Raw genomic sequence first — 144,179 nt, 5'->3', positions numbered from 1 at the left:
ATTCCCCCACCCTATATTTACCCTGACTAATATACCTAACACTATGGGCAATTTAAGCTGGTCAATTCACCTGACCTGTACATCTTTGGACTGTGGGAGGAAACTAGAGCACCCGGAGGAAACCCACGCAGACACGGGGAGAATGTGCAAACTCGAGACAGAAAGTCGCCCGAGGCTGGAACCGAGGCAGCAGTGATGACCACTAGCCATCGTGCCGGCCATTATAAATGGTGGTGAACAACTAAATGGACAATTAAACAACTCACTGGAGGAGGAAGCTCCAGAAAAATCCATATCATCAAATCTTTTGCACTGACTCCCCCATTTTAACCGTAGTATAAAAATAAAGTGTGATTTGCTCGAAGTTTGATCAATCCAATTGTGTCTGGAAATAGAACGTTATATTTGCCTTTAAGTAAGATAAAAGTTAGGGTCTAGGCTATGACCGTGATATATTTTGAGGAGGTTTGATCTGGTCCACAATAAGTTGAAAAGCAGCAAGTAACATTCGTACCATACAAATGCCAGGGAATGACCAGCTCCCAGTTCTAGACAATCTAACCACTGCCCCTTGAAATTCAATGGTGTTACCATTGATAAGGCTGAAGTATTTGTAACCATCTCCAGCCAGAATTGCTGAGCGGATGATGCATCTCATCCTCTTCCTGAACTCCCCACCATCACAGATGCCAGTCTTCAACCAATTAAATTTCCTCCACTTGATATCAAGAAATGGCTGAAGACACTGGATAATGTAATGGCAATGTACGATGCAGTGTTTAAGGCAAGACCCAAGGGTTAAAGATACAGACAAATATGATTAACAGGATTTGACCAGCCTATCCAGAGACGTTACAATATTCACATCATATCATTGCACTGATACTACTCCAGATCAAATTGACCATACACTCATTAACTATTGGCCTATCTCTCATTACAAGACTTTTAAAATTCACTCATGGGATGTGGGCTTCGCTGGCTGGTCGGAATTTATTGCCAATCTCTAGTTGCCCTTGAGAAGGTAATGGTGAGCTACCATCAAGAACCCCTGACCCAGTGATGGTGAAGGAACAGCAGTATACTTCCAATTCAGGATAGTGAGTGGCTTGGAGGGGAGCTTATGTGTTTATGTAGCAAGTCCAGTTGAGTTGCTGATCAATGGTAACCCCAGGATGTTGATAGTGGGGAATTTAGTGCTAATGACATCATTGAATATCAAGGGGCAATGGTTAGAATTTAGAAAACACATTGTTTCACGTGCAACTTCAGCAACCCAAAAGGAAAAACATCAAGAGAAAATTCTATAGCAGCCGGGAGAGATGTACTGCAGCTTCCAACCTTGCTGAGACCCCAGAAACAATTGCTGTTAACTGAAAAATTAAACTGAAAATCCTGTTCCTGTGAGAGCGTGACCACACCCATTCAGTCTACTTCTATTATTCCTATCTTTTTAAAAAACAAATGGTCTCATAAGCCAGTTACCCCAGTGGCTCTGGTAGACTTGTCACCTCTGCCTTAAAACCTCACTTCTAAAAAAAAGGAAAGAAAAACCAGCTTTTAAAACCATTGTATCATCACTGTTTTGTCAGCATGTTGACCTATAATCTGACCAATCAAAGCCCTTATGTGGACCTAGTGCCAATTTATGACTACCTGCTTACCTTCACAGCCCCTCACAGCTCCAAACCATCATTGCCCTTACACCCTCCATTCTGATGCATCCAGTATCCAGTATGGGCAGATTCAGGAGTCATGCTAAGATGAAATAAAATTTAGTTCTAATGTTTATTATAGACTTCACAACATATTTTTAAAAACTCATTTATGAATGCTTACTCAACCGATCTAAATATTATCAAGTACCTAATCCCTTATAAAAAATGTATTAGCAGCTTAACTTCAAAGAATGCATGTAATGTGTCAACCTTTTTGAGGCATCAGTCAAATTGTGAAGAGATGGTCTTCATCTGTGCTAATGATGCACAAAGAAAGCAATCAAGTTTCAATAATGCTATATTGGTACCATATAGTGTTATGTCAACAAACAACTATGGAAACTACCGCAACAGGTATTTCCCCCTCACACCAACACAGGCAGGCAGCTGTTTTTCTTCAATTTTTAAAAAACTGAATATTTTAAAATCTTGATTGTTTAAGGATTCTACATAATTGATTTCTTGTCCATTTTCATCTACCTTAAAAGGGTATATAGAGTGTGGATATGGCCCACACTCTAGCAAAAATGATCGTACTGAATGTCATATGTCAAAAGACGATTTTAATGATGCAAGTATGAATTGGATGTGGATGAGGAGAAGGATGCATGCTATGAGATTTGAATAGGTAGAACACTGAGTTTGGAGGACACCTCTTTCTTCTTCCCTGTCCCACTGTATTGCTCGGGCCTCAACTCTTTACATTCACTATAAATTATTTGGATGAAGGATTCAAGGCATGCAAGCTAAATTTGCTGTCGTCACACAGGGAGGAAAGTGAGTTGTGAAGAGGATGTGGGGAGCCCACAAAGGGAAATAGATAGGTTAAGTGAATAGGTAGAGTACAATGCAGGAAGATGCAAAATTGTACATTTTAGCAGAAAGAACAAAAAAGAATAAAATGTTTGCTGAGAAGTGAGAGGTTACAGAGCTCTGAGATGATCTCAGAGAGATCTGGTTGTCCTAGCATATGAATTGAAGAAGGTTAGTATTCAGGGAATCAGGAAAGCTAATAGTTTGTTGTGTTTTATTGCAAGGGGAACTAAATATAAGAGTAGGGAGGTTATGCTTCAATTATACAGGGCATTGGTGAGACAGCATTTGGAGTACTGTGTACAGTTCTGGTAACCATTCTTACCGAAGGAGTTAATGAACTGGAAGCACTTCAGAGAAGGTTTATTAGACTGACATCTGGAATGAGAGGATTGCCTTATGAGGAAAGACTAGACAGGCTAGGCCTGTCTCCTCTGGAGTTTGCAAGAGTCAGAGCTGACTGAATTGAAATGCATAAGATCCTGAGGGGACTTGATTGGGTGGATGTGGAAAAGACATTTCCCCCTTGTAGGGCAATCTAGAACAAGGGGGTGCTCATTTATAACAGATCCTCTCAGAGGGTTGTGAGTCATTGAAAACAGCGAAATAAGTTTGGTCTTTATTTCATTACAGTTTCGAAGAACTAGGAGTAAGCTATTGAAGGGACTGAAGGGATTTGACAGTGTAGATATTTCCACTTCTGGGCAGTCTTGTGATTGGGATCACTTATTTCAAACTGAGACAGGAGCATACTCCTTGTCTCAGGGTAGTGGATCTCTATCCCAGAGAGTTGTGGAGCTATGATTAATGGAAGTATTAAAAAGAGGCGAGGGAGAGATTTCAGAAATATCGAAAAGTCGCGCCCTGTTGGGAGACTTGAGAGGAGCTGAATGACCTACCCTATTTCTCAGGTTCTTATTACGTTAGTAAGTTACTGGGAAACAAACAAAATTTCATGTCCCCCAACACTCATAGAGATGAGGCATGGTGGAGCAAATGGTATGAGATTGAAGACAGAGTCAATTAAGTCCAACCAGGAGGTGGCACAGGAATGGGCAAATCTGTTTCCTATTATCCAGGTGAGGGTTGGAACAACAACAAGTAGCTGAAGATGTGTTGCTGGAAAAGCGCAGGCATTCCTGAAGAAGGGCTGATGCCCGAAACGTCGATTCTCCTGTTCCTTGGATGCTGCCTGACCTGCTGCACTTTTCCAGCAACACATTTTCAGCTCTGAACTCCAGCATCTGCAGTCCTCACTTTCTCCACAACAAGTAGATCAACTGGATTGACTCCATATGGAGCAATGACAGAAAGGTCAATGACACTCTGTGCCCTTGCTACCTTCAGTGCTTCCTCCAAGTTCTGATCAACATGGAGGTATATCAGGGAGGGGGTAGGCTGGGGCCAATGCATTTCTTGTCCATGTTTGACTTGATGCCATGAAACTTCATGAGGTCTACAGTCAACTTTGAGCAATCCAGTGTCAATTTCTGACTGACCTATACCACAGCCTCTGGCTGATCTGTCTTGTTGACTGTGCAGAGAGGATGATGGTGGTATCCGGCTTTTGCCCGTAATCTGAGAGAATGACAATGTTAGTTTGTTGCTTGACTGGTCTATGGGAGATCTCTCCCACATGTGACTGAAGAGGACTTGCCAGGGTTGACAGAACTGGATCAGTTTTGTTGCCTCGGTTAATGTCGGGTGATCTGTTTATTCCTTTTCTTGATAAGCCACTTCAGAGAATATTTAAGTGTAAAACACATTGCTGTGGGTCTGGAATCACATGTAGGCCAGAACATGTGAGGACAGCAGATTTCCTTCTCTGAAGGCCATTAGTGAGCCATGGCCACCATTGGACTAACTAGAGTTTAGGGCTGTTGCCTCATTATGGTAGTTCGCTGTCTTTGGGCCAACTCCCTTGATGTTATTAGTTCCTAGAAAAGTCTCAGTCTTGTACATACTCAATGATTGAGCCTCCACATCCCACGGAGGGAGAGAATTCCAAAGATTCCTGTCTCTGAGTGAAGGCATTTCTCCTCACCTGAGCATGAAATTAGCTGGACAATATTCCGAGGTTGGGTCCCCTGGCTTTATACACCTAAGGCCAGGGCAAACATCCTTTTGCATCTGTCATGTCCATTGAGTCTTTTTGTACTCACCTTGTCTTCTTCGAAACTCAAGAGAATACAGACCTGTATCTTCAAACTCTTCTCAAAGATAGTTCCACCATCCCAGGAAAGGGCGTGGTGAACCCTCATTTCACTCCTTTGATGGAAAGTATATAATTTCTTAAGTAAGGGACCAGAAGTGCACACAACATTCCAGGTCCAGTCTCACCAATGTTCTATGTAATTGAATTAGGACACTTTTACTCAAATATTCTTATAATAAGACTCAACGTACCATTTACTTTCTTAATTTCTTACTGCATGTGCATATGTTTTCAGTGACTTATTGACAAGGACACTTAGCGCCTTTGGACATCAACACTTGTCAATCTTCACTGCTTAAGAAATATCTTGGACCTCCCTTTCCCCTATCAAAACAGATAACCTCATACTTGTCCACATTATATTCCATCTGCCTCTCTTCGCTCACTCTCACAGCCTGTCTCAATCCTCTTGAACCCTTTATGCATCCTCCTGACAACTCACATTTCTATCTAATTTGGTGACTATATTTAGTCTGGATATCAAAACTACAGCTTAGCGAGCAAACCTACACCCTAAACTATATTTAGTCCCCACATCCAAAACATTGATATAGATTGCTAACAGTGACAGCCCCAATAATGATCCTTGTTGTACCGCACAATCAAAGCCTATCACCTGTGAATGATTCAATTATTCTTTCTCTCTGATTTCTCTTCATTCACTAAACCATCATCTGTGCCAGTATATTATTTCCTAACCGATATGGTTTAGTTTTATTTACTAATTTTGTGTATGAAACTTGTTCAAAAGCCTACTTAAAATCCAAATACATGCTTGTCCAGTTTGATTTTGAAAGGATGTTTTCTCTTGTGGAGGAATCTAGAACTCAGGGTCATAGTTTAAAAGTAAGAGGTCACCCACTTTGTGGTACAGTGGCTCAGTGGTTAGCACTGTTGCCTCACGGCACTGGGGACCTGGTTTGATTCCAGCCTTGGGTGAATATGGGCAATTTAACGTGGCCAATCTGCCTCACCTGCATACCTTTGGATGACACCGGAACACCGGAGGAAACCCATGCAGATGCTGGCAGTGGACCTGGGTCCCAGGCACTGAGGAGCAGCACTGCTAACCACTGTGTCACCTCTTAAAATGGATAGTTTAATTAAATCTTTTCACATTTGCAACAACTATGGGATTAGTGGAGCTTGATTTCCAATGTGTTGTCCTAGTGAATCATCACAACAATTATCACATCCTTTATAATAGATTCTCATGTTTTCCCAAACATTTACATCGCATTAACAGATCTGCCTTTCCCCTTTTTCTGCCTTCCACCTTTCCTAAATAGTGGGGTTAGATCTGCAACCTTCCAATCTGCAGACACCATTCCAGAATCTATTCTTTTTTTGAAAGATGACATATTCTCTATAAACATCGCTTTCAACATTCTGAGATTTAGATCTATGGGTCCTGGGGATTTGCTAACTCTCAGTCCCATTACTTTGTCAACTAATTAATGCCAATTTCCTTCAGTTCCTCATCCTAACCATCCTTTTGATCTCTATTTTTGGCAGAGCTTCTACATCTTCCTTTTTAAAAACAGTCACCAAGTAATGATTTAGCTTCTCTGTCATTTTACAATTGCAGTTATAAATTCTCCTGTCACTTCATGGAATGCATTTGCACTTATCTTTGTAAACCTCTTCATTTTTGCGCATTTAAAGAAGCTTTTTTTACAGTCCATTTACATACCTAATTTATTTTTGTTTTATCTGTTTCCTTTTCATTTAGTTTAAAAAGAAATCCCCAGACCTCAGGCTTTCTATATTTTTGGTTACATTATCGGACTATTTTTTCGATCTAACATAGTATTAAACTTCCTCCTTTTTGACTTTGTTTTTGGTTTTTGTGCCTCAAAGCCATGTTTCTTTAAGCCATGTATTCATTCAGTTAAAGCTGTAACATATCTTGCTGGCCCTACCTTCATGGTTTCTTTTGGTTCAATTTAAGTCCCTAGATTTGGATGGAACTGTATCACTTTTAAATTCTAACATGACAATCATTTTTACGAAAAGGTTCTTTTGCAACAAGATCATTAGTTCATTATTTTATAAGAATAGATCTAAGATGGTCTGTTCCCAAGCTGATCCTCAACTGCTCCAGAAGGAATCTCATACAAGAATTTGTCCTCAATAGCATTTGTGTTTGATCGATTGACCCGAGACTGAATTCTCCTTTTTATTAATTCTAAGCCTTGAGCCCTATCTACTTGCCCTGACTTAAGACTTTAACTTATAGTCTGGAACTGCTGGTAGCTTCTATGGGGCAACTTTTTCACGCAGAGGGTGGTACATGTATGGAATAAGCTGCCAGTGGACATGGTGGAGGCTGGTACAATTACAACATTTAAAAGGCATTTGGATGGGTATATGAATCGGAAGGGTTTGGATAGATTGGGTTGGGATATCTGGTCAGCATGGACAGGTTCGACCGAAGGGTCTGTTTCCATGCTGTACATCTCTATGGCTCTATATTACACCTGAGCTTAAACATACACAGCTTTACGTAACCATTTCAGGGTTTTATCCCAAGATTTCTAGTCTGGGACTATCATTAACTCGATTCTAAGGTAGCCTAGTTTCATTACATCCTTCCTTTCTCAGGGGCATCATCATTGAACGACTACTCAGGACTGCTAAAAACTCAAACCAGATTCACAAAGCAATTTTTCTCTCCTATCTATTGGTGTTTTCCTTAAATTTAGAGGATCTTCTCCTGAACGTCTATACTGGAGGCACGGTGGCACAGTGGTTAGCACTGCTGCCTCACAGCACCAGAGATCAGGGTTCAATTCCTGCCTCAGGCGACTAACTGTGTGGAGTTTGCACGTTCTCCCCGTGCCTGCGTGGGTTTCCTCCCACAGTCCAAAGATGTGCAGGATAGGTGAATTGGCCATGCTAAATTGCCCGTAGTGTTAGGGTAAGGGGTAAATGTAGGGGTATGGGTGGGTTGTGCTTCGGCGGGGCAGTGTGGACTTGTTGGGCCGAAGGGCCTGTTTCCACACTGTAAGTAATCTAAAAAAAATGGAGCTTGTTTATCTTGTTCGGTCATAGAAAGTTGCCAATGTACAAAAAACATATGCATGACTCTCGTCGTAAAAATCTGAACTTGAAATCAATGATATTAAAGATATGCACAGATCACAATATTTAGGTCAAACATATAACCATATAATTTAATATCATTTGATTTTATTGCATACTTTTTTAGTAATAAAGTGAAAAGATCGAGGAGTCAGACACAGCATAGAAAGTTGCTAAGGTAGAGAGGTATTTTGGAAAAACCATATCAAGTACAAAAACAGCTTGTTTGCTGCAGAAAGCTAAGATGGTGAATCTGTTTGTGAGACTGCTTTTGTTTCAGAAATCTAGGATTGAAATGCTTAGGCCCTTCAAAGAAATCAGACCTGAGACATCATGGGTAGAACCATGTCAGGGTCCTAGGGACATGGGCTATCACATAGTTTGTGGCAGAATCTGATCCATAGCTTAAACAGGCCTACCCCTACGTCAGATGCACCTCATGCCATCTTTTATACTTTTCACGAGGTGAGGTTTTCACAAGGTGAATTGCTAATATCCGTGCTTATAAATTGGTAAATACCTCAGTAATGACCGAACTCATCTCATTCATATTCAACTTATTATCTGACCAAAATCTGTCAAACAAGCTGGACAGGCAGGGTGCATAGTGTCTCAGTAGTTTAAACTGCTGCTCCACAGCAATGGGTTCAACTCCCCCTTGGGTGATTGCGTGCAGTTTGCGCATTCTCCCCATGTATGTATGGGCTTCTTCTGGTGCTCTGGTTTCCTCCCACATTCCAAAGTTGTGCAGGGTAGGTGAATTGTCTATGCCTAAATTACCCACAGTGTCCAGGAATGTAGTGGATTAGTCATGGGAAATGCAGAGTTATGGGAATAGGATAGGGTAGGGGTGTGAGATGCTTTTCTGAGGGTTGGTATAGACTCAATGGGCTGAATGGCCTGATTCCACACTGGAGGGATTCTATGAAATCAAGAATTCCCAATTCAGTTCACCGCTTGCTTCAAATGACCTCCACGTTGGACATTGGATGCCAACATCTCAGGCACAGTCCATGGGTAATGTCCATATGTACTCTTATGTTCACAGTGACATGTGTCAGTCTCCAAGAACTTTCATGGCACATCTCTGGTCCACTTACAGAACACTTCAACGCTGCACTGTTAACTCTCATTGTAACTCCACAACAATGATACTGTGGTGGTCAGGGACTGCACTAGGCTGCAGTTCTAGCCTCTTCACTCACTGTCATAGCACTCACTCACACTGAGCCTACCTCACTGTGTTGTCTTGTCTTCTTGCACATTGCTCTTTCAGCCAGAAATACAGAGCTTATACTGCGTACTGTTTAATGCTGACACAACAACAGGAAGCCTTTTTTTGCTGTCAGCAGTCCTCAGACAGGCTAAGAGAGATTGCCTCCACTCAGAGGGGCCCAGCACAGTAAATTGAGACCAATCCCCGATGTCAGTCCGAGAGCTTGGACACAGGCAGTCAGCCCTTGGAGCAGTCAGGGTCAGGATGCTCTCTGTGTAACAGGTGTGGAGCTAAATCTTTGGCAGCCCACCACCATCTTGATCCTATAAGTCCCACTGGAGCTGTTTTACTTCTGGATTGAGTGTGGGGGGAGGTATTCTGAAGGATGAAAGTGTGTGACACGGTGATTACTGTTGGTGCAGGTGGGGAGGGCTCCTGAGTGAGTAGGCAGTGTTGAGTAGGCATGTGTGAGTGAGTAGGCAGTGCTGAGTGTATCAGTGAGTAAGGTAGTGCTGAGAGCTGAAAATGTGTTGCTGGAAAAGCGCAGCAGATCAGGCAGCATCCAAGGAGCAGGAGAATCGACGTTTCGGGAATGAGCCCTTCTTCAGTGCTGAGAGTATGAGTGAGTGAGTAGGCAGTGCTGAGGGTATGAATGAGTAGGTAATATTGAGGGCATGTCAGTGAGTAGGTAGTGCTGAGGGTATGAGTGAGTAGGTAATATTGAGGGTATGTGAGTGAGTAGGTAGTGCTGAGGGTATGGGTGAGTGAGTAGGCAGTGCTGAGGGTATGAGTGAGTGAGTAGACAGTACCAAGTGTACGGGTGAGTGAGTAGGCAGTGCTGAGGGTATGAGTGAGTGTGCAGACAGCATTGAGTGCATGAGTGAGTGAGTAGCTAGTGTTGAGGGTATGGCTGAGTGAGTAGGTGGTGTTGAGGGTATGGCTGAGTGAGTGGGTAATGTTGAGGGTATGAGTGAGTGAGTAGCTAGTGTTGAGGATATGGTTGAGTGAGTAGTGTTGAGGGTGTGAGTGAGTGAGTGAGTAGGTAGTGTTGAGGGTATGGCTGAGTGAGTGAGTAGTGTTGAGGGCATGAGCTAGTGAGTAGATAGTGTTGAGGATATGGCTGAGTGCGTAGGTAGTGTTGAGGGTATGGCTGAGTGAGTGGGTAGTGTTGAGGGTATGGCTGAGTGAGTGGGTAGTGTTGAGGGTATGAGTGAGTGAGTAGGTAGTGCTGAGGATATGGCTGAGTGTATAGGGAGTGTTGAGGGTATGGCTGAGTGAGTAGGTAGTGTTGAGGGTATGGCTGAGTGAATAGGCAGCTCTGAGGGTGTACAATATTCATGGTATTCAGGGTTAGATTGGGTGAGAGTGAGTGAAGAAGGTTTTGAAAGCAATAGTGACAGCAGGAGAGTGTGAGCCTTGATGAGTTGTAGGTACAGTGGCAGACAGACAGAGTGTGAAGTATGAGAGAGAAGGTGGCATTTACACTGGCAAAGTGGAGAATGTCATTGGCCTTCTTCCTACAACACTGTGCATTCCTCCAAATGGCTTTGACTGCAATTTACACCATCAGACACCACAGCCTGGCAGGGTTGAGTGTGGCGACCCTCACACTTGGTTCTGGGGGATGAGGAAGTCTGCTGTCTGTACCTTCACTTCCAGCAGTCCCTGTCCAACAGTGTGTGTGCCATGTCCAGGGTAAGTCTCAGGAAGTGTGCTCCCATCTCTGCAATGACAAGGCTTGTCTGGCTTTTAACAATGGCACCAGCCCACAGGATGCCTGCTTCTCAGAGGATATTTGGGAGTAGTGAATTGTTCTGGGAATGGTGCATGGTGAGGTATGGATAGAATTTTGAATGAGAGGTGCCACAGGGGCAGGATAAGTAGCTAATGAGGTGTGTTTGGCATGATCAGATACCACTGGATCTTGCAGTGAGAATCCCTCCAACACACACGATGCAACTTGCACTTAGCCAAACAACATAAAATTCTGTCTATGCTGAGATGAAATCATCTAGTTGCTCAAGGAATGTATCCCTAAGACAGGCCTGAAAATTAGAATAAATTAACTAATGGTAAACTTTTCCAAGTAATAGATATAGTACCTATTGCTAATTCATGTTCTAATATAGTAACAACTCATAAACCAACCTCTTGGCATAAAGCCAAATTCAGATACAGATCCTCACATGCAGTTCTCCAATCCAGGAGGAAGAAACATCAAGAGAAAATTCAGAGAGTGTAGCAGCCAAAAAACATTCACTGAAGCTTGCAATTCGTTTAAGACCCCAAACAGCTTCTGATGTTACTGAGAAAACCTAAACCCAGAAATTGGGATCTATGAGAGCAGGCCACAACCATTCAGGCTGCTTCTATTGTTCCAACTTTTAAAAACATCTGAAGGCCTCACCAGCTGTTTACTTAAATCCTCTTCAAGTTGTCAGTTCGATCTGTCTCACATCTCTTCCAAAAAAGAACAAAATAACTTTGTAAAGTCACATACATGCTATGGAAGGAGACCTATGTAGATTATAAACACCAGTGCAGATTATTTTGGGCAAATGGTCCATTTTTGTGCTGTAGATTTGCTATAATTGTAAGCAGCAGCAGTATTTAATGGTGTTGTCTATTTGGAGTACAGTTTCTAAGTGCAGCCCTTCATATAGCTGGATAGAATATTCAAAGTTCACAGATTCCAGCATCTTATGATAAGAATACCTAAAAACAGATTTCTAAGAATTACAAACTATAAAAATGTCATCTCCCCAGGCGATAAGTGGGCATCCACCATGTGTGATTCCCATAGGCCAGTATACAGTAAGCTGCTGACTGAGTATAAGAGTTTCTGCTCTGTGACCCTCAGTGTTGCTGGTGTGGGACAGTGAAGCAGCAGGAGCAGTCACTCTGCATGAAGGTGCTGACAGTGGGAGAACTTTATTGATAGACTCTCCTCCTTCAAGGAAGCAGCACAGGTAAGGACCAAGGATCAAACAACAAACTGGCGGGGGAGTCACTGAAATGATGAATGAGATTTAATTTACATCCATCAGTGGGTTTTGAGCATCACTGGTAAGACCAAAATATATTGACTGTGTCAAAATGTCCAGAGGGCATTAAGGGTCAACCTTCCCTTTGCTTTCCTCTTCGTAGTGGTCAACAGTGAGTTTTAAGGTCAGGAGTAGGTTCTTTCAAAGAGATTTGAGGAAATTTCGTTTCACCCAGGAGCTGGCAGGTATCTGGAAATCGCTGTTTAAAAGGGTAGAGGTAAAAAGAGGCTGAAAGCATCATGTCTTTTAAGAAATATTTAGATGAAACACTATGGATTGAAAGACTTATGGACCAAAGGCAGGAAACTGGGATTGGAATGGATAGGTGCTTGATGATCAATAAAAACACAATGGACCAAAAGGCCACTTTCTATAACACACCATGGTTGTAGATCTGGAATCATATGTAGACTTGACCAGGTAGAATTGGAGGATTTCCCTAAAGGAGATTAATGGCCCAGGTGGATTACAACAGCTGATCATGGTTACATGGTTGCCATTAGGTGAGAGTTATTTAAACATCCACGATATCCCACAGTGGGATTGAAACCCACACCCTTCAAACATTAGCCTGGATTCTGAATTGCTGATTCCAATGATGTCATTCAACACCATCACCTCCCATTCGATAGTTTTGAACACAATTACAGCTCAAATTTAAATTTTCCTCATTTTGCTGTCTCCTTTTCTCTCCAAGTTCTGGCTGTGTTTGAAATGCTCACTTCCACCAAGTTAGGAGTTTTAAATTAAATTTTAGCTAGAGAAACTAACAAATGGCAGGAGATGTTTTGTGGTGAGATATCAAGAACGGGTAGTGCTGAGGGGTGACCTTGCTGAGGTTTATAAAATCATGAGGGCCATCGATAAGATGGATAGCTAAGATTTTTCCCCAGGGTAGGAGATTTTGAAACCAGAAGGCGTAGGATTAAGGTGAGAGGGGAAAAGATTTTAGGGGCATCCTGTTGACACAGAGGGTGGTGGGTAAATGGAATGAGCTGCCAGAGGAAATGGTAGAGGCAAAAACAATTACAATATTCAAAAGATACTTGGACAGGAATATTGTTAGGACAGGTTTAGAGGGATATGGGCCAAACACAGGCAAAGAGGTTTAGGAAACCTGTTCAGCATGAATGCTTTGTTTCTGTGCTATATGGCTCGACGACTCTGTTAAAGGGGTGTATGGTAAGGATTGATGGACTGCTAGATGTAGGGAACTTTCTTTTGAATTCACTTCTGAGACTTGGCTGTCTCTGGCTGAGCCAGCAATTACTGCCAATCCCTAGTTGCCCTTGAGAAATTGGTGGTGAGCTGCCTTCTTCACCTGCTGCAATCCATGTTCTGTAGGCAGAATCACAGTGGTGTTAGGGGAGGGAACTTTTTAAGGCTCATAGTTATTGCAATATCCAGTGCTTCAAGCAATTTCTTGTTATCATATGGATTGAATCAAACTGGCTGAAGACCTGTGTCTGGAGGAGGCCAAGATGGATTATCCTTCGGGCTGAAGATTGTTATAAATATTTCAGCCATATTGTTTGCATTGATACCCCCCATCATTAAGGACAGAGACACTTGTGGAAGCTCCTGCTCCAATGAGTAATGAATTACCCAGAACCATTGACAACTAGATGTGTCAGGATTGCAGAGCTTACATATGATCTGTTGGTTGTGGAATGGCTTAGCCCTGTTTATCCCTTGCTGCTCATGCTGTTTGGTAGATAAGTTGCAGGTATTGAATGAAAAAAAAATTAACCCTTTGCTCCCTTTAAGACCAAATAAGACTTAGTTAAAAATCATACAACACCAGGTTATAGTCCAACAGGTTTATTTGGAAGCACTAGCTTTCAGAGCGCTGCTCCTTCATCAGGTGATTGTGAAGTATAAGCTCATAAGACACAGAATTTATAGCAAAAGTTTACAGTGTGATGTAACTGAAATTATATATTGAAAAAGACCTGGATTGTTTGTTGAATTCGCTCATCTGTCAGAATGACCATGTTGGTTTCAGTTTTCTCATATGTAAATCACAAAACTTTTTAATAAGTTACATTCTCAAGTGAACTTTAACCATTGGTGTCATGTCGGCCCAGATGATACCTTGAAGGTGGGAGCTTCCCTGTGTGAGACTGTCTGTGCCACAATGGTCAGACTGATTTGAATCTAAAAAAAGGGATTCACAGAATCTTACGTGGATTTATGCAGTTTTTGAGCAAAATGAAATGTAATTCTGCAAGTATAGATTCACCCCACAAACTTATATATGTATGTGCACATGTGCGTGTGTGCATATGGGAGTGGGGGTGGGGGGAGGGAAGGTAAGGTTTATGAGTGTTTGTGACAGAGTGTGTTATGTGTGTGAGTGTGAGTGTAAAGGGATATAAGTCCGTGAGAAGGTGCGTGTGGGAGTGTGGGAGTGTATATGTGAGCTTATGAGAGAGGGTCTGCATGAGTGTATGGGTCTGTAGGAGTGTGTGTGTGTGTGTGTGTGTGTGTGTGTGTCTGTCGTGTGTGTGTATAGTGCAATGGGGTCACCCGTAGTGTGACATGAATCCAAGAACCCAGCTGAGGCCACCCCCATGAGGACCGAACCCCTAGTCCAACACCAGCATCTCCAAATCAAACAATAAGACTTAGGTTTCATTGTCTAAGCATTTATTCATGCAAGCCTGGGAGGTGTACACATCAGAAATGGTGCACAATTCTCTGACTTGCTGCAAAACAATAGTTTGACACTATTTTTCCAGATAACACATTTTTCCATAAAAAGCTTACATATTTACAAGCTTTTATCTCGAACAAATAATGTTTATTTTACTCTTATTACTCACAGGGCTATATTATCCAATTGTATTCAAATCTGTACACATGGCTATAATATCCAATCAAGTCATTACATCTTCACATCTACTACTGTGAGAATTTTGTGAATATCAAAGGTCTTCGCTTTCATGTATTCCTGGTGTTGGTATCAGATTGCTGTACGAGGACTGAAGGCTGCGACTTCCGAATATACCCCTTAGACTTTGAGACAAGATCATTTAGAGTCATACAGTCATAAAGTCCGACAGCACAGAGACAGGCCCTTTGGCCCAAACTGGTCCATGCCGGCCATAATGTCCATCAATACTAACCCCATTTCCCTGCACTTGGACCATATCCTTCCAAACCTTTCCTATCCATGTATTTGTTAATGTACCCACCTCAACCACTTCTGCTGGCAGCTCATTCCATATATATATACCACCCTCTGTGTAAAACAGTTGCCCCTCAGGTTCCCTTTTATTCTTTCCCCTCTAACGTTAGACTGATAACCTCTAGTATTTAATTCCCCAACCTTGGGAAAAAGACTGAATGCACTCATCCTATCCATGCCTCTCATGATCTTATACTCTTTCATAAGAGTCTCAGTCTCCTACACGCTAAAGAAGTCCTAGCTTATCCACCCTCTCCCTAAAACTTAGACTGTTGAGTCCTGGCAACATCCTTGTAAATTTCCTCTGCACTCTTTCCAATTTAATAACATCCTTCCTATAGCAAGGTGACTAAAACTGAACATAATTCTCCAAGTGCAGCCTCACCAACGTCCTGTACAACTGTAACATAACTTTCTAAATTCTACACTCAATGCCCTGACTGATGAAGACCAGAGTGCCAAAAGCCTTCCTCACTGCCCTGTCTACCTGTGACTCCACTGTTGGAGAACCGTGTACCTGAACTCCAAGATCCCTCTGTTCCACTGCACTCCATAAGGCCCTACCATTCACCATGAAACTCCTACTTTGATTTGACTTTCCAAAATGCAAGACCTCACACTTATCTATACTAACCTTCACTTGCCATTGCTCGGCCCACTTCCCAGCTGATCAAGGTCCTGCTGCAATTTCTGATAACCTTCCTCACTGTCCACAATACCACCTATTTTAGTGTCATCTACAAACTTACTAATCATGCCTTGTACATTGTCATCCAAAGAGAGTCATAGAGTCATAGAGATGTACAGCATGGAAACAAACCCTTTGGTCCAACCCGTCCACGCCAACCAGATATCCCAACCCAATCTAGTCCCACCTGCCAGCACCTGGCCCATATCTCTCCGAACTCTTCCTATTCATATATCCACCCAAATGCCACTTAATTGTTGCAATTGTACTAGCCTCCACCACTTCTTCTGGCAGCTCATTCCATACCCGTACCACCCTCTGTGTGAAAACGTTGCCCCTTAGGTCCTTTATACATCTTTTCCCTCTCACCCTAAACCTATGCCCTCTAGACCTGGACTCCCCCATCCCAGGGAAAAGACTTTGTCTATTTATCCTATCCATGCCCCTCATAATTTCGTAAACCTCTATAAGGTCACCCCTCAGCCTCCGATGCTCCAGGGAAAACAGCCAATCCTCCAATCCTGGAAACATCCTTGTAAATCTTTTCCGAACCCTTTCAAGTTTCACAACATCTTTCCGATAGCACGGTGGCACAGTGGCTAGCACTGCTGCTTCACAGCACGAGAGACATGGTTCAATTCCCGCCTCAGGTGACAGTCTGTGTGGAGTTTTCACATTCTCCCTGTGTCTGTGTGGGTTTCCTCCCACAAACCAAACATGTGCAGGTTAGGTGAATTGGCCATGCTAAATTGCCTGTAGCGTTATGGTGAAGGGGTAAATGTAGGGGAATGGGTCTGGGTGGGTTGCTCTTTGGAGGGTTGGTGTGGACTTTTTGGGCTGAAGGGCCTGTTTCCACACTGTAAGTAATCTAATCTAATCTAAGGAAGAAGACCAGAATTGTATGCAATATTCCAACAGTGGCCTAACCAATGTCCTGTACAGCTGCAACATGACCTCCCAACACCTGTACTCAATACTCTGATTAACAAAAGAAAGCATACCAAATACCTTCTTCACTATCCTATCTACCTGCGACTCCACTTTCAAGAAGCTATGAACCTGCACTCCAAGGTCTCTTTGTTCAGCAACACTCCCTAGGACCTTACCATTTAGTGTATAAGTCCTGCTAAGATTCGCTTTCCCAAAATGCAGCACCTTGCACCGAAGGGTCTGTTTCCATGCTGTACATCTCTATGACTCTATGACTCTATTTGGATGACAATGTACAAGGCATGATTAGTGAGTTTGCAGATGACACTAAAATAGGTGGTATTGTGGACAGTGAGGAAGGTTATCAGAAATTGCAGCAGGACCTTGATCAGCTGGGAAGTGGGCCGAGCAATGGCAAGTGAAGGTTAGTATAGGTAAGTGTGAGGTCTTGCATTTTGGAAAGTCAAATCAAGGTGAATTAAACTCCATCTGCCACTTCTCAGCCCCTTGGCCCATCTGGTCAAGATCCTGTTGTAATCTGAGGTAACCCTCTTCACTGTCCACTACTCCTCCAATTTTGGTGTCATCTGCAAACTTACTATCTGGACCTCTTATGCTAGCATCCAAATCATTTATGTAAATGACAAAAAGTAGAGGACCCAGCACCGATCCTAGTGGCACTCCACTAGTCACAGGCCTCTAGTCTGACAAGCCATCCTTCCACTATTACCCTCTGCTTCCTACCATCAAGCCTATTTGCCAGCTCATCCTGGATTCCATTCTAACTATCTAGAGCACCTACCATGTGGAACCTTATCAAAGCCCTTATTGAAATCCATATAGTCTATGTCTACCGCCCTGCCCTCATCACCTTCTTGGTCACTTCATCAAAGAACGCTAGCAAATTTGTTAGGCATGATCTTCCGTGCACAAAACCGACTCCTAATCAAATGCATGTCTTTCCAAATGCATGTATATCTTATCTCAGAATCTTCTCAAATGACTTACCAACCACAATATTAGGTCTACTGCTCTATAGTTCCCAGGCTTTCCTTTGCAGCCCTTCTTGAAAAAGGCACAACATTTGCTACCCTCCAATCTTCCAGGATCTCACCTGTGGTTAATGATGATGCAAAAATATCAGCCAGGGCACCTGCAATTTCTTCTGTAGCCACTTGCAGTGTTCTTGAATATATCTGGTCAGGACTAGGAGATTGATCCACCTTCATATATTTTAATATGTACAGCACCTCCTCCACTGTGATATGGATTGTCCCCAAAATATGACCACTAACTTCCCCAAGTTCCCAAGTCTTCATGTGTTTCTCCACGGTAAGCACAGAGGAGAAATATTCATTGAGAACCTTGCCCGTCTCCTGTGGTTTGACATGTACATGTGCATTTGGTCCTTGAGGGGCTCCATTCTGTCTCTAGTTATTCTTTTTCCTTTAATATACTTAAAGAACCTCTTTGAATTCACCCCAATATTGTCAACCAAGGCTATCTTGTGCCCACTTTTCGCCTTCCTGGTTTCCGTCTTCAGTAAACTTCTGTGTCTCCTATATACCTCCAGGGATCCCCTTGATCCCAGTTGCCTGTACTTGAGCCATGCCTCCTTCTTTTTTCTGGTCAAAGCCTCAATATATCATGACATCCAGGGTTCTCTATTCCTGCCAACCTTGCCCTTCACCCTCACAGGAACATAGAGACCTTGAACTCCAACTATCTCACTTTTAAAAGCCTCCCAACTTGCCAGAGGTCTCATTGCCAGTAAGCAAATTACTCCAATCAACTCCTGCAAGCTGCTGTCTAACTCCATTAAAATTTAGCTTGCCCCCATTTAGAACTGGAACCTGTGGACCAGTTTTGTTCCTTTCCATAACTATTTTAAACTTAATAGGAGTCACCAGTCCCAAAGTGCTTCCCCACTGTCATTTCTGTCACCTGTCCTGTCCCGTTTCTCAAGAGTAGGTTGAGTTTGGCCCCTTCCTGGTAGGACCCTCTATATACCACTTCAGGAAACTCTCCTGAACGCACCTAACAAATTCCACCCCATCTAAGCCCTTAAAGGTATGGAAGTCCCAGTCTATGTTTGGAAAATTAAAATCCCCTATTTTAACAACCCTATTGTTCATGCAAGTCTCCCCAGTCTCCCTGAATATTTGTTCCTCTAATTCCAGTAGACTACTTGGAGGTCGATAGTACAACCCCAATAATGTCACCATCCCCTTCTTATATCTTAGCTCCACCCACAAAGCCTCACTGGATGATCCCTCAGTTATTTCATCTCTGGTTATGTTGTGATTTTGCCTTGATCAAAAATGCAATTCCCCACCCCTCCTTCCACTAGCTGTGTCCCACCTAAAGCACCTGTGCCTTGGCATATTGAGCTGCCAATCCTGTCCCTCCCTTAGCTATGGAAGTGTGCTGAGTGTGTTTCTGTAATGGCTATAATATCCCAGTCCCATATACCTATCCACACCCTGAGTTCATCAGCCTTACCTGTCAGCTCTCTTGAAATATTGAAGTAGATGTAATTTAATCCAACAAGTATTGCTTGTTCCCTGTTGTGTCTCTTCACTTTACGAATTCTGATTATTGTATCTCCTTCCAGCCTCACACTTGCCTAGTTGCTGTTGAGGATCCCACTACCACTGCCAATCCAGTTTAAACCCTCCCTTGTAGCACAAACAAACCTGGCTGCCAAGATATTGGTCCCCCTCAAATTCAGCTGTAACCTCTCCCTCTTGATCAGGTCACCTCTGCCCCTTTGGTTGAAGTACATTCAGAATGCTTGCCATGTAAGCTGCAGGTACATGGTGTACGTGTGAGATTGATGAAGCATGATGCCATGCGCCAATCTGTCTAGCCCCTTGACTATTCACTACTACCAGCCTTGGCAAGCTATCAAGACAAGACACAAAATTACTGGGCACATTTAAGCTCTGACTGTGAGGGTGAAGCACATTAAAAAAAAGGGTGAGACAGAGATGCGGTGAGCATCCAAGCAGACATAAAGTGAGGGAGAACTAAGAGAGCAAGTGAAGAGCCCTGAAAGGTACCCTGGACCAGACCATGTGCTGGCTGCCTGGTCCTGGAAGCAGCATTGCAATGAAAGGTGTTGCTGTGCTCCGTGCTGCAGCATTGAAGAAGAGAACTCTATTGGGGATTGGAGATGTGCCATGAGGGTGCAGTCATGTTAGTATGTATTCAATGCCAATGTTCAGGGATGGGGGTGCAGGTGGGCATTGCCTATGGAAGTGTGCTGAGATGTCAGTAACTGATGGAAATCCAGAGGAGCAAGCAGTGGCCTGGAGTCACCTGGCAACTTCTTGGACTTCCATGTCAAGAATTGTCAGGAGGAGAGTGATAAACTACATATGAATGAGGTGGGATTAGTTAATAATAGCCTGCTAACACATCCAATAGATGGTAATTAACTTATCAATACTCACCAGCGAGATTCTCATCTCACTGCTCAAAACCTGATTAAAAAATTGGACTTTGTCATTTTGATGTCAATGATCTTATTTCTGCCAGTCTCTCCTGATTTTCCCACATTGTTGAGAGACCAGGAAGACTCCACCCATATTACCATCAGGCTCTTTTTATTGAATTCAAACATCACCATCCGTTCTGATGGGGCTCAAACCTATGTGTTCAAGGCATTAGCCTGTCATTCTCAATTACTAGGCCATGATATTTCTACCACACCATCACTGCCCCAAACATCAGGACACTGAAATGTTTTCTGTAGAAAACAATTGAAATCCTTCAAACCATTCCAATTACTCTCATTCTAGAGACAATGCAAATATAATGATCATACGGTGTCCTACAGCTCTATTAATCAGGGTTGCTATCTTTAACGAACAAGGAAATAAATAGGCTTCTGATTATATTGCTAGGTTGAATCCTAACAGACAGTTTCACTACCGTGAATATGAATGATTTGAAGATGCCGGTGTTGGACTGGGGTGTACAAAGTTAAAAATCACACAACACCAGGTTATAGTCCAACAGGTTTAATTGGAAGCACTAACTTTTGGACCACTGCTCCTTCAGCAGGTGGGGTTGTTGATTGAAAAGCAGCGCTCTGAAAGCTAGCGCTTCTAATTAAACCTGTTGGACTATAACCTGGTTTTGTGTGATTGTTAACTATAAATATGAATCTGTTTGTTAGGATTCTACTTAACAACAAGGCAGAGAGTTCCTACACTGCAATTTCATTGGATAATCTATTTGAAACAGATATTTGACTAGAGGTGTGGTATCAGACAGTTATACAGAGTGACTCTTTCCCTCTCTCCTCACAGATTAGATCCAACACTGAAGTAGCAGGATCATCACTAAATCAAGGTATTAAAGTGTCAGGAACAATAAATTCTCCACAAAGAAACCCTCAGGTAAGGTCAAGAATGGAGCAAAAAGCAATAGTATATTCATCTGATATATAAGTTCAGGTTTAAATAATTTGTCAGCCTACAATTTGAGAGAACTTGACTGGGAGCAGGAAACTGCAAGGACATAGTCAAAGCAAATGGCAGATGGCATGTGAGAACATAGTCAGTCACTCGATTTTTAGATGTGAAAATCAAATTGGAAAACTGTCTTGATGCTGAGGGACCCAGAGCATTGATGGAGCAAACATATTTAAATGCTTATGGCAGAATCTCAAAAAACGGGAGAAGGGTAGTCCTGAGACTGGCTGATTAGCTGATAGCAGGTATGAAGAGATTGGCTCCTGGGGAGATGTTGAGTAGGTTGGGCCTGCTCTCACTAAATACAGAAAAATGAGAGGTGATCTTATTTAAACTTACACGATTCTTAGGATAAATGAAAAAAAAGGTTGCTTTCCCCTGTATGAGAGTCTATGGCCAGAAGGAAGAATCATAGAATAAGTTGGAATTTCTTTTCTTAGCAGCTAGTGAATCTGTGGAACTTAGTTAATCACAGAGGGCTGTATAATCTGGGTCATTGAGTACATTCAAGGCTCAGATGGACAATTTTTATTTTGATCAGTCAGAAAATTGAGAGTTATGCAGGAAAGGTAGGAACATGGAGTTAAGGATTATCAGATCAACTATGATCTTACTGAATGGTGGAGCAGCCTCGATGGGCTGAATGGTCTACTTCTGCTCCTACATCTTAGGCCTTATGGTCATCTGAACTTTGGGAGATCAGCATTTGACCTAAGTCCATAAACTAGAATAATATTTTGCCATGTCGACAGATTGTTATGACCAGGTGAGGAGGGACTGGCTGTTTTTCTTTTCTCTTTCCCATCCTCATTTGACTGCAACATGTTTGTAACTTTTAATAAAATCCTGAATGAGATGTGGTTGTCACTGGCAAGATCAATTATTGTTTTCCCACCCTTAAATTATTCTTGGACTAATCAGCCTGCCAAGTCATTTAAGAGTCAACTACCAGTGCTTTAGTCTTGAGTCACATGAAGGGAAAACAGGTAACAAAGACAGATTTCCTTACCTAAAGCAGATTAACAAACTAAAATGAATTTTAAAATAAGCAATAGTGCCTTTATCATCACTAGAACTAGCTTTATGGCTTGAAGGTAAACTCCAACAATTAAGGTGAGATTTGAACCCATGGCCTCGGAGCAGTTACTGCACTATAATAGCACTCCCTGCATACCACTACCTCGACCTCATGCTTGGGTTGCCAATTTTTAATGACAAACTGGTGCAGAAGTGAGCCACTGCTATGGAGTTGAAACACCAATGAAATGGAACTTGGAAATATTAAGTCGTGCACATTTTTACTCGACAAGACTGTGTAACATCGTGATGCAATGAATGGATATTTTGAGACAGAGTGGAACCAGGAATCTTTGAGTTTCAGGAAAAAAAAATTGCCTGGTGATTGTCCTTGGATTGGTTCAGCTGCAGTTTGGTGCAGATCTCTATTTCTGGCAAAGTTTTTGCATCTTCCTGTTTAAAGGCAGTCACCAAATAATGATTTAGCTTCTCTGTCATTTTTCCATGATAGTTATAAATTCTCCTATAACTTCTTGGAATGTAATTACATTTCTCTTTGTAAATCTTGATATTTTTACATACTTATAGAGCTTTTTTTACAGTCTTAAATCATTTTGGGCTTATCAGTTTCCTTTTTGGTGAATTCAAAAAAATCCCCTGACCTCAGGCTTTCTATATTTTTAGTGACATTATCAGACTTTTGTTTGTGTAATATAGTGTTCAACTTCCTTTGTTGGACTTTGTTGTTGGTTTTTGAGCTTCAAAGCAATGGGTGCTTGCTCTAAGCCATGTCTTTATTCAGATATGTCTCCCATCATATCTTGCTGGATTTATAGGGTCATCGAGATGTACAGTATGGAAACAGACCCTTCAGTCCAACTCGCCCATGCCAACCAGATATCCCAAGGTATCCCAATGACTGCAGATGCTGGAAACCAGGTTCTGGAATAGAGTGGTGCTGAAAAAGCACAGTAGTTCAGGCAGCATCCGAGGAGCAGGAAAATCCGACATTTCGGGCAAAAGCCCTTCATCAGGCCCGAAATGTCGGATTTTCCTGCTCCTCGGATGCAGCACGAACTGCTGTACTTTTCCAGCACCACTCTACTCCAGAACCAGATATCCCAACCCAATCTAATCCCACCTGCCAGCACCTGACCCATATCCCTCTAAACCCTTCCTATTCATATACCCATCCAGATGCCTTTTAAATGTTGCAATTGTACTGGCCTCCACCACTTCCTCTGGCAGCTCATTCCATACACGTACCAACCTCTGCATGAAAAAGTTGCCCCTTAGGTCTCTTTTATATCTTTCCCCTCTCACTCTAAACCTATCCCCTCTAGTTCTGTACTCCGCCCCCCAAAGGAAAAGACTTTGTCTATTTATCCTATCCATACCCCTCATGATTTTATAAAGCCCTATAAGGTCACCTCTCAGCTTCTGACGCTCCGGGGAAAACAGCCCCATTCTATTTAACCTCTCCCTTATCTCGATGGTTTCCTTTGGCTCAATTTAAGATCCTAGTTTTGGATGGAACTGCATCACTTTCAAATAGAATGGAAAATGTTATCATATGACAGTCAATTTTACTGAAAGGTTCTTTTGCAACAAGATAATTAGCTTCTCATTTCATAATAATAGATCTAAAATAGTCTTGAAAATAACTTGATAGATCGTTCATATCTCACAATTTTAATAAGTGTTGTTGGCTGACATGTTTCCATTGATATTTAATTTAATTTTCTTTGAAACAAATCATAATAACTTTTCTTCTATGTTTCGAATGTACAGAGACTTTCCCCTGATTCCTTACTGATTGAACTTGAACACTTTTTGTGCTTCATGAATTTCCCGCATTATATTCCATCTCCTATGTATTTTTGTCCAATCACTGAAGCTGTCTGTATCTGTCTGCACGTGGTGTCATCCACTTGCTTTCCCACCTATTTTCAAGTCATTCACAAACTCGGCTATAGTGCATTAACTTTCCTTGTCAAAGTCCTTCAATATATATTGTAAATAATTTACACGCTCCAGCACTGATGACTGCGGTATACCACTAGTTATAGTTTGTTGACCTGATAATTATCACCCCACTACCTTATGCCAAGTTACTGTTTTCTACTTATTATGCAATCAACTGTCCTTGCTAATATATTGCTTCCAATAGCATGGGTTTTTAACTTATTAAGTAGCCTCATGTGTGTTACCTGGTCAAATGCGCTCTGAAAATCAAAATACTTTATATCCAATGCCTCCCCTATATCTACCCTGCTTGTTACCTGCTCGGAGAGGTCTCATACATTTAGCAGATATGTTTTCCCCTTCACATGAAGCCATATTAACTCTGCTGATCATATTCTGCATTTCTAAATGCCCCACTAATACAGCTTTTATAATGGACGCTCACTCTTTCCCAATAACAGATGCTAAGTTAACTGGCCCATAGCTACCTTTTTTTGTCTCCTCCCCTTTTAAATACAGGAGCTATATTGGGTAGCATGGTGGCTCAGTGGTTAGCACTGCTGCTTCACAGGGCCAGGGACCTGCGTTCAATTCCCACCTTGGATGACTGTCTATGTGGAGTTTGCACATTCTCCCCTTGTCTGCTTGGGTTTCCTCCAGGTGCTCCGGTTTCCTCCCACAGTCCAAAGATGTGTAGGTGAGATGAATTGGCCATGCTAAATTGCCCATAGTGTTAGGTACATTAGTCAGGGGTAAATATAGGGTAGCAAAATAGGTCTGGGTAGGTTACTCTTCGGAGGGTCAGTGTGGACTTGTTGGGCTGAAGGGACTGTTTCCATACTGTAGGGAATCTAATCTAATTTCCAATCTTCTGGAACTTCTGAAAAATCAAATGATTACTGGGAGATTATTAGTTGTACATTGATTAGCTTTGTAGCTACTTCCTTTAACATCCTAGGATCCATCTCATCAGGTTTAACAGACTTGTCAGTCTTTAGTTCCACTAGTTTTCCTTCTCCTTCATGACGGCCACCACCTTCACCTCTGCCCTCTGACTTTCTTGAGGTTTTGATTTATTGCTGGTGTCTTCTATTGTGAAAACTAATGCAAAGTAATGATATGGTTCCTCTACCATTTCTTTGTTCCCCATTACTCCATCTTTAGCCTCATTTTCCAGCGGTCAACTGTCCACTCTTGCCTCTCTCTTAGCTTTTAGATCCCTAAATGAAATATTGTGGTTTTTTTGTATGTTACTCACTAACTCACTCGCATATTTTATCTTGGCCCCTGCTTAATTTGTTTAGTTTCCTCACCTGGTTTTAAAAGCTTGCCAATCCTCTGTCTTCTTACTAACCTTCATGCTTTCTCTTTTGCTTTTATGCTATCCCTGACTTCCCTCGTCAGACATGGTTGCCTCATCCTCCCATTAATATCTTTCTTCTTCCCTGGGAATCTCTTCAGCCAGAGAGTGGTGCATCTGTGGAACTCATTGCTGCAGAAAGTTGTGGAGGCCAAGTCAGTGAGTGTTTTTAAGACAGAGGTGGTAGGTTCTGGTTTGGTAAGGGGATCAAGCTCAGGAAAATCAGGTTGAGAAATATTTCCACGATGATTGAATGATGGGAGACAAAAGAAAAAGCTGCAGATGTTGGAATCCACGGTAGACAAGCAGGAGGCTGGAAGTCAGGCAGCATCAGGAGGTGCAGAAGTCGATGTTTCGGATCTAACCCTTCTTTAGGACTCTTCAACAGTCCTGAAGAAGGGTTACACCAAAAATGTTGACTTCTCCACCTCCTGATGATTGATGGAGCAGATTTGATGGGCCAAATAGTCTAATTCTATTCCTTTACCTTATGGTCTTACGATTTCCCCAGCACTTTATCTTCAGTGATAGCTAATGCATTTATTTTATCTCTTCCTTTTTCAACTTGAATTTTGAGTCATTTTGGGATGCCTGTAAGGCTCAAGAGCAAGAAGCAAAGAAAATCTAGAGTGATTTTCTAAAGAGGAATAAACTAAGTTCAGGAAACCAGAAAGTCAAAATACTCCGGGTAGAGACGATAAATGATAAAGGTCAGATCAGTGTACAGCCTCTTAACACAATAGGGTGGAGTGACAAGGGAAAAATAATGGGACCTTGTAAGAAAGGCATGACATTAATCAGAGGAGATTTTAATCTATATGTAAGACTGAAGAAGTCAGATGGACAAAGGTTGCCTGGTTGAGGAGTTTATGTATTTGGGGCATTTTCTTCTGGCAATAGGAGAAGGCAAGGGCCACTGTCCTTGGGGGTTGTCCCCTGTATACATCAGGAATAACTCCTTCCCAAGATGTGATTTCCCCTTTGTTTCTTAACCCTGCCAACACCCAGCGACCTTACTAATAAGATCCCAAGTCCCCAAGGGAATAGCAGAAGTTGCCATAATCTCCAATATTTGAGTTACGGTTGGGGTTAGGGTTAGGCTTAGGGTTAAGGTTAAAAAACCCTACAATATTTCATTTAGGTATCTAAAAGATAAGAGAGAGGCAAGAGTGGACAGTTGACCACTGGAAAATAAGGCTAAAGATGGAGTAATGGGGAACAAAGAAATGGTAGAGGAACCATATAGTTACTTTGCATTAGTTTTCACAACAGAAGACACCAGTAATATATCAAAACCTCAAGAGAGTCAGAGGGCAGAGGTGAAGGTGATGGCCATCATGAAGGATGGTGGACATGGTGGAGGTACAAGAGAATTACAAAAGTGACAAGTATGAAATGTTTATTCAAAAATGAAGTGTATTTTTGCAGTAACAATGATCATAACACTGGGTGGCATGGTTGCTCAATGGTTAGCACTGCTCTCTCACAGCACTAAGGATCCAGGTTCAATTCCATCCTTCGGCAACTGTCTATGTGGAGTTCGCATATTCTCCCCGCGTCTGCACGGGTTTCCTTCAGATGCTCCAGTTTCCACCCACAGTCCAAAGGTGTGCAGGTTAGGTGAATTGGCCATGTTAAATTGCTTATTGTGTCCAAGGATGTGCTGGGTTACAGGGATGGGGTGGGTTGCTCTTTGGAGGGTTGGTGTGCACTCAAGGGCCAAATGGCCTGCTTCTATACTCTGGGAATTTTATCATCTGGTCACTTGAACAGGATTTAGAGACAGTAAACATGAAAATAAACCATTTTCAATAACTTGGAGAGATTTGAACTAATTAAGGTGACAACTTAGGATTTGTAAAAGGCAGATGACCCTTGGCCAAGCTAATTGATTTTTGTGGCAAGGTAAAAGTGAACCTTGATGAAGGGAAAGCATTAGATATTCTCTGCATCGATTTTCAGAGGTTGATGAAGTCTCACATAACATAATGTTTAGCAAATTGAGGCTCATAGAGTTTGGTGTCAGTTTGCTTAAAGAAATTGGTTTAAGGAAAGAAAGATAGCAAATAGTGGGCAAATGCTTGCATTTCAGACTGGAGGCTGCTAAATAGTGATGTTATTTCTCTTTTTGCGATGCACAAATGAAGGATTTTAGCGACAAGCTTAGGTTAGGGAAGCTGGTGTTGTTCTCCTTGGAGTAAAGGAGAGTGAGGGAAGATTTGACAGAAGCAGATACATTTATGACAGGGTTAGATTCAGTGACAAAGAGAAACTATCCCCATTAGAAGATGCTGTGAGGTCTCTGATCTGTAACTCCTCCCACAGCACCGCAGCATTCAGCAGTGTTTACAATCAGGTTAAGCACAAAAACTGGATCAATTGCTGCATAACACCAAGATCCTAAGCTGGAAACCACAACAAAAGGTTAAATGCTAAAGACTATGACTCTGGATCAGGCATCCAGTGCCTCTACTTGGATGGGGACGGCCACTCAGGGAACTGTCCAGATGTCAGTCATGAGCACTAAGAGTGGGAGATCCATCACAGCTTTTGGAGATTTCATTGTTAGCACATTAATTCTGGAAGATGTGGACTGCTCCAGAAAAGATGGAGAGAGAGACTTCTGGGAAAATGACAGCAGGTCAGGTTACAGGGCCAGTGCAGAGCGATGAGACCTTGTTACATTCAGACCTCTTGAATCAATAAGTTGAGCTATGGAGCTGGAAACCAATGAACTTGTGAATGTGGCACCAGCCATTTCCAGAGGTAGCCATATTGTGATGGTGGGTCTGTGACAAGTTGTGACCAGTTTGAAGGTAGATCAACATCAACAATTGAGATGAGTGTTAATTTTAGAGCTTGTGGAACTTTGATTTCTGGATTTATTGGTGATTGTTCTGATGGAGTTAACATTGATTCTCAATAACCTGGGCATTGGTTAGGGGAGTCTACACATTGGTGAATCAGTCTCTGTTATTTTTTCACTGTCAGACCTTGCAAATGAAGAGGTGAGTTGAGTCAGGCAGTGACGATCGACCAGTGTGATTAGTGTAGGAGCTCATTCTGCTTTCACATCCATTGGGTTCTTCTGGGGATCTTTGATCTTCTGAACTCAATCACAATGTAGCATTCCTGAAGCAGCATGCCTCCTAAGGTGGTGACTGGTTTAGGGACAGGATCAGTCTATGTGGCAGGATAGAGAAACAACAGCATAGAGAATCTTGGCATAAGCACATCTACAAATCTCATCAAACGTTGAATTCTAGATTTGGGTCGTCTCTGCACAGATGAATGCCAATTGCATGATGTGAGCTGAGTGCCATTTCTTTGCTTCACAAGATGGGCTTGGCTAGAGGGAATGTACCGTGGCTGATGTAAGACTAGTAGATTCTCTTGTGACTGTTGTCTCTTCATCCTCATTGGGTGGTCAGTGTGATGATGTGCCCCCCTTTCAGCAACTGGTTCTCCTCAAAGTAAACCACCAGACCTCACGATGAGTGCTTTCATCTCAATGTATTCTGACAGACTGGTCAAAGAGGTGGACAGCTGTGGCCTGGAAGTCACATGAGAGGAAGATATAATCTTCCATTTTGAACCAAGTTTAATTTAGAGAAATGCAAGCTGTTGTATTTTGGAAAGGCAAATCAGGGCAGGACTTATACACTTCATGATATGGTCCTGGGGAGTGTTGCTGAATGAACAGACCTTGGAGTGCAGATTCATAGTTCCTTGAAAGTGGAATCACAAGGAGATATGATAGTGAAGAAGGCGTTTGGTATGTTTTCGCTTATCGGTCAGAGCACTGAGTGTAAGAGTCGGGAGGTCACATTGTGGCTGTACTGGACAGTGGTTACGCCACTTTTGGAACATTGTATGCAATTCTGGTCTCCGTCTTATTGGAAGGATGTTGTGAAACTTGAAAGGGTTCAGAAAAAAGATTTACAAGGACGTTGCCAGGGTTGGAGGATTGGAGCTGTAGGGAGAGGCTGAATAGGCTTGGGCTGTTTACCTTGGAGTGTCGAAGGCTAAGGAGTGACCTTACAGAAGTTTATTAAATTGTGAGGGGCATGGATAGGGTAAATAGACAATGCCTTTTCCCTGGGATGGGGAAGTCCAGAACTAGAGGGCATAGGTTTAATGTGGGAGGAGAAAAATTTAAAAGGGACCTAACGGGCAACTTTTTCACACAGAGGATGGTACATGTATGGAATGAGTTGCCAGAGGAAGTGGTAGAGGCTGGTACAATTGCAACATTTAAAAGGCATCTGGGTGGGTATATGAATAGAAAGGGTTTAGAGGGATGGCAAATGGGATGAGATTTATTTTGAATACCTGGTCGGCTTGTATGAGTCAATCGAAGGGTCTATTTTCATGCTGTAGGTCTCTGTGACTCTATGACTTTAATTGGTTCTTGGTCCTAACATCAAATTAAATAAGTTCAGTTGGCACAGCAGTGAATCCTGGAGAAGTCCCATCAAATTCTGTGTCTGAGTCCTCAAGAAGGTCCTCTCTTCCCCAAGGTGATGACCTCACTAAAGAAGGAGGCAAAATTAGGATCAAGTGCCAATGAAGTTCTGATGCCAAGGATTAAGTGGACTGTTCACTGTTTCAATACCTGATGAGAGCCTGCCACAGCTTCCACTGTTTCTGTGCTCTCATAGAGTGGATGAAATAGAGATCAATATCAGTGTTCATGTACCTCATAAACTCACCAATACCCGTCTTTGAAAAGAATGAGAATATTCTGATTCTGTCATCTTGCCATACTGAGCTTTAAGTTAGCACATACAATATGAACAGGAATGAGGGGAAAATGTTAAGTCATATGTTAGGACATATGACTTACAACATCTCTAATAAGGAAGTTAGCATTAAGGCACTTTACCTGAATGCTCGTAGCATTCATAACAAAGCCGATGAATTAATGGCACAGATAATAGTGAATGATTATGATGTAGTAGGCATCACAGAGACTTGGTTACAGGGGGGTCAGGACTGGCAGTTAAACCTCCATGGTTTTTCGACTTATCGAAAAGACAGAGAGGTGGGCAGAGGGGGTGGGGTTGCCTTGTTAGTTAAGAACAAAATTAAATCTATGGTATTGAATGACATAGCGTCGGATGATGTGGAGTCTGTGTGGGTGGAATTGAGGAACCACAAAGGCAAAAAAACCATAATTGGAGTTGTGTACAGACCTCCTAACAGTGGTCAGGACCAGGGACGCAACATGTACCGGGAAATAGAGAAGGCATGTCAGAAAGGCAAGGTTACATTGATCATGGGTGACTTCAATATGCAGTTGGACTGGGTAAATAATGTTGCTAGTGGATCTAAAGAAAGGGAATTCATGGAATGCTTACAGGATGGCTTTTTGGAACAGCTAGTCATGGAGCCCACAAGAGAGCAGGCTATTCTGGACCTAGTGCTTTGCAATGAACCAGACTCTATAAAAGATCTTAAAGTAAGGGAACCCTTAGGAAGTAGCGACCATAATATGGTAGAGTTCAGTCTGGAGTTTGAAAGGGAGAAGGCGAAATCTGATGTAATGGTGTTACAGTTGAATAAAGGTAATTATGAGGGCATGAGAGAGGAACTGACTAAAATAGACTGGAAGCAGAGGCTAACCGGGAAGACACTAGAGCAAAAATGGCAGGAGTTTGTAGGTATAATTGAGGACACTGTACAGAGGTTCATTCCCAAGAAAAGAAAGATTAACCGGGGAGGGATTAGACAACCTTGGCTGACAAAGGAAGTCAGGAAATGTATTAAAGAAAAAGAGAGATCCTATAAAGTGGCTAAGAACAGTGGGAAATCAGAAGATTGGGAAGGATACAAAAGCAAACAGAGGATAACAAAGAGTGTAATAAGAAATGAGAGGATCAAATATGAAGGTAGGCTAGCCAGTAATATTAGAAATAATAGTAAAAGTTTCTTTCAGTACATAAGAAACAAACGACAGGCAAAAGTAGACATTGGGCCACTTCAAACTGATGCAGGGAGCCTAGTGATGGGAGATAAGGAAATAGCAGGAGAACTTAACAAGTACTTTGCGTCAGTTTTCACAGTGGAAGACAGGAGTAATATCCCAAAAATTAAAGGGTGTCACGGGGCTGAGTTGAGTATGGTTGCCATTACGAAAGAGATAGTGCTAGAAAAGTTAAAAAGTCTTAAAATTGATAAATCTCCTGGCCCCGATGGGATACACCCTAGAGTTCTGAGAGAGGTTGCTGAGGAAATAGCAGAGGCATTGGTTGAGATCTTTCAAGAGTCACTGGAGTCAGGAAAGGTCCCGGACGATTGGAAGATGGCTGTAGTAACCCCCTTGTTCAAGAAAGGATCAAGGCAAAAGATGGAAAATTATAGGCCAATCAGCTTAACCTCGGTTGTTGGTAAAATTCTAGAATCCATCATTAAGGATGAGGTTCTAAATTCTTGGAAGAGCAGAGTCTGATTAGAACAAGTCAACATGGATTTAGTAAAGGGAGGTCATGCCTGACAAACCTGTTGGAATTTTTTGAAGAGGTAACAAGTAGGTTAGACCAGGGGAACCCAGTGGATGTGGTCTATCTGGACTTTCAAAAGGCCTTTGATAAGGTGCCACACGGGAGACTGCTGAGCAAGGTGAGGGCCCATGGTGTTCGAGGTGAGCTGCTGGGATGGATTGAGGATTGGCTATCTAACAGAAGGCAGAGAGTTGGGATAAAAGGTTCTTTTTCAGAATGGCAGCCGGTGACGAGCGGTGTCCCGCAGGGTTCGGTGCTGGGGCCACAGCTGTTCGCATTATATATTAATGATTTGGATGAGGGAACCGGGGGCATTCTAGCGAAGTTTGCCGATGATACAAAGTTAGGTAGACAGGCAGGTAGTACTGAGGAAGTGGGGAGGCTACAGAAGGATCTAGACAGGTTGGGAGAGTGGTCCAGGAAATGGCTGATGGAATTTAACGTGAGCAAGTGCGAGGTCTTGCACTTTGGCAAAAAGAATATAGGAATGGACTACTTTCTAAATGGTGAGAAACTTAATAAAGCCAAAGCACAAAGGGATCTGGGAGTGCTAGTCGAGGATTCTCTAAAGGTAAACATGCAGGTTGAGTCTGTGATTAAGAAAGCGAATGCAATGTTGTCTCTTATCTCAAGAGGGTTGGAATATAAAAGCAGAGATGTACTACTAAGACTTTATAAAGCTCTGGTTAGGCCCCATTTGGAGTACTGTGTCCAGTTTTGGTCCCCACACCTCAGGAAGGACATACTGGCACTGGAACGTGTCCAGCGGAGATTCACACGGATGATCCCTGGAATGACAGGTCTAGCATATGAGGAACGGCTGAGGATACTGGGATTGTATTCGTTGGAGTTTAGAAGATTAAGGGGAGATCTAATAGAGACGTACAAAATAATACATGGCTTTGAAAAGGTGGATGCTAGAAAATTGTTTCTGTTAGGCGAGGAGACTAGGACCCGTGGACACAGCCTTAGAATTAGAGGGGGTCATTTCAGAACGGAAATGCGGAGACATTTCTTCAGCCAGAGAGTGGTGGGCCTGTGGAATTCATTGCCACGGAGTGCAGTGGAAGCCGGGACGCTAAATGTCTTCAAGGCCGAGATTGATAGGTTCTTGTTGTCTAGAGGAATTAAGGGCTACGGGGAGAACGCTGGCAAGTGGAGCTGAAATGCGCATCAGCCATGATTGAATGGCGGAGTGGACTCGATGGGCCGAATGGCCTTACTTCCACTCCTATGTCTTATGGTCTTAAGCTGGAATGTAACTGCAACCACAGGGTCAAAACGTGCGGCGCTGGAAAAGCACAGTCGGACAGGCAGCATCCGAGGAGCAGGAGGGTCGATGTTTCAAGCATAAGCTCTTCATCAGGAATGGGCTGACAAAGAGCCTATGCTCGAAACATCGACTCTCCTGCTCCTCGGATGCTGCCTGACCTGCTGTGCTTTTAGAGCGCCACACTTTTTGGCTCTGATCTCCAGCATCTGCAATCCTCACTTTCTCCTACAAACACAGGGTGTACAATAAGCAAGAAAGATTTCCTGTGCTCAATTGGGAAATGGCTCCCAGCCACTAAAGGGTAGTTATATAAAATGCTCTGCTGTTCAACTCTCCCCTGAGCTCCTTTGCCCAATATCCATCTTACTCAAAATTGTCTCACTCCAAACCTGCAATATCCAACTTTGAACCTTTAATATTCAATTTTATTCAAAATTTCACACCCTTTTATCCCTCTCTTTATATGCCAATGTAAAATTTCACCTCTGCACCGAGCGATCCATTATTCCTGATAAATAATCCCCTGACTAGCGATGAAAACAATAGGAAGGGTCACCGTACCTGAAACATTAACTCTGATTTCTCTTCACAGGTTCTTCCAGACCTGCTGAGCTTTTCCAGCAACTTCTGTTTTTGTTCCTGACTCGCGATATTGGGCTGAACGTGATTCTCAATACCCGTGACCCTTCTTCGAGCCTTATATTCATCGTGACATACTATTCCTGATATACTCCATTCCCATTCGCAGTATCCACAAAAACAAAATCAAAGTACATCCCATTCCCTGCAACAACTTCAGAAGTGAACATGTCAATCAAATGTTGACAGTATATTCCCACAACAGCATTGAGATTAAGACTGAATAACAGCAACATAGCAATCATAGAGAGTGACAAGACTCTTTATAATCAATGTATCTCACAGTATCTGAGTAAAATATTCCAACTCCAATCGGTTCTGATTTAAAATCAATAGATTTGGATTGCACTTCTCATTCTTTCTGAAAAGAAACACACACTCAGATTGTGACAAAGTTATTACTGGATTAGTGGTGCTGGAAGAGCACAGCAGTTCAGGCAGCATCCAACGAGCAGCGAAATCGACATTTCGGGCAAAAGCCCTTCATCAGGAATAAAGGCAGTGATGCTCACTGCCTTTATTCCTGATGAAGGGCTTTTGCCCGAAATGTCGATTTCGCTGCTCGTTGGATGCTGCCTGAACTGCTGTGCTCTTCCAGCACCACTAATCCAGTATTTGTTTTCCAGCATCTGCAGTCATTGTTTTTACCTTGTGACAAAGTTATGCCCAGTGTAATGTTTACATTCTTTTCCACAGATATGGCTCAGTCTTCCAAGCCGACATATTTTAATCATGATGAACTCCAAGATCTCAAGGCCGCTTATGAAAAAGGTGGACTGGGGAACGCTGCCTCTTTGACACAGCAGAAGTTAAATGTTCTTCGCAATATCGAGCTGAACATTGCAGTGATGGGAGATTCCGGTGCAGGGAAATCCACCTTCATCAATGCGATGAGAGGAGTTCAGGGCAATGATGACAGAGCAGCTGAAACTGGGCCCACAGAAACCACAATGAAGCCAACCTCCTACCCACACCCTCACCTGCCAAATGTTTGCTTCTGGAACCCGCCAGGAATTGGAACAACAAACTCCCCTACAAAAAGGTACCTGAGTGGAATGAATTTTCAAATATATGATTTCTTTGTCATTATTTTACACGGACGATTCAGAGAAAATGACATTTCTATAGCTAATGAGATTAAAAAAGCTTGGGAAGAATCTATACTTTGCCCATTCCAAAATAGATAGTGATCTCTATTCAATGAGGAAGCAAAACAGGAATTTTAATGAAGGGGAAGAACTGAAGAAGATCAGAAGATTGGAAGAGGCAGGGATTTCAGCACTCACTGTTTTCCTGATGTCAAGCTTTGAAATGAATGGTTTTGATTTTCCAAAATTAGGGGAAACCCTCGCAAATAATCTTGATGATCTAAAGAAGCACATATTCATGATGTCACTTCCACACACAACCTTGGAAATTATCCATAACAAAGCAAAGGGCTGGAGAAACAAATCTGGATGTTAGCCACAGTTTCTGGATCAGTGGGAGCAGTTCCAGTTCCTGGCCTGTCCTTTGCTTGTGACACTGGGATACTGGTTTTTGCAATTAAAGAATTCCGTAAATATCTGGGTTTGGACAACGCGTCACTTCAAAGACTAGCAAATAGAACAGGGAAACCTGCAAAAGATCTGAAAGCAGTGGTGAAATCTCCCCTGCTAGGGGAAATAAGTAAGGACTTTGTGTTGCAAAAGTTAAAAGGTTCGGTTTTTGGTGGAATTTCTGCAGCTAAACCTGTCTTTGACTTCATCCCAGTCATTGGTCCAATCTTTGGAGCAGAATTTCTGCAGACCAGGAAGATGTTGAATAATGTACTGGATGACCTGACAGAGAATGCACAGAGAGTGTTAAAAGCTGTCTTTGGGACTGACTGAAATGCTGAAGTATTATGACATTGAATTCCTATAACTTTTGAGACATTCCAAAGAAAAACGCATTGTGGGAAATGCTGGTGTTGGACTGGGGTGGACAAATGAAATGAAATATTCTTTCATTGGCTGTGCGACCTCTTGAAATATGAAAGGATGTGGAAGTTGTCATCTCAATGGAATGTGCTTCATTTTTGTAATTTAGGCAGCCTATTTTGACAGCAAGTCCAAAAAAAAAGCTTTCAGCAAATGTGATTAATGACAAGTTTATTTTCTTTGGATGATGTTTATTAAGTGATAACTGTTTCCCTCTGAACATTAGGAAAACTCCTTCAAACAGTATCAACAAACAAGGATGTAGTTTAACCTTTCAGTCAAAAAAATCACATTGCAACATTTCAGCAATTAATAATTTATTGAAGTACCAATCGGATTACATGCTGAAATCTCAATGAGTCAATTTCTCAATTACAGCAATGACTGAACTAATGCTGTTTCATTTTTCTCTCTGTTTCACTGTCCTGGTTCTGTGTTCTTTGGCCAAAGTAATCCATTGATCTTAGCTCAGGAATGTGACTGCTGCATCAGTGAATGGATTGTCCCTTCCAGCAATACACTCAGAGAAAACAGTCTGAATGTGCTCTTTGTTCTGTGTTGTTATCGTTACGTTGATATAACAGTTCAAAGATAGATTGTCTCCTTCTTCCTCCTTTGGCTTTCTGTTACATGGAGCAACCATAATATGTGCAACTGTTGGGTGGTCTTACAGTCAGATGCTCTTCTTGTCACTAACCTTTCCCATCTACAGCTCTGCTCTCTCTGCTCTTATCGCCTGCTACAGATGGATTGGAAGAATGCACTAGTTTGTTCAATAATAAGTGCAGTCTCAATATAAGTGGAACTTGACATTTCAAAGTTTAAAGTTTGAGGAAGTCTATTAGTTAATCTGGTTCTAACCTCAATGAAGAATGGTGGCAATTTCAGAAATTTAGCATCAATTGTTTGCCAGCTTTTGAGGTTTCCACAGACCTTACAATGAAATTCTACCTAACACGCTGAAAAATTCAATGAAAGTCATTCCCTACATGTGCCACCTGTAGAGACTGATATTTTGTTTCAAAAGATATCTGGTCTTCCAATGAATAGGTAAAAAGATGAGACTTATTGAGAATTTTACTGTCCCTAATGTATCTGACTCTATTACCCATCACTGGCAGTGCATTCCACACACCCACCACTCTCTGTGTAAAGAACCTTCCTCTGACACCTCCCCTAAACCTTCCTCCAATCACCTTAAAATTATGTCCCCTCATGATAGACATTTCCGCCTTGGGAAAATGTCTCTGGCTATCCACTCTATCTATGCCTCTCAACATCTTGTACACCTCTATCGAGTCACCTCACATCCTTCTTGGCTCCAATGAGAAAAGCCCTAGCTCCCTCAATCTTTTTTCATATGACATGCCCTCCAGTCCAGGCAGCATCCTGATAAATCTCCTCCGTGACCTCTCGAAAGCTTCCGCAACCTCCCTATGATGAAGGGACCAGAACTGAACACAATATTCAAAGTGTGGTCTAACCAAGGTTTTATAGAGCTGCAGCATACTTTCATGGCTGTTACACTCAATACCCCTACTAATGAAAGGCAACACACCGTGCACCTTCTTAACAACCCTATCAACCTGGCTGGCAGTTTTGAGGGATCTGTAGACATGGACCCCGAGATTCCTCTGTTTCTCCACACTGCAAAGAATCCTGTCTTTAACCCTGTATTCTGTATTCAAATTCAACCTTCCAAAATGAATCACTTCACACTTTTCCAGGTTGAACTCCATTTGCCCTTCTCAGTCCAGCTCTGCCTTCTGCCAATGTCCCGTGGCAACCTACAGCAGCCTTCCATACTACCTACAGCTCCACCAACCTTTGTGTCATTGGCAATATTACTAATCCACCCTTCCACTTCCCCATCCAAGTCATTTATAAAATTCACAAGGAGAAGTGGTCCCAGAACAGATCTTTGTAGAACACCACTGGTCACCGAGCTTCAGGCTGAATACTTTTCATCTACTACCACCCTCTGTGTTCTATGGGCCAGTCAATTCTGTATCCAGACAGCCAAATTTCCCCATATCCCATGCCTCCTTACTTCTGAATGAGCCTACAATGGAGAACCTTGTCAAACACCTTGTTAAAATCCATATACACTACATCCACTGCTCTACCTTCAATGTGTTTTGTCATATCCTTAAAGAATTCAATAAGGCCTGCTGCACACAAAGCCATGCTGATTATTTTTAATCTAACTATGTTTTTCCAAATAATCATAAATCCAGTCTCTCAGAAACATCTCCAATAATTTGCACATCACTGACATAAGACTGACTGATATATAATTCCCAGGGTTATCTCTTTTCCCTTTCTTGAACAAGAGAAAAACATTTTCCATCCTCCAAACCTCTGGTGCTACTCCAGTGGACAGTCAGGTCGCAAAGATAATCACCAAAGGTGCAGCAATCTCTTCCCTCACTTCCAATAGAAACCTACAAAGAGTGATGTTTGCATGGAATACTATCAGCGCTAGTAGTAAAGTCAGAGATATTAGGGACATTTAAGCATCTGCTGGACAAGTACATTGCTGGCAGTAAATTAAGAGGTGTGTAGTTTAGGTTGATCTTAGAAAAAGATATATGCTCGGCACCACATCATGGGCCGAAGGGCCTCTACTGTGCTGTGCTGTTCTGTGTCCTATGGTCTATGCTCCCATAGAAACCTTAGGTATATCCTGTCTAGTCCAGGGGACTTATCTACCTTCATGTTTCCCAAAATGTCCACCACATCCTCTTTCTTAATATCAGCCTGTTCACAGGCATATCAGCCTGGTTCATGTTGTCCTCACAAACGACATATTACTCTGTTGTTGTCAGTTCTAAAGTCTGGCTAAAATGACCCCTTCATTTTATCCCAAATGAAAGACACAGTCCAAAACATAACATTTTTATAAACTATGCCATTCTAACATGCAAAATCCAATAGCATTGAGGCAATCACAACCTGTTCCAATAACATTGAGCCAATCACAGTTCAATTAATTAGCATTGTGACAACTGCACCTTAATCTGATAGCATTAAAGTAATGGTAGATTAATCTAACAGGATTAAGACAAATGCAATTTAATCCAGTAGCACTGAGCCAATCATGATTTAGTTGAAGAGCACTGAGTCAATTGTCATGTAATACAATTCAATGTATAATTCAATACAGTAGATTCAATTCTGTATCCAGACAGCCAAATTTCCCCATATCCCATGCCTCCTTACTTCTGAATGAGCCTACAATGGAGAACCTTGTCAAACACCTTGTTAAAATCCATATACACTACATCCACTGCTCTACCTTCAATGTGTTTTGTCATATCCTTAAAGAATTCAATAAGGCCTGCTGCACACAAAGCCATGCTGATTATTTTAATTGTTTAGGTTGTAATGTAATCTAATAGTATAGAAGCAAATAGATCCAGCCAGCTGTATAATTCTGAAAATTTAGCAAGAACTGAGAAGTTAATGAATAAAAATCTCAGAGAAATAAAGGGTTTTTGCAGCACCACATTCAGTTGTGTCCTGTCTTGTTCATGAGCTGAACCTTCGGGAACCCTCAGTAAATTTGGAGGAGATATTGGGCAGCATGTCAGTTTTATCAAGGTGAGCCCAGCACCATCAAAGTTCATCAAGGCAGAGGTAGGTGAGGCAGAAATCCTGGGCGAAAGTGAGGACTGCAAATGCTGGAGTCAAGAGTGTGGTACTGGAAAAGCACAGCTGGTCAGGCAGCATCTGAGGGGTAGGAGAATGGACGTTTTGAGCAAAAGCCCTTCTTCAGGAAATATCAGGCAGAAATCTACTTTCCTCGCAACTGAAGCCAAATAAGCTGCTAAAGTGCTCATTGAGAGATTGTCATGATATTAGATTACCTGAACTTCCATACCCAGTCTCTAAACATAGGGAGATAAAAGCTCAACAGCATCAAATGGCTGACTCAAAGGAGGGCCAGTGGGACAAATGAAGGGTTTGTAGTTGGTACACACTTGCCCTTGTCACTGAGATGGCAGGAGGTGTGGGCTCAAAGTGGCTAGACATGCTGTGGGACATTCTTGGGCCGAGCATGGAGTGACACCCTCAAAGTAGTCATTTTGCCCACAATAAAGGCTGAAGCCAGCAATGGAGAGATTCTGTTACATGCTGCTTGATAATAATGACAAATTCCATCTTCCTGTGAGAGGGCTGTTCCCCCGGGAACTGGAGAGAAAGAAGGCGGAGAAAGAATGTGAAGGTCAAACCCTTTACACAGAATCCACTCCCAAAGACAATGCTACTTGGCAATGACTCGTATTCAGACCACCAGGTGATTGCTCTGAAAACCTAGCAACTCACAGCCATATCTGCCAGGTGTTACAGCCCTGAACACCTCTGGTTCTTTCTGAGGATTGACTATGGCCCTTGGTGGAATCCCACAAAAGTCCTCTTGTCCTGATCTGGAGAATATAGTTATTTCATTGAAGTCGCAGCTTTGCGGGAATGGAGTACTGAGTTTTTAATCATCACCATTCTCAGATGACCCCATCAAGACTTTCAGCTCCATCAAAAGCAAGAGCTCCTATTCCCTCAGTGTCCAAAGGAGGGTTTCCCACTCTTACTGTGGAGGATGGTGGTCCTCATCATGGAAGGGTGAAAATCCCAGAACTCATCTGCTAGCAGCTCATGGGTGCACATATATTCCAAGGACTGCAGTGGCTCAAGAAGGTAGCTCACCACCAATGATCCAAGGACAATTTGAGCTGAGCAATAACTGCTGTCTCACTTAGTGACATCCACATCACATGAAATAATCATAAATTGGCTTATGACCATGATGAGAGTTTCCTCAGCGTGTGCACAGGCTGTGCCAATGGACAATAGACAATAGACAATAGGTGCAGGAGTAGGCCATTCAGCCCTTCGAGCCTGCACCACCATTCAATATGATCTTGGCTCATCATCCTTAATCAGTATCCTGTTCCTGCCTTATCTCTATAACCTTTGATTCCACTATCTTTGAGAGCTCTATCCAACTCTTTCTTAAATGAATCCAGAGACTGGGCCTCCACTGCCCTCTGGGGCAGAGCATTCCACACAGCCATAATCTTATACATCTCAATCAGATCCCCTCTCAGTCTTCTAAACTCAAGGGTATACAAGCCCAGTCGCTTCAGTCTTTCAGTGTAAGGTAACCCCGCCATTCCAGGAATTGACCTCGTGAACCTACACTGCACTCCGTCAATAGCCAGAATGTCTTTCCTCAAATTTGGAGACCAGCTACTGTGATTCTTTCATCCTCTAGCTCCCTGTGCTGTCTGTAATCTTCATTCCAATCCTCATGCTGGGAGGTTAGCTCTGTGTGGACAAGTGATAGCCACAGAAGACACGGCTACGTACCTCTTTCTAAGAAATCCAGCTGGAGGCAATAATGTGACTGGCTCACCAGGCAATGGTTGAACATGCCATTAAGCCCGTACACATTCATAGAATCTCTCTAGTGTGGAGGCAAGCCATGTGGCCCATCGAGTCCACATTGACATTCTTGGACTGTGGGAGGAAACCCAAGTAGATACAGGGAAAATGTGCAAACTCCACACAGACCGTCGCCTGAGGGTGGAATCAAACCCAGGGCCCTGGTGCTATGAGGCAGTAGTGCTAACCACTGAGCCACTGTGCCATCCCATCTGATTCCAGTAAGTGAACCAGTGTGCCCACCAATTCCCTCCTGCAGGGTCTCAGTCATTGTAATAGTCTGCTGCAATCAATTTAAAATTGTCCTCTACAGAAAAGTGGAACTTGATCATTCACTGACTCGCAAAAATGCTGCTGAAATGTCCCAAAGCTCTTCATTGTGCTTGAGAATGAACGTACCAGAATAAAACAGCTACTGCTGTAAAAAAAAAAGCATGGTTTAGCTTCCTCTAATAGCCTAGCCAGAAGGAGAACAGATTCTGCATTAAAACAATGCTCCACATTTCTGAAGAGGCTGCGATGGGATGTCCCAGACAGAATTGTAGTGTGTTATCGTTGGCAGCAAGGAGTCAGAACAGAGTGGCAATCTGATGGGGTATCTTGCTCCTCAGAAACTTCAGGCCAATTAGTCTGGAAATCATTCAACATTTTAGTTCATAAATTACTTCAGATAGGCACAACAAAAATTACTCGAAGTTTAAGTAACTGGCATTATATTGTATTCTGTGGTGAGTAACTCACCTCCTGTCTCACAAAAGCCTATCCATCACCTACAACGAATAAGTCCGGAGAGTGATGGAATATTCTCCACTTGCTGAAATGAATGTAACTCCAGTGACATTTCAGAAAACTCAACATCAGCCAGGACAGCGCAGTCTGCTGACTGACACTCGATCCTCCACCTTTGTCAATCACTGCCACACACAGAAGCAGCAGTGTGTACCATCTACAAAAGGTCCAGCAGCAACTCACTGATGCTCCTTGACAGCACCATTCTAACACATCACCATTATCATTTCGAAGGATGAGGGCAGATTAGAACACCACCACTTGCAACTGTTCTGACTTCAAATGTATATTGTCATTCCTACACCGTCACTGGGTCAAACTCCTGGAATTTCCATTCCTAACATCCCTGCTGTATCTACATCCCAAGAACAACAGCAGTTCAACAAAGCAAATCACCATTACATTTTCAAGGGCACTTGGAGATGGGCAATAAATGCTGGCCCACCAACAACAACACATCGGATGAAAGGATGTACATTGCAATGTTTATATTTTTTTCTTGTCTTCCTCCTCTGTGACAGATTAAAACACTTACATTAAGATCAAAGGTTGTACAAATAAGTCTAGTCAATCTCCAGCCACCCTAGCTCATTTTGCAGCTCCAAGCCTTTTCCTGTAAAATCTGAACACTAATTAACTGTGTACCTTTCCACAGTCTGAATATCAATTTGATCTTGAGTTAATACAGTGGATCATTGTGCTAGAGTTACACTAATCTCAGATTTGAGTCACGTCAGAGAGCTGTGTGACCCTGGATGATATTTTCACCAATTCTGGTATGCCTGACTCTGAGACAGGCTTGTCTTGCCCATGAACCATCTGTTCAAGGATGGAGATGATGGTGAATCCAGCAAACACACCGGTAGCACAATTAATCATATATCTGTGTAGCAGTTGTTGTGGAATTTGTTGTTGGATGACAGTACCAGTAAACTACTGAAACCCACTGAGAGAGAAATGAAGATTTGTGTTGCAAGTTCTTTCCGGACCTGGGAAATAACAGTAGATGTAGTCAGCACCGGAAAAGTTTAGTCAAACACAAACAGATAAAAACATCCTGAGACATGAGAACAATGAGGAGATCAATCCACAGTGAACTGACTGAATGAGGCTCCCTTTGGTCAATAGATAATTCCTTGAACAGAATGGAATTCTATTGAAAATCATTGTCCATTACTCACTGTCAGATTCGCTCTGGGAGTTTCATAGAAGCACTACAGTGTGGAAACAGGCCATTTGGCCCAACAATCCACACTAGTGCTCTGAAGAGTAACCCACTCAGACCCATTCCCCAACCCTGTTACTTTACATTTACCCCCAACTAATGCATCTAACCTGCACATCCCTGAACACTATGGGCAATTTAGCATGGCTAATTCATTGAACCTGCATCTTTGGAAACCCTTGCAGACACAGGGAGAACACGCAAACTCCACACAGACAGTCACCGGAGGTTTGAATTGAATCCAGGTCCCTGGTGCTTTGAGGCGGCAGTGTTGACCACTGGGCCACCAGCCTTACTTTCCAGTGAGAGTCACCATCCTTTAATTGCTGCATTGACAGTGCCATACTGCAGCATCTGTTATTTTACTAAACAACAGAAATCCCTGCAGTGTACAGAATAAAGCTTCATGTTTAAATATGTAATGAAGCAAAAACAAACTAAAAGATCTCCATGTCATCAAATAACATTTGGCTGAAGGGCAATCAGGATGGGCAAAAAATGCTGCCTCTCAGTGAAACTCACATTCCGTAAATGAATAGCAACTAATTGCCCTTAGTAAATCAGTGTTGTAATCTGCAAACACTGGGGATGTTTCAGATTGGGTAAAAATAAGGTCATTGAGGAGAAGGGAAATGAAAGTCTAAATGTGTCAGAATAATGATGTGGCGATTGGGCTCGGCATCGTTTATGTGTAGGTGTTACTGTGAATTTGGATGAAACCCAAAAACCCAAAAAACAGCTTTCAGGGATGTTCCACTTCTTTGTAAATTTCCCAAAATCAGCATCTCACAATTTATCTCGCGACTTATATACGCGATGAATAGTGTGACATTGCTGCACTTGCACTGCAAACCACAAATTAAATTCAGCACAGAAACATAATCAGATCATTTAAAAATTAAGTCACCTTTTAATGATATGCTAAGGTGTTAATTTCTGTGTGCCAGTCTCTGTGGCATTGAAAATAAATCATTGCAAGGACAGGCTGAAGTAATAATTGTTTGAGGTATCCAGTTGCTTTCCATTTTCAAGACTCCAGATGTTGCTGATGTTTTTCAGTTTCCACCTGTCATTTCACCAAGTATCTCTGACATTAAACTAGCAAGGGCATGTCTTACTCAAAGCAGCCGCCTTTCATTAACCTGCTGCAGCTGCATTTGGGTCAATGTTTACCCCATAGATAGAAATGAAATTCCAGCTGACAATTTTATTTGTGGACCTGTTCCAAAGTTTTGGAAAGAAGGAGGCATCAAGAGGAAATTCCACTGCACTCCAGTCACTGTCGTGCCATCTTCTCTGATTCCATTCTGTTGCTCCCCTTCCCGTCACACCTCACAAATTCATAAGGGTAAGAACAGTTGTAAATGAGCAAATTCAAATTCTGCCCAAAGTCTCCCAGTCACAAAATGGCAAGACCTGTAAAATATTTTTCCCACATTGAAACAAAGATCCAAGCGCAATACTCAGATTTTAAATTGCTTATCCCAAGCAGATCAAAAAGAATTAAAGTGAAATAATGAAGAATTTAACTTAGAAATACATTTAAATGTGATGAATTTTACTGTTGTATTCAACTCAGCAGCAGTTTGGAGATGTCTGATTGTCTCCCAATGTAGAATTCAGTTCCTTGCATAGGCACCCTCCAGGGTAAGCCCTTGGATCAGGAATGCAGTCAGAACCACATAAGGGAATGTTGCAATAAAATAAACCACCTGACTACAGAGATTAATGGGTCAGATTTATTTGTATTGCTGGACTGACTGGATTCAATTAAATGATAAACTACAGGAGTGTAATCAAAGCAGAGTTGATAGCCTCGAGGTATTATCACTGGACTGTTAATCCAGAGATGAGACTGTGGTGCTGGAAAAGCACAACAGGTCAGGCAGCATCCAAGGAGCAGGAGAATTCACATTTCAAACATAAGCTTTTCATCCAGAGAGCTTTAAACCTACCATGGCAGATGGTGGAATTAAGAATCTAATAGTGTCGGAAAAACCCATCTGGTTCACAAATGCCCTGTAAGGAAGGAAACTGCCATCCTTACCTGGTCCAGCCTGCATGTGGCTCCAGACTCACAGCAATGTGGTTGACCCTTGTACAGCAATGGGACATTGATAGGATGCAGAGCTGGGCTGAGAAGTGGCAGATGGACTCCAACCTGGAAAAGTGTGAAGTGATTCATTTTGGAAAGTCGAATTTGAATGCAGATTACAGGATTAAAGGCAGGATTCTTGGCAGTGTGGAGGGACAGAGAGATCTTAGGGTCCACATCTATAGATCTCTCAAAGTTGCCACCCAAGTTGAGAGTGTTGTTAAGAAGGCATGTGATGTGCTGGCTTTCGTTCACAAGGGAATTGAGTTCACGAGTCTCAAAGTTATGCTGCAGCTCTCTAAAGCCCTGGTTAGACCACACTGTGTTTAGTTCTGGTTGCCTCATTATAGGAAAGATGTGGAAGCTTTAGAGCGCGCACAGAGGAGATTTACCAAGAAGTCGGGCATGTCTTATGAAAGAAGGTTGAGGGAGCTAGGGCTTTCCACATTGAAGCAAGGAAGGATGAGCGGTTACTTGAGAGAGGTGGTGAGAGGCTTAGATACCTCGCAGCATGTGGTAGCAGTGACATGCCCCATGGAACTCAAGAACACAGCTGGATCTTATTCCATAATGGAACGGGATCAAAGGACTAAATGGCCTACACCTGCTCTTAAACTGCATGCCCTTATGTAACTGTTGTCCAAACTTCAGTTATCAATGGCTTATGGTCTACATGAGCAGTTTTTGTTCACACAAGCTGTCCATCAGGATGTCCTTCAGAAGATTCACCAGAGAACATCTCAGTATTTTACATACCAGATCAGGGCACAGCAATTGTTCAGGTAGGTGGCTTGGTATTTCTCATTGTCTCAAGAATGTAGCATCAAACTGCATCAACCTGTGTTACTCTTAGACAGGAACAGAAAAACCATGGGAACACCTTGGAACTGACCTCTTTTGAGTTTAAAGGTTAGGTTTCTCCCAGCTTGACCAACTATTACTCCCCATGGGATGGAGATGCAGAAATTCAATCTCGAGTTATGACCTCTTTTCCATGCATGTAATCCTAGATCCCAAATCCAACAATGAGCCACAAATTGCTGATGGACTTTTCTAACTCTTTGCAACCTCACCTGGATTTGACTGTGTCACAAGTCGACCGAGTTGCCAACAGTGAAGCATAAAACCCTCCTAAGAAAGACAGATTAATTTCATCCAGCTCTATTGAATTCCTGCTCCACATTAGAATTAGAATTCTCACAGTGTGGAGACAGACCCTTTGACCCAACAAGTCCACACTGACCCTCTGACAAGTAACCTACCCAGACCCATTCCCCTATTTGCTCCTAACCTACATATCCCTATGGGCAATTTAGCATGGCCAATTGACCTAACCTGCACATCTTCCAACTTGGAAGGATACCAGATCACCCCAAGGAAACCCACACAGACAATGTGCAAACTCCACACAGACAGTTGCCCGAGGTCGGAATCGAACTTGGGTCCCTGGCACTGTAAGGCAGCAGTGCTAACCACTGAGCCACCGTGCCACTCTAAGGTGCCCTACAAAGCAGCCTAGACCCATGCCAGATAGGCTTAAGGTTATTAGGCAAAACTATCTCCTTTTCCCATGTATTAAAGCCCAAAATTATGAGTAACAACCTTGAACAAGTAAGACAGAAGGGGAATGTTAGAGGTTGGGCCAAGTTCTAACCCTCAACCACTAACACAAGGCTCATAAATTGCCCACGCTGCAGAAAGATCCCAAATGTTTTTCAGGGAATAGCGACCTTACAGCAAACACAGCCCCAACAGCTGAGGTCCTACCCTGTCTGCACAAAAATGAAAGTGTTTGAAGAAATAGGCACACTTCCATTTTGCTAAAGGGAAAGCTGATAGTAGGATGATTGAGATGTTCTAATCCTGAGCAGCCCGTGGCAGCTGAGACAAGAGCTGAGAACCCTTAGGGAAATAAATGCTTCAAAATGGACATAACCTCCATCAAAACTCCATAAACATTCAAGGTGGGAACATCTCTCAGGCTTCCCTTGTAAATCACACAGATGACAGGAACAAGGAGGTGTAGGATTCTGTAAGCAGCGTGTACTGTCCTTCAGGATAAAGACTAGGGGGGAGAGATAGAACAAGTGCTTGATTATACCTTTATTGTAGGAATAGCTACTGAGCATGTACAAAGGGCACTCTTACACAACATCAGGTCAAATGCAACTGAGGGAGCTTGAGGAAGGGTCACTTGACCCGAAATGTTAACTTTGATTTCCCTCCCCAGATGCTGTCTGACCTGCTGAGCTTTTCCAGCAATTTCTGTTTTTTGTTGCATGTGCAACTAGAGCCTGTTTCTGTAATGCTTCAGGTAAGATGTTCTCTCTTACCATCCTTTGCAGATAGCTCAGTTCAATAAATCCTGTTTAGACAACACTTTACTACAAATAGCCCAATTTTTTGGAGAATCCAAATTCCCACTTTTACTTTAAACCAATGAAAAATATTTCTCTGAGTTCTTCAGTCTCTTTCCATAATGTGCCAGACCAGAAAAAAAAACAATTAAAACTAATACACTGTCAATGAATCAACAAGCCTTTTTTGAAAAACCTAACATTAAACCAAAATAAATGCCAGTCTTTGTAAAGTGTACAGTACATCAGACAATAAACAGCACTTCAGCATGGCTGAATTAACTATAACAAGGCATTAATATGAATTAAAGATTATTCCTTGTTTGTTAGACTCTAAGATTGTAACATTAGCACAGCTTTCCACACTGCAACAGGCCCCAGGCTGGCAAACTGTCCAAAGGCAGTTTCTAAAAAAAACATTGGCACCCCAACGAGTGCCAGCATAAGAATATAAGGAATAAGGAACACTGCTGAAAAATAGGAAAGGGAATCTGAAATGGATTGTATGCTTGTAGTGTCCAGGCTTACTCAGGCAATTTTGGAGTAAATGTTAAACGATCCAACAGTTCATTTTTTATTAACACAGGAGCTAACAGTTGTCATTAACTTAGCAGTAAGACTGCAGACTGCAATTTTAATCAGCATCTGAATACAAAGCAAAACAACTACAATGAACATTCAAGGTATTATCTTGCATTGCATAGAAACATAGTAAATAGGAACAGGATTAGGCCATTCAGCCCTTCAAGCCTGCTCCACCATTCAACATGATCATCACTGATCATCCTACTCAGTACCCTGTTCCCTCTTTCTCCAAAAACCTTTTGATTCATTTAGCACTAAGAACTATATGCAGCTCCTTCTTGAAAATATTCAATTTTTACCCTCAACTGCTTTCTGTGGCAGAGGATTCCAGAGGCTCACACTCTCTAGGTGAAGAAATTTCTCCTCATCTCAGTCCTAAATGATTGGCCACTTTTCTTTAGACTGTGACCCCTGGTTCCTGATTCCTGACTCATTATTCATAACAAAATAGATGACTTCACATTTATTAACATAGTACACCATTCCCCAGACCTTTGCCCACTTACTCAAGCTATCGATGTCCCTCTGCAAAGTTTCACAGTCCTCTGCATACGTTGCTTTATCACTCTTTTTAGTGTCATCTGGAATCTTTGACTCACTACATGTGGTCTCCAACTCCAAATCATTGATGTAAATTGTGACTAATTGCGCACTCAACACTGATCCCTCAGACACACCACTAATCACCGATTGCCAACTAGAAAAGCACTCATTTATCTCCATTCTTTGCTTCCTGTTGGGTAACTAATCCTCTATCCATGTCAATACATTACCCGTTACAACATGCATCTTTACCTTGTTTCATAGTTTCATTGTACTAGAAGGAGGAGTAGGGCATTTGGCCCATCGAGCCTGCTCTGCCATTCATTAAGATCATGGCTGATCTATCCATTATCTCAGCTCCTCCTACCTGCATTATCGCCATAACCCTAAATTCTCCCACCATGCAAAAACCCACCCGACTGCTGCTTGAGTATATTTAATGAAGCTGCCTCGACTGCTTCCTTGGACAGAGAATTCCGAAGGTTCACTTCTCTCTGGGAAAAGCAGTTCTTCCCCACCTCTGTCCTAAATCTACTCTCTCTAATCTTGAAGCCATTTCCCCTAGGCCTAGTCTCACCCATCAGCAGAAACAATTTGCCTGGGTCTACCTTATCTATCCCTTACATAATTTTCTATGCTTCTATAAGATCCCCTCTCATTCTTCTGAGTTTTAGTGAGTACAGTCTCATGCAATTCATCCCTTTCTCATAGGATAGCCCCCTCATCCCCGGAATCAAGCTGGTGAACCTCCTCTGCACTGCCTCCAAAGCCAATATATCCTTCCTCATGTAAGGAGACCAGAACTGCACACAATACTCTAGGTGCGGCCTCACCAATACCTTGTACAACTGTAGCAGAACCTCCCTGCTCTTAAATTCAATCCCTTTAGCAATGAAAATGAATATTCTGTTCACCATCCTGTGAATCTGCAAATCAACTTTTACTCCTAAATCCCTCTGCACAACAGCATGCTGCAATCTTTCATCATGTAAATAATACTCTGACCTACTATTTTTATTTCCAAAGTGGATTGCCTCACATTTACCAACATTGTAATCCATCTGCCAGACCCTTGCCTACTCATTTAACCTATGAAAATCTCTCTGCACACCCTCTGCATAGTTTGCCTTTTCACCTTTGTCTTCAACAAACTTAGATACATTATACTCTGTCATTTATATATATCTGACAACAGATATCACAACACTGACCCCTGCAGTACCCTATTCACCACTGATCTCCAACCAAAGAAACACCCATCATCTCAACTCTCTGCTTTCCATTGGTTAACCAGTCTTCTATCCATGCTTGTGCATTCCCCACAACTCCATGCATTCTTATCTTAAGGATGAGTCTTTTATGTGGCACCTTATCAAACACCTTTTTTTTAGATTAGATTAGATTACTTACAGAGTGGAAACAGGCCCTTCGGCCCAACAAGTCCAGACCGACCCGCCGAAGCGCAACCCACCCATACCCCTACATCTACCCCTTACCTAACACTACGGGCAATTTAGTATGGCCAATTCACCTGACCTGCATATATTTAGACTGTGGGAGGAAACCGGAGCACCCGGAGGAAACCAACGCAGACACAGGGAGAATCTGCAAACTCCACACAGTCAGTCGCCTGAGGCGGGAATTGAACCTGGGTCTCTGGCGCTGTGAGGCAGCAGTGCTAACCACTGTGCCACCATGCCGCCCACCTTCTGGAAATCCAAGTCTAAACATCCACCTGTTCCCCTCCATCTACCGCATTTGTTACATCCTCAAAGAACTCCAGCAAGTTTATCAAACGCGACCTGCCCTTCCTGAATCCAAGCTGCATCTGCCTGAAAGAACCCTTTCCATCCAGATGTCTCACAATTTCTTCTTTAATTGTAGCATCCAACATTTTCCTGACTGCAGATGTTAAGCTAACTGGCCTATAGTTACCCGCCTTTTGCCTACACACCTTTTTAAACAGCAACGTGATGTTGTCCAGTCCAACAGGACCTACCCGGAGTCTAGTGAATTTTGGTAAATTACCACTAAACCATCTATGGTAACTTTTGCCATTTCTTTCAGGACCAGGGGACCTATCTACCTTTAGGCCCTCAAGTGTGCTCAGCACTACCCCTTTAGTGATAACAATTGTATTGAGGTCCTCACTGCCCATCATATCCTTAACATCATTCTTTGGCATGTTAGACACATCTTCCATTGTGAAGACCGACACAAAATAGTTATTCAAGGCCTCAGCCATTTCAGCATTACTCAGTATTAATTGGTGCAGACTTGGAGGGCCAAAGAGCCTGTCCCTATGCTGTAATTTTCTTTGTTCCTTGTTCCTTGTTCTTAACTCCACTTTCTCATCTTGCAAGGGACCTACGTCCACTTTAGCCACCCTTTTCTGTTTTATATATTTATTAAAAACTTTTCCTACATGTGTTTTTATATTCTGTGCTGGTTTGCATTCATAATCTACCTTTCCTTTCTTTTATTACTTGTTTCCTGGTTCTTTGTTGCTTTTCAAAGTTTTCCTAATCTTTCAGTTTCCCACTACTCTTGGCTACTTTGTCAGCCTGAGCTTTTAATTGGATGCCTTCCTTTATTTCTTAGATTTTCCAAGGCTGGCTTTTCCTACCCTTGCTATCCTTGTTTTTGACTGGAACATACTTTCCTTGAGCACTGTCTACATTTAACTCCATTAACTTGCCCAACACTATCTGTTCCGTGAAAATGATTGTTTCCAGGTCTTCACCAACTTCGTCTCCTTGTCAATTACTAGCATTTTATTCATGTCTTCCACTGTGAAGACTGACACAAAATACCTGTACAATGCCTCAGCCATTTCCTCATATCCCATTACTAAATTGCCCTTCTCATCCTATAAAGGACCAATGTTTACCTTAGCCACTCTTTTTCATTTCTTACATTTATCAAAAGTTTTGCTGTCTGTCTTTATATTCTCAGCTAGTTTACTCTCATAATCTATCTTACTCTTCTTTATAGCTTTTTTGTAGCTTTCTGTTGGACTTTAAAGCTTTCTCAATCTTCCAGTTTTCACTCCTCTTTGCCACTTTTTATATCTTCTCTGTTGATTTGATAGCCTCCCTTATTTCCTTAGACCCCCCATAGCAGATTATTCCTTTTCCTATTGTCCTTCCTCTTCACTGGTAAATACTTTTGCTGAGCACTTTGAAAAATTGCTTTGAAAGTCCTCCACTGTCCATCAACTGTCCCACCATAAAGTCTTTGCTTCCAGTTTACTTTAACCAACTCCTCCCTCATCCTATTGTAGTCTCCCTCGTTTAAGCACAGGACCCTGGGATTGGATTTTATCTTCACACTTTCCATCTGTATTCTAAATTGATGCATACTGTGATTGCTCCTCCCAAAAGGATCCCTAACTGTGAGATTATTAATTATTCCTGTTTTATTACACAGGAACAGATCGAGAATAAGGTCAGAAATGGGGATGTTTGCTGACGATTGCACAATGTTCAGCACTGTTCAAGACTCCTTGAGTACTGAAGCAATCTATGTTCAAATGCAAAATGATCTGGACAACGTTCAGGCTTGGGCTGACAAATGGCAAGTAACATTTACGCCACACAAATGCCAGGTATTGACCATCTCCAATAAAAGACAATCTAACCACTTCATATTCAGTGGTGTTATCATCACCAAAAACTGACTATCAACATACTTTGCAAGTTAGAAGAATTAAACCACTTACAACACATGTATAACTTATTTCTAACACCCAAAATTAAGGTATGATAAACATGGGTACTATGCTGTAATTGAGCACACCACATCACATATCAAATAGCCAATGTAACCAGGACAAACCCTATGAATTTCTCCGCAACTCCCTCATTAATGAAATGATGGGTCATCAAATCTCATTACGTTTCACAACTTCACAGTTACAATTCTTCATTTTTCATGGTATGGCATAAAAATACTTTGCAGAATGCATTCTGTTTTAAAGTGCCTCAGCATCTATTCCCATTTCAATCTCTTCAAATAGCCTTGATTTCATAGAATCATCAAGATCTACAACGCAGAGAAAGGTCCTTCAACTCATAGCATTTGTGTCGATCAAGAACAATCACCTAACTATTTTATTCCAGCACTTGGCCTGAGCCTTAAATGCCTTGACTTCTTCAATGTTTTGGGAGTTTCTGCCTCTGCTACCCTCATAAGCAGTGAGGTCAAGGTTCCCACACTCTGGGTGAAGCAACTTTTCCTCACATCCTCCCGCCCCTTATCTTAAATCTATGTCTCTGGTCATTGTTTCCTCCGTCAAGGGGACACGTTTCTTCCTGTCTGCCACTTGACTTTGAAACTGCCCTCTAATACGGATTCTCTGCAACAACTCCGGCTTTTCACTCACAGTTTCATCAACTTCGATATGTTCGAGGATTTTTGAGTTCTAATCTTACTCAGTTGCTTATGTATGTCTGAACCTACACTGCCACAGCAGTATTACAGTATGTCTGTTTGGAGGCTTCCTCACCTGTCAACACACAGTCAGAGACTTTCTCATTTCTTCAGCTCTGCCGGACTTGTTCAACATCCTGAAACCAAATTGTAGCTGCTTACTAATTTTTATCATTGGTTTTGTTTCTCCTGAGTTCATTCTTACAGTGTGGATCCATCAGACTACAACTCTGGTACTTAATAGTTTGCATATGTTACATTCACAGACAATGCTGGAAATTTAATTGATCACAAAATCAACAACAACTCATCAACACAATATTGCCCAGGACACAGTGTTTCAATTGTGAACAGAGATGATCAACTGGTGTTGTCTTCCTTAGAGCAAAGACTGCTAAGAGGGGGTTCCTGATTGGGGTCATGGATTGGGTAAATAGCAGGAATGATTCCGGCTTGTGATGGAGTTGAGAAGCATAACCAAGGGGAAAGAGACTTAAGGTATAGGGGCATTTGGATTAGAAAGGACTCATAGCGACATGGATAGGGTAGATAGCAGGAATGATTTCCCATTGTGAAGGAGTCTAGAAGAATAACCAAGGGGGAAATCACTTAAGGTAAAAGGGCATTTAGATTAGAAAGGATTCAAAGGAAAAAAAAATCACCAAGGGGGCAGTGGGTACCTGGAACTTGCTGTCTCAAAGGCGGAATGATCACAACATTTAAGAGGTATTTAGATTAACAGTTGAAATGTTATAGCATGCAAGGCTATGGGCCAAGTGCTGGGAAATGGGATTATATAGGCATGTGTTGACTGCCATAGACACAATGAGCAGAAGGACCCTTTTTATTGTTGTAATACTGTACGACACAATGAGTTGAAAGTTTTGGGAATCAATCTTTCGACTCTTACAATGAAAAAGTTCACTACTTGAGCATTTACACATCCAAGAAAATGAGTGCTTGGTCATTGAATTTAGTATTCTTTGTAAGTCAGTGCAAGACCTCCTCCATTTTTGTCAGCCTGGTAAGGGAACCTCCAGACATTGCCTAGACCTACAGCACAGCCGATCACTGAGAGCAAATAGTCAATCTTTAAGGCACCAGTTCCCCTCTCCACTTTCTTGTCACTTCCACCCACAGGTTCACTGATGGCAGCCTGGAGGAAAAAGTGGAAATGGCTGATTCAGCAATTAGATTTGATCAAACTAAAACTTAAGCAATAAGTTAACCAACAATTTTCACTCACTCCCGAAACACAATTATTGGTCGTCTGAACCCCAGAGAGAGAGAGAGACTTCAAAATTCATATCAAAATTCCCAAAGAATCTGCACCTCTTAGGGTTTTAGATTAGATTACAGTGTGGAAACAGGCCCTTTGGCCCAACAAGTCCACACCGACCTGCCGAAGGGCAACCCACTCATAACCCTACATTTACCCCTTACTACAGGCAATTTAGCATGGCCAATTCACCTGACCTGCACATCTTTGGACTGTGGGAGGAAACCAGAGCACCTGGAGGAAACCCACACAGACACGGGGAGAATGTGCAAACTCCACACAGTCAGTCGCCTAAAGCGGGAATTGAACCCAGGTCTCTGGCGCTGTGAGGCAGCAGTGCTAACCACTGTGCCACCGTGCCACCCACAGTGTTTTTATGAGTTTAAAGTCATGTTTAATAAAATATTCACTTTTTCCACTGGACTTTAGTCCTCACTCCTTCCTTTCCGTCCCACAACACTGATGAGGTTTCCCTTGAGCTCAACTATCATCTCACCATCCCACCAGCATCCACATTCAGAGGATCATTAGGCACCATTTCCACCACCTCCAGCAGGCTGCCAACACCAGAAACATATTGACCTCCCTCCCCTTGTCAGCCTTCCACAGAGACTGTTCCATTCGGGTCCTGGTCCACTCCTCCTTCACTCTCAACACCTCCACAGCCCCACAGCACCTTTCCCTGTGACTACAGAAGGTGTAAGACCCACCTGTTTACTTTCTCCAAGGGCCCAAACATACCTTGCAGAAGAAGCAGCTCTTTACCGGCACTTCACTCAATCGAGTGTACTGCATTCGCTGCTCACAATGTGGTCTCCTCTACATTGTGGAAATGAAATGTAGACTGGTTGCATAGCATCAACATTCTGTCTGCAAAAATGACCCTGCACTTCCCGTTGCTTGCTAGTTCAACACAGTACTGTGTTACCAAATTACCATGTACATAACTGAAATACCTTACTCTTTCCTTAAGAATCCCCTTGCTCTTAATGTACCAATCAAACATCTCATTTATTTCTTGAAAGTTCTGATGCAAATATTTTAGATAAATCCCCTAATCCTAGATTCCTGAACAAAGAGAAATGGCTGCTTTCTTTCCTCCTTATTTGTTCTCTCAACATCTTGAAAACGTAACTCAAATTATCCCTTAGCATTCCACAAACCTTGAAAAGCAAACACAGTTTGTATAAGACCTCCTCAGAAAGTAATCTTTCAAATCCAATATTTGTCACATTTTCTCTACATGTCCTTCAAATTCAGTAAAATTATTTCCATGCTAGAATACTAGAATTTCAGAATCACAAGAACTCCATGTATAGGCTGACTAGGGCTCGATTTGGCTGGAAAACAATTCCTACTTCTTTATATTCCAGTTCCCCAGATACGAAAGTTAGGATTCCATTAGCCTTTGTGAATAATTTCTCTAGGAGAAAGTGAGGACTGCAGATGCTGGAGATCAGAGCTGAAAATGTGTTGCTGGAAAAGCGCAGCAGGTCAGGCAGCATCCAAGGAACAGGAGAATCGACGTTTCAGGCATGAGCACTTCTTCAGGAATAATTTCTCTCTCTGTTATAGAAATTTTTAATGGCATCTGCACTTAGACAAACGAGGTTTTTGGATTTTAACATTTAATAATTTGGACAGTAATCTGCACTATCCATTAAATACAAATGGCACACATGTGGATTTGCTTACATTTTGCTCACAGTGCCAGAGACCTGGGTTCAATTCCCGCCTCAGGCGACTGACTGTGTGGAGTTTGCACGTTCTCCCCGTGTCTGCATGGGTTTCCTCCGGGTGCTCCGGTTTCCTCCCACATTCCAAAAATTTGCAGGTCAGGTGAATTGGCCATGCTAAACTGCCCGTAGTGTTAGCTAAGGGGTAAATGTAGGGATATGGGTGGGTTGCGCTTCGGCGGGGCGGTGTGGACTTGTTGGGCCGAAGGGCCTGTTTCCACACTGTAAGTAATCTAATCTAATCTAATCTAATCTATTCATCTCAGTCCGAAATGGCCAACACCATATCCTTAAACCATGACTCCTGGCTCTGGATTTTCTGGTCATTGGGAACATCCTTTCAGGGATGTCTAGTAGTATTTGAAATTTATAAGCTTCTATGAGATCACCCATCATTGTTCTAAACTCCAGTGAATTTAGTCTGACTGATCCAGTCTCTCTTTATTTGTCATTTCTGAGTCATTATGTTCGAGTGGTGATGGACTGTTCTGCAATGTTCTTGGCAGCAGTTTGACTGTCACTTTGTACAGAGTGTCCCCATGCCCTTAGGTAGTGGTGCTGGCACATGTCAAGTGGGATGCCCTTGTTATGAATCACAGCCTCTAGTTGGGCATAGTGGCTTCAATATGGGAGGAACAGTGCCCTGGCACATGATGACATTATTTGGACTGCTTGTCATCACTTAGTGCTGATTTTGAGTGCCACCAGAAGCCATTCCTTGTGTTTAACACTCACTTGCCAATTGAGATCAGCTCCCTATAAAGTGTTTATAACAAACCTTTGAACAGGTTGGCTAACGGTGAGACACTTATGCTATTGAATAAAGGGTTTTGTATCTTAACTTCCAGCATAGCTACTGAGCATGTGCAATATGTCAGATCACATGGAACTAAAGCTTGGGTCTGTGAGGATGCAAGTAAGAAGGTTTCTTTTATCATCCTCCGCACATAGTTATGTACAATAAGCCCATTGTTGTCCATTCAGTGGAGTGTGGACCTTCCATGACTACATGAGGACAATAGTAACCAGTCCAACAGAACCAGAAGTGGGCAAGAAGAGATGTCCAGTAACAATCACTGCAGGGTCAACCCAGCAGTCCAAACCCAGAGGCCGGGAAATACCTGAAGTGAAGTTTCTCAGTTGTAGTGCTAGATTTAAAGGTGTACCTAGGCATAGGACCATACAGTATGGGAAAGCCATGTTGAAGATTCAGGAAAAGCAGGAGAAAGCCCATGGCAGAACATATGGTCAGCAAAAGGGAGAAATCGATTAGCTACAGTCCGAAACATTACTGAAGTTACAGAACTTAGGGAGATGGGGAATGTGCAAAAATGCACAGATGGTAAGCACATAGGGTGAGGTCTGAGTCATGTGGGAACTTCACCAGCAGAAACACAACCCAGCAAGTTTTATAGATGATGGAAAGGAAGATATATGGTTCTGGGTGCAGAAGCAAAACTGGAAATTAAATGCAGACCACAGCAGTCTGTGGGAGACCCAGCAGTAAGGAATGCAAAGTGACAGCATGAACATTTTCTTCAGGAATGTGACAGGTTCAAAGCAAGAAAGTGACTTCCTTGATGAGACAGACTTGCAAGATGCATTTTGTACATAGATTAAAATAAATTATAGAGGATTACTTTTAAATTGAATACTGTGGAAAATGAATCGATTCTTTCAGATACTGTTCCATTGTTGAGTCTGACAATTCTGAGCATGTGGTCCAATTCTGAGCATGTGGCACGTCCAAGAATTATTATGAGAGATCACGTGTGCAACAGTACATTGCATAGAAAAGAGATTATAGAAAGTTTGCGCATAATTTCTAATTAATGGATTATTCATTAGCAGATTTAATGAGACACTCAATAAGACACTTCAGGCCTGGCATAGCAGGAAGGTGGGGCAAATCTTCTACTTCCCCATGACGGAAATTGAAAATGGAGGGAAAGGAAGGTGCTAAAGCAGGCATCGGAATCCTGGGTCACAATTTATCCTTTCAGAGTAAAGTGATGGAAAAGAAAACCAAGACACAAATCATTCACTGACGTCAATGTGAAACCTTGGATCTTGCTGTTCTTTTGAACTCTCAGCTGTTTCTTTTGAGGTGAGTCCATTTTTCCTTGAGAGTCTTTCCTTCCTCGAAAGGAAGAAATTAATGGGCCTACTTTCTGCAGAAAGCCTGCTGTGGAGATACAATAACAGATCAAAGCTGAAATTCCTCCCGGTGTAGGAAGCCAGATCATTGCTCAGAAACAAGAAAGTAGCGGTGCGCTAGTCCAGTCACTGGTAGAGGCAAATTAAGTTCTGCAGAAAATAAAGTGGCCACAAAGACTGAGGTACCTAGAATTACAGGTGTACAAAAAAAAAGTCATTGTGTCTGAGGCAATGATGATCGAAGGTAAAGAAGATTAACTTGAACTATTGAGTTGAGAAAGGTCTTTAAACCTTGGATGGAGGTGAGCAGGAGACAGTTTAGCAGCTGATGATCAATTATTCAGAGGAAAGGAGACACAACTCCACATCATCAAGCCAACAAGAACTCATTAACTTGTATAAAACTGAGCTGAAATCTACGAGTCTCATCAGTGAGCCATAGAGCACACAAGGGTTTATTTTTTAGCAAAGATGTAAAAACCCAAATTAATGAACTCCTACAACTAAAGATTACCCCAGAAAAACTTAATGTTTTAAGTAAACAAGAGGTTGAAGTCTACTTACCTAAAAGTTACTGCTAAACAGCAAGTACAGCTTGCACCACTACACAACACAAATCTATCCTCTGACTATGGAAAGGAAGAGTTTAGTTTGGGAAAAGTTTCTCACTTTAACATCAGCTAGCAGAACTTCAAAGGAACAGTAAAGCTGCAGAACGCTATTGTACAAGATTGGTTCACAAACAAGCAAGGTTGCTTTCATCGGAAAGTGTTTAGGGAAAAACAGGAACTTGTAACTGAGAAAAGAACATACATAGACGAATCCCACAGCCCCTGTGCAGAGACAGCCAGATTCCCATATAATTGACACAACATCTATCAAACGGTTACGATCTTTTGAAGAAGGAATTTGAAAAAAAGATGTGCTCAAAGATGTGGGACTTCAACTCTCAAAATCTAGCCAATCTAAACATTTGGAAGAGATCAAGTAAGGTGACAGACTCTTCATGTCATGCTAATATCCAAATATCTGTCAACTTTGCACTTCAAAATATTGCAGAAGAGCTTCCTCAGCCCAGGTAGCATAGAAGCAGAAGTAAGGGTTTAGATTAGAGTGGTGCTGGGAAAGCACAGCAGGTCAGGCAGCATCCGAGGAGCAGGAAAATTGACGTTTTGGGCAAAAGCCCTTCATCAGGAATAGAGGCTGGAAGCCTCCAGGGTGGAGAGTCCTCACGTTTGTCTAGAAGCAGAAATAAGCCATTCAGTTCATCGAGTCAGCTCCACCAAAGAACTGCAGATGCTTGCAATCAGAAACAAAGACAGAAAATGCTGGGAAAACTCAGCAGGTCTGGCAACATCTGTGGAGAGAAAACAGAGTTAATGTTTCAGGTCAGGTGACCTTTCTTCAGAACTGATTGTGGCTCAGAAAAGGTTAAAGTTCGGGTCAGAGGCGGGGGTGTGGGGGTTGCAGTAAACGATAGGTGGAGTTAAACCCAAAGAGAGAGAGAGAAACAGCTGAACAGGCAAAGGATTGGGTGATAGTCAGCCTGGGAGAATGAATTTCTGCTAATGGGTTGTGTGTGGTCCTGGTTCATGGGATGACAAGGTTGGTGTGTGAGGTGTGGGGTAAGGACATGGGAGAAAGTGCTTAAGCCCTAAAATGATCAAACTTGATATTGAGTCCTGAAGGCTGTGGAGTTCCCAAGTGGAAAATGAGGTGCTGTCCTTCCAGCTTGCACTGAGCTTCACTAGAGCACTGCAGCAAGCCTGAGACAGAGATGTTGCCCAGGGAACACAGCGGTCTGTTGAAGGGGCAGCCAATCAGGAAGATAGGCTGGCCACCAATATCCAATACAAACAAACAGGCTCCCAGTTACCTCGATAGCACATCCTCCCAACCAGCTTTCTGTAAATACTCGATTCTATTCTCCCAGTTTCTCTGTCTCCAGCACAACTGTTCCAATTATGCCAACTTCAACAAGGGGTCCTTCTAAATGTCCATCTTCTTCCTCGACCAAGGATTCCATACCATGATGGTTGACAAATCCCTCACCTCTTCTTTTCCCTCTCAAAACAGCCATGGAGTCCCTGATCCTCATTTACCATCCCCCCAGCATCAACATCAGCCACCATTTCCGGCACCTCCAGCAAGATGCCACTACTAGATTCCTCCCTTATCAGCATTCTGCAGAGACTATTCCTTCTGGGACCCCCTGGTTCACTCCTCCTTCACTCCCAACGCTCCCCCAGCCCCACGGCACTTTCCCCTCAACTGCAGAAGGTTCAACACCTCCCCATTTACTTCCTCCCTCCTCAGTATACAAGGGCAGCACTTTACCTACTCTTTGCTCAGTTTTGTCGACTGCATTCGCTGTTCAGACCTGTCATCCCATCGGTTGCTACCCCAAACGTCCCATTGTCAGAAAGAAATGGTCCCAGTTAGCAGCTGTTGATTCTCCCAGGCTGACCTTGCTCCATTCCATTGTCCAACTATCGCTCTTTCTGGGCTCCATCTCCACCTATTGTTCATTCCACCTATTCCCCTCCGTACCCCATCTTCAGCATAAATACCAACCTTTATCCAGCTGCCATCACTTCAATAGAAGTGGTAGTGGACCTGAAATATCAATTCTGCTTTCTCTCTGCGGATGCTTTTACATCTTCAGGGTAGTCCCAGCAATTTCTGTTTTTGAGTCTGTTCTGTCATTCCATGAGATCATGGCTGATCTGATATTCGTCAACTTCACTTTCCCACCTTTTCTCCATAACCTCCAAATCTCTTTCTGATTAAAAATCAGGCTGCCTCAGACTCAAATGTACTTAATGACTCCGCCTCAGCTGCCACTTTTTAGGAATTAATTCAACAGATTCAACGTTCTGAGAACAAATTCCTCCTCATCTCTGTCCTAACTGTTTCTGATATTGAGTACTCTGGTCCTAGACTCTGACACAAGGGGAAACAAGCTTTCTGCACCTACCTTGTGCAGCTCTCTAAGAATCTTACATGTTTCTATGTCTTCTCTCATTCTTCTAAACTTCAATGACTACGGGCCCAACCAACTTAAATATCCCTCAGAAGACAATCCCTTTATGCCCAATGTCAACCTTCGACCATAAACAGGAATAGGCCATTTAATCCCTCAAGCCTGTTCTGTCATTCAATGGAATCATAGCTTATTCAATGTGCCTCATGTCCATGTTCCTCCTCATTCTCCATAACCCTTGATTTCCTTTTATGTTATTCATTCAGGGGATGAGGACATCACTGGCATCATTTATTGCCCAACCACATTGCTGTGGGTCTGGAGTCACATGTAGACCAGACCAAGTAAGGATGGCAACTCCCTTCCCTAAAAGGCACTACTGAACTTGATACGTTTTTCCTCACAATTGATCTTAATTCCATATTTTTATTGAATTCAAATTCCATCATCTGCCATGGTGGGATTTGAACCTGGGTCCCCAGAACATTAACTGGTTAATGGTCCAGCGATAACACTGCTAGGCCATGGCCTCCTCATAGTGTAACATGTCTGAATTGTCTCCTGTACCACTGTATCTTTCCTTCAGTAAGGGGAATGAAACTGTTCACAGCTGACTGCACATATTGAATCGCAGGAGAACCACTTTGAAGTGTTCCCTTGTTTATGCTGGTGCAACCCCACATTTTCCTCATGGCCCAGGAATGGTGACCTGCAAAAGGAATGTAGGTGTGCGTGTGGGTGTAGGTGTCTGCTGGCATAGATGTCAATGTCTGTCTGCGCGTGTGTGTGTGTGTGTCTGTGTGTGTGTGTGTGTGTCTGTGTGTGTGTGTGTGTGTGTGTGTGTGTATGTGCCAGTCCTCCCACAACTTGAGGAATGAGCAATGGATCCAGAGGTGGCTGTTGTTGACTCCAGACCAGCCTCCTGCTCATGAGAATGGAGAAGTAGTACCACTGCATTTATGCTTCATTTGCTACCAGAGGATGGGACCACAGCCTTGCAGCAATTTTCCTTTCCAAGAAGCAGCACATGATGTCTGTCTGTTCTACACATGCTCAACAATGGCAGAGACTATGGTTGGAGAATGACACATTAGCCTGAAAAGATGTGGGGTAGAGTGGGGCTGTAACAAGTTGTGGTTAAATATTAATAATTAAATGGGACACTATAAAATTACATAGTGCAGAGAGGACATTATGTAAAAGGAATTTATTTTCATCTTTTATGTGTAAGGTTAGCATCCATTAATTATCAATTGCCCTTGAACTGAGTGACTTCCTGGGCCATTTCCGCAGGTGGTTAAGAGTATGGCACGGTGGATCAGTGGTTAGCACTGCTACCTCACAGGTTCGATTCCAGCCTTGGGTGACTGTCTGTGTGGAATTTGCACATTCTTCCTGTGTCCACGTGGGTGTCCTCTGACAATCCAAAGGTTGTCCAAGGACAATTCAGGTTAGGTGAATTGGCCATGCAAAATTGTCCGTAGTGTTCATGGATGTAGAGGTTAGTTGTATTAGTCAGGGGTAAATGTAAGGTAATGAGTCTGGGTGGATTACTCTTCGGCGGGTTTGTGTGGACTTGTTGGGCTGAAGGGCCTGTTTCCACACTGTAAGTAATCTAATTTAAAATCCCATCAGTGGCCATGGTGGGATTTGAACCCACATCCCAAATGTATTCGACGGGGCCTTTGGATCACTAGCCATTGACATTACCAATATCTTACCATTAACACATAAAAAGTCATCATTAATCTGAAATAGTGGGCTGAATTTTGCTGTTTCCTGAAAGGACGTGGGATAGGGGATGAGGAGAAGCAGAGATGAAGTTGGGGGGGGGTGGTGTTACATCAGATGAACTCCTAGAACAGGCAGTGAACTAACAGTTTACTAATGTAAAGGACTGCGAAAGTTCGCTTTAGATTTGCAATAGTACTTCAACAGTGATGGATTGAGAGCATGCAATCCATCCGAGGTGAAAATGGCCTTCCAGCAGCAAACTGGGGGGAAGAAGATCTTTCATAATCAGAAAGGGAGTTGCGGACAGGAAAAACAGCAGCTCATGCTGCAAACAGCAGCACCTTCTGTGCCCGGCCCCTCAGTTGAAGAAAAGAATTCCATCTGGCAGGGTCCTGACTTCATCAACAATGGCCACTGCTCCTTGTGGCACTGCTAATGTGATTGAAGTGTCACCCTCTGCTGGCAGTTCCTCACTGGAATCTATACTCATGAGTAACTGCTTCAAGCCTTGGTTATCCTGGTGCTGAATGCTGCTGAAGTCTCCCACCCATTGTATATATGCCCTTCTGGGCTTCGAAGTGTTGATCATAGGGAGATGTACTGATTCATCAACTGAAGATGCTGGGTCATGGTATATGGCTAGAGGGTCTCCTCATCAATTTTTGACTTAATGGCCAAAGAGTTGATCAAGTCTGGAATTTAATTTGAAGATCCAAGGGTCACACCTTCCTGCCAATGGCAGAAGACATACCATTAATAGCAATGTGGGGCGGGGCAGGGGTGGGGGAGCGCAGGTGTGCAGGAGGAGTTTGGGAAATTGTCATATTTGCCGGATCAGGCACTTTCCTGGACTAGCCGTGTGGAAAAATGTTTCCAATTTTGGCTCCATTTCCTAAAATATGAATGAGGAGGACTTTGACTTACGCATAAAATTATGAGGGGTTTAGATAGAGTACACTGAAAAGACCCAATTTCCCTCAGATGAAAGGTCACTAACTAGCTTAAAGCTAACTGGCGATAGCATTAGAAGGTAGCTCAGAAAAATTTAATCTTTAGCTAGAAGAGTTTCGTGTCTGGAACCCTGAGTCTGAAAGGAAGATGGAAGCAGAAATCTTCACTGTATTCATTCAACATTTAGTTACACAATTGAATAACAGAACCTGCAGGGTAAAAAAACCAAGCTAGAAAATAGGATTAAGCTGGGCTATTTTGTTTGCCTGCATAGCCAATGTTCATAATGGTCTCCCACTGATGCTGGATCAACTCAACCGCCCAACAGATAATGCCATTTCCACCAACCTCCATCTAGAAGGACACCTACATCAGACTACTGTTCATAGATTTGAGCTCTGCATTTAACACCATCATTCCTCAGTACCTGATTGGAAAGCTAAGTCTGCTGTGCCTAAATACCTCCGTCTGTAACTGGATCCTGCACTTCCTGACTGGGAGATCTCAGTCAGTCCGGATTGGGAACAGCATCTCCAACACCATCACACTGAGCACGGGTGCCCTCAGGGCTGTATGCTCAGTCCATCGCTGTTCCCTGTGTTGATGCACGACTGTACAGCAATGCACAGGTTGAATCACATCATCAAGTTCACTGATGGTACGACTGTAGTGGGTCTCAACAGCACGAATGATGATTTAGCATACACAGAGGAGATGCAGTAGCAAATGGACTGGTGCAGAGCTAACAACCTGCCTCTGAATGTGGAAAAGACAAAAGAGATGGTTGCTGACTTCAGGAGGGCACTCTCTGCTGGACATCGACAGCTCCCCCATGAAGATCATGAAGAGCACCAAATTCTTGGCGTACATCTGGCAGAGAATCTCACCTGGACCCTCAACACAAACTCCAAGAAAGTCCCAGCAATGTCTCTACTTTCTGCGCAGGCTGAGGAAAGCCCACCTCTCAGCCCCCATCCTCACCACATTCTACAGAGGGTTCATTGAGAGTATCCTGACCTGCTACATCACTGCCTGGTTCAGGAATTGCACTGCCTCAGATCGTAAGACCTGACAACGGATAGTGAGGACACCCGAGAAGATTATCGGGGGCTCTCTTCCCTCCATTACAGGCATTTACACCACACGCTGCATCTGAAAGGCTAAGAGCATTGTGGAAGACCCCACATACCTCTCAATCAAACTCTTCTCCCTCCTGCTATCTGGCAGAAAATACCGCAACATTTGGTCTCTCACAGCCAGACTGTGCAACAGTTTCCTTCCCCAAGCCACCAGGCTCCGTAACACAGTATGATCGGACTCTTTCCCATCTGAAATTCTTTGCACAACTTTGAATTGCTGCTAGAAAAATTTATATTATTTATCATTCTTCTATTTCACTGTAACTTGCCTGTTTCGCACTTCCTGTTCACTTTAGGCCATGTACAATTGTGTACTTTGTGCTGTCCATGTGGCACCCTCGGTCCTGGAGGAACACCATCTCGTTTTTACTGTATCAGTTGTATGTGGTAGAAATGACGAATAAAAAAGCTACTTTACTCTCTAAACGTTCCTCTGTCCATGTTTCTATTGTTATGGTACAAGAGGAAAGTTGTGAAAAAACATCATCTTCCCAATGCCTGTATTCACAGCACTGTAAAATTAAAACATTCAATGACCCTCAGAATCACCTAATTTTTCCTAACCAGACTTTACAAATAACAGACACCAAATTTATACTTAAACAAAAATTAACAATTGATTAACAACACTGTAACATTAGCTCAGCAAAACTTATCAACATAGCAATCTAATTAACATCTAAGATTTAAAACCAGTCATCATTGAACATAGCCCAACTCACACAGATACAGACACAGTTAAGGGATAAAATAAGAGATATAATTGGTCAGCACATATAAGCAGTTTCAATATGTGTAATACCACAGGCACATGGGATTGTATTACAGTTGATTGCTGAAGACGCTGACCTGGTCAATGAAAATATCTTCCAGTATTCTAAGGAATATTCATTTAGTTCTTATAACTAGGATTCTATAATAGGGGGATGACTAGTGTGCACAGAATCCCTACAGGATGGAAACAGACCATTCAGCCCAAGTCCACACCAACCCTTCGAAGAGTATACCCCCCAAACCCGTTCTCCTACCCTGTTATTCTACATTACATCCTAAGTAACAGATCCCTGAACACTATGGGCAATTTATCAAGGCCAATTCACCTAACCTGCATATCTTTGGACTGTGGGAGGAAAGCCACACAGACATGGGGAGAATGTGCAAACGCCACACAGCCAGTCGCGCGAGGCTGGAATCGAACCCCGGTCCCTGGTGCTGTGCGACAGCAGTGCTAACCATTGAGCAAGCTAACAAAACCTTTCACAACCATAGCCTGTCTAAAAAAATACAGTTCAAAACCGTTGCTCTCTGTTTTTGCCCCAACATCCTCTTTGTTAAAGTGGTTCGTGCCAGTCTCTGTAATGGCCCCTTTTAACATCCAATCATATGCCAGCCTTTGTGGACTTTTCGGCCCTGGTAATACATTATTGCCAATGTTCTTTAAACAATAACCAACCTGTAATTAACTTTTAGGCCAGGTCCCAGAAACAAATATCAACTCTTACCATTTCTTAAAAAAAAAACAAGATGTTGTTCAGAGCTAAAAGTTTGCCTTCAACTCTAGCTCACGATTCCAAACCAAAAGAGAGAAACTTAAAAATAATGGAGGTCTTAATCATGTAATATATCTGAATGGTGATGTATTCTTACTCCCATTGCTTTTCATTTAGGAGATTATCGTTTAAAATTTCATCTCAGGCAAAGTAAGAAATTGCTGGTTTGGGATCCCTGTATAGTCAGGCCTTCTGCTGTATCTTCCTCCTCTGTGCTTTTCCAAGTGTGGACCCCAGTCAGGAGCTGATGCACAAGCAGAAGATAATTTCTGTGAAAATAAAAAAATTAAATATTACATATAGTTTGTTTACTTTTACTGGCTATTGACAATCAGCTAGAAAATCCAAAATTGTTATCAAATCATCAGTTTGTTCCGACAAGACAAGCAGGTGTTGATTTTTTAAAAAATTCATAAGTGATGGCTGGCCTAGAATTTGTTGATGGATGGGGGCATCAGTCATTGATTTACCTTCCCAGCAGCCCCCTGGTCCTTGCTCTCGCTGCTGCTGAAAGTGGAGGCTGCTGCTCTCATGAGGTAAGCTTTTAAACTATTAATTTACCTTCCTGGTGCTAGTCCACATGCTAGTCAGAGTAGGAATGAAAGAATAGGCAGGATGAATAAGTTGCTTGAGAGATGGTAGGGGAGGGAGGGGTTCAGATTTTTGGGACATTGGGACCAGTTCGGGGGGAGCTGGGATAAGTACAAATTGGACAGTTTATGTCTGGGCCGGACTGGAACCAATGTCCTTGGGGGTACTTTTGCTCACACTATTAGGGAGGGTTTAAACTAATGGGGCAGTGGGGTGGGAACCAAATGAGGAGGTTGGTGAACAGTAAGGAGGTAATAACTAAAGCCTGTAAGGAACTAGATAATGACGTCAGCGTGACTAAGTAGAAGAGTAGGTAGAGAGCAGACGATGAATGCAAAGGGACATCTGGCCTGAGGTGCATTTGTTTTAATGTGAGAAATGTTGTAGGTCAGGCAGATGAACTTAGGGCTTGGATTAGTACCTGGGAATACGATGGTATTGCTATTACTGAGACTTGGTTGAGGGAAGGGCATGATTGGCAACTAAACATGGATTAGTGGTGCTGGAAGAGCACAGCAGTTCAGGCAGCATCCGAGGAGCAGTAAAATCGACATTTCGGGTAAAAGCCCTTCATCAGGAAAACAGGATTCCTGATGAAGGGCTTTTGCCCGAAACGTCAATTTTTTCTGCTCCTCGGGATGCTGCCTGAACTGCTGTGCTCTTCCAGCACCACTAATCCAGAATGTGGTTTCCAGCATCTGCAGTCATTGTTTTTACCTGGCAACTAAATATCCCAGGATATGGGTACTTCAGGCGGGATACAGAGGGAGGTAAAAGGGGTGGAGGAGTTTTGCATTACTGGTCAGAGAGGGTATCATTGCTGTACTGAAGGAGGGCACTATGGAGGAGTTGAGCAGTAAAGCAGTATGGGCAGAGTTTAGAAATAGGAAGGGTGCAGTAACAATGTTGGGGCTGTACTGCTGGCCTCTCAACAGCGAGCATGAGATAGAGGTCCAAATAAGTAAACAGATTATGGAAAGGTGTAGGAGCAACTGGGTGGTGGTGACAGGAGATTTTAATTTTCACAATATTGACTGGAATTCAAAGTTAAAAATCACACAACACCAGGCTATAGTCCAACAGGTTTAATTGGAAGCACTAGCTTTCAACCACCTGATGAAGGAGCAGCACTCTGAAAGCTAGTTCTTCCAATTAAACCTGTTGGACTATAACCTGGTGTGGTGTGATTTTTAACTTTGTACACCCCAGTCCAACAACGGCATCTCCAAATCATGACTGGGATTTACTTAGTGTTTGAGGTCTAGATGGAGCAGAATTTGGAAGGAGCATCCAGGAGGGATTTCTAGAGCAGTATGTAAATAGTCCAACTCAGGAAGGGGCCATTTGACCTGATGTTGGGGAATGAGCCCAGCCAGATGATTGAAGTTTCAGTAGGGGTTACTATGGGAGTAATGATCACCATTCTGTCAGTTTTAGAATACTAATGGGCAAAAACAAGAGTGGTCCTAAAGGAAGAGTGCTAAATTGGGGAAGGCCAACATTACCAACATTCGGCAGGAGCTGGGGAATGTGAATTGGGAGCAGCTGTTTGGGTGTAAATCCACATTTGATATGTGGGAGGCTTTTAAAGAGAGGTTGATTAGTGTGTAGGACAGACATGTCCCTGTGAAAGTGAGGGATAGAAATGGCAAGATTAGGGAACCATGGATGACAGGTGAACTTGTGAGACTAGCTAAGAGGAAAAGGGAAGTGTACAGAAGTTCTCGGCAACTGAAAACTGATGAAGCTTTGGATGAATACCGGGAATGTAGGACCAATCTGAAACGAGGAATTAAGAGGGTTAAAAGGGGCCATGAAATATCTTTCACAAACAGGGTTAAGCAGAAGTCCAAAGCCTTTTATTTACATCTAAGGAGCAAGAGGGGAACTAGAGAAAGGGTCGGCCAACTCAAGGACAAAGGAGGAAAGTTATGGAGTCAGAGATAATGGGTGAGATTTTTAATGAGTACTGTGCGTAGGTATTTACCGAGGAGAGGGACATGACAGAAGTTGAGGTTAGGGATAGATGTTTGATTACTCTATGTCAAGTCGGTATAAGGAGGGAGGAAGTGTTGAGTTACTAAAAGGCATTAAGGTGGACAAGTCCCCAGGTCCGAATGGGATCTATCCCAGGTTACTGAGGGAAGTGAAAGGGGAAATCGCTGGGGCCTTAACAGATATCGTTGCAGCATCCTGGAACACGGGTGAGGTCCTGGAGGAATGGAGAATTGCTAATGTTATCCCCTTGTTTAAGAAGGGTAGCACAGATAATCCAGGTAGTTATAGATCAGTGAGCCTGACATCAATGATAGGGAAGCTGCTGGAGAAGATACTGAGGGATATGGTCTATTCCCATTTGGAAGAAAATGGGCTTATCAGTGATAGGCAGTATGGTTTTGTGCAGGGAAGGTCATGTCTTACCAACTTAATAGAATTCTTTGAGGAAGTGACACAGTTGATTGATGAGGGAAGGGCTGTAGGTGTTATAGCAAGGCATTTGATAACATTCCCCACGGTAGGCTAATGGAGAAAGTGAAATCGCATTGGGTCCAGGGTGTACTGGATATTTGGATAGAGAATTGGCTGGGCAACCGGAGACAGAGAGTAGTAGTAGAAGGGAGTTTCTCAAAATGGAGACCTGTGACCAGTGGTGTTCCACGGGGATCTGTGCTGGAACTACTGTTGTTTAAGATATTCATAAATGATCTGAAGGAAGGTATAGATGGTCTGATTAGCAAGTTTGCAGATGACGCTAAGATTGGTGGAGTAGCAGATAGTGAAGTGGACTGTCAGAGAATGCAGCAGAATATAGATAGACTGGAGAGTTGGGCAGAGAAATGGCAGATGGAGTTCAATCCGGGCAAATGTGAGGTGATGCATTTTGGAAGATCCAATTCAAGAGCAAACTATTTGGTAAATGGAAAAGCCCTGGGGAAAATTGATGCACAGAGAGATCTGAGTGTTCAGGTCCATCGAACCCTGAAGGTGGCAATGCAGGTCGATAGAGTGGTCAAGAAGGCATACGGCATGCTTTCCTTCATTGGACAGGGTATTGAGTACAAGAGTTGGCAGGAATTGTTACAGTTGTATAGGATTTTGGTTTGGACACATTTGGAATACTGCATAGAATTCTGCTCCAAAAGGATGTGGATGCTTTAGAGAGGGTGCTGAGGAGGTTCACCAGGATGTTACCTGGTACGGACGGTCCTAGCTACGAAGAGAGGTTGAGTAGATTAGGATTATTTTCAATGGAAAGATGGAGCTTGAGGGGATCCTAACTGAGGTCTACAAAATCATGAGAGGTATTGACAGGGTGGATAACAAGAGCTTTTTCCCAGAGTAGGGGACACAGTTACTAAGGGTCATGACTTCAAGGTGAGAGGGGAATAGTTTAAGGGAAATATGCATGGAAATTTCTTTATTCAGAGGGTGGTAGGTGTCTGGAATACATTAGCAGCGGAGGTGGTAGAGGCGGACATGATAATGTCATTTAAGATGTATCTAGACTGGTACATGAATGGGCAGGGAGCAGAGGGCTAGAGATCCTTGGAAAATAGGTGGCAGGTTTAGATAGAGGATCTGGATCCGAGCAGGCTTGGAAGGCCGAAGGGCCTGTTCCTGTAATTTTCTTTGCTCTTTGTCCTTTGCTGGGGGTTGAGAGTTTGGAAGGTGCTGTTGAAGGAACCTTGAATTTCTACTGTGCATCTTGTAGATAGTACACACTAGTGCTATTGAGTAGTGGTAGAGAGAGAGTTAATGTTTGTGGATGTAATGCCAATCAAGTAGTTTGCTTTGTTTTGAATGCTGACAAGTGTTATTGGAGCTACACTCATCTGGAGAAGTGAAGAGTATTCCATCACACTCCTAACTTGTACCTTGTAGATAGTGGACAGGCTTTGGGGAGTCAAGAGGTGAGTTGCTCACTGTAAGATCCTCAGCTCTGACCTGCTCATGGAGCCAGAGTATTTATATAATGGGTCCAGTTGACTTTCTTAGGTGAAAGTGAGCACTGTAGATGCTGGGGATCAGAGTAGAGTAGTGCTGGAAAACCACAGCATCCGAGGAGCAGGAAAATTGACGTTTCGGGCAAAAGCCCTTCATCAGGAATGAGGCAGGGAGCCTCCGGGGTGGAAAGATAAATGGGAGGGGGTTGGGGCTGAGGAGAAGGTAGCTAAGAGTACAGTAGGTGGATGGAGGTGGGAGTTGAAGGTGATAGGTCAGAGGGGACGGTGGAGCGGATAGGTGGGAAGGAAGATTGGCAGGTGGGACAGGTCATGAGGACAGTGCTGAGCTGTAAGGTTGGAGCTGGGGTAAGGTAGGGGGAAGGGAAATGAGGAAACCGGTGAAGTCCACATTGATGCCATGGGGTTGAAGTGTTCCGAGGTGGAAGATAAGGCATTCTTTCTCCAGGCGTCGGGTGGTGAGGGAGTGGTGGTGCAGGAGGCCCAGGACCTGCATGTCCTCGGCAGAGTGGGAGAGGGAGTTGAAATGTTGGGCCACGGGGCAGTTGACTTTCTTGTCAATGGCACCTCCCAGGATGTGAGTGAGAGTTGCAGTGATGACAATACCATTGAATGTCAAGGACAGTAATCAGGTTTCCTGTTGCTGGAACTGGTCATAGGCAGGCATGAATGTTATTTGCCATTTGTCAGCCCAAGGCTGGATACTGACCAGGTCTTCCTGCATTTGAGCATGGGATGCTTTACTCTCTGAAGAGTTCCGAATAGCGCTGAACAATGTGCAAACATTTCCTCTGCTGACCTTATGATGGAGAGAAGGTCACTGATGAAGCAGCTGAAGTCCCTCAGACACAATTTTGAGGAATTAGACAAAAGGGCTCTTATGCCAATCATAGTGAGTCTGCCTCTGGACCATAAGGTCTGGCTTCAAGTTGTACCTGCTCCAGATCTATGCCATAACAAGTCTGAAGAGGATGATTAAAAATATCTACCCCAAAAATCTCCTGCAGAGATGCCCTGGAGCTGAGATAATTGACCTCCAACAACCACAATCATCTTCCTCTGTGCAGGCATGACTCTAAACAGCACAGAGTTTTCCCAATTCCTATCGACTCCAGTTTTGTGAAGGCTCCTTGATGTCACACTCGGTCAGATGCGGCCTTGATGTCAAGGCCTGTCACTCTCACCTCCCCTCTGGAATTCAGTTCTTTTGTCCAGGTTTGAACCAAGGCTGTAATGAGGTCAGGAGCTGAGTGGTCCTGGTGGAACCCAAACTGGGCATCACTGATCAGATCATTGCTAAGCAGGGGCTGCTGGATCACACTGTTGATGACACCTCCAATCACTGGTGATCGAGAGTAGACTGATGGGGCAGTAATTGGCCGAGTTGGATTTATCCTGCTTTATACATGCAGACATACCTGAGCATTTTTCCACATAGTGTGAAAAATGCCAACTTTAAAACTATACTGGAACAACTTGGCTAGTGTGGCAAGTTCTGCAGAGCAAGTCTTCATTGCTATTGCAGGGATATTATCAGGGCTCTTAGCTTTTACAGTATCCAGTGTCTCCATTTCTTAAAGTCATGTAGAGTTATTCAGATTGGTGGAGGATTGATATATGTCATGCAGGAGGAGGTCAAGATGGATTATCCACTCAGCACTTCTGGCTTAAGATTGTTGCAAAAGGTAAAGCTGAAGCATGTACTAGAACTTCAGTAAATGTTGCCCAATCATGGAATCATCTCACATATTCAACACTGCTTTCTGGGTTTTGTAATTGTCAGCTGGCAGGGTGCACAGTTAATACTTCACTGGTTGTGAACTGCCAAAGCCGTATGCTGTTTGATACAATCCAACAGTCATTGTCACTAATGGACTACTTACCAAACATCAGAACATCTGAAATCCAGATGCTATAATATGCATTTATGCAAAAGGCAGAGCAACTTTTTAAGTGATGGCAACATCATGTTAGTGGTGAACACCATGAGTGTTGCACTACTAACTGTTACTGCTCAATGCTTAGAGGTACAATATCCTTCCAGGATAATTGGAGGTAGTTTAGGCAGTTATCAAAGTGACAGCTTTAGTCCACACATGGCTTTGCATGATTAACAGCGAGGAACAATCTAATCAGGTTCACCATTATTCAGTAGACTGGCTTTGGTGCGTGCGCCTTTAGCATTATGTTTGCAAAGTGAACAAATGGCTTGGGCCATATCTATGAGGTCATGAAGCGAAAGGAATGCCAACATCTATACTGCCCTGTGAAGGTAGATTAAGGGCTTTCAGTAGTAGAGAAGCCTCTGGCTGATCAAGGAAAGGATGCTAATTTGACAGTTCCATTTTAAATGTGACTTTGAGCTCACTGCGGAGCTCATTAAGGCATGTCTGCATTCTTTTACTTACACTTGTGCAAAAAATAGACCGAACACCTATTCCTAATGAAAATACATCAAAAATATGCTTTTATTGGAGCCAACAGATGCTTGAGAGAGGTGGAACTAATGAAGATTGGATGGCAACACTATCTATTTAGGTGCAGTGTCAGTAAAACTGACCAATGTTAACTGGTTTGACAAGAAAGCGCCATTAGATTCAATTTATTGACAAAAATACCAGGAAAAGAGAGTCCTGTGATGAATAAAGCTGCACATAATTTTTGTTTAGCTTTTCATTGTAGTTAATGAATAAAGTAAGGATTTCTCATATTCTCTTAATCTTTGGACAACGCCAAGGTGTTTCCTTAGCTGCCACAAGGTGGAGCCCTGAGCTTAGCCAACTCTCACCACAGTCACGATCGGGATCCACATCATACAGAAGATGATCAGACACCAGCCCAGTGATATTGGCCTGACAGGGTATTCAATAGATCCATACGTTGGAGGGGCAATCATTGCTAAGGACCAGATTAGAATTATCTGAGGGAAATAAACGTGTGAAACCAGATTAAAAAGAGCGATTGAGAGTCTACTTCAAGAGGCATCCTGATTAATTTCTGTTCAATCACAAAAACTTACAGTCAACACACATGGGGTGATAAAAAACCAACAGTCTCTCCACCACAGCCAGAAGAGCCAAGTCCTTTCCCCAATCATCATCTCAATGTCCTCGATGAATCTGTTTGTCCCTGTGAACAACAAGGAAGCAGAGACACCAAATCACTTGTTTGTCCTGCCTTCAAGGTAAAAGGTAAAACTTTGGCAGCATCACCATCAGCAGCTGGTGGCAGAATGTCATACAAACAATCCATGCCTCTGCTCACCATGTGATTTACTGCCACCATCTTCTTTCAGGGTCGGATCTAAAAAGCTGTTTGATTTACCATGATACTGGAAAGCCAAATTACACTGATGTGACAGACATTGTTACAGTCTATATGAAAGATCAAAATCATAGGTCTTTACTCTTACAAGATCCTAAACTGTTCTCTGACCAAGTCCATGTAATACTGCCATGTTAGACAGTGCTTAATAGACACCTCAGCAAGAATTCTTTCAGTCCTCACACCCTTATACAAAAATAGTTGCAGAAAAAATCACCCTAGCTTCAACTAGTTGCATGCAAGTAAGAATGATGGGATCATGAGTTCATAATACAGAGTCTCTCCTGTTGGAACCAAATGATATACACAGTTCACAATGAAGGAGAACACTTGAATTCCCATCATCTTCAGGAGATGAAGAACATCTCTACCTAATCTGCTGAATATTGAGAATTTGATTGTGTACTTTGCCTGCTGAAGGCTGCCTTTCAGATACACCAGCAGAGGGATGCCTTAAAGGATAATAGGGAATCCATATTTGAACAAATAACAAAATAAAGAACTCAGAATGCTGTCTGCGTGGAGTTTGCACGTTCTTCCAGTGTCTGCATGGGTTTCCTCCAGGTGTTCGGGTTTCCTCCCACAACCCAAAGATGTGCAGGTTAGGTGAATTGGCCATGCTAAATTGCCTGTAGCGTTCAGGGATGTGTAGGTTTGATGCATTAGTCAGGGATAAATAAAGGATAACAGGGCAGGTCTGAGTGGGTTACTCTTTGGAGGGTCGGTATGGACTTGTTGGGCTGAAGGGTCTGCTTCCACACTGTAGAAACAAATTGCTATAAAAACTCAACAGGTTTGGTAGCGTCTGTGGAGACAAAATAGGAGCTTAGAGAAAGGAGCTGTTTATGTGCCAGGAGGTGGGGAGGGGTAGGATTGAGTGAATCAGGGAGAGATGGAGCCTAGAAACAGAAAGAGAGTAGGGAAAGGTGAGGAGTAGAGCAAGACATCGAAAAAGAGGAAGAGACTGCTGCTGTCAATAGGGTGGCCTGATTAGTGTGCACAGTAATCTCATTGCAATAACCACTCAATTAAAACCGAAAAAATAACTTGGAACATCCGAGGATATTTTTTCTAAAGGAGCGTGATCATCAATCATGCATTGCTGACTCAAGATGGTGTTGGCTATGCCCTTTCTACTGAGATTGGAGTGTTTATATTATAAGGAGAAGCTGGGGCTTTCTTCCCCTAGAGTGCAGGACTCTGAGAGGTGATCTAATAGAGGATTATAAAATCATGAGGAGCATAGATGGGGCAACACAGTGACTCAGCGGTTAGCACTGCTGCCTCACAGCACCAGGGTCCCAGGTTCAATTCCAGCCTTGGGTGACTGTCTGTATGGAGTTTGCACATTCTCCCCATGTCTATGTAGGTTTCCACCGGGTGCTCTGGTTTCCTCCCACAGTCCAAAGATGTGCAGGTCAGATGAATTGGCCATGCTAAATTGCCTGTAGTGTTAGGTGCATTAATCAGTGGGAAATGGGTCTGGGTGGGTTACTCTTTGGAGGGTCAGTGTGGACTGGTTGGGTTGAAGGGCCTGTTTCCACACTGTACGGAATCTAATTTAATAGATAAGGCAAATAGTCAAAGTGCTTTCCTTGGGGTATGGGAGTCCAAAACTAGAGGGCATCGATTTAAGGTGAAAGCAGAAAGATTTAAAAGGGACCTGAGGGGCAACCTTTTTCACACAGAGGGTGGAGTGTGTAAGAATCGAACTGCCAGAGAAAGTGGTAGATGCAGGTATGGTTACATCATTGAAAGGATGTTTGGACAGGTTCATGAATAGGATGGGCTTAGAGGGATAGGGGCCAAACACAGGCAAATGGGAATAGTTCAATTTAGGATGGATGAGCTAGGTCTCTTTCCATGCTACATGACTCTATAAAGATCTAATTTCTCTGCTACAAGTGGAAATTTTTAAAATTTCCTTTGATGCTGTTATACCACCTGAGGAAAATTATTACAACGCCAGAAAAAAATGCATTAAGAACTTACTTTGCGCCAAAGAAAAATAATTTAAACAAAACAATTATGTTCAAAGGCACTAAGAAGTAAATAAAACAATTGATCAATATTGCATGCCATTGAGGCAATAGAAATGAAAGGTGATTTCTGGTGATGTTTAACATGATGAATGGGAAATTAAAACAAATAACAGAAGGTTTAGTTGCTGATCAGCAATGCTGGCAAGCAGTTAAAGACACAAAGCTGACAGAACTGCGAGAGTTATTACTATCACAGTTAGAGTTCAGAGCTACTGACATTGAGGCTACCAACAGTAGAGTTGTATACATTGCTGACATATGGGAAAACTCTGCTATGGAAAGTGACTGGAGCCAAAACATTTAATACTTTCAAGAAGTGCTAGATATAGATTCTTAGTGCTGTAGGAATCAAAGGTATGGGAGAAAGTAGGAACAAGAATGGAGCTGGATGTGCAGCCATGATCATACTGAATGGTGGAGCAGGCTCATACAGCTGAATGGCCTGCACCTGATTCTAGGTTCTCAATTTTCTTTTTAAAAGCCCCAAGAGAAATCTCACTGAATGAGTTGTGACTTGTCCAAACAATGTTTTTGCTGCAGTGGTACTCCCCACACTGGGCCCTGGGTCATGCTCCTGGGAAATATATTGTCAAGCTTGTGAAAAATTCTACCAGTTTGTTCATGTTCATCGGTGCAGAATTAATCACGAAGACCAGCACCAATGGGTGCTAAGTACCAAAATGAAAGGGTGAGAGAATGCAGCATCTGTAGAGGATGGCCCTGAATAAAGTCAGGAGCACTGTTTTGGACAGAAGACACAGCCACGTGTAACATTGACCACCGGCTGCTCTGATGTAAATGCTCTCAGATCGAGGAGGTTCAGTAAATGCCCACAGGAGACAATATTGAACAACTTTAGTCTCTGAAAACGAGGGAAGACAAAAATCTCCATTTCCATAGTGACAAACCATCGAATGTTCGCAACATCTTTGAAATGCCTGACACTCATCTTGAGAATGTGACAAGCTTTTCAATGTTCACATAACAAGAGATTGCAGTCATGCATGAGTGACTGCACACACTGACAACATTTTCAATTTGTATTTTCTCCACTTCACTGCCCTGCAATGAAGAACACCATTTCATGTTAAAAAGCCGTGAATGAATCTCCACACTTCAATCACATTGACATCAAAGTTATGGAAGAGCCTAGCATCTCAGCCTTAACCATGAAAGTTGTCAAGCCCCCCCAAGAGCAAGAATCAGTTTAGAGTCCATACTCTTCGATAGTTACCAAACCAAACTTTACAGGAAAGCACTGACAACCAATGTGAACTTGACCGTAATAAGGATGCTTTTCAAAATCGGACTGAAGGAATAATCAAGGTTTCTGACAGACTTTTCACACACTGATAGTAGTTGATACAACAGGGTCAACTTTTCAATTAGCCCACTTGGTTGGCACCACATCCAGAAATATTTGCCCCCTCCATCACTGAAGGTCAACAGCCTTGTATACCATCTATAAGATGCACTACAGAAATCTTCCAAACTTCTGCACTTCCAAAGCTGCGACTACTTCCATTTCAAAGAACAAACATAGCAGATCCATGGGAAGATCATTTGCAAATTGTCCTCCAAGCCACTTACCGTCAGGGCTTGGAATATATCACCATTCCTTCAGTGTCACAGGGTCAAAATTCTGGAATTCCCTCCCCAATGACCTTGTGGGAATATCTACAGTACAAGGACCGCAACATTTCAAGAAGGCAGATTTAGAGCAATATTGACAATAAGTTCTACTAGTCATGAGGAACTGATTACCAAACACCTTAACTATGAAAGCTTAAGTGGAATTCTCAAAATCACTAAAACGTACTGACAACACAGAAATGAAAGAAAGATGAAGCTTCACAGCAACAATGGAATCACCAAACTGGAAAGAAGTGATCAAGAGAATGTCTACAAATACAGCCCCCTCACACACAAGATTTTCACCCTGTTTGACCTGAGTTTGTGGTTATGGCCACAAAACTAATCTTGTTATACAGTAATTCTATTGTCATTTGACATCAAAGTCTGTGTTGTAGAAAGAGCACATGAGGTCGCCAAGACGCTGGAAACCAACCATTTCCTTAGGGAACAGATACAGTTTTGAGGAATTGACTGAAAGCAGAGTACCAGGTCAGGGCATTGCTTGCCAGACACCAGAATGTGAAACCTTTGAGCTTTGATCAGGCTATATGCGATAACAACGAGGAAAAGAAGAATCAATTCAAGAAGACTGGAGAGAGAAACATGTTTTTTTTTGTTAAAAGATTGTGGGCATCACTAGCTGGGCCAGCATCTGTTACCCAGCCCTAATTGCTCTGGGGAAGGTGGTGGTGAGCTGTCATGTTGAACTGATGCAATCTTTGGCACGTAGATACTTCCATAGTAATATTAGGAAGTGAGTTCCAAGATTGTGAACCAGGAAGTAAAGGAACAGCAATACAATTCCAAGTCAGAATGATATGGGGCAAGGAGGGAACTTACATGTCATATTGCTCTCTTGCTATCATTTCTAGGTGGTAGAGGTCATTAGATTTGGAAGATGCTATCAGAAGAGCCTTGATGAGTTACTCCACTGTTACCATTGTGTGTCAGTGGTGAAGAGAGTGAGCAAATATTGAGGATGGCAAATGGGACACCAGTATGTGGATGGTGTTGAGCTTCTTGAGTATTGTTGGAGCTGCACGCATCCAGGCGAGTGGGGAGTATGCCATCAGACCTGTGCCTTGTAAATGGTGGACAGGGTTTAGGACAGGCAGTAGCTGAGTTCCTTACCACAGATTAGCTGGCTTCCAAACTGCTCTTGTAGCCAAAGTATTCATTTGGCCTAGATCTAGTTCAATTAACTAGGTCTACTTCAAGTTTGGTTAATGGTAGCCCAAGGATGTTGATAGTGGGAGGTTCAGAGATGGCAACACCAATGAACATCAAGGAGTGGTAGTAAAATTCTCTATTTTTAAAAAATTGTTCAGATGATGTGGGTATTACTGACTTGACCAGGATTTATTGCCTATCCTTAATTGCCTAGCGGCAATACAATGACATTACTGGAAAAGGATATTAGTGAACCAGTTAGGTTTTTCCAATAATCTACTGTTATTACATGGTAAACATAAGGCTTGCATTTTATCCTACATTACTGAATTGAAATTTCACCTTTTCCACGCGATAGGGTTCAAAACCAGGCCAGTTCCTATGTCGGTCTCACTGCCCCTTTAATGTTGCTGTTGAATCTGCCTCGATCACCTCCTCTCGTAATGTGGTCCAGGGCACCTACCACCTTATGCAACATACTTGCTTTGCAAATTTCCTTTAAACTTTCCCCCTCTCAGCTCAGATTTGAGATTTCTACCCTGGGAAAAAGGACAGTCACTCTCACTTCCTCACTTCTGGAATTTAGCTCTTTTGTTCATAATTAAAGGAAGGCTGTGATAAGGCCAGGAATTGAGTGATCCAGGCAGAAATGAAATTGCGCACTGAGTGGGCTATTACTTTGAAAATGCCACTTGACAGCATTGAGCAATGATCCTTTTTATTACTTTGCTGATGATTGAGAGTAGTCTCAGAGCAATGATTGTTTGGATTTAATTTGTGTGCAGCACATACTTTGGGATATTGCTCAAGTGTTTGCTAGGTACCATTGTCGTAGCTGGACTGGAACAGTTTGGCTAGCAGTGCAACGAATTCCATACCAAGCTTCTTCAGTGCTATTGCCAGAATGTTTTCAGTGTCTATAGCTTTTGCAATATCCAGTGCCTTCAGCAGTTACATTGAGTGAAGCGAACTGGCTGGAGAATTCTGTAGGATCCAAGATGTCTCATCCACTCTGGAATTTGCCAGGCTGCAAGAATACAGATTGTGGTTGAATAAGATTCTGCTGTTGGCCCACAATACCCCGTGGATAATAGGCTCCTGTTCAAAAGTATCTCTTAAATCTCAGAGGTAGTACCACACAAATTGATGAACAGTATCTACATATCTACATTGTGAGCAGAGACTTGGTTTCCATAATGTCAGCACAGTGGTCACTCCTAGTGACACAATCATGGACAGATGCATTGTTGATAGGTAAATTGGTGAAGACAAGTTGGAGGGAATTTTGCCCTCATCACTATGCCCTTTAAGACTTGGCCTCCTTGATTAATAGATGCTTGATACTATAGACTTCCAAATTTCAATGACTGCTCATGGATTGGAAGCATCAAAGATGAACGATTACACACAGAAAGCAGCAGCAATAGCTCTGTCTGGGATAAGCTGCTAAGGGACAAAGACAAGCTGTTACACGGAGATTGAAAGCAATTAGCCATGTCCGGGAAATTAAGGAGTTGAGATTTCATAAACAAAATTTATTAGATTAGATTACTTACAGTGTGGAAACAGGCCCTTCAGTCCTACAAGTCCACACCGACCCCCTGAAGAGCAACCCACCCAGACCCATTCCCCTACACCTAACACTATGGGCAATTTAGCATGGCTAATTCACCTAACCTGCAGGTGTTTGGATTGTGGGAGGAAAACCAGAGCAAACTCACACAGACACAGGGAGAATGCGCAAACTCCACACAGATGGTTGCCTGAGGAAGGAATTGAACCTGGGTCTCTGGTGAAGTGAGGCAGCAGTGCTAACCACTGTGCCACCATGCCATTCCACAGTGCTTTGCTACCTGCTTGCTAACTTGATGCCTCATGCCACCAGCATGAATGTTTGCCTTGCTGAAGAATTTAAGCAGTAATTACAAGACATAGTGTGTTTTTGGGCAGACAGATAATGCCAAATGTAAGCAAGCTGCAATCTCAAGGGTGCCAGAAGATTAATCAATATTTTGGATGAAAGGACTCTTAAAGAAATCATTAGTAATATCGCATCATGGGTCAAAAGGATTGAATAAAAATCTGTATAAGAATCGAACACCAGAGCTCTTTCTTTAGCAGAACTCTGGAGGACAGCTTTGTTAAAGGATTGAACCCTGGACATGCAGAGAGACAAACAGACAGAAAGACACTGTTGGATGGAATTGTGGCTGAGTTCCACCATTAATTGGTAATTGACAAGTTGAGTTGTGAAGTTTAACTTATTTTCTTGACGGGTTGCTACATGCAATAAAATTTAAATCATTGTTTCAGTGCTTGATTGTCTGTGAACTTTTTAAATAAGTAACCAAATTAAAGGTAATTTACCCACAACAGATGTGTTGCTGAGATACTCTTGAGTTTATATCACAGTGTACCCACATTTGATGTATCTGTGCTGGTAGGACAGGTTATATCCAGAGATAGCGAAGGTGCCATCAGGGACAATAGGAGCATAGAAACAGGAGTAGGTCATTCAGTGCTTCAAGACTTCAGTAAGATCATGGCTGACCTGTGGCCTAACTCTGCATGCCTACTTTAGGCTCATATCCCTTGATAACCTTGTTTAATCAAAATATGTCTCAGATTTAAATTTAACAACTGAATTAGCATCTGTTTGAGGAAGAGTTCTAAAACTCCATTTTGTGTGTAGAAGTGCATCTCTTCTGAATGGCCTGACCCCAATTCTCAGACGATATCGCTGGTTCTGGAATCTACAACCAGTGAAAATAATTTGTCATTGTCAACCCTGTCCTTCCCTGTTAATATCCTGAGGACCTTGATTAGATTCCCCCTTAGTCTTCTAAATTCTAGCGAATAAAGGCTAATCTCTCCTCATAGCGTAACCCCTGAAATCCAGATGTCATCCTTTTAAACCTGTGTTGAACTCCCTCCAGCGTCAAAACATCCTTCCCAATATGTGGCGCCTCAATTTGCTCATAGTACTCTAAGTAGGGTCTCACTGTGGTTTTATACAGCTGCAGCATAACTCTTGCATGCTTATATTCAAGCCTTTCAGTATGAAGGCCTGTATTCCATTAGCCTTCTTGACTATTTTCTGCACCAGTTTGTGGCATTTTATAGATCTATGCATCTGAAGCCTCAAATCCTGTTGGGTATCTATTATACTTCAGTAATCCAAATGGGATTATCTCACACTTCCTTATATGAAAATCCATCTGCCATTGCTTTGCCCATTCACCTAAGCTATCAATGTCTTGTTCAAAGTTTGGATTCTGTAGAGTTGACAGGGTTGGTTTTCTATTGGTTTTAGTGCCTAGGTCAATGTTAAGTGGTCTGGGTGGTTTTGTTCCTTTGGGGCATGGTGACTCAGTGCTTCACAGCACCAGGACCTGGGTTCAATTCCAGCCTTGGGCAACTTTCTGTGTGGAGTTTGCACATTCTCCCTGTGTCTGTGTGGGTTTCCTCCCACAATCCAAAAGGTGTGGATGTTAAGTGAATTGGTGGTGCTAAATGGCCCATAGTGCTCAGTGATGTGTAGGTTAGGTGCATCAGTCAGGGGTAAATATAGGATAATAGGGTAGGGAAATGGGTCTGGGTGGGTTAGTCTTAGGAGGGTTGGTGTAAACTTGTTGGGCCAAATGGCCTGTTTCCACACTGTAGGCATTCTATAATTTTCTATTTCTATGAGCTTTGGATAAACTTGATAATGAAGGCCTCCTCAGTGGGCAATTAAGGGTCAACCACATTGCTGTGGGTTTGGAGTCCCATGTCAGTCAGACCAGGTAAGGATGGCACATTTCCTTTTCTGAAGGGCATTAATGAATAAGATGTTCGTTTGCAAACAAAAACAGCAATCATTAGATCACCTTTCAATTCCAGACTTATATTAAATTTTAAAACTTCACAATCTGTCACTATGGGTCTCAAACCAATGTTTTGGCTTCTCATCGAATCTTACAGCTTCTTCCCTGGAACTTTATAACTTCAGCCCATGTATTTGAATTCTGTCTTTCTTAATTTTCTAACTTATGATTTGATTTTGTTTGTGTTTTTGTTTTGTTTGTACTTTTGTACCCTACCATAGATCCAACTCAGGCCAATGAGTTCCAGTAGACCAGTAGATCAGAATCCATCCAGCACAGAAATAATCAATAAAATTAATCCAGAAAATTCCAGCCTAAAATGAATGGAAAATTTCAAAGTTAATTCAGGAACTCAAATCTATTTCTGGCATTTTGTTTATTTAATTCAAATCAACTCAAATAGATTCCACTATTCAGGTATAATTGTCACACATGAAACAATTTTTGCTTTCTCTTTTTCCTCTTTTCTCCTTCCCCACCACAAGTGCCTCGTTTTGTTCTACTCTCAAGCATGCTACCTTTACAAATCTTAAATTTGGTAGAACTTGATGCCTTTACTTTTCGTATGTTATTGTCCCTAGGCTTAGTTACATTTTAACCAATCCTGCAGCTTCCCTGGTGCTTCGCATTGCATCTTTTACACGGCCCAAAGTGACAATTGTCCCTGCCACTTAATGAGACGCAATCTGAATTGCCCTATTCTCTTCACTCCCTGCACTTTCTGCACATGTTGAGCTTGGCTTCAAGAGGTGTCCTGATTTCTTTTAGAGAGAGATTGGAGCACAGGTTCAGAGTAGTTTATGAGAAGATAAACAACTTGTGAAGCTTTGTTTTTTTTAAAAAAGATGTTGGAACAATAGAAGCAGCCTGAATGGGTGTGGTCAAGCTCCCGCCCACAGAAGCAGGAATTTTAAGTTTAGCTTTCAGTAGTTGCTATTAGGATCTTGAAGTGGTAGAAGCTATTTTACTCTCTCTCTCTCTCTCTCTCTCTCTCTCTCTCTCTCTGCTACAGCCAAAAGCTGGGGTTCTGTGCCTGCTACAGAAGTTGCAAGTGAGATAATCTGCTTATTTGCTTTTTTGCCAAGGGTGCTTTAATAATATGTTACTCTGGGATTAGATTACTTACAGTGTGGAAACAGGCCCTTCAGCCCAACAAGTCCACACCACCCCACCCATACCCCTAACCTAATACTACAGGCAATTTAGCATGGCCAATTCACCTGACCTGCACATCTTTGGAGTGTGGGAGGAAACCAGAGCACCCAGAGGAAACCCACGCAGACACAGGGAGAACATGCAAACTCCACACAGAGAGTCACCTGAGGCAGGAATTGAACCCAGGTCTCTGGCACTGTGAGGCAGCAGTGCTAACCACTGTGCCACCGTGCCACCCACTGGGTCTACTCTATTGGAATAGTTACTAGTTAAGAAAAATAATCTACTAATCTTTTAATTTTTTCAGTTGAGTTAAGTTATTCCAAGATCTTCTTTCTTTTGTTGTATTTTAACTATACTGTTTGAATAAATGGTGCTTTGCTTCAAGTTGATTAGTTTGACCAGTTGAGTTGCATCTGGAATACAGTACCTTGCACTTACCTTTGAAATAAGGAGAAGTTAGGGTCTATGCTGCCTTCTTAACATATTTTGAGGAGATCTGGTCTGGTCTGGTCCATAACTTGAGACTAATTTTGTCAACTGCCTTCCTATCCTTCCAGTTAACCCCAGTTCAGACCTTGTGGCTGCCACTGGGTCTACTATCACTGCTCCACTCCACACCTTCCTTCTGAGTGTACAGTCATTTGTGAACTAATCCCATACCACAGTGTCCCTGTCAAAAACATGGAAGACGGATTGTGATAGCTTTCACCTGAACGAACCCTCCACCCCACTACTGGCTTTTGGCATTGTTCGCTGCTGGTCCCAATCAAATAAGATCATTCAGTGTCTTATTCAGAAGGTGTGTGAGAGGATGTGAGACATTCTAAAATGAGGAGTCATTGTTTAAAAATAAGGGGTCACCCATTTCAGATGGCAACAAGGAGACATTTTTACGTGCAGAGAGTTTGAAGTCACAGAGTCATACAGCATGGAAACAGTCCCTGCGGTCCAACCAGTCCATGCCAAACATAATCACAAACTAAACTAGTCCTTAGCTGCCTGCTCCAGGCACTTGTCCCTCAAAACCTTTCCTATTCATGTACTTACCTCAGTGTCTTTTAAAGTTGTAATTTTTCTAGCATCTGTCTTTGCAACTCTTCCTCAAAAGCTGGACATTGACTATATTGAATGCATTGGTAGATAGTTTCTGGATATGCAAAGGGGTGAAAGGTTATCGGAGGGTAGAATGGAATGTGGAGTAATGATTTTCTTAGATGATGGAGCAGGCTAGGGGAACTCCTAGTGTGCATATGTGTTCTTTATGGAAATTAGGGGTGGCATGATGGCTCAGTGGTTAGCACTGCTGCCTCATATTGCCAAGGGCCCAGGTTCGATTCCAGCCTCGGACGAGTGTCTGTGTTAAGTTTGCACATTCTCCCCGTGTCTGGGAGGGTTTCCTCTGGGTGCCCTGTATCCCTCCCACAGTCCAAAGAGGCGCAGGTTAGGTGAATTGGCCATGCTAAATTACCCATTGTGTTCAGGGATGTGTAGGTTAGTGGTGTTAGTCAGGGGAAATGTAGAGTAATAGGGTAGGGGAATGCATTGGAGTGGGATACTCTTTGGAGGGTCGGTGTGGACTTATTGGGCTGACTAGCCTGTTTCCGCACTGTAGTTCTAATGAAGACCTCAGCAATAAACTACATCTTGGTCTGTTTCCCTACTTCTCTGCCAAATTCTGCTCCTTTGATTCCCTCCAAATCCTCATCCTTCATATTCAAGTATCATTCCAACACATCTCCACAATATCATAATTGTGACCCTCTTCAACAAAAGGTAGGCAATGGCTACTGACATCATCACTAGACTGTTAATCCAGAGACCCAGCTAATGTTTACTTACTTACTTACAATGTGGAAACAGGCCCTTTGGCCCAATAAGTCCATACCAACCTGCCGAAGCGCAACCCAACCAGACCCATTCCCCAACATGTACCCCTTCACCTAACACTACGGGCAATTTAGCAAGGCCAATTCACCTAACCTGCACATCTTTGGACTGTGGGAGGAAACCGGAGCACCTGGAGGAAACCCACGCAGACACGGGGAGAATGTGCAAACTCCACACAGTCAGTCACCTGAGGCTGGAATTGAACCTGCTAACCACTGTGCCACCATGCCACCTGGGTTTGAATCCTGCCACAGCAGATGGTGGAATTTGACTTCGATAAAAATGGAGTTAAGAGTCTAATGACAACATTAAATCCATTGTTGATTAATGGGGAAAAACCCATTTTATTCACTAATGTCCTTTAGGGAAGGAATCTGCCATTTTTACTTGGGCTAGCCTACATGTGACTCCAGACCTACAGCAATGCGGTTGACTCTTAACCTCCGGGCAATTAGAGTTGGGCAATAAATGCTAGAGTGGCTGGTGATGCCCTCATCCTGTGACTGAATAAAAAAAGTCACGAGTGATTGTGACAAGGCAAAAGGGTCTCTCTACTGTCCATCAAAGGGAGGATCTTTGCAAAAATCCTCCTCAATCTCTTCATTGATGGCTAAACAAATCATCTTGGAGTTTCAGTGTAGATTCTGATCCATCAAAAGGAAAAATGGACAAATCTTCATGGCAAGACAAGCCTAAGAAAGATTCAGAGAGGAGCACCAACCCCAATCTCACAAAGACTTTCACTTGGCCAATCGGGAAGGATTATGGAATATTTTCCTGAAACCTGGCAGTTTGGTGCTGACATTTCTCACTATCCTCTGCTTCATGCAGGATAATGTTCAAGCAGTGATCCTCAACACATGGATCAATTGCAGACCCAAGTTTGCAAACTGGGATCAAGCAAGTCTGTGTTCACATCAACGCTCTGCTGCTAACTTCCTGCTGCTAACTTCCTGCTGCTAACTTCCTGCTGCTGCTAACTTCCTGTCATGTCCCATTTGTTCCTACTGATTAATCTTAGTTATTCTCTGCTATTCTTTATGCTCTGACCAATCATTTGACCAGCCACCTATCCTTTCGCGGTTATTTTCTTTTGTTTCAAATTCAATGCTTTCCCAAACTTATTTATTTAACAGATGGTGGCCTCTCCTTTCAAATATTTCTTGTATGTAATACTGTATCCCATTCTGAAATGTGTCTTTAAGTTTCTGCAATTTTTATCTCTTTTGACCTACCCTTGAGCCTAATGTGCCAGTTCACAACAACACTCCAGTGGGGTTTCATTGACCAGAAGCTGAGCTGGACTTGCTCCTTAAATACTGAAGCTATGAAAACAGGTCAGAGGTGAGGAATCCTGCAGCAAGTAACACCACCTGGTCATGGGCAGACAGGTCTATCCGCTCAAGGATAGATTACCTGTTTGTGTCCCGAACGCTCTCGGTCAGATCCACCGACGTCAAGCCGGTGTTCTTCTCTGACCACTGCCTCCTGCTGGCCGACTGTCACCTACAGGACCAGCAGCGGGCTGGTAAGGGAACGTGGAAACTGAACACTAAGCTGTTGACCCCGGGAAACATCGAAGAGCCCCAGTGGGATTACGCAGGTTGGAGAACCGTGAAGCCCCTCTTTGAGTCTCCAGCGGACTGGTGGGAAACAGTAAAAGGGAACATCAAGAGGTTCTTTATCCTCAAAGGTGTCCAGGAGGCGAGAGAGAGGCGGGGAAAACTGTCCCAGCTCCAGGAAAGTATGCAGAACCTGCTCCTGCTGCAGACGATGGGGGTCGATGTCACGGAGGACCTCAAGGAGGTGAAGGGCCAGCAAGCCTCGCTCTTTGCCTCGGAGGCCTCCAGGATAATCTTCCGGTCCAGGGTCCGCTTGGTGGAGCAGGACGAGACGTGCTCACGTTTCTTCTTCCAGAAGGTGCACAAAGAGAGCTCCGTGCTCAGCAGCCTGAAGAAAGAAGATGGCTCGGTAACGTCATCTCAGGCTGACGTCATGGGGATCAGTAAATCCTTCTATGCCAGTCTGTATGATTCAAAGCCAACCGACAGCGTGGCCTCCCAGTCGTTCCTGTCCTCTATCACGGAGGTCCTAGATGACGGAACACGAGAGAGGCTGGACCAGCCGCTATCTCTGGATGAGCTGACCAAGGCCCTCGAGTCCTTCGAAAAGAATAAAACTCCTGGAAGCGACGGCTTACCGGTCAAGATTTATTCCGCTCTTTGGGACTTGATCGGCCAGGACCTGCTGGAGGTGTATGTCAGTATGCTTCGGGCAAGTACCATGATTGAATCCATGAGGAAAGGCATCATCACCCTCGTCTCCAAGCGGAAGGGGGAGAGGGAGGAAATTAGAAATTGGAGACCGATCTCACTGTTAAATACAGACTACAAAATCTTGTCAAAGGTCATCGCCAACCGGGTCAGGTCTGCTCTGGGATCGGTGATCCCACCCGGACCAAACCTGTGCTGTACCGGGCAGGAAGATCTCTGAGAGTCTTGCACTCCTCAGGGATACGATCGCCTACGTGCAGGACAGGGGGGTGGACACCTGCCTCATCAGCCTGGACCAGGAGAAAGCCTTTGACAGGATATCGCATACATATATGAGGGATGTCCTCTCCAAAATGGGCTTTGGGGAGGGAATCGGAAATTGGATCAGACTGCTCTACACCAACATTGTCAGTGCAGTCTCAATCAATGGGTGGGAATCAGATAGCTTCCCTGTAAGATCTAGAGTCAGGCAGGGATGCCCCCTCTCACCGCCTTGTTTGTGTGTTGCATAGAGCCATTTGCCGAATCCATCAGGAAGGATGCGAGCCTGAGAGGGGTGACTATTCCTGGCAGCGGGGGCCTACAGGTTAAAGCCTCCCTGTACATGGATGACGTCGCTGTTTTCTGCTCGGATCCGCTGTCCGTGCACAGACTCGTGTGCATCTGTGACCAGTTCGAATGGGCCTCGGGGGCCAAGGTAAACCGAGGCAAGAGCGAGGCCATGCTCTTCGGGAACTGGGCCGACCAATCCTCTATCCCCTTCACCGTCAGGACTGACCACCTGAAGGTGCTGGGTATTTGGTTCGGGGGGGCTGGGGCGTGCGCCAAGACCTGGGCGGAGCGGATCAGGAAGATGAGACAGAAACTAGGCAGATGGGGGCAACGGTCACTCTCCATCTTGGGGAAAAACCTGGTCATCAGGTGTGAGATACTTTCAGTATTGCTATATGTGGCACAGGTCTGGCCTATCCCCAGAACATGTGCCGCCGCAGTCACCCGGACCATCTTCCAATTCATTTGGAGATCAAAGATGGACCGGGTCCGAAGAGACACAATGTACAAAGACTGGTGCAATGGGGGTAAAAACACGCCCAATGCCACCCTCACCCTGATGGCCACCTTTGTGTGTGGCTGCATCAAGCTGTGCGTGGATCCCCGGTACGCAAACACCAAGTGTCACTATGTACTGAGGTTCTACCTGTCCCCGGTGTTGCGAAGGATGGGCCTGGCCTCGCTGCCGCGGAACGCTCCGAGTAGTTGGACCGTTCTGAATCACCTGTCCTTCGTGGAGAAATTTATGAGGAAAAACACCTTTGACCACAAGTCCATCAGGAAGTGGTCAGCACGTAGTGTCCTTGAGACCCTTCGGGAAAAGGATAGGGCGGATCCTGTCGAGCGGTTCCCTGAGCAGACTGTCAAAGCCATTTGGCAGAATGCCTCATCGCCAGAACTTTCCAACAAGCACCAAGACATGGCTTGGCTGGTGGTGAGAAGGGCTCTGCCTGTGAGATCCTTCATGCACGCCTGGACTCTCTGCCGCACCGCACGCTGCCCTCGAAGTGGCTGCGGTGGGGACGAGACTGTCACACACCTCCTTCTGGAATGTGCCTATGCAGAGGAAGTCTGGAGAGGAATGCAGTGGTGCTTGTCGAGGTTCGTCCCGAGCAGTGCCGTGACGCGGGACTCCGTGCTCTACGGCCTGTTCCCTGGGACTCACACCGAGACGAACATTAACTGCGCCTGGAGGATCATCAACTCAGTGAAGGACGCTCTCTGGGCGGTCTGAAACCTGTTGATCTTCCAGCTGAAGGAGTTGACCCCGACCGAGTTTTGCAGACTGGCACATTCCAAGGTCCAAGACTACGTGTTGAGGGACGCACTGAAGCTTGGGGCAGCTGCCGCTAAGGCGCGGTGGGGAAAGACCACCGTGTAAGATCGGCCTGCCTAAAGAAGAACAGGGGGCCCATGCGGACGTTTTTTTTGGGCTCTGCTGATGCCTCAGCCAAATATATGCATAAGATTGAGAAATGCACAGACCTGTATATAACAATGATAAATTCTGATCTGTGTATGTAAATGTTGACATATGTATGGCATGACCAAATGTACAGACCATCAAATCATTTTATGAATAAAGCATATTTTTGAAATATAAAAAAAATCCTGCAGCAAGTAACCCACCTCCTGACTCCACAAAGCAATTCTATCAACCACACCATCCATGTGGTGTGAATGAATAATCCCCACTTGCCTGGAGGAGTGCAGCTTCAGCAGCACTTAATCAGTTTGACACAATCCAGAATAATTCAGTCCATTTGATTGTGCATTAACTGTCTCCACTATCGGTGCTCAGTGGCAGGAGTGTGTACCATATACATGATGGGCTGCAGCGCCTGTTCCTGTGTCAAAGTCCTTGAGTCCTTCCATAACTACACTGTGGATCTACCTACAGTAAAGGACTTACAGTAGTTCAAGAAGGCAACTGACCATCACACTCTCAAGGGAAATGAGGGATGGGTAATAAATGCTGGCCCAGCCAGCGATGCCCACATCTTATGAAGTTAAACTTCCATGCCCATGTTTTTCTGATTATTCAGATTTAAAATACTAGACTGAGACCAAATCCTTTCCCTTTCACACTGATTAAATACAATCAGGTTGAGGGTGTGACTTTGTGCTGAGGTCATTGACTAATCCTGTCACATTACCCATTACCAAATTTAATGCACCCTCCTCTCTGGTTGGTTCCAAAATGTGCTGTAATGAGGAATGATCTCAAGAACAGTCAGTGAAGCCCTCATCCAGGTCATTTCTGCCAATTCTGATTTTTCCAGGTTATATCTGGATTAAAGTCAACCATGAATATTGCATCACTTTATCACAAGTATCCAATATTTCTTCTTGTATGCATAGTATCACATAGTGTTTACTGTTAAAGGATCCATAGAGCACTCCTACCAGGGACTTCCTTCTCCTATTTTGTATCTCCAACCAAACCAATTTGACACCCTGATCACCTGAACCAGGTTCATTAGATACTATTGCACAAATGCCATCCTTGATTAACAGTATCACCCCTCCACCCTTCTCTTGCTTTTTATTTTTCTTGGTTGGCAAATATTCTTCAATATTCGGGACCCAATCCTTGTCACCCTGAAGTCATATCTCCATAATGGCTATCAGATGTTATGCATTTAATTCTGTGTGTGCTTAACAATCTTTTTATTTTACACACATTCAGACTGAGCCTTCAGTGTTGGCCATTTGATATCTTTTTAACACTAACTCCTCATTCTTCATGAATTTCTAGATTTTTATCTGAGCTTTCTTGCCATTCTCTGACTCATTACCTATCTTACTATTTTCCCCTCTTACTGTGTCTTTTTCCTTTGATTACTTGAACATACTGGATCCCCTTTGCTTAACTACTTGGGCTCTTTACTTCCCTAGTTAGACAATTTTCAAAAGCATTGGTCCTAGCACATTTCAGGTGTAGACCACTCCAATGGTGCAGCCTCCATTTTCCTTAGTATGGATATCAATGACCCACAGATAGGAACCTACATATCCTATGCCAGTCTTGAGTTAGGTATTCACCTAATTCAGTGTCCCCTCAGCAAATTTCATTGAGCTCAAATAAATGAAAGATTATAATCTTGGAAATTCTGCTTTGTAACTTAGTGTCTAGTCCCTCATACTTGCTATGCAAAGTTTCTTTCATAGTTCAACCTGTGTTATTGGTACCTACATGGATCAAGGCAACTGGATTAACTCTTCCCACAACGGATTAGGGAGAACACAAAGGCATTTCACACTTATGTGAGGAATAAGAAAATGGTCAAAGAAAGAGTAGGGCTGATCAGGGATAGCATAGGGAATTTGTGTATGGAGTCTGAGGAGGTCGGGGAAGCCCTAAGTGAGTTTTTTGTTTCAGTTTTTACGAAAGAAACAAACTTTGTCGTGAATGAAACCTTTGAAGAGCAGGTGTGCATACTGGAATGGATAGAGATAGAGGAAGCTGATGGCCTGAAATTTTGTCAAACATTAAGATTGACACATCGCCAGGCCCGGACCAGATTTGTCCTCGGCTGCTTTGGGAAATGAGAAATGCAATTGCTTCGCCACTTGCGAAAATCTTTGCATTCTCGCTCTCCACTGGAATCGTACCTGAGGACTGGAGAGAGGCAAATGTAATTCCTCTCTTCAAGAAAGGAAATAGGGAAATCCCCAGCAATTACAGACCAGTCAGTCTCACGTCTGTCATCTGCAAGGTGTTAGAAAGGATTCTGAGGGATAGGATTTATGACCATCTGGAAGAGCATGGTTTGATTAAATGCAGTCAACACAGCTTTGTGAGGGGTAGGTCATGCCTCACAAACCTTATCGAGTTCTTTGAGGATGTGACTAGAAAAGTTGATGAGGGTTGAGCTGTGGATGTGTTGTATATGGACTTCAGTAAGGCATTTGATAAGGTTCCCCATGGTAGGCTCATTCAGAAGGTCAGGAGGAATGGGATACAGGGGAACTTAGCTGTCTGGATACAGAATTGGCTGGCCAACAGAAGACAGCAAGTGGTAGTAGAAGGAAAATATTCTGCCTGGAACTCTGTGGTAAGTGGTGTTCCACAGGGCTCTGTCCTTGGGCCTCTACTGTTTGCAATTTTTATTAATGACTTGGATGAGGGGATTGAAGGATGGGTCAGCAAGTTTGTAGATGACAAAGGTTGGAGGTGTCGTTGACAGTATAGAGGGCTGTTGTAGGCTGCAGCAGGACATTGACAGGATGTAGAGATGGGTTGAGAGGTGGCAGATGGAGTTCAACCTGGATTACTGTGAGGTGATGCATTTTGGAAGGTTGAATTTGAAAGCTGAGTACAGGATTAAGGATAGGATTCTTGGCAGTGTGTGGAGGAACAGAGAGATCTTGGTGTGCAGGTACATAGATCCCTTAAAATGGCCACCCAAGTGGACAGGGTTGTTAAGAAAGCATATGGTATTTTGGCTTTCATTTACAGAGGGATTGAGTTTAAGAGTCGTGAGATCTTGTTGCAGCTCTATAAAACTTTGGTTAGACTGCACTTGGAATACTGCATCCAGTTCTGGTCGCCCTATTATAGGAAAGATGTGGATTCTTCAGAGAGGGTTCAGAGGAGGTTTACCAGGATGCTGCCTGGACTGGAGGGCTTATTTTATGAAGAGAGGTTGACTGAGCTCGGACATTTTTCATTGGAGAAAAGGAGGAGGAGAGGGGACCTAATTGAGGTATACAGGATAATGAGAGGCATCGATAGAGTCAATAGCCAGAGACTATTTCCCAGGGCAGAAATGGCTAACATGAGGATTCATAGTTTTAAGATGGTTGGAGGAAAGTATAGAGGGGATGTCAGAGGCGGGTTCTTTACACAGAGAGTTGTGAGAGTATGGAATGCGTTGCCAGCAGCAGTTGTGGAAGCAAGGTCATTGGGGACATTTAAGAGACTACTCGACATGCATATGGTCACAGAAATTTGAGGGTGCATACATGAGGATCAGTGGTCAGCACGACATCGTGGGCTGAAGGGCCTGTTCTGTGCTGTACTGTTCTATGTTCTATGTTCTATGTTCTACGTTCCTTTCTAGCCCTGAGCAGATGTCTTAAACCCTGATCCTGGTCAGGCAACATGGCCATTTGGACCTGTGTTGTTTGATGCAGTGATTGGTGTCCAGACCTTTAACTGTACACAACTGTCACCTAACTTCTTTGTTGCTCCCTCCCTCAGTGCCATGGTCAGTTTGCTTATCAGCCCCAAAGCCCCTAGTCTCCTGCAAAACGGCTGAGGAACCTGAACCTGTTGGGAAAATCAATAGACTGACATTCCTGCAATCTGGGTCTCCTTATCTGGGAGAAAGTGGGGACTACAGATTCTGGACATCAGAGTCGAGAATGTAGTGCTGGAAAAGCACAGCTGGTCAGGCAGCATCTGAGGAGCAGGAGAATCGACATTTTGGCAAAAGCCATTCATCAGGAATGAGACTCCTTATCTGCCCAATTCATAGCCAAGCCCTCCTTTCCCTGACAGTCATCAAATCACCCTACGCAAAGTGGTATTACTGAATCCTTCCCCATCCCTGCTACACTGCAATGTGCGTTGATCAAACTCTAGCTTGTACACTCTGATCTGAAGCTACACAAAATTCAAGTCCTTGCTACAGGCGTGTTTGCCTTGGATCGCAATGGCATGCAGGAACTCCCCATATTCTGCAGCCATGACCTGCAGCTGAAATGATATCCTCACTTAGCTTTAATGATTTTAGTCATTTCTGTTACCTGTAAATATTTCATTGACTTTGCCATCAACTTGTTTACTATGATAAAAGTTAAGAATAGAAAGCATCTTAGCCACTTACCGGAGACTCACCAAGTTAGCTCTTTTCTCTACCATAGAGTAAGAACCCATTTCAAACAGCTGCTTTGAATCTAGCTCCATCTTTGCCTGCCTGTCCCAGCATCCTTTACTTGCCTCTTCCCCTCAGTGGTGCTGACTGCCTGTATAGGGATTTGAACCGCACCAGCTCAGCACTGCTCCTTGGGTTTCCCCAGGAGATCTGAGGTTTCCGTGGCCACAATCTTCACGCCTCACCGCACCCTTCTGGAAACAGGGATATCATGAAGTGACATCGTCACTCGAACAGCATCCCAGCTTCCCACCACCCAGAGCAGGTGGGCCGATGGAGATTAAGGGTGAATTATTGAACGTTTGTGAATTAAAGAATTCCAAGCGCTTTTTTTCTGCTATCGTGGATGGCTCTTGAAGTCCCATTACGGGCTTGATAATAACAGGGAGGTGGAAGGGGGCACAGGGGAAGTTTGGCCATTGAGAAACACGGTGGTAAGGTCTCTCAGATGGTCAGTTGACTTTAACAGGAAGGCAATTCCTCTACATGCATTGTTTTCCAGCCACTGTCAGACAGACTGAAAGTTTGTTGGCCATTAGATGGTCGCAGGCCACTGTCAGGGATCTATTATTCACTGGGAATCTGAAATCTGAAGTTTTTTTTATAGATATTTTTATTAGAAATTTAACATTTTTACAAGTTTACAAAAATAAACAAAACTCTCAAATACAAACATTGATATACAATTAAATCAAATATACAATAGCCAAAATTTAACAAAAGAAAAAAAAACCAAAAAGAAAAAAAAACAAAACTCAACTATCTATTAATCTAACCTACAACTAATCAGAGTGCATATTTAAGTCTCTTACATGCTCGGAATGTGTTAACATCAAATGTAATAAAACCCGTATTCGTGCGGGATTCCTCTCCTAAGGGGCCCCAAACCAGCCAGGTTTGTAATCTCAATTAAATAAAAGCCCTTGTTAGGATAGCTGAAATATCTGTATTTGTGTAATTCAAGAAGGGCTGCCATATTTTATAAAATAATTCGGTCTTTCGGTGCACCATATTTGTAAGGAAGTCAAGGGGAATACATTCCATAATTAATCTGTGCCAGTTTGAAAGTCCAGGGGGGCCCTCAGCCACCCAGTTTACCAAAATATTTTTCCTTGCACAGAAAGAGAGAATAGAAAATAATCTCTTCCCGTACATGTCCAGGGAGGGAAAGTTCAAAAAGCCCAAAAGGAGAGATACAGGGTCCACTTTAATTTCCGTTCCTAGAATTTCTGTCAGGGTACTTGCTACTTTAGTCCAGTATCTGCGGATCTTATGACAGGTCCATAGGCAATGTACAAGAGTGCCCACCTCTATTTTGCATTTGGGACACATTGGAGATGCTCCTGCCTTAAATTTTGCCAATCAATCCGGTGCTATATGGGCCCTATGAAGTACCTTCAGCTGGATTGCCTGGGTTCTGTTACAGATAGTAATTCTTCTAGCGTTTTCCCAAATATCATTCCATGTTTCTATAGAGATTTCTAGTCCCAAATCCTGATCCCATGTTTTAAGCAGATTATCCATATCTCCTGATACTTCATCATGTAGTAAATGATAAATAGTACTGACGGAAGATACCCCCACTGGTCGTGGGACACTACATTCTCAATCTGATTTATAAAGACTATCTAATAACGGAGTCTTCTTCTGTATATAGTCTCAAATTTGGAAGTATCGAAAGAGGTCTCCATTAGGTAATCCGAATTTCAAAAGATATCAGGATCCCTTCTTTAAATAGGTCCCCTAAACATGAGATACCCCTGGATCTCCAGAGTTTAAATGTGGCATCTGTAAACCCCGGTTGGAATCCCCATGCTCCCACTATCGGGGCATAGGGGGATGTTTTATGTGAATTACCCTCATTTTGCCGCATTATATTCCAAGCTTTAATTGTGTTTGGTATTATAGGGATTTTACAGTGATTTGTAATTGATTTTCCTCTTGTCTGAAAATAAAAGGTTAATAAGTGGGTATTTTACTTGAGAGGCCTCGATGTCCAGCCAGATTGATTGTGGATCAGACAAGACCCAATCAGCTATGTAACTTAATAGGGAGCTTAACTGGTATTTCCGAAAATCTGGGAAGTCCAATCCTCCCCTTGTCTGTGGAAGCTGTAGCTTCTTCAGCTTAATGAGGGGCCATCTCTGATTCCAGATAAAGGAACCCAGCCAGCCATATAATTTACGTAGTGCCAGCCTCGACAGTATCACCAGAAGCATTCTCATAGGGTATAGGAGACGGGGCAGGACATTCATTTTAATTAGTGCTATTCTACCCAGCCAGGAAATTGGAAGGTCTCCCCATCGCTGGAGATCCTGCCTTATCCTTTCCAGTAAATGCACAAAGTTAGCCTTGTATAACTGACCAAATACTGGGGCAATAAAAATGCCTAAATATAAGAAACCTTCCAGAGACCACCGAAAGGGAAAAAGGGATCTGTCCACTAAGTGGGGTATCATAGCAAGGCCACCCATTGGCATAGCCTCCAATTTTGAAAAATTAATTTTATAGCCTAAGAATGCACTAAATGTATTAATAACTTGGATTAGGCGAGGTACGGACATCAGAGGATTACTGAGGAATAGAAGAACATCATCTGCATAAAGGGGAATTTTATGTTTACCTGTACCAATCCTCGGGATCGTTATATTAGGATCAGCTCGTATAGCTTCTGCTAGTGGTTCAATTATTAGCGTAAATAACAATGGCGAGAGAGGGCATCCCTGATGGCAGCCCCTACCCACACCGAAGCTATCCGAACCTAATCCATTGGTAACCACAACTGTTTTGGGATCACTATACAATGTTGAGATCCACTTGGTAAACACCTTTCCAACGCCAAACCTTTCCAATGTGTAAAACAAATATGACCATTCAACCCTATCGAATGCCTTTTCCGCGTCTAATGAAACTACTACTCCTGGTATCTTTCCCTGATGGCAGGCTTGAATCATATTCAAAACCCTTCTAATATTATTGGATGATCTACGGCCCTTAATAAACCCCATCTGATCCTCCTTTATAATATGTGGTAGTACCCTTTCTAGTCTCAGTGCTAACGTTTTAGAAAGGATTTTAAAATCTACATTTAGCAAGGATATTGGTCTGTATGATGTACAATCTTCTGGATCTTTTCCTTTTTTAAGGATAAGAGAGATATTTGCCTCTTTCAGCGAAGGCGGGAGACAGCCCTGACTATATGCATAGTTATACATGTCCATAAGTGGACCAGCCAATATTTCTGTAAATTCTTTATAGAATTCAGCTTGAAAACCATCTGGGCCAGGTGCCTTACCGCTCTGAAGTTGCCTAATTGCATCAAGTATTTCTTGGACTGTTAGAGGAGCATTTAGGACCGATACCTGTTCCAGAGTTAGACCCGGAAAGGTCAAATTTTTTAAAAATAACTGCATCCTCCTAGTCCTATCTTCACAATCCTGCGATTTATATAACTCAGAATAAAATTCTCTAAAGATTGCATTAATCTTTTTATGATCATGAGTCAAAATACCTGTACTTTCCTTGATAGACGTAATAGTCTGAGGGGCCTTTTTTTTCTTTGCAAGAAATGCTAAGTATCTACCCGGTTTGTCGCCATATTCATATAACCTTTGTTTTGCAAATAATATTTCCCTCTTAGCCGTTTGAGTAAGCACAGTGTTTAGAGCTGTCCTAAGGGCCGTAATCCTTTGCAATTTAATAATAGAAGGTCTATCAGCGTATGCTGTTTCAGCTGCTTTTAAGCGAACTTCGAGCAGACGCTGTTGGTCTCCCTTCAATTTTTTCTAGGTTGCTGTGAAGGAGATGATCAAACCTCGCGTGTAAGCTTTGATGGTCTCCCACATCATTGATGGGTTGCTAGCTGTACTTGAATTAATTTCTAAAAAAGTTTTAAATTCTTGAGAGAAGTACTTGACAAATTTACTGTCTTTCATTAGGAAGGGGTCCATACACCAATGCCGTAGGAATGTCCTATTGTTCCTTGGCTTAGTTTCCATATATACAGCAGTGTGGTCGGAAATTGCTATACTACCTATTTTACAGGATGATATGGAATTTTTAAAAATCGAGGGGGCAAAAAACATATCAATTCTGGTATGACATTTATGTGGATTGGAGTAGAAATAAAAATCTCTGCCCTGTGGATGAAGACATCTCCATACATCTACTAGTCCTAATTCTTTGTTCAGATCCACCAATTGTCTAGATCTGGGAGATACTCCTGCAGTACTCTTGGGAATCCTATCTATTTCCGGATCCATAATACAATTAAAGTCTCCCTCTATAATTGTATGATGGGCACCAAAAGCCATCAATTTTCAAAAGGCTTCCATTATAAATTTAAAGGGGTGTGCCGGGGGGGCAGTACAAATTTAAAATCCCCTATTCCTCACCATTTATAAGGGCTTTAATCAAAGTATATCGTCCAGATTCGTCTTTTATCTGATTTAGGATTTTGAAAGGGAAATTCTTCTGAACAAGAATAACAACTCCCCTGTTTTTGAGCTAAAAGAAGAAAAAAAGGCCTGATCAAATCCACCCTGTCGTAATTTCAAGTGTTCTATATCCGACAGGTGTGTCTCCTGTAGGAGAGCTATATCAACTCCTTCTTTCTTAAGATTTGATAATATTTTCTTCCTTTTGACTGGCGAATTACTCCCCTTGACATTTCAGGTGCACCACTTAACTGACTGATCAACCATAATCATCCGGGCAAATCCGAGACTCCTCGGGAGGAGAAACCCTATCCAGAACATCCCGAGCATAGAGCATATAAAATTCACAAAAATAAAGGCTCTCTAATACACTCACAACAGTATAATAAAATACTATTTCTAAATAAAAAAAAATATAAAACATATGGGGGTCACTTCCTCTCCAAAAGTCCATCATATCCTCTCCCAACCAATGCCCCACCCTTGACCCAGACGCTCCTCAATAAAATGAGGAGAATTCAGATATAATACAAAGCTAGAGTTAACAGTGAGCACCCTACCCCCGCCCTCCCCCCACCCACACCCACACCCACACCTGGATATATTTGGTAATGTTAATACCATATATAAACATATAACTATAAAATTACAACCTCAACAAATAATAATTAAATATAAAAATACAAAATAACAAGGGAGAAACAACCCCGCTCCTAAAGACAGAGGTAAAATAGAATAAGGTAACCACCTCCCCCCACCAACACTAACCAAACCCCCCAGCGTATATATATACACACACATACATACACACACACATATATATACATACACATACATACATATACACACACATATATACATACCCACATATATACATAAGATAATAAAAGAAACAACCCCGGGGTGGGGGGGAGAAAATCAAATCCCTCTCTCCACCCCCATGATAATATTAAACAGTAAGGTAAGAAAAAAAAAGGGTGTGATATAAACCAAAGCAGGGGGAAAGGCAAACCAACATCCATTATCTCTTACAATTTATCTAAGAGAGTCCAAGAATTCCTTAGCCTTTTCTGGTGATCCGAAGTTATACACAGATCCTTCATGGTTAAAGCGTAGCATCGCTGCGGAGCGTAAGGAATACTGAATATTTAAGTCCCTTAAACGCTTCTTCGCCTCGTCGAATGCCTTCCTCTTTCGGACCAGAACTGGAGAAAAGTCCTGGAATAACATGATCTTGGATCCTTTATAGATCATAGTTAGGGGGTCTTTTCCAAGATTTCTAGAAGCTTCTAGGAGTATCTGCCTCTCCCTATAGCTCTGTAGCCGGAACAGGACGGGGCGAGGGTGCTGGTTCGAGCCAGGCCCGCGTATTGCGACACGATAGGCCCATTCTACCCTTATCTGGCCTGATCCAGCCTCCAGATTTAAAAGCTGTGGCAGCCACTGCTTGAGAAACGCTGTAAGCTGGCCTTCCTCTTCCCGTTCGGGAAGGCCCAGCAAACAAATATTTTCTCGACGACCTCGATAATCGTCCGATTGCGCTGTAGTTTCAGAGGTCGCGGCCTTTAATTCCGCCCCTCCGACTCGGCGCTCGATTTCCTGGATGTCTCGGTCGTACTTCTGCAACGCGGCCGAGAGTGAGTCCCATCGATTTCGGGACTCCTCGATAAAAGCGTCGATCTTCGCGTCCAGTTTGCAGATCATCTCCACAAGGCTTGTCACTGTAGGTAAGTCCCCCGGGGCGGCTGTGGATGCCTCAGCTGCAGCTGAAGAGGGAGAGGGTGGGGGAGGGGGTCCTGCTTGCTGAGAGCTGCGGGCTCCCTTCCCTTTGGTCATTTTTACTAAGTATTAGACTGTTTAAATGTAATACTAAGCAACTAATTAAATTTAACAGCTATTATGAATGATTTGGTGAGTGTGGTGGGGGTGGGTGACCCACTTTACCCAAGTCTTGGGAAGAGCACTATAGACTCAGACTTCCTGGGTCGCCGCCATCTTGGATCCCCCCTGAAATCTGAAGTTTAATTGATCAGTAATCACTGAGAGGAGGACAGGTCTTGTTTGGGAATTTCTCCTGGGAGGGAGAACAGACACATCCAGGAGCAATCAGACAGGATGCAATGGAATCAGTTCGATTAATGACTAGGCAGTACAGATGGTGGAGTTTGATTGGGTTGTGTGAGTAGAACAAGCATTTGAAGTTAAGATTCTTGTGTTGGACAGACATACTCCTACTCCTGTTGCCACAGAAGCATTGCTGTAAAGTCACTTGCCTGGTGGACCCAGTCATTAATACTTAAGACCATAAAACACAAGAGCAGAAATTAGGCCATTCAGTCCATTGAGTCTGCTCCACCATTCAATCATAGAACAGTACAGCACAGTACAGGCCCTTCGGCTCTCGATGTTGTGCCAGCCTTTTATCTTCCTCTAAGATCAGACTAACCTTCATTGTACTATCACCCATGTGCCTTTCCAAGAGTTGCTTAAATGTCCCTAATGTATCTGACTCTACTACCACTGCTGGCAGTGCATTCCATGCATCCACCATTATCAGTGTAAAGAACCTACCTCTGACATTCCCCTAAACCTTCCTCCAATCACCTTAAAATTATGGCCCCTCATGATAGCCTTTTCCACCCTGGAAAAAAGTCTCTAGCTGTCCACTCTCTCTATGCCTCTCAACATCTTGTACACCTCTATCAAGTCACCTCTCACCCTTCTTCGTTCCAGTAAGAAAAGCCCTACATCCCCCAACCTTTCTTCAAAAAACATGCTCTCCAGTCCAGGCAGCATCTTGGTAAATCACCCTCTCTAAGGATTCCACATCTTTCCTGTAATGAGGTAACTAGAACTGAACACAATATTCCAAGTGTGGTCTAACCAGGGCTGTGTAGAGCTGCACCATAACCTCATGGCTCATGAACTCAAACACCCTACTAATCATGGCTGATAGGTTTCTCATCTCCATTCTTCTGCTTTCTCCCCATAACCCTTGTCCACTTGACAGTCAAGAACCTACCTTTCTCTGTCTTAAGTGCATTCTTTGACCTGGCCTCCACAGTCTTCTGTGGAAGTGAATTCCATAGATTCTGGCTAAAGAAGTTTCTCCTCAGGTCCATTCTAAAAAATCTTCCCTTTACTCGAAAGCTGTGCCCTTAGGTCCAAGTCTCTCCTACCACTGGAAATATCCCAATGTTCACCCTGTCCAGGCCATTCAGTATTCTGTAAGCTTCAATTCGATCCCCCTCTTCGTCCTTCTAAACTCCATCAAGTATAGATTCAGAGTCCTCAAACATTCCTCATATGTTAAGCTTTTCATTCCTGGGACCACTCTCGTGAAGGTCCTCTAAACATGCACCAGGGTCAGTATGTCCTTCCTGAGACATGGGGCCCATTGTAGATGCTTTTTTCTCACTCCCCACCCCCCATATCCCATTGCAGATGCTCGTCTCTCCCCTTATCTGTATCCCATTGCAGGTGTTCTGCTCTCCCCCTATCTGTATCTCATCGAGACACTCTGCCCTCCCCTGTCTGTTTCCCATTGCAGACACTGTGCTCTCCCACTGTCTGTATCCCACTGCAGACACTCTGCCCTCCTCCTGACTTTATCCCATTGCAGATGTTCTGCCCTCCCACTGTCTGTATCCCATTGCAGATGCTCTGCCCTCCCCCACCTGTATCCCTTTGCAGATGCTCGGCTCTCCCCCTGTCTGTATCCCATTGCAGGCGTTCTGCCCTCCCCCTGTCTGTTTCCCATTGCAGACACCTTGCCCACCCATTGTCTGTAGGTAAAAACAATGACTGCAGATGCTGGAAACCAGATTCTGGATTAGTGATGCTGGAAAAACACAGCAGTTCATGCAACATCTGAGGAGCAGTAAAATCGACGTATCGGGCAAAAGCCCTTTATCAGGAATACAGGCAGAGTGCCTGAAGGGTGGAAGATAAATGAGAGGAGGGTGGGGGTGGGGAGAAAGTAGCATAGAGTACAATAGGTGAGTGGGGGAGGGGATGAAGGTGATAGGTCAGGGAGGAGGGTGGGGGCAGGTAGCAAAGAGTACAATGGGTGGATGGGTTTGGGGATGAAGGTGATAGGTCAGAAAGGAGGGTGGAGTGGATAGGTGGAAAAGAAGATAGGCAGGTAGGACAAGTCATGGGGACAGTGCTGAGCTGGAAGGTTGGACCTGGGGTGAGGTGGGGGAAGGGGAAATGAGGAAACTGTTGAAGTCCAAATTGATGCCCTGGGTTGAAGTGTTCTGAGTGTTCATCCTCCAGGCATCAGGTGGTGAGGGAGCAGCGGTGAAGGAGGCCCAGGACCTTTATGTCCTCGGCAGAGTGGAAGGGGGAGTTGAAATGTTGGGCCACAGGGCAGTGTGGTTGATTGGTGCGGGTGTCCCAGAGATGTTCCCTAAAGCACTCTGCGAGGACGCGTCCTGTCTCCCCAATGTAGGCGAGACCGCATCAGGAGTAACGGATACAATAAATGATATTGGTGGATGTGCAGGTAAAACTTTGATGGATGTGGAAGGCTCCTTCCCACCCATACCCTCCACCTCCTCCAAGACTTCTTTTTCCCCAGCCCCCAAAGGCTCATCTTCACCATGGATATCCAATCCCTCTACATCTCCATCCGCCATGGCCAAAGCCTCCAAGCCCTCCGTGTCTTCCTCTCCTGACGTCCCCAACAGTACCCTTCCACCAACACTCTCATTCGTTTGGCCGAACTGGTCCTCACCCTTAACAATTTCTCCTTCGAATCCTCCCACTTCCTCCAGACCAAAGGGGTAGCCATGGGCACCCGTATGGGCCCCAGCTATGCCTGTCTCTTTGTTGGTTACATAGAACAGGCCATTCAAAGTTTGTGAGAAGATTTGTAGCTCAGGTGCTCATTGTTGTGGTTCTGTTCACCGAGCTGGGAATTTGTGTTGCAGACATTTTGTCCCCTGTCTAGGTGACATCCTCAGTTCTTGGGAGCCTCCTGTGAAGCGCTTCTGTGATGTTTCCTCCGGCATTTATAGTGATTTGTATCTGCCGCTTCTGGTTGTCAGTTCCAGCTGTCCGCTGCAGTGGTCGGTATATTGGGCCCAGGTCAATATGCTTATTGATTGAATCTGTGGATGAGTGCCATGCCTCTAGGAATTCCCTGGCTGTTCTCTGTTTGGCTTGTCCTATAATAGTTGTGTTGTCCCAGTCGAATTCATGTTGCTTGTCATCTGCGTGTGTGGCTACTAAGGATAGCTGGTCGTGTCGTTTCGTGGCTAGTTGCCACCAACTAGCCACGAAACGACATGACCAGCTATCCTTAGTAGCCACACACGCAGATGACAAGCAACATGAATTCGACTGGGACAACACAACTATTATAGGACAAGCCAAACAGAGAACAGCCAGGGAATTCCTAGAGGCATGGCACTCATCCACAGATTCAATCAAAAAGCACATTGACCTGGACCCAATATACCGGCCACTGCAGCTGACAACGGCAGATACAAATCACTATAAATGCCGGAGGAAACATCACAGAAGCGCTTCACAGGAGGCTCCCAAGCACTGAGGATGTCACCTAGACAGGGGACGAAACGTCTGCAACACAAATTCCCAGCTCGGCGAACAGAACCACAACAAGAACAGTCCATCTTCCATAATTACACCGGCACCACTCCCCACCCCTTCCTCCGCTACATTGATGACTGCATTGGCACCACCTTGTGCTCCCGCGAGGAGGTTGAGCAATTCATCAACTTCACCAACACATTCCACCCTGACCTTAAATTTACCTTGACCATCTGACACCTCCCTCCCCTTCCTGGACCTCTCCATCTCCATTAATGACGACCGACGTGACACTGACATTTTTTACAAACCTACCAACTGCCACAGCTACCTGGATTACACCTCTTCCCACCCTACCTCCTGCAAAAATGCCATCCCATATTCCTAATTCCTCCAGTTCCACCGTATCTGCTCTCAGGAGGACCAGTTCCACCACAGAACACACCAGATGGCCTCCTTATTCAGAGACCACAATTTCCCTTCCCACATGGTTAAAGATGCCCTCCAACGTATCTCGTCCACATCCCGCACCTTCGCCCTCAGACCCCACCCCTCCAACCGTAACAAGGACAGAACCACCCTGGTGCTCACCTTCCAACCTTCGCATAAAGCAAATCATCCGCCAACATTTCCGACACCTCCAAACAGACCCCACCACCAGGAATATATTTCCCTCTCCACCCCTTTCCACCTTCCGCAAAGACCATTCCCTCCGTGACTACCTGGTCAGGTCCATGCCCCCCTAACAACCCACGCTCCCACCCTGACACCTTCCGCTGCCACCGCAGGAATTGCAAAACCTGTGCCCACACCTGCTCCCTCACCTCCATGCAAGGCCCTAAAGGAGCCTTCCACATCCATCAAAGTTTTACCTGCATATCCACTAATATCATTTATTGTATCCGTTGCTCCCGATGTGATCTCCTCTACACTGGGGATTCTGGACACCTCTTAGCAGAGCGCTTTAGGGAACATCTCCGGGACACCCGCACCAATCAACCACACCGCCCCGTGGCCCAACATTTCAACTCCCCCTCCCACTCTGCCGAGGACATGGAGGTCCTGGGCCTCCTTCACCGCCGCTCCCTCACCACCTGATGCCTGGAGGAAGAACGCCTCATCTTCCGCCTCGGAACATTTCAACCCCAGGGCATCAATGTGGACTTCAACAGTTTCCTCATTTCCCCTTGCCCCACCTCACCCCAGTTCCAAACTTCCAGCTCAGCACTGTCCCCATGACTTGTCCTACCTGCCTATCTTCTTTTCCACCTATCCACTCCACCCTCCTCCCGCCCCCGACCTATCACCTTCATCCCCTCCCCCACTCACACTCACCTATTGTACACTATGCTACTTTCTCCCTACCCCCACCCTCCTCTCATTTATCTCTCCACCCTTCAGGCTCTCTGCCTGTATTTCTGATGAAGGGCTTTTGCCCGAAACGTCGATTTTACTGCTCCTTGGATGCTGCCTGAACTGCTGTGCTCTTCCAGCACCGCTAATCCAAAATCTGGTTTCCAGCATCTGCAGTCATTGTTTTTACCTTCTTAACTACTGACTCAACCCACAAGAATCCTTGAGAAAACCCTTGACTTGAACTGCCAAGTATCTTTACACTTCAGATTTCTGAACTTTCTCCTCATTTAGAAAATAGTCTATGCCTCAATTCTTCCTACCAAAGTGCATGACCTCAGACTTTCCCACATTGTAGTCCAGCTACCACTTCTTTGCCTACCTCCAAATGTTTCTGCAGCCTCCCTGTCTCCTCAATGCCACCTGTCCCTCCACCTTTCTTTGTATCATCTGCAAACTTAGCCAGAATGCCCTCAGTTCCTTCATCTAGATTGTTAATGCTTAAAGTGAAAAGTTGTGGTCCCAACACTGAGCCTTGTGGAACACCGCTTATCACCAGCTGCCTTGTTGAGAAGGACCTTTTATCCTCACTCTCTGCTTTCTGCCAGACAGCCAAGCTTCTCTTCATGATAGCATCTTGCCCCTGACACCATAGGCCCTTACCTTACTCAGTAGCCTCCTGTGCGACACCTAGTCAAAGGCCTTCTTGAAGTCCAGGTGGATAATATATCCATTGACTGTCCTTGGTCTAACCTGCTAGTTCCTTCCTCAAAGAAATCTAGCAGGCATGACCTTCCCTTGATGAAACCATGCTGACTCTGCTCTTATTACCATACACTTCCAAGCATTCAGATATCTCATCCTTTACAATGGATTCCAGGATCTTACCCATAGCCAAGGTTCGGCTAATTGGTCTGTACTTTTCTGTTTTTTGCCTTACTTCCTTTTTAAACAGGGGTGTCATGTTAGCGACTTTCCAGTCCTCTGTGACCCTCCCTGATGCTAGTGATTCCTGGCACCTCCACTATCTCTTCAGTTATCTCCCTTATAAGTCTGGGGTGTAGCCCATCTGGTCCAGGTGATTTATCCACCTTTAGACCATTCAGTTTTCTAGCCCTTTGACTGTTGGTTATTCACAATTCATAGAAACTGAACCTGCCGGCGTTAACAGTCAAAATTAATTGAAACTGGAAGCATGAAGCGCCTTCAAATATTTGAAGAACTGACCAGAATGCAACGTGATAACTGCCACTTTCACCATCAACACCAAAATCAGTAACAGGGCCGGGCAGAGTTTCAAATTGAGTTCGGTTTAATTTTGTTAAACCTCACTTTCCTTTTGACCCAAAACCACACATTTATGGTCATTCAATTCTTTTTTTCCCATTTTTACCAAAAGTCAACATGCCTGTGTCATGTATACAAGGCCAAGGAAATAAAATAACAAACAAACACCAATAGTCAGGTAAAGGCGCTTTGATCGTAGAAATTTAGGGAACTGGTCTAGTAGAATGGTTATATTTGTTTCTGATGAAAGAAATATCAAATGAGATTAAAAATTAATCATAATCTAGGCATTTCTAAAAAACACAGCATCGGTCAAATCGGAATCCTGCAAACCAGAGGAACCAATAATGACAAACATCATTATCCTGAAAATTTTCTCGGTAACATTCATGAGATATGGGACAAACAAGGCAAGGGAATAAATGATGAACAGTAGGATCCTATGAAACACTGAGGATTAGAGAGAGCTTGGTGCATGTCCACCAGTCCATAAGGTATCAGGACAGGCAGATAAAGTGATTACATAGGCACATGGCCAAGGCATAGACTTTAAGAGCAAGTAGGTTATGCTGGAACTGTATAAAATGTTAGTTAGCCCACGCAGCGAGAATATTGTTCTGGAATCCACATTATAGGAGAGATGTGATGGCACTGGAGAGGGTGCAGAAGACATGTACCAGGATGTTGCCTCGGCTGAAGAGTTTGATTGGACGTGGTGAGATTAAAGTGGTGTTGTTTTCCTTAGAGCAGAGGAGATTGAGAGGAGACAAGATTGAGATCTATTAAATTATGAGGGCCATAGATATTTAGGGCAATACAGTCGCTCAGTGGTTAGCACTGCTGCCTCACAGAGCCAGGAATCCAGGTTTGATTCCACCGTTGGGCAACTCTCTATGCGGAGTTTGCACATTCTCCCCATGTCTACATGGATTTCCTCCCACAGTCCAAAGATGTGCCGGTTAGATGAATTGGCCATGGTATATTGCCCATAGTGTTCAGGGGTGTGTAGGTTAGGTGCATTGGCAGGGATAAATATAGGATAGGGGAATGGGTCTGGGTTGGGAACACTTCAGAGGGTCGGTGGGGACTTGTTGGGTCAAAGGGCCTGTTTCCACGCTATAGGGATTCTGTTCCATTGTGTAGATAGGGTAGACCAGAAGGAACTGCTCCCCTTGATGGAGGGATCATTGACTCGGGATATAAGTTTAAGGTAAGGCAGAAAGTTTAGGGGAGATGTGAGCAAATCCATGTCCACTCAGAGAGTGGTGGGAATCTTGAACTCAGTGCTTGTAAGGGTGGTAGATGCAGAAAACTTCATAACATTTAAGGGGTATTTAGATGTGCACTTGCAATACAATGGAATACAAGGTTATGAGTCAAGTGCGGGGAAATAGGATGAGAATAGTTAGGTGTTTGTTTTCGACCAGAACAGATGCAACGAGCTGAAGGACATTTTTCTGTACTGTAGGTTTATTGGCTCCAAGAGTTGGGATATCAGACTTTTGAATATTTAACGTCAAACATCACCATAAGGTTTTTTTTTGCCTGAAGCAATTGTTTGCACCAGGAACAAAGAAATCCAACTCTGTTGCATCAGTTTAATTCCAATAGTTCTTGCTTTCTCATTTTCTGTTCTTCAGTGAGATCATCTAAGAGGGTGGTAGCATTGAACCAGGACATATTGATAGAGCCAGAAGAAAACCAGTGCTTTCAGATATCCATTTGTTGTCTCTGCAGCAACAGCAGATACTGCTCTCGCTTCTGCAGATTTCATCCAAACCATAGTCCAGAATCTCAGTGAGCGAGACCATAAATATTAACCAACCTCAGAATGAAGGCAGCGTGGAACTGAGTTTTAGAAGTTTTGCACAATGTACTGATGACCCTACGTTCTGCACACAATCCTGATGCCTGTGACTGAAAATCTCTCTCAGTAATTCAGCCTCTGTCCTGGTGATGCAACACGAGCCATCTGCCAAGCTCAATGATGGGAGTGTCGAATGATTTGGGACAGGTCTGTGTGCTCCTGCTCACAATAATGAAGCTTCCAGGCAGTGTTTCCAGCACCTGGCTTCAACCTCACCATTGGCTTGGTGCCTTGACTGATAATGTTTAGATTTCATTTTCAGATTCTCTGGTGAATTGTGAACATTGTTGATGGATGAATGATTATTATAGACCTGGAAATAAGTTACAAAGCAATGAAACTGAACATTACTGAGTACAACACCTCAGTTAAAGCTGAATGAATGGATGCAACAAAGTATAATCATTCTTTATGTACATTTTTACTGTCTATGATATAATTGGTCCAATAGTTTTATTATGTCAAATCTCTTGCCTTTCTCTATCTCTAAAGCCTTCTCCAATCCCCAAACCTTCCAAGATAACTGCCTTTCTCTCATTTTAGCATCATTTGCACCTCCAATTGTAAGTTCTCCATTACTGATGACTATTAAATGGTCTAGACACCAAACTCTGGAACACCTTCTTCATCATTACCTTAGTTTTCTCGCTAAAATCTACACCTTTGACCACGTCTTTGGTCATCTGACCTAATATTGTATGCAGCTTGGCTTTATGCTTTGTTTTATAATGTTCTTACCTAAGTGAAAGAAAGCCATACTGTTTATCAGCTGATAGATATTAATGGGACTTGGTTTAGCTCAATTAGCTGGATCGTTGGTTTACAGAGCAGTGTAATGATAACAGCATGGGTTCCATTCCCATTACTGGTTTGAGGTTACCATGAAAGACTCCCCTTCTCAACCTCTTCCCTTGCCTGAGGTCTGGTGGCCCTCAGGTTAAAACACCACCAGTTACTTCTCTCACTAATGAGAGAGCAGTCCATATGGTCTGGTCAGATGATGGCGGCACAATATATTAATGGTCTAGGTCTTGGTGTGCAGGGAACAACTTGGAACTTAGAAGAATTGTAAAGATGATAGTGTAGGACTTCAAAAAGCATTGACAAGTTAGGGGTCAGGGCAGATGAAATTCAATGTGGAGAAGTGGGGGTAAGACACTTTAGCACAGAAAATACATAGAGAGTTTAAAATAAAAGGTCTTATTCCAAAGGGTATTCATAGGTGTATATGTGCTTAACTCATTAAAGGAGAGGTGGAGAGAGTTGTTAATAAAGTGGATAGTATTCTATGCTTTATTAAAAAGAGCAAGTGCAGGGAAGTTATTGGATGCAGGTTGGACCTTAGTTCTGGGTGCCACACTTTAGAAAGATGTGAATGCATTGGAGAAAGTGCAGAAGAGATTTACAAAAACATTTTCAGGGATGAGAAACTCCAGTCATGAGGATAGATTGAAGAAGTTGGGATTGGAGCGGCGAGGGCAGAGGTGAGATCTGATAGAAGTTTTCAAAATCATGTGGGGTCCAAATGATGGGAAATGAGAAACTGTTCCGCTTTGAAAAAAAACAAGAACTGAAGAGCACATGCTTAAAATGTTATACAAAGTCAGTAAGTCCTTTTTGACACACATTTGAAATGTACTGCCTGGAAGTGTGATAGAGGACAATTCAATTAAGGCATTTAAGAGTTAAAAATCACACAACACCAGGTTAGAGTCCAACAGGTTTAATTGGAGGCACACTAGCTTTCGGAGCGACACTCCTTCATCAGATGTTAGTTGCTCCGTAAGCTAGTGCTTCCAATTAAACCTGTTGGACTATAACCTGGTGTTGTGTGATTGTTAACTTTGTACACCCCAGTCCAACACTGGCAACTCCAAATCATGGCTACTATCGGCATTTAAGAGGGTTTTGTTGTTAATAGCCAATCATTATCCAAAATGCAAATTAAAGCAGTAGGTAATAGCCAATCGTTATCCAACATGCGAATTAGGGCAGCAGTTTGGTACCCAGTCAAAATGCTCAGAGAGCATGTACAGATGAGACAAATGGCTTCCTTCTATGCCATAACAATTTCTTCATTATGTGACTGGAGCAACACGTACAACAGTATTCCACAGGGGTTAGTATTAAGATTTTGATTTAAGTCAATGACCTTCAGGGTGACACAGTAACTCAGTGGTTAGCACTGGAGCCTCACAGTGCCAGGGGCCTGAGGTCGATCCAGCCTTGGGCGACTGTCTGTGTGGAGTTTACACATTCTCCCATTGTCTGCATGGCTTTCCTCCGGATGCTCCAGTTTCCTCCCACAATCCAAAGGTGTGCAGGCCAGGTAAATTGGCCATGCTAAATTGTCCATAGTGTTCAGGCTAGGTGTGTTAGGCAGGGGTAAATGTGGGATAGTGGGATAGTGGGATAGTGGGATAGTGGGATAGTGGGATAGTGGGATAGTGGGATAGTGGGATAGGCGGGGTACTCTTCAGAGAGTTGTTGGGCCAAAGGGCCTGTTTCCACTCTGTGTTGTATCATTCTACGACCTGGATTTAGATAAACAGGGTATAGTCAAAAGTATGCAGATAACGTAAAGCCCTGAAGTGTAATAAACAACCAGGAGGATAGTAATCAGGAGGGTGTGGATCACCAGTTGAAATGCAGAGACATACGGCAGATGATATCTAAGGCAGGGAGGTGCAAACATTTGGCTCAATGGGAAGAGTAGGGAGAGAAGATCCCAAAGTTAAAAGGTACAATTTTAAAGGTGGGTGCCAGAAGGAAGAGATTTGAGGTTGTACACAAATCTTTGAAAGCAACAGGTAAAGTAAGAAGCCTTTTAAAAAGCAGATGGGATCCTTGGCTTTTAGAGGTAGAGAGAAAGGGTATTAGGCTATCCTTTATAAAGCATTGGTTAGGGTGTAACTGGACTAGTGTGGGCACTATAACTTAGGAAAGATGTTGAGGTCCAAAACAGAGTGCAGAAGGGATTTCCTGAAATGGTACAATGGTTGACAAACTTCTGTTATGTAGAAAAGCTGAAGGACGTGTTGTATGTCTGTCTTTACCTGTAAGAGAGGCCATCTCTAAGGACTCTAAGAATTGTGCTATCAAGTGTAGGGCAATCAATTCCTGAGAAGAGACATATTATTCAGACTAAACTATATGTTTGTTTCCGTAGAGCAGAGAAGGTTAAAAAGGACATTTATTTTTGAGACAGAACACAATAGCATCCCTACTGTAGGGAAGCAGGCCACTCAACCCATCCTGACCCTCTGAAGTGCATCCCACCCACACCTACCCCACTATTCTACCCCTGTATTTCCCATGGCTAATTCACCAAACCTGCACATCTTTGGACCATGGGAGAAAACTACAGGACCCAGAAGGGAATCCAAGCAGACATGGAGAGAATTTGCAAATCCCACACAGTCACCTGAGGGTGAAATTGAACTCAGATCCTTGGTACTGTGAGGAAGCAGTGTTAACCACTGAGCCACCATTCCCCCTATATTCAAGGCACGAAATCTTTTGGGACAACAAATCAAGAGGTTTTACTTCCAGTGTCTGTAGGATCATTCCCAGAGGATATACTTTGAAGGCAATTGGGAAAAAGAACTCAAATCAACACAAGGAATTCTTCCTTTACACAGTGAGTTGTCGTTATTTGTAGCATACTGTCCAAATGGCTGGTGGAAGAAATTCAACAGGATTGTCAAAAAGAAATTTGACAAATATCTGAAGATGATAGGAAAAGTGTAGGGACAAAGTAAACATTTAATAGACTAAGTCAATTGTTTTTCACTTCATACCTATAACGTTCGACAGGGTGTGTCATTTAGCTCAGTTGGCTAAATGACTAGACTGTGTTACAGCCGAGTACAATTTAGCTTTTTGCTCTTTACCCTGCATAGAACTTTTGAGCCTTTTTGGGTTGTCAGTGAGTCATTCCAATCTGAAAAAACGGAAGGGCCCAATCACTCTCAAACTTGGTTAAAGCAATAGAGACACTAAATTGCTAGTTTTCATTGCAACCTATAGCATGAAACATGAAAGGGCTCTTAGGTCCATTGGTGCCAACCTTTTCAGGGGCATTTACTAATTTATTCAATCACATGCTGTATGTCATCCATTTAATCTCCCAAAACAGCACCTTAAGCAGGAATATCCTATAATGGTAAAACAAAAACTGGTATATTCATCCATTCCTATCCTTGCAATATGAAATCTTAACTTCTTGCCCTTGACATACAACAGTCCCACTAATTTGCCAGTTCTGTTCACCCAATTACGCAAAAGATATTATTAAACTGGAGAGGGTTTAGAAGAGATTTACCAGGATGTTACTGGCTATGGAAGGTTTGGGTTATAAAAAAATGCTGAAAATGTGTTGCTGGAAAAGCGCAGCAGGTCAGGCAGCATCCAAGGAGCAGGAGAATCGACGTTTCAGGCACGAGCCCTTCTTCAGGAAGGCTCATGCCCGAAACGTCGATTCTCCTGCTCCTTGGATGCTGCCTGACCTGCTGCGCTTTTCCAGCAACACATTTTCAGCTCTGATCTCCAGCATCTGCAGTCCTCACTTTCTCCTCGTTATAAAAAAATGGGCTGGGTAGGCTGGAACTTTTTCACTGGTGTGCAGGAGGTTGTGAGGCGACCTTACAGAAGTTTATAAAATGATGGTGGGTATAGACAGAGTTTATGGTAGTTGGCTTTTTCCTAGGATGGGGGATTTCAATACCAGGGGACACATTTTTAAGATGAAAGGAGAGGGATTTAAAAAAGACAGGGGGGCAATTTTTTTACAGAGAGGGTGGTTTGTGTGTGGAATGAACTCCCTGAGGAAGTGGTAGATGTGGGTACAATTACAATGTTTAAAAGATATTTGGATAAAGGCACAAACAGGAAAGGTTTGGAGGGATATGAGCCAGGAGCAGGCAGGTGAGACTTGTTTAGTTTGGAATTATGTTGGACGTGGACTGGGTGGGCCGAAGGGTCTGTTTTCATGCTGCATGATTCTATGACTCTACAATAGCAGTAATACAATCCCAGTACCAGTTTACATAGTTTATGGGGGCCCTATCTCCTCACCATCCCCCATTTTAGTGGAGTGATTACTCTCAGAATATACAAAACCATCTGCTGGCTTTAATGGAGAAAAATGGCTATGGTCCTTTTCTGGACTATGGCTCCTTACATAAAAGTAACACTTTATGAATAGGAGGTGAATAGGCTTTTTAAACAGGAACTGCACAAGTATTTGAGAAAAGAATATGAGAAAACACAGTCAAAGAGCAGAGAAATTGACTTGTAACTGATACTAGCAAATAAGGAACAGATTTAACCCATTTGTAATAGGCTGAATGGCCTCCTTCCTTCCATCTTGTAACTGTCATCTTTTTCAGTTCAGAATAGTGCAACGCTCAGGAGATGTTGTCCTGCAGAAGTGGGTGTCTTGTTTGATCTATGTGATAAACAGAAAGAGTCCATCACAACTAGATATTGAATTTTTCTCAATCTTCCCACCATCAAAGCCTAGAGAGGAAAACTGATAATCATCACCAAAATTTCCTGAGCTCGACAATACCTCCTGGGCACTCAGCTGGCTTAAAATGATAGCACCACACCACCTCCATCTTCAACAGTGAAAAGAGCATTACAGACAAGAATAGTCCATTGAACCTTAAACACCCTTAGCCAGCTGCATGTGTTAGAATAAATAGTTAGTTTCAATTCAAGAACAGTCTTCACCAAAGGAACCTCCTAGTCTAGAATTACTGCTGCTGATGTTAAAGGATGATCTCTTCCAGATACAACAAAATACGGAAGAAGTGAGAAATTGGAAATCTGAAACAAAAATTGATGGAAAAACTTAGCAAGCATGCTTAACATTTCCAGAGAGAGAAACAGAGATAACCTTCCAAGTTAATGACCTTCTTTCAGAAATGGTCCTTTCTTGCTCCTTTTCAATTGGTCGATAGAAAGGAGTGGGGGAACCATTGAGAGGTACACAGGAGGTTGTGGAGGAATAGAGGGAGGTGAGGGGGTAGTGTAATTGGCGGCAGCATCTGAAAGCAGAGGGTGAGGGTTGAAGGTGAGGTCAAGGAAACATTATTGTAGCTGTGGCAGGGGATGTGATGGGAACCCAAATGCTGAAATGGATATGGCCCATGGCCCTCTCAGCCAAAGTGGGGATCAGTCTGAGGAGAGGACAATAGAGAACATGTTGGAAGCACTGGGAAAATAAGTCCTGACAGGAAGTGAATTGTGAAGATGCATATTTGAGGCAAATTACTGAAATTCTAATAGGTACTGGTTGATGGCCTATCCCTAGAAATTGAGATCGAGGAATTACAAAATGATACGAAAGAATTACTGATAGACATTTTAAAATTAAGGGAAGAGCAGAAAATTAAAGTAAAATTGATTGAATGCTCTACTTCAGCTTGAGAGCTGGAAATGTCAATGATGTCCTCATCTATGTACCAGAAAAAGATGCAGAATCCTTAATCGGAAGCATGGAAACACAGATGCCGCCAAACTTTTCCAGACATTTGGACGGCATTGTTCTGGAGGATGATTGTGCTGTGGTTAGAGGAATAATGGATTTCAACTTAAAATGGGAATAAAAAACTGACATATGATCAGTGAGGTCCGCATCTCAAGGGATTAGCTATTTTCTGCACACCTTTCTGGGCTTTCATAGGATTTTGCTTATTCTGCTTGATTTATTCCTGCTGTTATTCTGCTAAAAAAAATGATCTCTCTCCTTCCTGCTCTTCCTTCATTTGTCTGAATACCATCAACTAACTCCTCATCCCTATTTTCTTTAATCTCTCTCACTCTCAAATCAAACAAAAACCTTTTCCTTTGTTATTTCTTCGGCATAACGTTTCTCTTATTCTCTAATTTCTTATAAACTGTTCCACATTTTGTGCCTTTCTTGAAGAGGCAATCATCATCTCAGGAAAATCATATAGCATAGATGTTATAATAGTTTAATTTATATCCACAGGACCATAAAACAAAGGAGGAGAAAGTGAGGACTGCAGATGCTGGGGATCAGAGCTGAAAATGTGTTGCTGGAAAAGCGCATTAGGTCAGGCAGCATCCAAGGAGGTGGAGGGCGTGGGTGGTGTCTTGAACTAATGTGGGGAGTTCCTGGACTAGGGGGGATAGGACAGTGTCGAGGTAGGTAGAGATGAGTTCAGTGGGGCAGGAGCATGCTGAGACAATGGGTCGGCCAGGGTGGTCATGCTTGTGGATCTTGGGAAGGAGGTAGAACCGGGCAGTGCGGGGTTCCTGGACTATGAGGTTGGAAGCTGTGGGTGGGAGATCTCCTGAGGTGATGAGGTTCTGTCTGGTCTGGGAGATGATGGTTTGGTGATGGGGGGTGGGGTCATGGTCGAGGGAGCAGTAGGAAGAGGTGTCCTCGAGTTGGCGTTTGGCTTCAGCGGTGTAGAGGTCAGTGCGCCAGATTACCACTGCGCCCCCTTTGTCCACTGGCTTAATGGTGAGGTTGGGATTGGAGCAGACGGATTGGAGGGCTGCGCATTGTGAGGGTGAGAGGTTGGAGTGGGGAAGGGGGGTAGACAGGTTGAGGCGGTTAATGTCCCGGCAGCAGTTGGAAATGAAGAGGTCGAGGGCAGGCAATAGGCCAGCGCGGGGTGTCCAGGTGGATGCAGTGTGTTGGAGGTGGGCGAAGGGGTCCTCGTAAGGTGGGCAGGAGTCCTGATTGTGAAAGTAAGCTCGGAGGCGGAGGCGATGGAAGAATTGTTCGACGTCACAGCGTGTATTAAATTCATTGATGCGTGGACGGAGGGGGATGAAGGTGAGTCCTTTGCTGAGGACTGATCGTTCGTCCCCCGTGAGGGGGAGGTCTGGGGGGATGGTGAAAACTCGGCAGGGCTGGGATCTGGTGTGGGTGTAGAGCTGGAAGTGGGGGCGGAACCTGTAACTAGAGTGGGTGTGATGGTGGGGGGAATGGGGGTGGAGTCATGAGCAGGGGTAGTGTTCCCCTCGGGGTTCTGGGGGGTGGGGATAGTGACAGTGGGGTCTGTGGGGGGCATGTCAGCAGAATGCAGGTGAGTGGCGCTGGTGGGGGTGGAAGTGGTGGTGACCACGGCAGTAGGGGTGGCAGAAGTCACTGAGCATGTGGCATCAGCGATGATGTGAAGGGCAGAAGTGATGTCAGGTGTGATGTATGAGGAATTGTGAGGGGTGGAAGTGTTTGTGGGAGTGGCCATGATGGGGGCGGAAGTGACATCATCAATCAGCGTGGGGGTGGTAGCTGCATCAGCCACATGGCTAATGGTGGAATAGGTTCCGAGGCCAGGGGAATCTTCTGGAATGTTTGAGGAGCATTGGTTATGGAGGTGAGTAGATAAAAGTTTGTTGTACTTACAGTTTTTGATGTTTGAGATGGAATTGAAATACTGTTTGTTGAGAGTATGAATTCTCCTGAGGATGTAATACAGAGTGGGTCCTTTGCAATTCTGAGAGAGTGTGGCCCTCAGCTGAGGCAGGGCTGACTGGAGAGAGGTTAGGTGCCGGCGCATTGCTGCAAGCGTGGAGCGGAGGATCTTGAAGGAGAACTGTTGCTAGTGTTTTGAATCTGTAGTCTGTACTATTTGTCCTGTTCGGGTCTGAACTCTGCTGGTTTAAAGGTGGTCCGGAGTCCGTGTGGGATGAGTACAGTGACCTTTCTTCAGAATCAATTGGAGCTATGAAAAAGTTGTTTTCTTTTTAATGCAGAAGATAGGGTGGGAGGGGAGGGGAGGGGTGAAGGAGTAAATAACAGTTGGGAGATAGAGCCTGAAGAGAGCGAAGATTAGTTGGACAGGCAAGGGAGTGAATAATGGTCAACCGAGAGAATTACTAGCTGCTAATGGGGACTATCAGAAGCTGACATTGGGTTGTGTTAATAGCAGCACATGTGAAGTTATAACAGAACAGATGCAATGAAGACAGAGGAACTGGGCAAATGGAATAAAGTTTTTACAGGAAGCAGGCAGTAGGATTTATAGTCAAGCTGTCACAGTCAGTGGGTTTGTAGCGGATATTAATGTCCAGCCTATCCCAAGAAACAGAAACGGCAATATTAAGGAAGGGAAGGGAGGCTTTAAAGGTGGACCAGGTCCAGGTGACAATAGGGTGGAAATTTGAAGTGAGATTGATAAAGCTTTCCGATTCTGGACAAGAGGGGGAAGCAGCATTGATGATGTAATTGATATGCTGGAGAAAGAGCTGTAGGTGGGGGCCAGAATTGGACTGGAACAAGGATTGTTTCATATACTCCACAAAGAGACAGACATAACTGGGGCCCATGCAGAGACTCATGGCCTTCCATTTGACCTGAAGAAAATGAGAAGATTTAAAAGAGAAGTTGCTCAGAGTGAGGACGAGCTCGACCAGATGGAGGAGGGTGGTGGTCAATGGGGACAATTCAGGCCTTCTTTCAAGGAAGTAGAGGCCACCCCTGAGACCATTAAGGGATATGGGGAGAATGCGGGTAAGTGGCATTTGGAATGCCCATCCTCCATGATTGATTGGCTGAGTGGACTCAATGAGCCGATGGTCTTACTTCCATTCCTATTTCTTATCACAATATCACCACGAGTGGTATTTTTAACTAACAGAATACTGATGATAAGCTGAACATGCTACCTTCCATAACAAATATGAAAAGTGCTATGTTTCAGTGCCAGTGTGATACCAGTTGCACAGGCTGCACACCACAATGATTGGTGACTCATATTAAACAGCAAATAATCTTGAGTATTCCAAGAACAACTTTAATGCGCAGTAAAAGATTATCAGCCAGTCTCACAATACAGCAATATCTTTGATTGCTAGAGGTTCCATATATTCATCTGAAGACTCTGTCTTCTGGAAGCACAAAGAACATCTCAAGGACAATAGTGTCATCATGCATGCTCCATGGCAATACTTTAACCAATCAGATTGACTTGCCAAACAATCATTTTCTCCTTATGCAGTATAAATTATTGTTCCCTTTAAGCTTTAGAAATCTTGTGATTCTGTCCTGACCAGCACAAGACAAAAAGCTTCAGTGGCACATCTATTTTAGAGTAATTCTTGAATAGTATGCACATTTCAGCGGGGACTAGACTTCACTTGATAGAGATGGAAGTATGAGGTGCTAATGTCAGAGTTAGTTGGGAATGGGAGTGTTGGGAGGAAGTTTGAGTGAAGCATCATCAGTAGCACAGAGCAGTAGGCCAAATGACCTGTTCTGCAAGATTATTTTAAGCAACCCAATGTAATCTATCCTCTCTTGATTCCAATCTAATTGTTTAGTATTCATTCACAGCTCTAACTTCCTGTCAGCAACATTCCCTCAAATCTACATGGGACTAATGATCCTCACATGGTGATCAGCGTCGACAAGGTGATCTGGGAGGTTCTGGAAGTCACTGCCATACACAGGCCTCAGGGACCCATATAGGTAAGAAAATTAGAGGCAGCACTGTCTGTCAGCCAAAACCATGGTGTCAAAAGTCACAAATTAACACTTTGGAATTCTATAAGAGCTCTCGATTGATCCTGCTGTGCTGGTATTGGATAGGCCAAGAGAGAGGACCATGCCAAGCACCCAACCAAACAGGGTTCCCTGCCATGGACTGCTGCTTTTGCGGAAGCAATATTTTTATAGGAGGAAATATAAAGAATGGAATTCGTTTCTCTCTTTTTGAACAAACACTTCAAAAGCAACATGTCTTTCAGTTGAAATCCTAAGGACTATTCTGGTGTGGCTTACCTCAGCATCAGCCAGTCTGGAGAAGTTTGATTGGCTTCCGATGTAGAATTTAATCCTTTAGAAGCTCCCTCCAGGGTAACCCCTCGGATCAGGAGTATCGTCAGAACCACATAAGGGAATGTCGCAGTGAAATAAACCACCTGAGTGCAGAGAGAAACTTGTCAGATTTCCCTGTACGGTTGGTGAGACACTGACAATATTGGATCCAATTAAATGGTAAATTAACTGAATTGTGGTTGATGTCATTGAGAGGGCGGGGGACAGTGTAAGGGGTTAAATTGGCCAACTTCTCACCTCCCCTCCCTTCTCTCACTGTACCTATAAGGGCTCCATCAGTGGCATTACATGATCTGTTTGCCAGTGGGCCACTTCAAGCCATGAAATTGTCAACAATTTTGTATTTGAGGATCTGATCCTGCTGTCCTGGTATTGGATAGGCCAAGGGAGAGGATCATGCCAAGCACCCAACCAAACAGGGTTCCCTACCATGGGCCACCTCACAGTGCCAGGGGCCCATTCTAGCCTCTGGCAACTGTCCGTGTGGACTTTGCACTTTCTCCCTGTGTCTGCATGGGTTTCTTCTGGGTGCTTTGGTTTCCTCCCACGGTCCAAAGATATGCAGATTAGGTGAATTGGCCATGCTAAATTGCTCATAGTGTCCAGGGATGTGTAAGTTAGGTGCCGTGGTTAGGGGAAAATGTAGAATAATAGGGTAGGGGAATGGATCTGGGTGGGGTGCTCTTCGGAGGGTCGGTGTGGACTTGCTGGGCTGACGGGCCTCTTTCCACACTGTAGGGATTCTGGATCTAAATCTAACAGGCTAGCCCCTTTCAACCCCCTTCATCTCAACTAACAGCCAGGGAGAGAGACATCTGTCTCCCTGTATAATTCAGACTCATGACCATCATCTGCTCAATCACTTCACACAAAACAGTACAATCTCTCAGAGCAATTGGAAATTGCCCGCGAGTCTAAGTGACTGAAACCCTTAAAATGAGGGAAGCATTTTGGAGTTTGGGGGAATTGCTGCTGTTCTTTCCCTCAGGAGAAAGATCTTCAGATCTCCCTCAGGCCTGAAGTGCTGATGAATTATGGATCGCCCATTTCCCAAAGTGACACTGTTAACATCACCTGGGAGATAAATTAGCCCCTTCACAAGTAATTAAAAATTCTAGGTTTACTGTTGCAGAAAGTTTATACTTTGTCATTGGTTTTAACTCGATTCATCACCAATCATTTACCTTTCCTGAAGATTTGATTCCTTTTGATAACGCTGCCCCAACTATCAGTCGGACCAGAAGCAGACAGAGGGCTAAATACCAGACTATCTCCCCAGTCGCATCCATTGAACTGGAATGGCATAAAACCATTTTACTGAAGAAAATGACAGCCGTCATTATTAGGTACTGTGCACACGAATATTTAGACAAATATGCTTTCATTTGTAAATTTCTTGTAAATTTGTAAATTTCATATGAAAGAGCAATAATTCTGCTTTCCTTGGTTACATAGAATTTACAACACAGGATCCATTGAACTTGACTCTTTGCACCAAACTCTTTCATCGATATCTTCTTTTCTCTTTCTTATTTCCAGCTTCCCTTTAAATGCACCACTGGTGTTTGCTGCAAACATTCCAGTTACCTTCACATTCTCAGCGCTATCTCCTTTAGAAAAGGTCCTTTGTTTTTATCATGCTATTTTCTGGGAGATATGATATTTTTATGTCTCTTGAGCTAGACTGATTCAGTCATTAAACAGGTTCTACTACCCTTCCCAAGAGGAGTTACTGGCTCAGCTGTGCAGGTTATAGGTGCAGCCCTCTGCAGCAATGTACTTACTCCCAGTATTGCTCACTTGGACCCTGGTGAGGAATGGAGATTTCTGATCCATTCAGACAAGTTTCATTGTTTGCCTGCAGCCATGTTGTATTAACGATTTTAAAAGATCCACCATCCAGAGTGAAATTGCAGAGTGGATCTAGAAAGTGTGAAATGTGTGTTTGAATTAGTATTCTTTGGGAATGCTGCTCTTATCTCTCATGGTCACTGTTTCACTCTGCCTGAACAAGTCTAATATTTAGAATACACGGGCGAGATTACACACTGCAGAACGCTGTACAGTCTGCACATTCCAGCACAGTTTGGCTCTCTGTTTGCTGCAGTAATGGATGTTGTTTAACAAATTTTTCAATGTGACAAATCACAAACCTAAACAGAGGCATTAGATTGCAGTTTCTGCAATGAGCTGCTTTTCACAAAAATGAATAGATTATGGGAGGCTTTTTTCATTATTATTAGTGTTAGGGTGTGAGCACTAACAATAGGACTCTCATTTGTTCTGTTTCTCTACTCCATCTTGAGAAGCTGTTGCTGCATTGCCTTTTTGAATTGCTGTAGTCCAAGGTGAGTAAGTTCTACCATAGTGTTTTCTTTCTGCAGTGGTTTAATACAACAGAGTGACTTGCTCATATATTTCAGGGGGCATAAGATTCAATTCAGAGTCACATGTCGGCTGGCCCAGAATGCCAGATTTACTCTCAGTATTGAGTGTCCCAGATGTCAAAAGGCACTGTCTTTTTAAGGCAGCTATGTGACATCCAACATATGAAGCTGGAGTAAACAAAAAGGTCTCAATCTTACTCTGTACCTCAGCAGACAATCAGACTGATTACCAACTAATCAGTCAGTCAGTCGGTCAGTCAGCCAGCTAATTACACAAAAGAGAAAGTGAGGACTGCAGATGTTGGAGAGTCAGAATTGAAAAGTGTGGTGCTGGAAAAGCACAGCAGGACACACATACCAAACAACCCCACCACCCTGTGGCCACCCATTTCAACTCCCCCAAGGACATGTAAATCCTGGGCCTACTCCACTGACAAATCAAAGCCACCCATCAATTGGAGGAAGAACACCTCATCTTCCATCTTGGGACACTTCATCCATGTAGCATCAACATTGACTTCACTAGTTTCGAAATCTCCCCTCTCCCCACCTCATCCCATATCCAACCCTCCACTCAGCACTGCCCTCTTGACCTGACCTCTCCTACCTGTCAATCTTCCTTCCCACCTATCCATTCCACCCACCCCACCAACCTACGACAATTATGTCCTACCTGCATCCATCTATCGCCTTCCCAGCTACCTTCCCTCCCACCCACAGTCTTCCCAGCCCCCATCCTAATCCACATTCCCGATGAAAGGCTTATGCCTGAAACATTGACTCACCTGTTCCTCTAAGGATGTTGGCTGACCTGCTGTGCTGTTCCAGAGCCACACTTTTCATCTGAGCCAATTACACATGTACTGTACTAGTAAGGGCTCTTGTGGTGCAGTGGTAGTGTCCTTATTTCTATCCTTGGAAGTCTAGGTTCATGTTCACCTCTAGATGTGTTTCATAGTAACTCTGAGCAAGTTGATTCAAAATATCTATAATATAATTAAGTAAATAACCAGGACTATACCCGGTTCAAGACACTATATCAGTTCCATTGTTAGTTGCTAATAAATTTTCAGATATCCGACTAAATTAAAAACCCAAATTTTCATTTTTGTTACATGGTATATGTGTCCTGCAGCACTTTTCCAGCACAACACTTTTCAATTCTGACTTTCTGACATTTGCAGTCCTCACTTTCTCTTATATGTACTTAGCTGGCTGAATGACCAACTGATTAGTTGGCTATCAGTCTGATTGTCTGCTGAGGTTCAGAGTAAGATTGAGACCTTTTTGTTTACTATAGCTTCATATAGAGTCATATAGACGTATAGCACGGAAACAGACCCTTTGGTCCAACCCATTCATGCCGACCAGATATCCCAACCTAATCTAGCCTCACCTGCCAGCACCTGGCCCATATCCCTCCAAACGCTTTCTACTCATATACCAATCCAAATGCCTTTTAAATGTTGCAATTGTACTAGCCTCTACCACTTCCTCTGGCAGCTCATCCGAAACGCATACGACCCTCTGTGTGAAAACGTTGCCCCGTAGGTCCCTTTTATATCTTCCTCTCTCACCATAAACCTATGCCCTCTATTTCTGGACTCCCTCTCCCCAGGGAAAAGACATGCCCCTCATAATTTTGTAAACCTCTATAAGGTCACCCCTCAGCCTCCGACGCTCCAGGAAAAACAGCCTCAGTCTGTTCAGCCACACCCTATAGCTCAAATCCTCCAACCCTGGCAACATCCTTGTAAATCTTCTCTGAACCCTTTCAAGTTTCACAACATCTTTCCGATAGGAAGGAGACCAGAATTGCACACAATATTTCAACAGTGGTCTAACCAATGTCCTGTACAGCTACAACATGACCTCCCAACTCCTGTACTCAATACTCTGACCAATAAAGGAAAGCAGGAACGCCTTCTTCACTATCCTATCTACCTGCGACTCCACTTTCAAGGAGCTATGAGCCCGCACTCCAAGGTCTCTTTGTTCAGCAAAATTCCAAAGGACCTTACCACTAACTGTATAAGTCCTGCTAAGATTTGCTTTCCCAAAATGCAGCACCTCCCATTTATCTGAATTAAACTCCATCTGTTGGATTCTGGATTAGTGGTGCTGGAAGAGCACAGCAGTTCAGGCAGCATCCGAGGAGCAGTAAAATCGACGTTTCGGGCAAAAGCACTTCATCAGGAATAAAGACAGAGAGCCTGAAGCGTGGACATCTGTTGGATGTCATTAAGCTGCCTTAAAAGGACAGTGCCTTTTGACATCTGGGACACTCAATACTGAGAGGAAATCTGGCATTCTGGGCCAGCCGACATGTGGCTCCAAATTGAATCTTATGCATCGATTAACATCCAGAAAATCATATTATTGATGAAGGACAATAGTGAACCTGATGATTTTAATGGCAATTATCAATTCAAACTATTTCTGCCCTGAGATTTGTTAGTCTGAATTTAACTTGTCTATTTGTTTGAAGGGGCATTTGGACAGTGGTCCCTGCAGAACTAATCTGAGCAGCTGTATTACCAACCCAGAACCATCCTCCCTAATCTCTAAGAGTTTCTGTGTCATTCAATAGGACTTGAACAGGAGATCAAAGGAAAGCCCAGAGAAATAGCACATGATGCTGCTATAACCTGTGATCTCAATTCAAAGGATGATTCCACTATAAAACATGCCTCCATTGTAGTTTAGGGCATCCAATTTTAAGGCACCAACCTATTGCAACAATTGCAACACTGCAAAATATGACGGAATGATGAACAATTGTAACACAACCTCACTGTGGCACATGGCTCAAATAATTTACATATTAAGCATCTAAGGAACTTAAAAAGATTTTTCCAAACTCTTCAGCTGCACTCCATTGAGGAGATTCCCCTTGAAACCTTTGATTCTCAATGCTTTATTGCTTGCACAGTAATCAAACCAAGCAACAGCTCCTAGCTTCCTATTTTTCTGAGATTTGGAGAAGGTTTTCATCATGGATGCAGGAAGTGGTTAGTATCTACTTCAAAATTATCTGTTCCCCTCCACCTAATCTCGTTTCAGATCTTGGAACTGATTGTATTCCATATTAAATTAAAAAGAACTATTGAATTTTTCCTCACAAAGCAGGATGGAAGAATAGGCTTTGACTTTTCCAGAGCTTCATTTTGCAGGACACAAAATGGGTTGGGCCACCATGGGCTTTAAAAGAGTTCCTTTGAAAATATGATAGCTCAGAAAGTTAAATCAAAACCTTGATACCTGGAAATGAAGATATTGCAACTCTGCTCCATTTTAAAGTGCACAAGATGGGTAGGACTGGCGTAGATCTTTCCTTACCCACACATGAGATGTGTGCATGGCTGACGGCACCAGCATTTGTTGCCCGTCCCTAGTTGCCCTTGAAGGTGGCGGTGAGCTGGCTTCTTGATCCGCTGCTGAAGGTAGACACAGAATACCCTTAGGAACGGAATATGAGGATTTTGTCCCAGTGACATATTTCCAAGTCGGGATGGTGAGTGACTTGGAGGGGAGCTTGCTGGTGGTGGTGTTCCATTGGCCCTGTAGATGAAAGTGGTTGGGTGTTTGGAAGGTGCTGTCTCAGGATCTTGGGTGAATTTCTGCATCTTGTAGACAGTGCACACTGCTGCTCTGAGAGTCGCTGAGGGAGAGAGTGGATGCTTGTGGGTGTGGTGTCAATCAAGTCGATCATGTCAAGCTTCTCAAGCGATGGTGGAGCTGGCTGACTATCAGTGCCATGTGCTCGTGAGGCAAGGAATAAAAAGATAGGAGAGATTAAAGTCTGGCTAAGGAGCTGGTGCAGGGAGAGGGTTTCAGGTTCTTAGATTATTGGAACGTCTTCTGGGATAGAGGTGACCTGCCCAGGAGAGACAGGTTGCACCTAAATTGAAGGGGAATGAATAATCTTGCAGGGAGGCTTGCTAGTGCTACTCAGGAGGGTTTAACATAGAGTGACAATGGGTTTTGAACCAGAGCAGCACGTCAGCAAGTGGAGGGTTGAGGGGAAGGTACATGTTAGGACCAGCAAGTCAGAAAGGAAGGACAGGCAGATAAATGAACATGATGGTATTAATGGGCTGAAGTGTGTTCATTTCAACACAAGGAGTATTGTAAGTAAGGCAGATGAGCTGAGGGCCTGGATCAGGAACATAGGGCTATAATGTTGTGGCCATTGCAGAGCTTGGTTGAGAGAGGGACAGGACTGACTGCTCAACTTTCCAGGATTTTGTTGTTTGAAAGAAGATAGAGAGGAATGTGAAAGAGATAGAGAAGTTACTAATCGGGGAGAATATTACATCAGAGAGGACATACTGAAGGGCTCACCCACTGAGACAATGTGGGCAGAGCTCAAAACTAAAATGGGTGTAATCATTCTGATAGGATTATGTAGGTACCCCAACAGTCACAGGGGCATTGAGGAACAAATATGTAGGCAGATTATGGAAAGATGTCATTAAAAACAGAGTTGTCATAGTGCGTGACTTTAACTTTCAAATATTGACTGGGATTCTTTTACAGCAAGAGGCTTAGATGGGGCAGAATTTGTTAAGTGCATCCAAACGAATTTCTTGAAACAGTATGTGGATAGTTCAACTAGAGGAGGGGCCATACTGGGCCTTGTGTTCATTAATGAGCCTGGCCATGTGACTGACCTTTCAGCGGGACAGCAGTTTGGAAACAGTGATCACAACTCCTTAGGTTTGAAGATAACTATGAACAAGGATAAGTCAGGACTTTGCAGGAAGGTGTTGAATTGAGAGAGGGAAAATTACATCAGTATTAGGCAGGAGCTAAGGCATATTAATTGGGAGGAGCTGTTATGCGGGCAAATCCACCTTTGACATGTGGGAGTTGCTTAAAGACCTACTGAGCAGAATTCAGGACTGGTAGATTCCAGTAAGGAGGAAGAACAAGGAAGGCAAGGTAAGGGACCCTCAGATAACGAGGAAGTTGTGAATTTAGTCAAAGGAAAAAAAGTAGCATACATAAGGTTTAGGAAACTAAAATTGGTTAGGGCTGTGACGAATAGAAAAAAAAAGCAGGAAAGAACTCAAGTAGGGAATTAGGGAAGCAAGAAGGGGCCATGACATGGCCTTGGGAAGTAGAGTTAAAGAGAATCCCAAGGCATTCTATAGATCAATTTAAAAATAAAAGGATAACTAGGGAGAAGGTAAGACCATTCAAGGATAAAGGAAGGAATTTGTGCTTGGAGGCAGAGGATGTTCCTGAGATCCTAAATGCATCACTATCCCACAGGATGAGGATATTGAGGATAGTGAGATTAGTGTGGAGCATGCAAATATGCTAGGGCATTTTCAGATCAAGAAAGAAGTGGTGTTGGGTCTCTTGAAGAGCATTAAGGTGGGGAGGTCCCCAGGACCCGATGATATCTATCCAAAGGTTATTGACAGAGGCAAGAGAGGAGATTTCTGAGGCCTTGACCAAGATTTTTGTGCCCTCGTTAACCACTGGAGAAGTCTGGGAGGACTGGCAAGTAGCTAATGTTGTTCCTCAGTTCAAGAAGGGAAGTAGAGGTAATCTAGGAAACTATAGACCAATGTGTCTCACATCAGTGGTTGGGAAGTTATTGGAGAGAATTCTTTGGGATAGGATTTATGCACATTTGGAAAAGCATGAACTAATTGGGGACAGTCAGCATGGCTTTGTGCAGGTCAGGCCATTTCTTATTAACTTGATTGGGTTTTTCGAGGTGAAAAAGGTGATGATGAGGGTAGAGCAGTGATGTTGTCTACATGGATTTTAGTGAGGCTTTTGACAAGGTCCCTCATGGTTAAGATGCATGAGCTTCATGGTGTCTTGGCTGCATGAATTTAGAATTGGCTTGCCTATAAAAGGCAGAGGGCAGTGGCAGAAGTGTGTTTTCTGGCTGGAAGGCCGTGACTCATGGTGTTCCATGGGGATCTGTACTAGGACCTCTGCTGTTTGTGATACATATAAATAACTTGGATGAAAATGGAGATAGGTGGGTTCGTAAGTTTGCAGAAGACACAATGATCAATGAAGTTGTGGATAGTATAGAAGGTTGTCAAAGGATACAGTGGGATATAGATCATTTGAAGATGTGGGCAGAGAAATGGCAGATGGAGTTTAACTCAGGAGTGATTGAATATAAGTGTGAAATGCTGCACTTTGGGAAATCAAATACTAAGGAAAAGTATTCAGTTAATGGCAGGGCCCTGATCAACAGGGATCTTGATGTACAGAGGGATCTTGGAGTTCAAGTCCATAGCTCCCTGAAAGTGGCCACACAAGTTGGTAGGGTGGCAAAGAAAGCATATGGTATGCTTGCTTTTATTGGTTGGGGAACTAAGTGCAAGAGTCAGGGTGCCATGTGCAGATTTATAAAACTTTGGTTTGTCTTGAACTTTGTTGGAACCATTATGTTCAATTCTGGTCGCTACATTACGAGAAGGATGTAGATGCTTTGGAGAGGGTGCAGAAAAGGTTTACCATGATGCTGCCTGGATTGGTGGGTGTAAGCTATAAGGGGAGGCTAGAAAAACTTGGGTGGTTTTCTCTGGAGTAGCAGAGTCTGAGGGAGACTTGATAGAAGCCTGTCAAATTATGAGATGCATAGATAGGATTGATGGTCAGAATGTTTTTCCCAGAGTTGAAATGTCTAGCACTGGGGAGCATGCATTTATGGTGAGACGGGAAAAACTTCAAAGAGAACATGAGCAGCAAAGCTTTTACACAGAGAGTGGTAGGAGTCTGCCAGAGGTGATGGTGGAGGCAGATACAATAGAAACACTTAAGGGACTTTTAGATAAGTACATGAATATGAAAGGATTGGAGAGATATGAATGAAGGGCAGGTAGAAAGTATTAATTTCATTTAGGGTCATGTTTGAACATAGAACATAGAACATTATAGCACAGTACAGGCTCTTCGGCCCTTGATTTTGCACCAACCTGTGGAACCAACCTGAAGCCTATTTATCCAACACTATCCATTTTCATCCATATGTCTATCCAATGACCATTGAAATGCCCTTAAATTTGGTAAGTCTACTATCATTGCAGGCAGGGCATTCCACGCCCATTCAACTTTCTAAGTAAAGAAACTACCTTTGACATCTGTCGTAAATCTATCACCCCTCAATTTAAAGCTATGTCCTCTCATGCTAGCCATCACCATCCGAGGAAAAAGGCTTGCACTGTTCACCCTATCTCATCCTCTGATTATCTTATATGTCTCTATTAAGTCACCTCTCAACCTTGCTCTCTCTATTGAAAACAGCCTCATGTCCCTCAGCCTTTCCTCATAAGACCTTCCGTCCATACCAGGCAACATCCTTGTAAATATCCTCTGAACCCTCTCCGATGCTTCCACATCTTTCCAATAATGCAGTAGGCAGACTGTATGCAATACTCCAAGTGCGGCAGCACCAGAGTTTTGTACAGCTGCAGCATGACCTTGTGGCTCCGAAACTCAATCCCTCTACTAATAAAAGCGAACACATAGTATGCCTTCTTAACAACCCTATCAACCTGGGTGGAAACTTTCAGGGATCTATGTACATGGACACCAAGATCTCTCTGCTAATCTACACTGCCAACAATTTTACCATTAACCCAGTACTCTTTATTCCTGTTGAAACTTCCAAAGTGAATTATAGAGTCATAGAGTCATAGAGATGTACAGCATGGAAACAGACCCTTTGGTCCAACCCATCCATGCCGACCAGATATCCCAACCCAATCTAGTCCCACCTGCCAGCACCTGGCCCATATCCCTCCCAACCCTTCCTATTCATATACCCATCCAAATGCCTCTTAAATATTGCAATTGTACCAACCTCCACCACTTCCTCTGGCAGCTCATTCCATACACGTACCACCCTCTGCGTGAAAAGTTGCCTCTTAGGTCTCTTTTATATCTTTCCCTTCTCACCCTCTAGTTCTGGACTCCCCGATCCCAGGGAAAAGTCTTTGTCTATTTATGCTATCCATGCTCCTCATAATTTTGTAAACCTCACATTTTTCCACATTAACTCAATTTGCTACCTCTCAGCACAACTCTGCAGCATATCCACGTCCCTCTGTAACCTGCAACATCCTTTAGCACGATCCACAATTCCACCGACCTTGATGTCATTTGTAAATTTACTAACCCATCCTTCTACACCCTCATCCAGGTCATTTACAAAAATGACAAACAGCAGTGGCCCCAAAATAGATTGTTACTGTACACTATTACATACTGAACTCCAGGATGAACATTTCCCATCAACCACCATCTTCTATATTCTTTCAGCTAGCCAATTTCTGATCCAAACCACTAAATCACCCTCAATCCCATGCCTCTGTATTTTGTGCAATAGCTTACTGTGGGGAACCTTATCAAACCCCTTACTGAAATCCATATACACCACATCAACCACTTTACCCTCATCCACCTGATTGGTTGCCATCTCAAAGAACTTAATAAGGTTTGTGAAGCATGACCTAACCTCACAAAACCTGTGTTTGCTATCCCTAGTCAACTTATTCCTCTCTCGATGAGTATAAATCCTATCTCTTAAAACCCTTTACCACTTTACCACTGGCCTATAATACCAAGGTTGTCTCTACTCCACCTCTTGAACAAGGGAACAACATTTGCTATCCTCCAGTCTTCCAGCACTAGTCCTGTAGACAATGATGATTTAAAGATCAAAGCCAAAGGCTCTGCAATCTCCTCCCTGACTTCCCAGAGAATCCCAGGATAAATGCCCATCTGGCCCAGGGGAACTTCTCTATTTTCACACTTTCCAGCATTACTAACACCTCCTTCTCATGAACTTCAACCCTATTTAGCCTAGTAGCCTGTATCTCAGTATTCTCATCGACAACATTGTCTTTTTTCCAGTGAGAATACTGACAAAAATATTTGTTTAGCACATACCCATCTCCTTGGACTCCATGCACAAGTTTCCACTACTATCCTTGATTAACCCTAATCTTTCTCTAGTCATTCTTTTAGTCCTGCTATACCTATAGAAAGCTTTACGGTTTTCCTTGATCCTACCTGTCAATGATTTCTCATGTCCCCTCCTGGCTCTTCTTAACTCTCTCTTTCAGTCTTTCCCGGCTAACCTGTAACTCTCAAATGCCGTAAGTGAGCCTTCACGTCTCATCCGAACATAAGCCTTCTTTTTCCTCTTGATAAGAGATTCAATTTCTTTAGTAAACCACGGCTCCCTCATTCGAACACTTCCTCCCTGCCTAACAGGTACATACATATGAAGGACATGCAGTAGCTGTTCCTTGAATAAACTCCACATTTCAATTGTGCCCATCTCCTGAAGCTTCCTTCCTCATCCTATGCATCCTAAATCTTGTCTAATTACATCATAATTGCCTTTCCCCAGCAATAACTCTGGCCCTCCATTATATCAGGAGGAGAAAGTGAGGACTGCAGATGCTGGAGATCAGAGCTGAAAATGTGTTGCTGGAAAAGCGCAGCAGGTCAGGCAGCATCCAAGGAACAGGAGAATCGACGTTTCGGGCATAAGCCCTTCTTCAGGATTATGCCTGACCTGCTGCGCTTTTCCAGCAACACATTTTCAGCCCTCCATTATATACCCATCCCTTTCCATCGCTAAAGTAAACACTACCGAATTGTGCTCACTATCACCAAAGTGCTCACCTATCTCCAAATCCAATATGGCCTCACCCTTGTTGGCCTGTCTACATACTGTGTCAGGAAACCCTCCTGTACACATTGGACAAAAACTGACTCATCTAAAGTGATCGAACTATAGTATTTCTAGGCAATATTTGAAAAGTTAAAGAGGATAGCCAATATTGTTTGGCACAACACCACGAGCTGAAGAGCCTGTTCTATGTTCTATGTTCTATCAACTTCAAGAAGATGAACATTGAGAATAAGATGGCAGGAAATCCCCATCCATCCCACTAACACCATTGGAGCACCCACAATGTTGGCCACTTCCCTACTAAGAACATAACATTTCCAAGTATCGGCGATGTAGGGATTGACATCTACACAAGGATTTCTATGTCGTGTGACCATCCAGTACTGTCAATGTGGTCAGTAAACTGTGACTCTACATATCCACCATAGCGTCAACTGCAAGCTACACAGATGCAAAGTCAGTTGGATATCTTTCATCAGTGCTATCACTGGATATTCCTTGCAGAGGCAACATTACTTAAGAAGAATTGCTGCAGAGATTAGTCAGAGGCACTGCCTTTGATATATTGGAACAGAACATCGACTGAGGCAGGCAGGGCATGTATTTCACCTCCTTACATGCACATCCTTTCAGAGTTGCAGGAGAGTGGATTCCAACAGATGGGAAAGAAAGCAGATCTGGAAACGTACATTAAATGACACACTGCAAAGCTTGTGTGAAAGAGATTGAGATGGAACAGAGTCCTGCTGCTCATTGTTCTATACTTTAAGAGGTATCAAGTCGAAGCAAGTGAACCCGCACAGCTCAGAGTTCCAGGTAAAGCCTCTCACTGTTAGTATTTAAATTAGTAAGGCAAGGTAAACATTGCAGGGGGGTAACTGCATTGGGGCATAGGGTTAATCACACTCCTGAAACTGACGTCATGTTTTGGCAGTGATTGAATGATGACTCATCTCACCAACCCTTCCACAGAGAGATTATACGCTGCAGCGTACAAATATACAAAAGACGGGAACCATGTCAATGAAAACTGACATCACAGAAAAAGGAAACACACAAAAAAAGAAATTCTGCACAGATGTAAGAGAGATGGAAGCAAGAGAAAAAGGCAGGACAGATACAGAGTCTGGAGAGACTATTTAAGAGAGAGAAAAAGAAAGACATGATTGTAAAATCAAAACAAAATTAGCAGGATCAGAAAAAGAGTGTAGGTGAGAAACAGAGGGCAAGAAGATTGAGTCTCAGCTTATTTTTATATGTGTAATAGCAAGCAGTTTCTTTACATTCCACAGCACAAACTAACAATTTAGGAATGATTATCCATCAGTCCCAATGACTCAGAGATATGATGCACAATGCCAACATCAATCCTAGTCTTTCTGCTGTATGGTCACAATGAGGATGGTCACTGAAACTATTGTCCATCTCTCTCCCTCACTCAGACTGACAGAATGAACAATGAACAGTCGGTGTGTACACTTTCTCCAGTGTACCTTTGGGGGTCCTGCTGTATGTTTCATCTGCTCCCCACCAACTGAAGCAGTCTGCCCATGGCAGGGGTGATTGGAAGGAAACGACCAGGTAGTACAGAGTGTAGGTGAGGATGCAGGAGTAGTAAACCTCACAGATTGCACCAAAAAGGACCATGGTTATACCAACACCTTAAAATGAAATGGGAAACAAGAGCTAGATTAGATTAAAGAAGGTTTTCATAGAATCCCTACACTGTGAAAACAGGCCCTTCGGCCCAACAAGTCCACATCAACCCACCAAAGAGTAACCCAACCCCCCAAAATCAATCCCAATACTGTATAATTATCCCATTGACTAATGCACTTAACCTACATATCCCTGAACAGAATAGGCAATTTAGCACAGCCAATTTACCCTAACCAGCACATCTTTGGATTGTGGGAAGAAACCAGAGCAAACCCACACAGACACGGGGAGAATGTGCAAACTCCACACAGACAGTCACCCGAGGCTGGAATTGAACCTACTGCTGTGAGCCACCATGTCATCCTGAACTTAAACTCTTTTGCATGCATTCAGTTGGTAGGCAAATCAAAGTTATTTGATTGCTGTTATATCAGAAATAAATAATTTTATAGATTTGGGGAAGTTGTACTTTACTGCAACAAAACAAAGAACTGCAGATGCTGAAGATCTGAAACAAACACATAAATCACTGGAAGAACTCAGCAGATCTGGCAGCATGCTTGGAGAGAAAACAATGAACACTTTCAGTCCAGGAACCAGTCTTCAGAACTCAGAAACCTTCTGTCCTGATGAATGGTCACTGGGCTCAAAAGCTTAACTTTGCTTTCTCACCACAGATGCTGTGTTCTTCCAGCAATTTCTGTTTTTGTACTTTAATGCTTTGGGCTGCAAAATCAGACTCTATCATGCAGGCATTTCCAACATAATGGAAGTGGATTGAGATGAAAATGGTGGGGAGGTGATTCCCACCATACCCAGCATGGCTCCTATTGGTCAATATGTGGCAGAGAGCAATTGTTCATTGAGTGAATTCTTTGAGTGAGCTGATACTATGCAATAGCTAGATTGTGAGATCAATCAAGATAGAGCCCAGATTTTATGGCCAGCCTAGGAATTTGGACATCCCCGCTGAAATGAATGCCCATTCTAAATATAGGTGACCCCCAACACACCTCTAATAACAAAAATGGTCCATAAGGTCTAGATCCAGAAATCCGACCCCTACTTTCAACAGATCCCATTTATGCTGGGTGGGGAATAGCAGTGCAATGTGATTCCCACGTCTGGGAAACCCAAACACAGCAAAGTTACCCAAGCTCAAAACTGCAACACAGCCCTTAACCCACAATGGATCAGGTCTGAAAACTACAGGAGCCATAAATGTTCTTGAACATCAGATAAGATTTATAACACTCCAGTTTGCTGAGTTACTTAAATACTCAGCCCTTGATTTCTTTTTAACAGCAGCCTGTCTTTACTAGTGGATGATAAAAAATAAATCAATTCCAGTAGATAGAAAAAGCTAAAAGCAAATATAGCTCTCAGGTTTATCATTACACCCTTACTAATGTTTTGTTGCTTTGCAAAAACAATTTTTATCATAATAGGTTCATTGTTTGATTGATAGTCCAAGTAGGTTATTACAAGATTAGGAATGAATTACAACCTTTTTTAAAATAGTGGATTATTGTAGGGATTTAAATGCTTTCAATGAATTTTCATGAATGGTGATTTTGTTTTACAAGCTGAAAGATGTATTAGACTCTGTTTATACGCTTTTCCATTACACTTTAACATAGCCCCTAATAACTGCTCTTGAATACTGGGTAAATTGGCATGGAAGGTGGTTGGCAGGGGCATGTGTTTGCATTAGATTGACATGTGGTAATAAGGGGCATTGGGGTAATGAGAGGCCATGGATGTGGATGGGGTATGGGTTGGACTGGATTAGAATGCATGGAGCTTGAAGAATGGAAAAGATTTTGTGGCTGTTTGAGGTGAGATGGATTTTAAAACTGGGATTAATGTTCCATAGAGCCACTTTGAGCATTTTGAGAAACCCATACCCACCCTTGAAGAGAAGAGCCAGTCATCCAGGGAGTTTCTTGTAAGGTGAATGTGGAAAGTTAGGCAATCACCTGAAACCTGTGACCTGACTCCCAAGTGCAAAGCCAGGCCTTTAGAATTATTTCAGGAATGATGTTCAACACAGATAAATGTGGGGCAGAACGTTCATCATTTTTATGATTCAAGTGGAAGGTGAGAAACAAATGGACCGACATCCCAAATGACTAAATGTTGAGCCACAAAACCAAACTGAACCCATGGAATTAATTGTAGAAGTATAGAATTGAGAAGTAGATATATTATGCAAAACATGTAGCAATATTTTGTTTGGCCATGCTTATACTGCAATATGCTGTTCCTGTTATTTTATAGTAAGGATATAGAAGTACTGGAGCATGTGATTGGCAAGTATTGGGAACAATATATATCACAGAACACAGAACAGTACAGCACAGTCCAGGCCCTTTGGCCATCGATGTTGTGCTGGCCTTCTATCCTACTGTAAGATCAAACAAACCTCCATACCCTTCATTGTACTATCATCCATGTGCCTATCCAAGAATTGCTTAAATGTCCCTAATGTATCTGACTACCACTGCTGGCAGTGCATTCCACACACCCACCACTCTGTGTTCCCTCCACTCTCCCTAATCGGCCTGATCCTCACTTTGGCAATCCTCTTGTTCCTTACATAAGTGAAGACCACCTTGGGGTTTTCCCTAATCCTACCCACCAAGATTTTTTCTTACCCCCTTTTAGCTCTCCTAAGTCTATTCTTCAATTCCTTCCTGGCTACCTTGAAACCCTCTAGAGCCCTGTCTGATCCTTGTTTCCTCAACCTTAAGGAAACTTCCTTCTTCCCCTTGACTAGATGTTCCATATCTCTTGTCACCCAAGGTTCATTCACCCTACCATCCCTTTCTTGCCTAATTGAGACAAACCTCTCCAGCACTCACAGCAAGTGATTCCTAAACAACTTCCATTTCTGTCGTGCATTTCCCTGAGAATATCTGCTCCCAATTTATGCTCCACAGTTCCTGCCTAATAGCGTTGTAATTCCCTCTCACCCAATTAAATACATTCCCATACCATCTGCTCCTATCCCTCTCGATGGCTATAGTAAAGGTCAGACAGTTATGATCACTATCACCGAAATGCTCTCCCACTGAGAGATCTGACACCTGACCTGGTTCGTTGCTAGATACCAAATCCAATATGGCCTCCCCTCCAGTCAGCCTATCACCACAGAACACACCAGATGGCCTCCTTCTTTAGAGACCGCAATTTCCCTTCCCACGTGGTTAAAGATGCCCTCCAATGCATCTTGTCTACATCCTGCACCTCTGCCCTCAGACCCCACCCCTCCAACCGTAACAAGGACAGAACGCCCCTGGTGCTCACCTTCCACCCTACCAACCTTCGCATAAACCAAATCATCTGCCGACATTTCCGGCACCTCCAAACAGACCCCACCATCAGGGATATATTTCCCTCCCCACCGCTTTCCGCCTTCCGCAAAGACCGTTCCCTCCGTGACTACCTGGTCAGCTCCACGCCCCCCTACAACCCACCCTCCCATCCTGGCATTTTCCCCTGCCACCGCAGGAACTGTAAAACCTGTGCCCACACCTCCTCCCTCACCTCTATCCAAGGCCCTAAAGGAGCCTTCCACATCCATCAAAGTTTTACTTGCACATCCACTAATATCATTTATTGTATCTGTTGCTCCTGATGCAGTCTCCTCTACATTGGGGAGACTGGGCGCCTCATAGCAGAGCACTTTAGGGAACATCTCCGGGACACCCGCACCAATCAACCACACCGCCCCATGGCCCAACATTTCAACTCCCCCTCCCACTCTGCCGAGGACATGGAGGTCCTGGGCCTCCTTTACCGCTGCTCCCTCACCACCAGACGCCTGGAGGAAGAACGCCTCATCTTCCGCCTCAGAACACTTCAACCCCAGGGCATCAATGTGGACTTCAACAGTTTCCTCATTTCCCCTTCCCCCACCTCACCCTAGTTCTAAACTTCCAGCTCAGTAACTGTCCCCCATGACTTGTCCGGACTTATCCTACCTGCTTATCTCCTTTTTCACCTATCCACTCCACCCTCTCCTCCCTGACCTATCACCTTCATCCCCTCCCCCACTCACCCATTGTACTCTATGCTACTTTCTCCCCACCCCCACCCTCCTCTAGCTTATCGCTCCACGCTTCAGGCTCACTGCCTTTATTCCTGATGAAGGGCTTTTGCCCGAAACATCGATTTTGAAGCTCCTTGGATGCTGCCTGAACTGCTATGCTCTTCCAGCACCACTAATCCAGAATCTACATCTTGAGTCAGGAATCCTCCTTGGACATACCCGACAAAATCTGCTTCATCCAAATTATTTGCATGAAGGAGATTCCAATCAATATTCAGGAAATCGAAGTCACCCATGACAACAAACCTGTTAGCTTCTGCACCTTTCCAAAATCTGACTCCCAATTTGCTCCTCTGTGTCTCTGTTGCTTTTGGGGGGCTCTACAGAAACTCCCATTAAAGTGACTGCTCCTTTCCTGTTTCTGACTTCCACCCATATTGACTCAACAGACAAACCCTCCTCAACAACCACCCTTTCTGCAGCTGAGACACTAGCTCTGATTAGCAATGCCACTCGGCCACCTCTTTTAACTTCCGCCCCATGCCCTCCATCTCCTCCACGACTTTCATTTCCCTGGCCCCCAACACCTCATCTTCACCATGGACATCCAGTCCCTCTATACATCCAACCACCATGATGAAGACCTCCAAACCATCTGTTTCTTCCTCTCCTGCTGACCCAATGAGTACTCTTCCACCAATACACTCATTCCATTGGTGGCCTGGTCCTCACCCTCAACAACTTATTCTTCGAATCCTCCCACTTCCTTCAGGCAAAAGGGGTAGCCATGGCCCCAGTAATGCCTGTCTCTTCATTCAATATGTGGAACAGTCTATCTTCCCCAGTTACACTGAGATAATTCCCTACCTTTTCCTCCGCTACATCGATGACTGTATCAGCGCCATCTCGTGCTCCCACGAGGAGGTTGAACAGTTCATCAACTTCATGAACATCTTCCACCCTGACCAGTTAGAGGAACGGACTGGAGATTCTGTAGTTGTGAATGGGATGCCCAGAAGGTATGCTGCTTCCCAGATGCCAGGGTCCAGGATGTCTCTAATCAAGTCTACAAGATTCTGAAGAGGGAGGGTAAGAAGTCATGGTGCACATTGGCACCAATGACATAGCCAGGAAAAGGGATAAGGATCTAAAAAATGATTTCAGGGAGTTGGGTTGGAAGTTAAAAAGCAGGACGAGCAGACTAGTAACCTCAGGATTACTTCTGGTGCCACATGCTGGTGAGGTGAGGAACGGAGCAAGTGTAGCTAAACACATGGCTACAGGGCTGGTGCAGGAAGGAGGGCTTCAGATATATAGATCATTGGGGTACCTTCTGGGGAAAGTGGGACTTGTACATGAAGGACGGGTTGCACTTAAACAAGAGCGGCACCAATGTCTTGGGTGGGAGATTTGCTAGAGCACTTCAGGAGAATTTAAACCCGTTTGGCAAGGGGATGGGAACCAGAGTTACAGAGCTGCAGGAGAGGGTAGTTTTTTGAAAGGGCAGAAAGAGAATGCAGAGAGTCTGTCAGGAAGGATACACGGTTGATAGGGCAAAGGGATAGATTAAAGTGTGTCGGTTTCAATGCAAGGAGTGTTAGGAATAAGAGCGAAGAACCTAGAGCATGGATCAGTACTTGGAATTATGATGTTGTGGCCAAAGTGGAGACATGGATTTCACAGGAATTTTACAGGAATTTTTAAAGGATATTCTAGGATTTAGATCTTTTAAAAAAGAACAGGGAGGGGTGTAAAAGAGGAGGGGGAGTAGCATTGTTAATTAGAGAGTGGATCACAGCTACAGAAAAGGAGGTTGCTGAGGAGGGTTTGCCTACTGAGTCAGTATGGGTGGAAGTCAGTAACAGGAAAGGAGCAGTCACTTTAGTGGGTGTTTTCTATAGAGCCCCTATTAGCAGCAGAGAAATGGAAGAACAGTTTGGACAGCAGATCTTAGAAAGGCGCGAATGTAACAGAGTTGTTGCTATGGGTGACTTCAACATCCCCAATATTGATTGGAACCTCCCTTGTACAGATGGTCTGGATGGAGCCGATTTTGTCAGATGTGTCCAGGAGGGATTCCTGACTCAATATGTAGATAAGCCGACTAGGCAGGAAGCCATGTTGGATTTGGTGCTCGGCAATGAGCCAGGTCAGGTGTCAGATTTCTCAGTGGGAGAACGTTTCAGTGACAGTGACCACAACTGCCTCACCTTTACCACAGCCATGGAGAGGGATAGGAACAGACAGTATGGGAAGGTATTTAATTGGGGGAGGGGAAATGATACTGCTATTAGACAGGAGCTGTGGGGTATAAATTAGGAACAGTTGTTCTACGGGAAAGGTACAACAGAAGTGCGGAGGTTGTTTAAGGGGGACTTGTTGTGAGTGTTGGATAACTTTTTCCCACAGAGACAGGCAAGGAATGGTAAGGTGAAGGAGCCTTGGGTGACAAGAGCAGAGGAGCTTCTCATCAAGAGGAAGAAGGAAGCTTACTTTAAGTTGAGAAAGCAACAGTCTGGCACAGTTTCAGAGGATTACCGGGTAGCTAAGAAATAACTCAAAAATGGACTGAGGAGAGCTAGCAGGAGGCGGGAAGGATTAAGGAAAACCCAAAAACCTTCTACATGTACGTGAGGAATAAGAGAATGATCAGAGAGAGGGTAGAACCAATCAGGGATAGTGGAGGGAACTTGTGCCTGGAGTCTGAAGAGGTAAGGGAGCCCATCAATGAGTTTTTTGCTTCAGTATTCACTGGAGAGAGGGACCTTGTTGATAGTGAGAACACCGTGGACCAGGTTAATAGGTTTGAACCAATCAATATTAAGAAAGTGGATGTGCTGGACTTTCTGGGAAGCATCAAGATAGATAAGTCCCCCAGGGCCGGACCAGATATATCCAAGGTTACTCCGGGAAGGGAGGAATGACCTTGGCAATGATCTTTGCATCCTCACTCTCCACGGGAGTAGTACTGGATGATTGTTCCTCTGTTCAAGAAAGGGAATAGGAAAATCGTGTGAATTACAGACGAGTCAGTTTTACATCTGTGGTAAGCAAGGTGCTGGAAAGAATTCTGAGAGATAAGATTTATGACTATTTGAAAAAACATAGCTTGGTTAAAAATAGTCAGCATGGCTTTGTGAGAGGTAGGTCATGCCTCCCAAGCCTTATTGAGTTCTTTGAGGATGTGACAAGACAAGTTGACAAAGGTCAAGCAGTGGATGTGGTGTATATGGATTTCAGTAAGGTATTTGATAAGGTTCCCCATGGTAGGCTCATTCAGAAGGTTAGGAGAGATGGAATACAGGGAAATTTGGCTGTCTGGATATGCAATTGGCTGGTCAAAAGAAGACAGCGACTGCTAGTGGATCAAAAGTATCATGCCTAGAGGTCAGTGACCAGTGGTGTCTCACAGCAATCTGTTCTTGGGCCTCTGCTCTTTGTAGTTTTTATAAATGAATTGGATGAAGAAGTGGAAGGGTGGGTTTGCCGGTGACACAAAGGTCGGTGGTGTTGTAGATTGTGTCGAGGGCTGTTGCAGGCTACAACAAGACATTGACAGGATGCAGAGCTGGGCTGAGAAGTGGCAGGTGGTGTTAAACCTGGATAAATGTGAAGTGATTCATTTTGGAAGATCAAATTTGAATGGTGAATACAGGGTTAAAGACAGGATTCTTGGCAATCAGGAAGAACATCGAGACTTGGGTTCCATGTACATAGATCCCTTAAAATGACCACCCAATTTGATAGGGTTGTTAAGAAGGGGTTCTGGCTTTCAGGGGAATTGAGTTTAACAGCTGGGAGGTTTTGCTACAGCTCTATCAAACCCTGTTTTGACCACACTTGGAATATTATGTCCAGTTCTGGTCACCTCATTATAGGAAAGATTTAGATACTTTAGAGACAGTGCCAAGGAGATTTATCAGGATGCTGCCTGGATTGGAGGGCTTGCCTTACAAAGAAAGGTTGAGTGAGCTTTTCACACTGGAGAGAAGAAGGAAGAGAGGTGATTTGATAGTGGTGTACAAGGGAATGAGAGGCACAGATAGACTAGATAGACAGAGACCTTTCCCCAGACAGAAATGGCTGTCATGAGAGGTCATAATGTTAAAGTGATTGGAGGAAGGAATAGCAAGATGACAGAGCTAGATTGTTTACACAGAGAGTGGTGGGTGTGTGGAATGCACTGCCAGCAGTAGTAGTAGAGTCAGAGTCATTAGGGACATTTAAGCAATTGCTGGACAAGCACATGGATAGCAGTAAACTGAGGGATGTGTAGGTTAGGTTGATCTTAGATTAAGATAAATGCTTGGCACAACATCGTGGGCTGAAGGGCCTGTACAGTGCTGTACTGTTCAATGTCCTATGTTGTGTTCCAGATGCAAGTCAACTGGCCACACTACACAACATTAAGCAAAACACAGTTATTTTGAACACGATAGAAAAATACAATGACAGAAAGAGGAACTTGGAGTAACTGAACTCTGTTGGAAAACTTAACAGAATAATAGATACAGTTACTATTTCTAAATAACTGTTTCAATATAGCAATATCCCATGAACACACGCTTGGCTGAATGGTAAATTCAGAAACCAGATTGTGTCACATGCAATTCTATCAGTAAGAAAGAGATACTTGCAGCAGCTCCCCAGAGAGACAGGGTGTAGGAGCTAGGAGAGATTCACTGCCTTCCAACCCTGTAGAGACCCCAGCAACAACAATTACCGAAAGCTAACTAAAATCCCTGGTTCTGTAGGTGAGAGTTTGACCACACCCACTCAGACTGCTTCTATTCCAACTTAAAATAAAAAGCCAAAACTTGACAAGTTGTTTATCTTTGCATAGACTGCTCATTGCCTGTCCCCTAATCTCTCTCGAAAAGAAACCGGGATAGAGCACAACTCTTAAAGCCACAGCATCATCACACCAACCGAAAGAGACCATGTCCAATGCTTTATCAAAGTCCACATAACCGACATCCATTGCCTTATCCTCATCAATCATCTTCGTCACTTCCTCAAGAAATTCAAATTTGTGAGTCAAGACTTCTCCTCCATGAAGTACTGCTGACTATGCCGAATATGGCCGTAAATCATGCCTGTAAGAATCTCCTCCAATAATTTCCCTCCTTCTGATGTCAGGCTCACCAGCCTATAATTTCCTAGATGATGACTCTTTTAAACAATATAACAATATTATTGCTCCAGTCTTTTGGGACTTCACCTGGGGCTAAGGAGGATGCAAAGATCTCTGTCAAGGCCCCAGAGATCTCCTCCCACGTCTCCTTCAGGATCCTGGGATAGATCCCATCAGACCTTGGCGACTTACCTACCTTGATGTTTTTCAAGACACTTAACACTTCTTCCTTCTTTGTATCATCTTTTCCTAGAATATCAACATACTTTCCCTAATTTTGCCATCATCCATATCCTTCTTGGTGATTTGCAATGCCGAATACTCATTAAAGACCACACACACTTGCTGCAGCTCCATGCAGAACTTGCTTCCTTTGTCCTTGAGTGGACCTGCCCTTTCCCTTGTTATCCTTTTGCTTCTAAATATGTATAAAATGCCTTGGGTTTGTTCTTAATCCTATGTGCCAAGCATAATTCATGGCTCCCCCATGATTATATGGTAATA

At 43.3% G+C, this 144,179-nt stretch overlaps 2 pseudogenes; one reads left to right on the top strand and one right to left on the bottom strand.

Annotated features, from left to right (window-relative positions):
• Window positions 1-34,834: 34,834 nt before the first annotated feature.
• LOC140495649 (interferon-inducible GTPase 5-like) lies at window positions 34,835-36,007 on the top strand (annotated as a pseudogene).
• A 31,217-nt stretch (window positions 36,008-67,224) lies between these two features.
• Window positions 67,225-143,543, bottom strand: LOC140495625 (sodium- and chloride-dependent neutral and basic amino acid transporter B(0+)-like; annotated as a pseudogene).
• Between the last annotated feature and the right edge of the window lie 636 nt (window positions 143,544-144,179).

Source organism: Chiloscyllium punctatum, chromosome 25 (genome assembly GCF_047496795.1).
Source record: "Chiloscyllium punctatum isolate Juve2018m chromosome 25, sChiPun1.3, whole genome shotgun sequence".
NCBI classification, from domain to species: domain Eukaryota; kingdom Metazoa; phylum Chordata; class Chondrichthyes; order Orectolobiformes; family Hemiscylliidae; genus Chiloscyllium; species Chiloscyllium punctatum.
The sequence above is the reverse complement of the archived record's forward strand: the minus strand, read 5'-3'. Positions and strand labels throughout refer to the sequence as shown.